The 112,560-nt window shown below is 43.0% G+C and overlaps 10 protein-coding genes and 1 pseudogene across 12 annotated transcripts; 6 read left to right on the forward strand and 5 right to left on the reverse strand.

Moving 5' to 3' along the window:
* Positions 1 to 11,109: 11,109 nt before the first annotated feature.
* Positions 11,110 to 14,776, forward strand: LOC129595753 (uncharacterized; annotated as a pseudogene).
* A 1,872-nt stretch (positions 14,777 to 16,648) lies between these two features.
* On the forward strand, positions 16,649 to 19,405 carry LOC129595783 (uncharacterized). Its single transcript, XM_055492893.1, has 3 exons — positions 16,649 to 17,249; positions 17,531 to 18,279; positions 18,462 to 19,405. The coding sequence occupies exons 1-3, from the start codon at positions 16,854 to 16,856 to the stop codon at positions 19,189 to 19,191; spliced, it is 1,875 nt and encodes a 624-aa protein (XP_055348868.1). The 5' UTR covers positions 16,649 to 16,853; the 3' UTR covers positions 19,192 to 19,405.
* Positions 19,406 to 27,748: 8,343 nt separating this feature from the next.
* On the forward strand, positions 27,749 to 29,103 carry LOC129595798 (uncharacterized). Its single transcript, XM_055492908.1, has 2 exons — positions 27,749 to 28,233; positions 28,424 to 29,103. The coding sequence occupies exons 1-2, from the start codon at positions 27,950 to 27,952 to the stop codon at positions 29,079 to 29,081; spliced, it is 942 nt and encodes a 313-aa protein (XP_055348883.1). The 5' UTR covers positions 27,749 to 27,949; the 3' UTR covers positions 29,082 to 29,103.
* Positions 29,104 to 29,848: 745 nt separating this feature from the next.
* On the reverse strand, positions 29,849 to 30,360 carry LOC129595754 (speckle-type POZ protein B-like). The gene is made up of 2 exons (XM_055492857.1): positions 30,048 to 30,360; positions 29,849 to 29,973 (listed from the first exon to the last, which is right to left on the reverse strand). The coding sequence occupies exons 1-2, from the start codon at positions 30,358 to 30,360 to the stop codon at positions 29,849 to 29,851; spliced, it is 438 nt and encodes a 145-aa protein (XP_055348832.1).
* A 1,679-nt stretch (positions 30,361 to 32,039) lies between these two features.
* LOC129595747 (relaxin receptor 2-like) lies at positions 32,040 to 38,580 on the forward strand. The gene is made up of 19 exons (XM_055492850.1): positions 32,040 to 32,377; positions 33,359 to 33,526; positions 34,105 to 34,216; positions 34,522 to 34,614; positions 34,708 to 34,776; positions 34,845 to 34,913; positions 35,059 to 35,130; positions 35,201 to 35,272; positions 35,350 to 35,421; positions 35,520 to 35,591; positions 35,733 to 35,804; positions 35,914 to 35,985; positions 36,047 to 36,118; positions 36,189 to 36,365; positions 36,439 to 36,527; positions 36,599 to 36,727; positions 37,113 to 37,601; positions 37,683 to 37,847; positions 38,143 to 38,580. The coding sequence occupies exons 1-19, from the start codon at positions 32,167 to 32,169 to the stop codon at positions 38,457 to 38,459; spliced, it is 2,592 nt and encodes an 863-aa protein (XP_055348825.1). The 5' UTR covers positions 32,040 to 32,166; the 3' UTR covers positions 38,460 to 38,580.
* Positions 38,581 to 42,808: 4,228 nt separating this feature from the next.
* On the reverse strand, positions 42,809 to 62,716 carry LOC129595746 (uncharacterized). 2 transcript variants are annotated; one of them, XM_055492848.1, is made up of 6 exons: positions 62,578 to 62,716; positions 61,525 to 62,460; positions 46,873 to 46,990; positions 44,636 to 45,418; positions 44,067 to 44,287; positions 42,809 to 43,921 (listed from the first exon to the last, which is right to left on the reverse strand). In XM_055492848.1, the coding sequence occupies exons 2-4, from the start codon at positions 62,225 to 62,227 to the stop codon at positions 44,728 to 44,730; spliced, it is 1,512 nt and encodes a 503-aa protein (XP_055348823.1). In that variant the 5' UTR covers positions 62,228 to 62,460; positions 62,578 to 62,716; the 3' UTR covers positions 42,809 to 43,921; positions 44,067 to 44,287; positions 44,636 to 44,727. The 2 variants fall into 2 exon arrangements, with proteins under 2 accessions (XP_055348823.1, XP_055348824.1); XM_055492849.1 differs by lacking the exon at positions 44,067 to 44,287 and having other exon boundaries at positions 61,525 to 62,716.
* LOC129595745 (uncharacterized) lies at positions 47,142 to 61,177 on the reverse strand. Of its 2 annotated transcripts, XM_055492847.1 has the most exons (6): positions 60,413 to 61,177; positions 50,265 to 50,641; positions 49,977 to 50,138; positions 49,725 to 49,907; positions 48,273 to 49,521; positions 47,142 to 48,206 (listed from the first exon to the last, which is right to left on the reverse strand). In XM_055492847.1, exons 2-6 carry the CDS (start codon positions 50,634 to 50,636, stop codon positions 47,620 to 47,622), a joined length of 2,553 nt encoding a protein of 850 aa, XP_055348822.1. In that variant the 5' UTR covers positions 50,637 to 50,641; positions 60,413 to 61,177; the 3' UTR covers positions 47,142 to 47,619. The 2 variants fall into 2 exon arrangements, with proteins under 2 accessions (XP_055348822.1, XP_055348821.1); XM_055492846.1 differs by having other exon boundaries at positions 47,142 to 49,521.
* A 165-nt stretch (positions 62,717 to 62,881) lies between the features above and the next one.
* LOC129595734 (mitofusin-2-like) lies at positions 62,882 to 69,530 on the forward strand. Its single transcript, XM_055492822.1, has 14 exons — positions 62,882 to 63,050; positions 63,313 to 63,585; positions 63,753 to 63,882; positions 64,032 to 64,194; positions 64,734 to 65,072; positions 65,789 to 66,132; positions 66,401 to 66,527; positions 66,621 to 66,725; positions 67,172 to 67,274; positions 67,334 to 67,560; positions 67,667 to 67,864; positions 68,279 to 68,475; positions 68,613 to 68,747; positions 69,103 to 69,530. Exons 2-14 carry the CDS (start codon positions 63,327 to 63,329, stop codon positions 69,221 to 69,223), a joined length of 2,448 nt encoding a protein of 815 aa, XP_055348797.1. The 5' UTR covers positions 62,882 to 63,050; positions 63,313 to 63,326; the 3' UTR covers positions 69,224 to 69,530.
* A 568-nt stretch (positions 69,531 to 70,098) lies between these two features.
* Positions 70,099 to 74,553, forward strand: LOC129595735 (ubiquitin-conjugating enzyme E2 Z-like). The gene is made up of 8 exons (XM_055492823.1): positions 70,099 to 70,662; positions 70,898 to 71,181; positions 71,549 to 71,630; positions 71,698 to 71,842; positions 72,145 to 72,219; positions 72,495 to 72,600; positions 72,934 to 73,131; positions 73,948 to 74,553. The coding sequence occupies exons 1-8, from the start codon at positions 70,374 to 70,376 to the stop codon at positions 74,089 to 74,091; spliced, it is 1,323 nt and encodes a 440-aa protein (XP_055348798.1). The 5' UTR covers positions 70,099 to 70,373; the 3' UTR covers positions 74,092 to 74,553.
* A 130-nt stretch (positions 74,554 to 74,683) lies between these two features.
* On the reverse strand, positions 74,684 to 79,809 carry LOC129595755 (EF-hand domain-containing protein 1-like). The gene is given in 11 exon segments (XM_055492858.1): positions 74,684 to 75,021; positions 75,485 to 75,677; positions 75,932 to 75,962; positions 76,061 to 76,373; positions 76,724 to 77,082; positions 77,508 to 77,652; positions 77,717 to 77,971; positions 78,413 to 78,727; positions 78,983 to 79,021; positions 79,023 to 79,292; positions 79,583 to 79,809. Coding segments are annotated over 11 exon segments (2,115 nt in total). The 5' UTR covers positions 79,610 to 79,809; the 3' UTR covers positions 74,684 to 74,853.
* A 15,604-nt stretch (positions 79,810 to 95,413) lies between these two features.
* Positions 95,414 to 98,024, reverse strand: LOC129595749 (uncharacterized). The gene is given in 4 exon segments (XM_055492852.1): positions 95,414 to 95,827; positions 95,893 to 96,335; positions 97,175 to 97,323; positions 97,325 to 98,024. Coding segments are annotated over 4 exon segments (1,134 nt in total). The 5' UTR covers positions 97,801 to 98,024; the 3' UTR covers positions 95,414 to 95,761.
* Between the last annotated feature and the right edge of the window lie 14,536 nt (positions 98,025 to 112,560).

Here is a 112,560-nt window from a genome sequence, read left to right on the forward strand (position 1 = left end):
ACGTTTTCGACAGTCTGCGGTCAATTTTGCATTTTTTTATTTATAAGCGCGCAAGCGGAGAATCATATAGAGACATTATTCATTATTTCACAAAAATTGCAAACAATGATGCAATGGTTTGTCAATGGGTAAACAATCACTTTAACATGAACACAGCAATGTATGCAGAGCTTGAATAAAAATAAAAGCAGCAAATTTTTTGGGTTTTACATTTCACATTTTATGTCCCTGAGGTAGAAGTAAAGCAATCAGCACTTTTTTTAGCGTTTACATTTCACATTTTATGGTAACACAGACATGCTTTACCGTAACACAAAACGCAAACGATTCCGTCGCTTTAGACACCACCGTCTTCACCACACCGTTGCCGCTGTTTCCTTCCTGGGCCTTGTTGATTTCGATAGGCAGTTTCATCTTCCTGTCTCCAATCTCCGTAATCTTCAGCTTCTCCATAGCAATACGCTTGACAGACTCCACAGGGTATCCTTATGCTGGTCCAAAACTGTTTGGCGTTAAAACCCAAAATGTCGTCAAATCCGGTAAGCTGGCCCCAAGGACGCAGTAACAACATCATGCCAATGAGACGTTTGCCATTTCAAGCTCAGTAATGATGTCGTTCATCATTTCATCCGTTAGATTCAGTGTACCCAATCCCCATTCACAGGCATGGCTGGCTTCACGAACAGTTGGTTGTGTAAACAACGACCATTTCCCCGCAACGCACAGTTCTCGTGCAGACGGTCAAGCCACATACCATACATGGTGAACGGTAGGCCAGCCAACAGGCTTGAAAAATCCGCTGCCGTTGGTTCGTTGTGAATCACGAGCCACGTGCTTTCAACAAAGCATTGATGTCCTTGAACATTGACAGGTCTTGGATGGTGGTACGAAGTGATTCAAACGATTTTATCCCAAAAGAAACACCATTCTTGGTGGCCTGCATGTCGCCGTTGCCTCTCTTGCAGAACTGGCGGATATTGGCCAGCGCTACACTGTCATAGCTTGACCACACAAAATAGACGTCGTTTCCGAGGTGAAACAGGGTGGACAGGTTACCGCTGGTTAGCTGTGGATCCCGGATTAAAGTCGTAATGTTGTTGTAGATGAGTCCAACGAGGCGCATGAACTGGTCGTTGGTGAGAAAAATGTGTTTCTCTCCCAGCGTCCATTTCGCATCTGGTCCAGGAGGACTGGCAGTCGTAAAGTCGCCAATTATGAACTCCAAGGCCTGGGTGTTTTCGATGCGGGTGCAGATGAACTTGTCGTACCCGAACTTCATGGTAGGGAATCCTTCATAGTGGAAAGCGATCTTTCCGCTCGCAAACTTGCGCTTTGCTTCCGACAAGATCAGTTTTATCGGGTACGAAACCGCGTTTGGAAGGAGGCACTAGTCATGGTATATCAGAAGAAAAGGTAGACTAACTAAAAGTGTCAGGAAGAATAATGAAAACGAGTTGGAATTAGAAGCCTGTATTTATAATAATCAAATACACTAACACCCTGACCACAAAATCCGGTTCAGCAATTTGTTGCTCAGCATTTTGTTGTTCACACTGGGCTTTATAAACCGTAGAGCAGAGCACACGCACGCACGCACGGCTACACGCTAACAGAACAATGGACGGTTTTGCGAAGTGCTTTTGGCCCTCGTGGGGATCCACGCTATCCAGCCGAAAGTGTTGAGAATCGCATTGAAACATTTCGTGGTTGTGGGGTAAAATTACCGAAGTGTGGCGAAGAGTACGAACTGGGCTGGTACTGCGCACGGGGATCCAGCACCAGATCCGTTGTGTTTACTGCTGTGAGATTGAGGGACATGTCTAACGGGCATCTATCGAACACCGTGCAAGAATCCATGCTTTGGCAAAGCAGTTAAAGATAACTTCCACAGATGTGGGTGGAATGCAACGGGCTGCGGATGGATTACGATCAGGACAACATTGAGTACAACCATTCACCACCAAACAATCCCGACTGCGCAAAGTATAACACCATGTATGCGCGGGCGTTTTCCTTGACGACAGACCGTGGCCCGAAGAAAACACTTGGTGCGTACAAGCTGGCCGAAGCTGGATTCTACAACTGCGGTGAGCTTTGCTACAACAAAACATTCTTTGGCTATCAAGTTGACAAAGAAAAACAACTCACGATTGCTGGTCGAACAGTTAAACCAGGCGAAGGGGGTATAGCATTGCTGCCTGATCCGGGATTATTTGATGATTTACTAGGTCATACACAGCTGGGGAGCGGATTTGTTCGATATCGTGGAAGCTATCAAAACGGTGGAGGTTTTGGTAGTTTTCTGCGTGCAGTATTTTCCAAGGTTGCTCGTTTTGTTGCACCAGTTGTATGGGCGGCAGCGCCGCAGGCAACAACGCTTTAGCAGCTGCTACGCCTCATTTAAAAGAAGCAGCTAGTACAGCGGTACATGAAGCTGCAAAATCTGTGGGCAACAAAATCGCCCAAGTTCTCGCACCAACTCAACAAACATCTAGCGGCGGTAAAAAAAAAGGAAGAAAAGGGTATTAAAGAAGCCAACGAAGCGGAAACGCACTACCAAAATTCGCCGGGTCCCACCATTTGATCTTCCTGACTATATTTAGAAATGGCTTCCATAATCGAAGGGTCAGAACCTGCCATTGCTGCAGAATCGCACATTTTTGCCATACCGCCTTCGTTTGCGGACCGATTCCGGACAGAAGAAGAAAGAATCGGCCCCACAGCCGCCATTCCGGAAAATATTCCGGCGGGTGGTGACATAAATTTTTATATAGCTCCTTCATCAAACGCCATGGTTTCTTTACCGGATTTAAGCATAGAATTAGAAGTGGCACTAAAGAAAAGGAATGCTGATGGTAGTTGGGAGCGAATCAAAGCGACGGATACCTGTGCTCCTGTAAATAATTTGATTCATTCAATGTTTCAATCAGTTCAAGTTTCGGTTGCTAACCGATTGGTAAGCGACTGCGCAATCTATTATCCATACAGAGCAATGTTTGAGTGCTTGCTAAATTACACAAAAGAGGCGATGAATACACAGCTAACATCCTGTGGGTTTTACTTGGATGTCGCCGGAAGCTTTGAAGATCTGGTTAACAACTCAGCCGAACAATCACGACTCAGGCTTTTCGCAAAACATGAATACATCCCTTTAAGCGGAAATTGTTTTCGGATATTTTCATGCAAGACAAGCCTTTGATAACTGGAGTTCCATTACAAATACGCTTTGTTTTGCATAAACCGAATTCTATCTTCGCGATTTTTGCGAATCCGGCGCAGGACGAATTTAAATTATTTATACGCAATCCAAGAATTTTGTTCGCCGTTATGTTGGTAAGCAGCAGGAAAATTTGAAAATATCTGCATAAAAAAATCTAATGCATTACTATTGCAGGGGTTCCAGAATACATGAATGCTATAAGCAAGCGGTTATTGACCACAACAGCAAAATATCCTATAGAACGTGTTCTGATGCGCCCGATCGAATTACCTGCCAACATACAAAGCACTGTTTTAATAACATACACATTGGTCAAGTCCCAAGGTGCTTTTTTTGTGGCTTTTGTCGCAGCGGATGCTTTTAACGGCACAAAAAAGACAAATCCATTCAATTTTCAACACTTTAATTTGTCTCAAATCAGCGTCGAAGTTGATGGACAGTCTTTTCCTAATCGGCCGTACGAGCCGGATTATGCAAACGGTAATTACTTGAGTGCTACGATGGTCTGCTAGACACTTTAGGACGGCGTAACAGTCCTTTGGCGCACTGCCTTTAATCGCGACGAGTATGCAAACGGATTCTGTATTTACGGCTTTGATTTAACGCCAGGGGAACCGGACTCGGCCTCTAAGTTTAATTCGTCAGGTAATTTAGGCATCTGAGTAGTCTTCATCCAACCGCTCAAGGAATACACGATCATGGTCACATTTCTTACGTTTGGCGCGGTGATAGAAATTATTATCTTTCGTCAGCTAATTTGTGACTTTACCAGTTAACTAAAATAGATAATCGAACAATAACAAAGCTACTTTGCCGAAATCCAAAAAACGGAGAGGATATTTCGAGGAGTTTATGCCCGGGATAAACTTCCCGGACGCTCCAATGTTTTACCTGCCGCCTACATCGTCAACACGGACGAATCCAGTGGATCTGGTGAACACTGGTTAGGATTCCATCAAAGCGAGCCGTCATCCATCGAGTTTTTCGACTCATACGGACGATCTGTGGATATTTTGACGAGATTAGAGAATGGCTAACTGATTTACATGTTGTTTATCAAATGGAACGTATACAACAAACGTTTTCGACAGTCTGCGGTCAATTTTGCATTTTTTTTATTTATAAGCGCGCAAGCGGAGAATCATATAGAGACATTATTCATTATTTCACAAAAAATTACGCAAACAATGATGCAATGGTTTGTCAATGGGTAAACAATCACTTTAACATGAACACAGCAATGTATGCAGAGCTTGAATAAAATAAAAAAGCAGCAAATTTTTTTGGTTTTACATTTCACATTTTATGTCCCTGAGGTGAAGTAGAAGCAATCAGCACTTTTTTTAGCGTTTACATTTCACATTTTTATGGTAACACAGACATGCTTTACCGTAACACAAAACGCAAACGATTCCGTCGCTTTAGACACCACCGTCTTCACCACCGTTGCCGCTGTTTCCTTCCTGGGCCTTGTTGATTTCGATAGGCAGTTTCATCTTCCGTCTCCAATCTCCGTAATCTTCAGCTTCTCCATAGCAATACGCTTGACAGACTCCCACAGGTATCCTTATGCTGGTCCAAAACTGTTTGGCGTTAAAACCCAAAATGTCGTCAAATCCGGTAAGCTGGCCCCAAGGACGCAGTAACAACATCATGCCAATGAGACGTTTGCCATTTCCAAGCTCAGTAATGATGTCGTTCATCATTTCATCCGTTAGATTCAGTGTACCCAATCCCCATTCACAGGCATGGCTGGCTTCACGAACAGTTGGTTGTGTAAACAACGTGACCATTCCCCGCAACGTGCACAGTTCTCGTGCAGACGGTCAAGCCACATACCATACATGGTGAACGGTAGGCCAGCCAACAGGCTTGAAAAATCCGCTGCGTTGGTTCGTTGTGAATCACTAGCGAGCCACGTGCTTTCAACAAAGCATTGATGTCCTTGAACATTGACAGGTCTTGGATGGTGGGTACGAAGTGATTCAAACGATTTTATCCCAAAAGAAACACCATTCTTGGTGGCCTGCATGTCGCCGTTGCCTCTCTTGCAGAACTGGCGGATATTGGCCAGCGCTACACTGTCATAGCTTGACCACACAAAATAGACGTCGTTTCCGAGGTGAAACAGGGTGGACAGGTTACCGCTGGTTAGCTGTGGATCCCGGATTAAAGTCGTAATGTTGTTGTAGATGAGTCCAACGAGGCGCATGAACTGGTCGTTGGTGAGAAAATGTGTTTCTCTCCCAGCGTCCATTTCGCATCTGGTCCAGGAGGACTGGCAGTCGTAAAGTCGCCAATTATGAACTCCAAGGCCTGGGTGTCACTGTTGATGCGGGTGCAGATGAACTTGTCGTACCCGAACTTCATGGTAGGGAATCCTTCATAGTGGAAAGCGATCTTTCCGCTCGCAAACTTGCGCTTTGCTTCCCCGACAAGATCAGTTTTATCGGGTACGAAACCGCGTTTGGAAGGAGGCAGACTATCAGAAGAATAAGAAATGAAAACGAGTTGGAATTAGAAGCCTGTATTTATAATAATCAAATACACTAAACACCCTGACCACAAAATCCGGTTCAGCAATTTGTTGCTCAGCATTTTGTTGTTCACACTGGGCTTTATAAACCGTAGAGCAGAGCACACGCACGCACGCACGGCTACACGCTAACAGAACAATGGACGGTTTTGCAAGTGCTTTTGGCCCTCGTGGGGATCCGCGCTATCCAGCCGAAAGTGTTGAGAATCGCATTGAAACATTTCGTGGTTGTGGGGGTAAAATTACCCTCGAAGTGGCGAAAGAGTACGCCGAACTGGGCTGGTACTGCACGGGGATCCAGCACCAGATCCGTTGTGTTTACTGCTGTGAGATTGAGGGGACATGTCTAACGGGCATCTATCGAACACCGTGCAAGAATCCATGCTTTGGCAAAGCAGTTAAAGATAACTTCCCACAGATGTGGGTGGAATGCAACGGGCTGCGGATGGATTACGATCAGGACAACATTGAGTACAACCATTCACCACCAAACAATCCCGACTGCGCAAAGTATAACACCATGTATGCGCGGGCGTTTTCCTTTGACGACAGACCGGCCCGAAGAAAAAAAACACTTGGTGTACAAGCTGGCCGAAGCTGGATTCTACAACTGCGGTGAGCTTTACAACAAAACATTCTTTTGGCTATCAAGTTGACAAGAAAAACAACTCACGATTGCTGGTCGAACAGTTAAACCAGGCGAAGGGTGGGGGGCCCGTTGCTCGCTGCCGACACATTTGGCTAATGTCGGACGCGGTAACAACGTCGACCGGAGCGCCGCGCTTCCGGTCGCCCGTTGTTTACAGGACAATGGTTTTTATTATTACGCAGGTCTTACTGTGCCGGGAGTTTCGGTATGCCCGGATGCTGTACGCTGTTTTACTGCTATGTCTTCATTTCTGGATTGCCGCTGGATCTGGAACCATGGATTGAACATGCCCGCCAATCACCAGCCTGTGCATATCTGATGAATGTAAAGGCAAACGGTTCATCAACGATGTTATACGAGCTTGCAAGTCCCCTGTTACCGACATTGGAATACAAGGTGGGTTTCATCTGTTTGTTACTTTTATTTTTTAATAATAATAATAATATGTAGGTATGACAGTTTTGGAAAACAAAGCACGGCTCGTTGGCTTCAGTCAAGACCAAATTGATGCCGCTAAGGCCAAGAAGAAGGGCCGTTTCTATTTTTGGGAGGAATTGGAAGAAGCGGTGGAGTTCCACAACGCCGATTTTGGAGCAAAAGCATTTTTGCACTATGCCACCGAAGTACCCGTCGGAGACGATGCCCGCACCGTTGAGCAGTTGAAATGTAAAATCTGTCTGTCGCGGTATGCCAACACGCTGATCAGTCCGTGTAAGCATTTGGTCATGTGCGGACAGTGCGCCAAAGCGACCCTAGACCGAGGAAGCCTCTGCCCGTACTGCCGTCAGCCTGTTGAAGCCGTCACGTCACTTTATTTTACTTGATACATTTTGCTGTTCTGGAAAATTGTGTGTGACAAAATGTTGCACTGCAAAATGTAGCAGTTGCATTCTGCTGATACTATATAACTGTAATAGTTTTATTCTGCTTTCCTTTTTTCTCTACTTGCTTTCATTCGTTGTTGATTCTTTAAACGTAATGGATAATGGATGATCTTAATGCGTTTGATGGCGAAGCTCTTGGGATAAAGTTTTAAGTGACCTGGAAATTCAGCTGCAGGACTATAATGTTCTTACGACTCCGACAACAAGTACTTTGGGTATAATTAAACGCAAAAATTTTTGTACAGTTGTTGAAATATAAATTTGTTGTAGTTACGCAACAACAACAACAACAGCAACAACAACAGCCAGAACTACACCTTCAATCAAGTCCGTGGTCTCCACCACCCATTCAGCCGATTTTAAAGGTTAAAAAGTTTTATCATCTCGTTCACTTAATTTATAGCTGAGAAACTCTTTAATTTTATAGATGAAGCAACTGGTGCGGAAATCTGCCACCACGGTATCTACACAATTTTATTTCTGTGCCAGCAGCAGCAGCAACAACATACGCCTCAAGTTTCATTTTCATGTTGCAGTGGGTGACCAGATATTCCGTTTAACACCATTATATGGCCGCCTGGAAGACTTAAAAGCGAGTCTTATGCTTTGTTTGTTATTGCAACTTATTTTCAAGGGGTAATATATGTTGCAGGCATTGATCCAGTGCAAGGATATATTGCCCGCTACGAATATTACAAGCAGCGCCATCTCTACATTATTCTGTCGCCACATAACACTCTGCAGCAACCTACAGCTCTACCTGGTGATCAACAACTTCCTGATCCATTACCCATCACAGATCAGTCGCTGTCGGTTTCAACAGCACCGCTTTCCGTTCCGTTCTCTGTTGTCACTACATCTCCGACTGCTGAAGTTGCTGGACCCAGTACCTCTGCACTTCCATCATCGTCAAAAAAGTAAGTTTTTATCCTGATCCTTAACTCTTTTTGATTATTTACATTATTTATTTTGTAGATACTGTTACTGCAGCGCCAGCGGATTCTGGGGACCAGCATCTCGTGCCACCTGCCAAGCGTATCAGATTAGCAAACGCTGAATCCGTGGACTGGCTCTACCAGACCTTTACTGATAAACGGGACGACCGGACCTTCCGAAGTTATTCACAGTACCGCGATGCGTATAGCATCTTTGTCAGAAAAGGATCCAATAATCCTTTCATGGCTTTTACCGGTTGCATAAAAAATCCAACGTACAGTTCGTTATTGCCCGCCATAAAAATACGCGGTGCAATGAACTGGTTGTCGGAATGGATATTCTGGAAAAGATTGTAGAATGGACCAATACGCCTGCTTTTGCAAAGTACCGCCAGAAAACAGTCTCCGCCTCCACCGCCAATGCGCATCCGGAAACCCTATCTTGGTGCATTATCGACACCACGTCCAATACCCAAGCAGCTTTTGTTCATGAAAACCGTACTACGACTGCCTCTGATGACTCAGCCATGTCTGTACGTATCAGATCTGGCGATACCATAAAAAATTGTGTTGATATAAAGTCAGATGAGTTAGAATTTGTGAAGCAGTGTCAGAACACTTTTCTGTCATTAAGAACCAGTTGCTGTGACCTTTCTGCTTGCAAAAATGCCTCGCATAGCTGCTGACGCTGCTGATTCAGTTGATTCTAATAATAATGATAACGATACTAATGCTGTTGATGATGACGATGTTACCGAAGACCCGCTTCATATAAAGAACTTTTTCGTGTTGAAACCGATAAACGATTTTACAATCGCCGTTATCAGATGACGTAAAAGATTTGCGTGCAAAGTTCATCGCCTCAGTCATATTCCTTTGCTGAGATTCCTGATGTCATAACAGCCATTTTGAACGAAATTTTAAATGAAATCCTTACTGACATCCCAGATCACGAGCGGGTAAGAATCAAGTTGCATAGCCGTCACCTCTCGTACCCTATTCACACACCTTTCATTCGTCGTGATCAGCTAACCGTTGCGCGATTGATGAAAGAAGTTTCCCGCGTACTCAATTCCAATCAGAATTTGTGCTGGATGATTCTTTTGAGCGGAAATCCACCATTCCAACCTTCCCGCTGGATCCTGTCGATACGATGTTCCTTTATTATTGCGCAAAAAGCTGGAGACCATGAGGAGCGTAATACCTGTTCGTAATTCAGATAACCTCTGTTTGGCTCGTGCGCTTGTTATAGCTAAGGCCCTCGCAGATGACAATATACCGCTGTACGAACGCTTGTATCACACTAAAAAACTCTGTACGGCTTCCGACAGAACGCTGCAGACAAAATGGCTAAAGAACTCATTGCTAACGCAGGACTGGATCTTCGACAATATACTTTGGAAGACGTTCAACAGTTTCAACTGGCCTTACCGGACTACCAAATCCTGATAACGAGTGTCGACCACCTCAATACGATCGTCTATGCCGGCGAATATGCCGAAAAAATTCGTTTGCTACATCATAGTAACCATTTTGATGTCTTGAAAAGCCTGCCGGCTTGGTTCAAAACATCGTACTGGTGCGACCGTTGCAATCGCGGATACGATCATAAAAATCGCCATCGATGCCAATACCGTTGCAAACAATGCCTGCGATTTGAATGTAATCCTGGAGAAGAAAGAATATACTGTTCGGACTGCTGCCGAACATTTTACGGTGAGGAGTGTTTCAATCATCATCGCGCTGCTGGCTCGGGAGAAAACGGGATTACGGTATGTCAAACGTTATTTGTCTGTCCATCTTGCCAATCATTTGTCTCCAGAGTTTTTCGTACCACGGACCACGTGTGGTGAGATTTTTTGCACGGTGTGCAAAGAACACGTATCAAATGACCACGTCTGCTACATTGAGCCCGAAGTCCTGACGGACCAGGATCTCGAAAAGCACGAACAGGCCCAGTTCTCTATTTCGATTTTGAGACATACCCTGCTGACTCGTGCGATATTGGCCGGGATATAACAAAGAATTTTGCGAGTTTTATTTTCCGGATTATTTAAAACTTCTACGTCTTGGCCGCAATCTTCGAGCGTTCGACGGTTTTTTGTTCTGAAATGGTTACTAAGAAATGGGATAGTTCCAAAAGCTGATAATGAACGGCTCAAAAATCTAGATGTTCCTGAATTTGGCATAAAATTTCGTGATACTTTGAATTACAATCCCAATCGTTAGACGCTTGGGCTCAAGCGTTCGGAGCGACAGAGCAAAAGGTAAATTCCCTCATCCGTCAATCGCCCAGAAAATTTTGGCAAAATTATCCCTATCCTAAGAGGTAGGAATCAATTACAACTTGATGAATAAAAAAGAAAGAAAAGGCTTTATCAAAGGATTTATCGAAAAGATCGCAGAAAAAAGAAAGTACAATGTCAACGAGGAGCTCGTCAAATACTGCAAGCAAGATGTTAGCACCTTACGCGTTTGCTCTCAAGAATTCGAAAGTTGTTCATGGGTATTTCAGGTGGCTTTGCCCATTTACTTCCAAGCTAACAATTGCGGGTATATGCCATTTTTCTGGCGCGCACGGATACTGGAAAAAAACCTTATTGCAATTGTGAAAAACCCTAGTCAGCGCACGCAATCAGTCAAATGTGGTAAATGGTTGTGCTACATGAAATGACGGAAGGCAAAGCACTTGCAAGAACAGAAGATTGGAAAATATTACGTGGACGGTTATGACGAAGAAGCGGAAATTATTTACGAATTCTATGGCGACTACTGGCACGGCAATCGCAACCACAAGACGCACATTTGTAAATCCTCATCTCAAGCAAACGATGGAGAATTTGCATGCGGCAAACCGTCCAGCGAGAGAAATCGCCCTTGAGCAAATGGGATACTCTGTTATTAAAATTTGGGAAAGCGGGTACGACCAGAAATTGGCAGAGGATGAGGATTTTCGTGAAACACTAAAAGATATTCATGTTCACGCACCTCTTCAACCCCGCGATGCTCTATATGGAGGCCGGACCAACGGGACACGGTTGCATTATAAATGCGAGCCCGGAGAACAAATACGGTACAATTAGTTAAGAAAGGATTATAATCTTGATTTTATTGATAGGTGTTTTAGGTTTGCCGATGTCATTTCGGAATATCCTTTGTAAATTCGCGGAAGAGATATCCAGTTGGCCCACACGTGCGAATTACTGCGGACTTTGATGCAAATTTGGAAAATTACTTGGACTATTTTACCTGACGATTCTACCGCCCAAATGTCTATGGTTACCAGTTCTGCCCTATCGTACTGAAAAATTAACTTTTCCGCTATGCCGGCTATGTGCTGAGACGCAGCAAAATTCTAGCTGTCATCACACAGACGCCGAAAGATCACTTACGGGCGTCTGGTGCTCTGTGGAAATCATTAAGGCACTATCCCTGGGATATACGGTGATAAAGTCTACGAAATTTGGCATTTTCCGAGTTCTCGCGAAGGCTTATTTAAAGAGTACATCCAGCATTTCTTGAAATTAAAACGGAGGCCAGCGGCTGGCCCTCTAATGTTAAAACCGAAGAAGAGAGAAAGCTGTATATGGAAGAATTTTTACTTCGAGAAGGTGTATCTATTGACGCCGAGAAAGTGGAAAAAAACTTGGGGCTTCGCGCCCTTGCAAAGTTATTTTTAAACAAGTAAGTCTTCAATTTCCTTAGGGATACATTAGTTGAAATTGCTTAATGTTTCTATTCTCTTTATAGTTTTTGGGGTCGACTCGGGATGCGCGAGGACAGATTGTCTACACAGTTTATTTCGAGCCCAAAGATTTTTATGAACTTTTTATTAAATGATGCGTTGGAAATTCACAATATCGAATTCTTCAGTGACACCGTAATTCAAGTTGCTTACAAGTCCAAGGAAGACTTTATTCCAGTTAACCCAAAGACTAATGTTATCCTTGCGGCGTAAGTGCAAATTAAATATAATAAATACGTTTTTCTCAAAAATGTTTATTGGTTGGATGAATTAGGTTCACGACTGCCCATGCCCGCCTTCACTTATACAATTATATGGCCCAAGTTGGACGTAACCTGATATATTTTGATACTGATTCCTTAATGTGGATTCATCGGCAAGGAGATCCGAAGTTCCATTGGGAAACTACATGGGGACTTGACAAACGAATTAAATGATGGTGAATTCATCACAGAGGTCACCATCTGTGCTCCTAAATCTTATGCTTATGTGACGAACAAAGGAAAGCATGTCTGCAAAGTTAAAGGTTTTACACTCAATCGAACTATCAAAAAAACACTTAATTTAAATACTTTCACTTCACTCTGGACGACCCTGGACCTCAAGTGTACCCCTTACGGTATTCTTCCGTGATACGGCGTAATAAACGGACCCTTGAAATTGATGCTGTGGACCAGGTAAAGCGCTTTAAGCTTACCTATGATAAACGAAGGATACTGCCAGACTTGACGACGCTCCCATTCGGGTACGTCGACGAAAATAACGTTCCTGATTGATTATTATTAAGCACTTGCTGCTGCTGTTGTTGTTGCTGTATCATCGCTATTGCGATAGGCAGAATAATATCGCCTACAAAAATTATTATTACCAGAATAATTATACAAGCCGCAGCAAGCGCTGTGAGAGCTGGCTTGTGTTTCTCTGCTGCTCCATTTTTGCAAATAACTCTGGCACTACATCACTGGTGATTCGGCTAATTGATGACTTAAATAGTATCGATGTCTTTGAACTATAAAATAATTTTGATTTTACTGTATTTTTATTTTGCTTACACTTCAAATAAAATCAAGGTAAAAAGATACAAGACTTAGTTGATTTGGTTGTACAGCAGATTGAATATTATTCAGTAGCAGCATTATACTTGATAAATTTTGAAAACCGGAATCGATTATCGAGAAAAGTATAAATTATGCTTTAAAAAACCTTTTTTGCTTCACTGAATATTTTACGAAATCAGCTTACTCTGTTGGTTCCATTTTCCGCTTTGACCTTTGCTCCTGCTCAGCCATATGGACTTACGTTGTGATGATGCTAGCACAGTCGTGATGTCAGCCTGCAAATGCTTACACTTATAATTACAGCAGATATAACTGATCAATTGCTATAATACATTAAAATTATATTAAATTATTCAGATATTTTACAAACGATTATTTAAGGTGAAATTTACTTTGGCGCTTGAAATGGTCGTAGTCCGTTGTAATTGTGGTAAATTATCTGCAATTAAGACATTTTAATGATATTAAAAATAAATTGCGGTAAAAATGGTATAGCAATAATTAGGATGTAACAATATTAATATTATGCTAGGAACACAGAATAATTTGGTTCCGAATAGTAAATTGTACCGTCGTAGACGTTCACGCAATACTGTGTGTGTGGTTATATGGTGTTCCTAATAGTATCGCTATCCCGCAGGTAATAACCTGTAAATAATTAATTTCAGTCATTAATTGCATTCGGACTCATAAAGTAGCTATAATATAATATTCAATAATAATTAATAAGTCTTACAGTATGAAACAGAGAGTAAAAGATTAAAAGTTGATTTTTAGGCAGAAAGAAAAATTTCGTCTAGATCAGTGTTGAAAATTTTCCGAAAGAGCCAGGGCAAACTTTTTAAGTCCCGAAACTGTTTACTGGATTACAAAATCCTAATTCTGCTCGAGTACAACAAAACAATTAGTATTCAGTGTAAGCCTTCGGAGTATTAGGTCAGAAAAGTTAATTAGTAAATAGTAATTAGACAAGGAACTTACGGTAGAGTTCGTGCGGAAAAAATGTGCGTAGTGCCGCCAGGAACTTTTCTGGCCACAGATGTACACGCACACACGCTCAACAGACGCGCCAAACAAGGAAATGATATCACAATAGCACGGCCAGCCAAATCACAAACATCACCATTACACTTCATTTACAAATACATACAACTCATATTTATAGGTACCTGCTAAATTTTCTAACGTTTAAGCGTAAAATTAGAGATATTGTATTTTAGGAGAATCGCAATCGAAAACGTATGCATTCCAATGCGATTGTTCAATAGAAAGTGATGGAACATCACGTTCCATCGTGTTGACAGTTAAAGATTTTTCTAGCTCATAAGTCTGTGCTAGTGAGAATGAATTCAGTCAGTCATCTCCAGTCTGCAACTTCAAGATTTCCAACAACATGGCCAGCCAGCAAAGCAACGAGATTTCATCCACCATTCCGGAGGACAGCGACCTTCCAGAAGAAATCCGCAGATTGAATCTGGATGCGGACACCATCGCGTTTTTTGCGTCGCAGCGCTCAGCAGGCAAATTGTAAGTGCTGTTATTAATTTCTATAGCTTTTAGGTAATTTAATCATTTTTTAGTGCCATTGGCATTTTTCTGCCTCTAAAATTACGCCCCAGATGCATGAAGAAATGAAGCAGGCGGCCAAATGGAAGGCCGACTTGGACGACGATCTTTACCATAAAAACAATTTTGACAATATCCAGTGTTTTGCCTAGCCAAATTAAACTAGGTAAATGAAATAGGATGGCAAAGGAATTTCTAGTAATTTGTTACTTGTAAACTGTGTACTTTGTGATTTTGTGGCAATTCCTTTAATACGACGGTAAATAACTAAATAAAATTCTCAGACGATAATCGTACGCAGTGTGGTTTTGCAGCGCATATAGGTAACAGTACAAACAGGGGCGCTATAGCTAGCAGTACACCACACAGGTGCAGCAGCGCGGGGGCGGTGAGGGGGGGGCGGTTGAGTACCAAGAGAATAGCAGAAAAGTGAGCTGCGGAGGACGCGGGGATAGGTAACAGGCCGAGGAGCAGCGCAGCGCTGGGGGGCGGTGAGGGGGGGGGACCGAGAGAATGGCAGGAAGCTGGGCTGCGGAGGGCGCGGGGTTGTGACGGACGCAGAGCTCTAGCTGACGCGGGGCTGTGACAGACGCGGGACTGTAATAGACGCGGGGCTGTGGAATTTATGGGCCACAACAGCGGACGATGGGGAATTACGACAGAAGCAGAGACGACGGGGTACCCGAAGAGGATTTTGGGATAGGCCACGCTGAAAGCGACGGTAGACGGGGAGAAAAACGGGAGACGTTGGACTGGCAGACTCACAGGATGATGAAGAGTACGAGAATATTTCGACGGACCGATTTTGCCCGTTATTATGCAAAAATTTTAGGTAAGACTAATGTGCGCGTCAAAGAAGTCATTTTAGCTTTTATTGGAACTTTATTCAATTTTTCCGTGAATTTTGACATATAATTGTGTCACATATGCTATCAAACGCTAATAAATAGGTAAAACTACATAGTTGTGTAATAAAAATAATTACTACAGTACCACCACTTGTCGTCCAATAATTTTATTCAGTTTTCTCTGCCTGAATGAAGACCGCGATCGACCGTTTCTCACGCGAAGACTAGGACCGCTTCGTCTTCCTCTTGTTAACGCGGGCCGGCGGTCTGGGCATCAATCTAAAGAACGGGTAACACGGCCACCATCTTCGACTCCGACAGGAATCCCAGGACGATCTGCAGGTACACAGCTGTAATCCTTTGGTACTCTTGTCAGTGTATATAATTTGAAATTAATAATATTTTGTATGTATTTTGTATGTAATATTTTGTCTGTGATATTTTGTATGTTAATTTATGATAATCTTTTCATGTTTTTATATTTTTTATTGGAAACGCCTTTTATTTGTTGTTTTACTAATTTTCGTTACGAAATTATCTCTGGTAATGTTGTACATTTCGATTATATGCAATATGTACTATTCTATTCATTTAGCTTTTAACCTGTAAATTCTGATTCGTTGCGTTCGTTGTAGATAATTTTCTGATCCGTTTTGTTATGTGAAGTATTGCTGTAATGTTGACTTCGCTGTTTTATGTGAAGGAATTTCGTGGGATTGGTAGCTGTTAATTTACTGATATTGTGGTGCGGTTTTCCACGTAAATCCTATTTATAAGTGCACTAGGGTTCGCGTTGTTTATGATTTGTTCACGATTTTTTGTTTATTTAGTGCTCTAACTTACCCGGAAACAGATCGCTTGGGAAAGCGATACTGACTCTGACGGGGCTTAGAGCCATATTCCGATGATTCTCAGCAGTCGCTATGTTTCCTATCACGGTCAAATTTTGTGTTGGTATTTTAGCCTTTAAGCCTTACTTTGATCTGGGCACCAATGTTTGATCTCGTTTATACTAATGTTGGACGAAAACACATACAGCTGTTTCCGGTGTTGCGCTTTTGAGAATTCAATGATAGGGATGTCAGTGTGAGTGAATTACTTGGCTTTTTTTATTTTAAATATTTTATTATTAAAAGTTGTGAATAGCAACGGAGAATTTTTGGCACTTTGTGCGATTGAGTAGAACAGAGTTTTAGTATCTGGAGTTTTTTAACCAGGAAAATTTCTGTCCGTTTCATTGACATATACCCTGAATTATTTTAATTTTATTTAATTAAATTAGCTTTTTTTTTGTATTAATTTTATTAATGTTTTTAATATTATTATGATGTCATAAACTGCAGTCCGGAAGTCCAGTAAGGAACTGGAATTCAAAATCCCTTTGCGGGACGCCGTTTACTACTGTCATCGAGATGCAGCAACCGGAGAACGTCCATATGGAAACCCTGATCAAATTGGTGGAGAACCTCAGCAACGGCGACCCTGGATTGTCCATTGAACGGAAAGACGCCGTGAAAGTGTGGATCGCTGCCCGATATCTGCAATTCGACACAGCCGAGAAAATGGCCAACCAGATTTTGGACCGACTGATACAGCGACCGGAGCACGTCTACCGTCTGTGGCGTCTGGCTCGTCGGGATGGACTGTCGGACCTGGAGAAAGTGACCTTTACACAAATTCTGCAGAGAATGCCACGAGGAGTCTGTTTCGCCGATTCGGAGCACTTTCTCCAGTGCAGCGTGGACGAGGTTACGGCCCTGCTCACCCATGATGGATATGTTCCAGATTGTGAGCCTACTGTATATCAGGTATGAGTGTGCTAAAGCAGCTTGTGATGCGCGCCTTCTTCTGTCTGTTTCCCGCACCGCCTGGCCGAACCCTAATACTCGCAAGATATGTGCATGGCTTTTAATGGTTGTAACAGTGTCATCTCAGCATGTGATTGTACGATCTTTTCGTGATAATTATGTAGCGTTATTTTTTACCACAGTTACGAGCAGTTAGTATTAGTAAAAATTATTAAAATTTCGTATTAGTAAAACCACGCATTTGAAATCACATATAGAAAAATCATGTTTGACCTTTGCAGGCGGTACTGCGCTGGTACATGCACGACACCATCGAACGCACACAACATCTGCATCCTCTGCTGGACGCATGTGTCGTGTGGGATCAGATAGACATCGATACGCTGATCATATCCACCACGGGAGAACTGCATGAGGCACTGATGCAGATTCTGTCTGATCGACTTTGCGGTCTGATGGGTGGTGGAGCGTTGCTGAAGCGTGCCGCACCGACAGAGGCCATCTTCTACCATATGCGCGACGGACATTCGCACCAACTCCTCCACTTCGATTTCACCCGCAACGAGCTGACTAAACTGAACACACCAGTCCAGGCGACACTGGTCGAGCATTCGCCGACGATTAAAGCCGATGGGTTCGCGGTGGCCGTGGGCCGGGAGCTTATCGTCGGCACCGAACCGAATCAGGAAATGATGGCCATGGACTGCATCAGCGGCAGCACTCGTACTTTGATGGTGGAATCACTCTTCAACGAGTGCATGTGTGTGGTTGCGGTGGGTAGCGAGATCTACGCTGCGGGTGCCAACTGGAGCCAGCATTCCGAAGATTGGTTCTGTTTCAATGTGGTCACGGGGAAACTGCTTCGAGCATCTCAACTGCCGTTTTACACCTTCGAGAAAGAACCGCCCAATCTCGTTCAGTTAGCCCGCAACAACGGTGCAAACGCAGTTCAGCTGATAGAGATGGAAATGATGCAGAACATGATCTATGCTAAGCGTGGCATTGCCGCACTAATCTACCGCTATTACCGGTCAGTTCGCAATGCTTTCCATGAATTGTAATAAATATGTAAACAGTGCAAAAGTAATCGTATTATAGCGTTCGTTGTTCGGTACACAACACATGCGATTACTGGATATCGCACTTCTTGAGTGTAAATAAGATAATAAAAGTTACTCGGCACTCGTGAAGTGTAGTAGTTTTTCTTCGCAGAGCGTCGATGGAAGCGTACCCTCTTCCTCACGGCAGGATCGTCTTCGTGTCGGTTGGTTCGGTTGACGAGAAGCATGCCACCAATCCGGAAAGTATGGTGGAAACGTACGACATCCGCAGCAACAAATGGACAAAGCACACCGGTTGGAAAGACGAAACCAAGTTTCAACATCGCTGCTCGGCGATAGTCTTCCAGGGGTACCTTTACTTTACGGGCGGTTGCGTGGATGCTGAGGAATCGTTCTATTGGGAGAAGAATGGTAACGCGGTGGCCACCTGCTACCGTGTCTCACTGAGCCACGCCCAGGCTGAACCGGAGCGCATCGCGGACCTGAACGTGGCCCGTTACCAACACTGTGCCTTCATCAAAGACGGCCAGATGTGGGTGTACGGCGGAACGACCCACGTCGACGGCGACAATCAGCGGAAACGGGCACTGATGTCCTTCGAGAGATACGATGCCACAAAGAACCAGTGGACCTTAGTGGATGTGCCGATGACGAAGGAACTGCAAGCGGAAGTAGCTGGTGGAGATTGCGCGCAGAAGACTGTCCATCTGCCACATCTTCAGCACCACATTCCGGCGGCGTGCGTCGGTGATGAGTATGAGGGCAATTATGAGGACGACGACCATGGTTTAAAGTATAAGATGACGGATGAGTTTTGGAGGAACAATAATTGTTCGGATGACGATCAAAGCAACGAGTGGCCGACAGGTCTGGATGACTGATGATCAGGTTTACATGATCGGTTACCGCAATTTTATTATTTTATGGACATTTCTGGTACTGGATTAGTCACAATTATGTAGATACAATCCGATTCGTCAGTTTAATACAAAAAAATCGATTAGTTTGTTTTCTTATCGTAACGTTATTGCGTGTATCGACGCTCCATCACGGGCCCACGGCTGATATGCGTATTGTTTGGTTACCTTGTTTTGTTTTTTCGCGCCGGGTTGTTACGTTGTTTGTCATATCATAGCAACTGGAATTTACGAAAATCTTTTTGTGCAGAATTTTTCTTTCTGGTGCTACACTGAGACACGCTTAATAAAATCGGAAGTCGAAATAAGCAACTTCAAGGATAGAGCTGCAATATGAAAACAGTGCAGTATTTTGTGATAGACTTTCTACTCTCGCCAGCTGTTGCCTGCCGCTAAAGACTAAGTAGGTATCTTATGTGCATCCTAGTGTAAAAGGAAAGTAGTACTGTACAAGAAAGTAACTACGTCTGAAGCGATTTCATTGAAATTCTTTGAATGCACAATTTGTATCTTACTAAATAAGGTACATCTTCAGCGGGACACGAGGTACAGACAGTGTCAAGGGAATACGGTTATCGCTACTCGTACGAATCGGATGGATGCATTTCCAGGTGCTGGAGTTAGCCTGAACATGCTGGTAATCCAGTGTAAGGTTATGCGGTATAACGGTTATTCTCGCATCGATACCCGTCTCATAGCTCTCAAATGTTACCTGGACTCTCTGAGGGACCACGTCGGGCAGGCGAGCACATGTGAGGCAAGCCATGTTCTCATCAGAAATGTGTAAATATTTGATGAAAGCATGGGATCCTGTTCGAATTACAACATTTGTGCCATTGCTAGAATAAAGGTGAAAGCGCTGCCCTTAACTATCGTACAGGACAGTTTTCTGCAATAACTGGCTGCCAAAATGTTGGCGTGGCATGCGGCTGAATATCCGCTGCATATTGATAACTGACAATTCGTTCATTGGAAATTTAGAGAAACCCTGTAGTGGAAGGATTGGAACTTGAAGGAGTTGAATAACATACTCTGTAGGTCATAGGATATTAACGCATAACATCGGTCATGCTTTTTTGGCGCGTAACTTTACTGGCCATATTATCTGTACGCTTGCCGCCACCAGGTAACAAGCGCAATGATTTCTGATGTCGTCCAGCTTCTGTTGGATGCCATCAAAAATTATTGCGCGTGTGACTGGATTTGGAAAGCTTATTCTGGTTCCAGGTTGGTAGTAATAGTATAGTCATGCGACAGCTAAACCCCTGCTGTGATAAGCGAACACAACGGTGCCGGTGGTGTGTCTAATAATAGCTCACAGGCTTAGTTTTCTGTATTTATTTTTTCGAGGTCTGATTTTGGATTTGCCAAATTTTGATAGTCACGCACCTTGTCAAACCAAACTCTTACAGTATCATACTAGATATTCCCAAAACAAACGGCCTCAGTTACTGTCTATTTCGCTATCCGTCTCGTGGTTCTTCTCGTCATCCCTCTTGCCCTCATCGTCCTCTAAATTGTCATCGCTCGGGGATGGCTGATAATTGTCTTTCGCCAGTTCGGCCAGGAAGTGCCACGCAACCAACAAAATTTCTTCAGTTGCACATCCTGTAGGCCGTCAACGCACCACTGTTTGCCGCGATAATGTGAGGACACAGCAAGCAAGTTTTTGCGAGTCACGCATATAATTACTTACTTTTACCGCCTGATTTAAAGTGTGGTGTGCTGTGTACTACTTAACGTGTGTTAAGCCGGTAGGGGGGGATGCAGTGCCTCACCTGATGGTGGTACAAGATCGTCTAGGGGCTGAAGTATACAGGACTTAACTTAGTGAGTAGCATCGCTGCAGCTCCTTGGCAACGGATTAAACCGGGAAACTTCCGGCTGCTCCCAAAATCGACTAACGTACATGATCGGCAGTGTGGCTGATAATATGATTTGCTGCCGACAGAAATGACCAGCACGATCTGTTATACAGTATTATTCACGCAGAACGCTATGACGGCCGTCGGCAGGCATGCCTGGTCGAAGAACGGCGCTGCACGTCGGAGCGAACGCGTCCCGCAGGCTAAAGATTACCAGCGTGAGCTACACCCTTCTCTTGCTAGGAATGTTAGTCAACACTCCGGGATGTGCCGTGAACGGCTGCCCATTCGGCGGCTAGAACTTGGGTATAGCACTGGCACGATCTTTCGCCCGACCAAATGTCCAGTCCAAACGCTTATGTCAGTTTGCACTGCAGTACAGATCATGCGTGCAGCATGGACGGTGCAGCTGGCCAAAGACCGCATGACCAACAACATCATCATCCTGGATCATACGGAGGATGCCGCGGACACCTAGCATGTGGTGCAGCTAGCGCCTGATACAGTCAGCGTCGCGCTGGGAGACAGGCGGCCTTTTTCTGTGAGGTCGCCACGTCGGCATCAGCGCAAACGGATCGTCTGGGGCCACCACAACGCCACCATCCACGACGTTCCGCCCTCCTCCAAAGGTCACCAGACTTACTACTACTGGCAGACCTACGACCTCAACACCAGCTTTCTCCATATCTTCAACGTCAGCCGCGACGCCGTCGGGACAGTGGAGTGTCTTTTGCCCTGCGGCGACGACCTTTGCCATCTGCGCACGCAACACCTGCAGCTGAAACTGCGCGCCGAAGACGTCTTCGTGCCGCCTATGCGCAAGTATCCACGCCGCTGTCCAGCTTTTCCATAACATGCACCGGCCGCGTGGACTGCAGCCAGACACCGCCCGTGTCCCACTTCATCTGGAAGTACGACGGCTACTTCGTGGCAGCGCCCTATCCTTCTCTGCTCGGTTGGGCACGACCCCGGGAGTTTCAACGGCTCCGTCACATTCAACGTGTCAGCACAAGGAACTGCTGAACCTGTTTGCGCCAGCGCCCTGACCATCAGCATGCGCGAGGAAGCCATCCCCCGGTCGGCGCGAGTGGACTGCTGGATGCGCACCGATGTCCGCCGCCGCGCGTGGTTCGCTCAAACAGCATATGTCCATTTCGCACAGCCGCTACAGTAAACGTTAACAGTCGCCGTAAAAGCACCGGAAAAGCGTAGAAATGTAGTTTGTACTGCATTACCATGCTACGCTGGCAGTAAAATTAATGCAGTTCTAAGCTGTTAACTGCAGTCATAATTTTCTTATGTAGCCGCGCTTACGGTTAGAGCCTTCTGATGCTGCAGCAGGGTGGTTTTGGTTTACAGATACCTGGTATATGTACGAGTACGTTGTACAGCAGTGTACTGTACATACCTACTGAGTAGCAAGTTAGCAACTGATGTTATGAAGCCTTTTTTAATAATTGTCTTCTTAATTAATTATTAGTCGTACTATCGAAATTAAAGTATGTAATATAATATATTACCGCTAAATACTCTACGGTGGCCCCAATGCCAAGTTGTATAGAAGTAGTTAAAATGGGCCGAATGCCAGAGACATCGAAAGCATCTCGGATTTCCTACGCTCCTTAGTTTCTAAATTTCTTAGTTTGGTGGTTTTTTAACTTTCTTAGCTTCCCAGATTCTTACTTTTTATTTTTCTTCTAGTGTTCTAGTTCACTAGTTTTCGAATGTCTTATCATGGGAGCACTGCCGGCTTCTCTCAAAGCAGCTACAGCTCTCCAAAGCTGACTTTTTTTGTAGGATGACAGAGGGTTGCCTCAAAATTATTTGTATCTCCAATGGCTAATTAACCAATAGGACGTAGCCGGATAAAATTTTGAAGGAAAGACCACACCGTTGAATGCGTTGTTATAAGATTTACTAGTAATACGAGGCCCCTTTAAGGACGGGCTTCAGACAAGTTCAAGTACTGGTCGACCAAATAATGCACAGTTTAATACTGCAAATTCACATCGCCACAATTACTTGTCCACATCGCCACTGGAAATGCAAAACAGCTCCTGTTTGACTATCGCTTGCGCTCGTGTGCAAAGATGTTGTCAGGCCCACATCATTGTTATTTTGTACAGTATTATCTTGATCTGTGGAAGGCAGTACATCAAGTGCTTGCGTAGTTAATGGAGTGCCCTACACGTCTGATGAAGAGCATCCCCCAGAAGGAAACGAAATAGCAGGCGGTGAACTGCACTGCCCACTGCCCAGTATTTAAAAGCATGCTGCAGCGGCTAAAGCGTTTTGTTAGTGGGAATGCTGCAGGGACAGTATGATTGGACGTGTTGTGCGTCTACCACTACGTAGTAGTAGTACGTACGTATATCCGGAACATAGCACTTTGCAGTTCAGCCGGCAGCTTTGGAGGTAGCAGCAGGCCGAGTCAGTTAATTGAAAGACAAACGCGCGCTGCAGATAAGAAGTTTGTTACGCTGCTTAACCGTCTGCGTCACTCCAGTTAAAGTAGCGGCACTTCTAGTACTATAAGCCCTTAAATTAAAAAATTACAAATACGTACAAATACAGTACGTACAACTTGCAAAGGAATGTACAAGAAAATAATCACCGGTAGGCGGTAGTTCATTTGAATGTTTGATCTGTATCTTATCTCATAAAGCGGTAAAGTACTGAGTACATTTTCAGTGGAAGAAAGGGACAAAGGGTACTCGTACAATTTTAGGGGACTGCCGGTTAGCACAAGATACGAGGCGTTCCCAGATGCTAGAGCAAGCACTGACACGTTTGTAATGAAAAGTTTGTAATACAGGAAATAGTTGGTCTTCTGTCAGTACCTGCAGCTGTAACCTGTTCGCCGTGTTCGGTCTGTCATAACTCGTAAGTGTTATCCAAGCGTTGAAAAAGCCCCATCATACCGGGCAGGTGTATTATATTCCCCTGTTAGACTATCTATGTCCCCATCACAAATGTGTAAATATTTGAGGAAAGTGTGGGATCCTGTTCACTGTTCCAGTTACAACATTTATGTCAACATTTGACTGCTTGAATTGAGTGCACCTTTAACCAACATACCCGACGGTTTTCTGCATTAGCTAGCGCCAGCATCATGTTGACACGGAATTTTGCTCTATGTCGACTGCGCTGATATTGATTACTGACAATTTATTCCTGTGTACTGGGAAGTTAAGTTTGGAAACTTTTAGGAAATAACATGTGCTGGATCTTTTTGTATAACATCGGTGATGATTTTTTAGCGTGTCGTATAGGTTATGTTATGCTGGCCCCAGCGAGGGTAACAAGCGTGTTTATTTTCGTCGGGGTCCAGCTTTGACTGGATGCCGTCGAAAGTTAATACGCGTGTGTTTGAATTTAAAAGGATAATCCGGATTTCCGGTTGGTAGCTAGCCATATGACGGCTAGGCGCCGGTGATTAACGAACACAACGGTGCCGATGAATGATGATGTGTCTAACAACAGCTCACACGCCTATTTTCTTATACCTAATATAAATCACTGACGACTGTGATTAGATGAAACCTAAATCCTATTCCGGCCGAAAGTATTGGCACGAGTAGGATTTCGAGTTCATCTTGACCAGTTTTTCACATATGGCACTGTTAGATTTTTCCGTGCATATGTTTTGACTCCACAGTATCCCGCAGTATCTTCGGAAATATCCTTCATGCACCTTCCAAATTTTGTACTTTTTAAGTCACTGCCGTATCCTAGGGTACCGTATCTCCGCAGTATCTTTTATGTACCCCGAATGTATTTCATTAGGAAATCTATGAAACCTACCCGGATGTACGTGTTACCTTCGATACCTTAGAAAGTGCAGGTTACTGATAATCTCGTCGCTACATTCGGTTGGATACATGAAGCCTGAAGGATACGCAGAGAATACGGTGGATCGACGGGATACTGCGGATACAAGTAAAAGATATGCCCAGAAGAATTTAATTTCCACGAAGTCGTCCACATCTATAGTTTTTCGTACCGTAGCGGCCTGATACTGCAGGAAAGCAACCTCTGATGACGTCATCAAGATGAAAATAGCGGGTGGAGTGGTACAAAACGCTGATGCAATTTACGGTGACGAAAATTTAATACGATACTTTTGTACACGCGTTAAACAACTGTCCTTGAGTGAACAGCGTTCCCAAACTGTTTATACCGTATAACATTCCCCCGTCACACATCGGTTTTCAGTTTACACAAAATGCCATGCAATTCAGTATTTTAAATGAAAAGTCACCAAAATGGCGAAAGTGGCGGACCGAAATCTTCAGGAACGCAATCATATCTTCCTCTATCAATCGCTTTTGCAATTTGTTCCTCACGCTTCCAACAGACCAGACTATCCTAAAAAACGGAACCCACTTCAGTATGCGGGATATCTGATAACCGCATTCTTTTTTACGATCTTTTTTCTGGACTTGTACGACCTGATTGTCTCACAGTCGCAGGGACGTGATCTAGCGTTTAATAAAGTCAACATCCTTATCGTTATGATTGGCTACTCGTCCACTCAGATCGCGTATCTGCGCGCTTGGTTGTGTGGATTGTACGTTGTAATGAACGGCAAACGTATAAAGGCTTGTCTGTCTGTCGCACGCGGTACATTACAACATTAGCCAAACTGGAATTGCATGCACAAAATCATACACAAACGCGACGCATTGTACAGTGTGTTATTGTATTGATTTGCACACTGCCTTCAGTGTGCATGATTTGTGACGTGCACTACAGCTTATTCATGACGGTGTCCTTTGCGTTTTGGAAGATCATACGCTGGAAGCTGATTGTCGTGTTTTTTATTGTCATCCTATCCATCGCCAGGATTGTTGCTGCCTGTATAGCCCTACTGCAGTTTGACCTTTGCTCCGCTGCGTTTCGGTGCAGCGAAGATCTGTTTTCGAATTTGACCGAATTTTCCAAGAAGATGCAAACCGAAATTATTGACTCGGAACAGTTTACACAGTATCTGGTTAAACTGCGGTATAAGCATTACATGGTTATGCAGCTGTTACAAGAAATACAGTCAACCTTTGATGGGAAATACACTATTGATTTAATAACAAGTTTGGTGGAGATCTTGGTGGCCATGGCGTGGTACTGTATGTGGTTGGCCATTCCCAGTGCGGGAAGTGTATATAAGGCCGGTCGAATCGGGGTGACGTTGTGCGCGGGAATTCTGCATATGTGTTTGTTCATGTTGAATCCTTTAAAACTGAGCGAAACGGTATGAGAAGAGAACGTAATCGATACATATGGCTGCACAAAAAATATTACATTTCAATGTTTCTCGTTCAAATGGTAACAGAGTAATAAGAGGAGAAAATCGCGCACGGATCCGTGACCTTTTAATGCTTGTTTGTAGGGCAAACAATTCGAACATCTTCTTCTAGAATTAGGCAACCATCGATGCCAGAAATCTACAAACCAGGTAGGAGAACGCGTATTATCCGTAAATATTTTGCACCTTCGCAAATATCACTTTACTCATTTAAAGCACTCTATCTCGACAACCGAAGCGGACGTGTACGAAGCTTTCACAGAAAGCGTCCATCGACATAAAATGCAATTTGCAGCCGGCTGTTTGATGGATCTGGACCGGCGTTCTGTGTTTTCAGTACGACCTACGAACCGCCGCCGAATGCAGGTTATGTACTAGTAGTACTTTTTCACTACGTTTTCAGTCGATCCCCTTGTGTATAGGTGATACTTTCCATGGCTGGATTCTTCTGCTTTGTCATCGAACGAGTGGATCGCGCGCTGGTCGATTATCGTTAACGGATGAAGCCGGTCAAAATCAAGCTGTATCTTTCAACAATAATTATGCACAAATTTCTACTCTGTACGAGAAGCTAAACATCCGGCCCAAATACCTCTACGTAAACAGCTGGTTTACGATGCTCCCTGTGTGGATACTCTCGCTCCTTCGTATGTGAAAGGATCGGCCATGTAGGCGAGAGCAGCTTCGCTCCAAGCGAAAACCCGGAAGCGGAAAAACTGCCAGGAGTAACTATTCCGTCCGATCGTTATTGAACCACTTGGAGCGGTCGGATAGGCAACAAGCGAAATGACTAAGTTTCGCACCCGCATGACGAAAAAAAATCGAGAAAAAGCAGATTTGCGGCTTTTCTTTAGCAGTGCATCGGTTAACGGTTGTGAAGGGCGGCTTATCCCATCAGAAAATCTATGCACTCCATACTTAACTGATGCTAACAAGTAGCACTTTGTGTCGCTGCGCATTGCCACGATATTGGGTTTCTTTACTTCGCGAACACATCGAAATATACGGGGAATATATTCCTTTTATAATCAGACGATGGCGTACTATCTGTAGGTGTTCAAAAGAAGTACGTGTACAAGTTTCGGGAAGTGTTCGCCATACCCGATCTCTAATATCCTCAGTTGACTACAACGCCTCAGATTTTATGCTTACTCATGAAAAATTAAACGGTGAGCGCTAGGAAGAATTCACTGTAAAGTCCTTCTACTTTAGCCCCGCCTTAATTTCTGATTGGCTATGCGTGTTAAAGCAGAAAATCCGTCGTTTAAATCCACGTACGAAACAAGACTTAGCATGTTTGGCGTGAAATTTCAACGAGTTGCGAATTATTTAAGAAATTGGAGATCACGGTTTTGAGTTTTACGAGGTGGTTTGTAAGTACGGGCCTGTACGACATACAGCTGCTTTTTTGATCAGTGCTCGGATTTTATCTCTACAACGTCAGCTTCAACGCCACCATTTAGTCCATCTTATTAGTACTTATTTCCAGTTGCAATTTGTGGTAGAATTCCTGTAGGACGAAGTACGCTACCGTGGTTGATTGTGCACCTCTACCATGGCCTTCTCGGGTTTTCCCCTGCACACCGGTTCGACATGGAATCCGGGTTACGAAATCCCTACGGACGACTTCGTCTTGGAAGATTCGGATTCGAATCCCCTGAGCTACAGCTGCGATTTTAATGTGGATGCAGGAGCGAATTATCCACAGATCCCGCCGTCAACCTGGACCGTAACCCTCACCGTGGGAGTTACTAACGGCAAAATCGTGGCACAAGTATTTCCGAAACAGCCTGAAGAGACGACATCTTCTGGAACCTTGATTGTGGAATGCCGTGTTCGGTAGGTACTAGGTAGTGGTACAATAAAAATATCGAGTTTCCCAATGTGGAGCAACGCGGGACACCGTGTCTCCGGTGTCCAGTACGCGAATCCATATTATAAAAGTGTTCGAAATGCGAAAAACGATAAAACTTTGTATTCGTACATTTGCGAAAAACACCACCGTCATCGTTGATGTGCGTGTTGATAGGCCGAGTTGGGAAGGTTCTTCCGACAATGTGGTGAAGATTGATCCAACGGGATGTAGTTCTGTTTCCGAGCACCTTGAAGATCTTCGTCAGTTGGTACAAAAGACAACCTTACCCAGCGGAAGCAAACAGTGCTGTCTAAAGCCTGGCGCTATAGTCCACGTTGATCTGGCATTCAATATCGATACCGATTCTCTGGGTGCGGCGGTTAATCGTACCGATATGAAGAATCTCCTGGATTCCCGTATCCTCTCGGACTGTAAGCTGGTGTGTCAGGGCCGGGAGTTCCCGGTCCACCGCGCCATCCTGGCGAACCAGTCGCCTGTCTTCGCCGCCATGTTCCAGAATAACATGGAGGAGAAATCCACGGGAATCTGTCGGATTGACGACATGAGCTCCGAAGTCGTGACAGCCCTGATCCGCTTTGTCTACACGCGAGCGGAACTGGACAGGGACACCAATTTGATGGAACTTTGGATGGCGGCCGATAAGTACGACATGGCGAATCTGCGAGTGGAATGTTTGCGGGGCATGGTGGAGTTCGTCAGTGGGGCGTCAGTGGATGCTGCGCTGTCCTACCTCGAGTTTGCACAGGAACACAATCTGGAGAAGCTGCGCGCCGCAGCGGCGCGCGTCGTCGGTATGCACGCTGACGAATAATGTTATATTTCTGTTTTTGTGTAATCAGAATTCCGGATGTGGGCACTGCGAGTGATCAGAATGCGGTCACCATCGAAATAGTCGTCGGTATGCACGCTGACGAATAATGTTATATTTTCTGTTTTTGTGTAATCAGAATTCCGAATGTGGGTACTGCGAGTGATCAGAATGCGGTCACCATCGAAATAGTCGTGAAAGTGTTTGTTTTTGTCAGTCATTGATTGCTTTGGTAAATTCAAAATAGAGCATGGCTTCCAGTCAGGGCACTGCAATCTGTTTATATGGACTATGTTATTTTTACGGATCTCAAGTTGCAGTTAGAAACGTTCTTGTTTGTTGCGTGGTTGTAACTTGTAGTAACTGATTAAGCAGTGTTACCGACGAAAAAAGGTGTTTTTGTTTCAGTATAGAGGTAGCGCTATACAGGGTATATAATGCTTATTTCCCAATAGATTCCCCTGCGATTTAGATGTTGCTTAAACATATCTGTACTTTTCATGACGCAACGCGTGGATCGTGCTCTGTCCGAGTATCGTTAACTGACGAAGCTGCTCAAAACGGAAACTACGTTTTTCCATTTATTATTAAATTTTTAACCGTGCATTATTCATAAAATCAAATAACATTACAGAATAGTCTCAGTTTCGGCCATGGCGCACCGGCGTGTTTAAAAATAATAACATGCATTTGGCCAATTAAGATGATTTTGAATTGTTCACTAATCAGTCAAGCTCCACGCCTTATTCAGGCATTTTATGAGTTACAAGTCAGCGACATGCCGCTTTCGTCTTGAGAAAGACAAGCTGTCGGTTTTTGGCGAAAACCAACATGTCCAGCGCGTTCTCCACCGTGAGGCTGGCAGCCATGGCCTTTTCACAAAGATCGCGCAGACCTGTAATAACATACTTGTCCGCGGCATCGAAAATCTTTTCTTCAGGTCTTTCTCCTTGGTTAATTCCGTTTTGCATTGATAAACGAAATCCAGCACAATGCCCAGTGTGTCGCTGTTAATGTCTTTAATCTCACAACGGCCGGTTTTCTTTTCCAGCGTATCATGCTGGAACATGGCCGAGAAGACATCCGACTGAGCGGCCAATACTATGCGATACGCCGGGAATTCTTTCCCGTCGTTGGTCAGCAACGTACAGTCGGTCAGTACTTCGGCGGTTCGCATATTGGCAAGATTGCTACAGAAACTGGTGTGCGAGCGAGTGGTCGCCTCGTTAACGGTGGTTGTATGGAACATCAGGTCGATGTTCCAATCGTTTCGTTTTAGCATGTTCGGCAAGGTTGGTTCGAAGAACTCCTCTAAGGCATCGGGAGTCAGCTGAACTAATGGGCAGTCCCATCCCAGTTGACCATAGTGACCTTGCCCATGTAAATCGATGGGCGACCTTTAGAGTCAATCAATACCGTCAATATACAAAACGCCGATAAATTCGTGGAGTAGTACCCGTGTGCTAGGATTTCTTGTGTAACTATCGTATTCCTACATATTCCCTGACAAAGTATTCCACCGTAAAACTTCCCATGTTCTGGGGGTCTTGTGCGCTCACAAGTGGGAAACTGGGAGGTTGGGTAAGAAGAGCTTTAACGATATCAGGTGATCTTGGCTTTTTTACCACCGAGATAGCAAACGCCCATACGCCATAAGGAATTTGCGGATCGTACATTTTCTCTGATGTCTGGACATTGAGATCCACTTTGTACTGCAAACGAAAATACTTTGAAGTGTTTGCTGTTTCTTGGGTCTGCGCACACCGCATTTCGAAATCTTTTGCAAGAAACTGAAAATTAAAGCGGCTTTCAGATGGAATTACTGTGTGACAGTTGATCAGTTCGGTTACAATAAAGGATGCGTCGTCTGCTTGCATGGTACGTGATATCACTGGGATGCCACAGTTAATACTACTGCTGGATTCTACGTTTTTCAGAACACGAAAAATACCACAGAAGGTTGTAAAATGTTACAACCTCTACTCGTAGGAACTTACAAGCCGGTAGTAGTGGCATAGATTACCTCTTGTGCGTACGCTTGAACTGCGATTGCACTTACGTCCAAGATAACGATTTTGTAGATTAAGCGTTCCCTGAATTTCAGTGGTGAGGCAGAAGACATCTACATGCAGTAATATTTGTATGATAAAACGCTACTTATTATCTTTCCTCCTCTGCAGGAGACGTATCTGTAGAGTGCCGTTTAACTAAATTTATTGTCTTCTTAATAAGGTAAATAAACGGTAAATTCTTAATAAGGTAAAATCTGAACCAGTTTCCACAGCATGGCCGCATGAAATATTTCTGCGCCATAATTGCACATTGCAGTCATATTATCGTATGTGTGAAGAAGCCGTTAGGTATCCACATGCCAAAGTAATTCTTTATACTATTACGGTAATTTTCTTTACAAGGAATTGTAATAATCACAACAACTCGTGAAATAATAAACGCTTAAGGTGAACAATACAGCGATTGGGCTTAACTTATATTTCCAGCATCAATCATGCATACTAGTCCAATACTGTACTCGTATAACTGCGAATTCTCAAGTAGAAGTTATCAGTATCGCATTGTAAAGGTCCACTACGAAAATAGCAGCCTACAGGTCACACGCCACTAAACCGCCATTGTCCAGCACGCACCGGCTTATGCAATGTGCAGCAATGGTAGCGTTGCTCCGCTTGACCGGTTTACTGTTTTCTCTCTTTCCCGGCATACATTAAAGGAACCAATTCAGTTTTTTTACTGCGCAGTGCGCACTACACCAAGCAGGCTAAAAATCGACAAAAGCAGCTGAAATCATTTGCATTTTATGAGCGCAGTTCCATACATACATCCAAACAGTGGAGAAAAAAACGTCATTTCACATCGTTGAATATCGGGGCGTTACCTGCATAAACGCAGCGCCGGTGCTCGTCGTACAATCAGCGGAACACACTGACTGGAACGCCTGTCGCGCGAAACCTGCTAGTTTTATGGATGGCAGTTAGCGCCTGGTTTCTTTAATGAAAATTGATCTAACTTTGAGCAGATTTCCAGAACACGTACTCTTTTACACTGTTTAAAATAAATTGCAAAATTAAAAATGGAATTTAGTTCGGTAATAGTGACCTTTCACTTAACACTGATCTTTTCCGGTGCATTATGTTGGGACGATGCAGGATCAACGCGGAATCATGGGCCGTGTTCCAAGTTTGAATTTCCGTGTAATAATTCCGGTGTCTGTGTTACTCAGCAGAAATGGTGCAACCATGAAGCCGATTGCCCGGATGGTGACGATGAAATGCCGCATTGTCGTAAGTCGTTTTTGCCGATAACGTGCGCCATAACAAAAATAACTAGAACAAATTATTACTCTAGGATTGCAAGGTCCTCCTAATTAATTTTACTGCATGGCATATTTACATATTTTTAGTGTTATATATTTCCAAAATCCATCCTTTTATTATAAATATAGATTTATTTGCACAAATTTATACTACAGTTATTTATAATAATCTTAAATTAATTCGAAATTTTACAGAAGTTAATTCTTAATTTTGTTTGTGTCATAAATATTTTTAATCTAATTTTGGCTGAGAAATACTAGTTGAACCAGCACGTGTTTATGCAGCAGCTTTTATTTAGATAACTATTTTACTGTGATAAAAACGCTAGAAATATCTCGTATTGCACATTACTAGTGTGCTGCAAATTTTTTTACTTTCACATGCTTTGTGATTTCTGCATTTTACTATTTAATTGATCGATACATGTACATTAAACTCAAATTGCACAAATTACCGGCTTCTGAAATCTAAAGATTCATAAAAAGTTACGTTATTTTACGTAATGCAAGGCGAATGATCGGTTGATATTTCAAGGTCATTACACACACCATATGCTCTTCTAAAAACTGCCGGCATCACGCAGTCGCTTAACGAGTATTGTTTGTTGTTAGCTGTCAGTTTCGCAGCTGTTCCCTGCCACTTTTCTGACATTTCAAATAATGACACTGTACTATTAAAAAAATTCGGTGAACATTTTAAATCTGGACGTCAGTGTGACTAGCACGTGATATTAATTAGTGTAACATCCTTCTAAGTTTAATAAAATCTTCTCATGTTTTTTGAAAATATAATTCTGCTGTCATTGTTGTTTAATTTGGCTCGTTATGAAGAAAAACGTTAAATGGCTTTTCAAAACGAAAATATTATACGGTGTCCACCCTGATTTCCCACAAAACGAATATTCGGGAATAAAAATTTTATTGATTATTTCCGGTTGCGTTTTATTAGAAGCGAAAGCGCTGACGTGGGATGATTTCCAAAGCGATACGCTGCCCTGCATCAATGAAGTCCGCCGCGCCAAACGAATGCCGCGGATACATTTTGATTTTGATCGGCTACTCACGTCCTCGCCATCAACGGATTACACTGACGATTATGATGACAGTGGCTATTGTAGTACGTTCTTACGCAGTATTATGTAATGGTTTTCACGCTGATGATCGGGCGAAAATAGCGTAAATTCTCCGCTATTTTTTGCATTAGTTGTTAAAAAAAATACTAATAATTATTCACAGTAAACTAAAAAGTTATCCATATTTAAATTTACGAGGTAATATTTGCACAATGGGCAGTGTGACCTTTCTGTACGATCCGGGCATATATATATACCGACAGTATTAAAGTGAAGAGCAAATAGTGCTTATAGTTCTTATGACGCTTTTTTTCGAATTCCGGTATTTTAAAGTGTATTTAATTACTTGTCTGTAAGAAGCACATTTTTTAGTTTAAAGATGTTAAATCCTCGTATATGCAGCAAGTGCAACACAGTACAATAAAACCGCTCTTTAGAAGCTACATCATCATACATTATGTGCATTGTGTAGATTATAGTAAACACACCGTATATTTTAGATTTTATACATACGCCACATCAGACACTATTTTTAACTATACTCGTACATTTTTTAAATTTTATATGCGATATCAGATGGTATTATTTAAATAACCGGCAAATAAAAATGATGTTGTTTAAGGTCTGGTTAACTTCCCGGCCAGCTGCCAGTGCAAGAACGGTCGCTCACTGGAGTGCAAGGTGGACGGGAAGCTGCCCAATTTATCGCAGGTGGAACCCAGTCCCACCCTTATGTAAGTGCGATCGCGCGCGCGCACGGCCACCCGGAAGTACCGGCGTATGCGGAAGTGTGTATTTCCGTCGCCGATTGCAGTAATGTCACAAATCATTTATCCTAAATGACCGTTGAAATGTGTAGAGGAGAATATCTACAATATTGCCGACTTTTATTTTTGGATGGCTGTCATGCTCAATTATAAAAACCGTGCTTTACACACAGCAATATTTACATCAATAACAAAAAAAATTTTTTTAACAAAATGGTCTATATACCGTTAAATTTAATATTACAGTAATATAGTGCAAAAATCTCTTGCAGTGAATTACGCAGTAAGCGAGGTACGATGGGATGCCTGCGCCCCAACCGGCAGCATAACGGTTACTATTCACAACTGGACAATTTGCTGACGCTGTAAGTAAACATTATTGCATTATTTTATTTCCGTCGGAATCCTATTGAAGTGAAATAATTTTTGGTAATTGCCTTTCCGTGTTCCTCTTGTAGAAACTTTTCGAACAGCGGACTGCGTTGTATCCATGCCTTTGCTTTTCGCAACCACAATCTGGCGACCTTGTAAGCCCTATACTTTATACGCTTTGTATACAAACATGCATCAGAAGTGGCACGTATTTATTTTTCAGGGATTTATCTCATAATCTAATTCGACATTTGATGAACGATACCTTTTCCGGCTTAAACGTCTGCTCACTGTAAGGTTCAGTGTCTTTGCGTTTATGGTGACCTTTTGTTTTATATTCACGAGCTGTGATTTATGGTCTGTTGATATTAGTTTCACAGTATATTGTGATATATGTACACAGTACATCCATCAGGATAATTATGATGTTGATGTAGGTTTTTAAACGACAACACCATCACCGACTGGACAGATGATCCATTTAATTCGGCATCGGCTATCAGCTGGCTGTAAGGCTGCATCAACATAATTCCGCAAACCTGGAATAGCTTCTGAATATTTTATTTTGTTTTTCTGTAGAGATTTGCGGAACAATGATTTAACACTGGAGCAGCCGGGCATGCTGCAAAGTCTGCGCAGTACTTGCGTTCTGTAAGTTATCACGGATTAGTCACCGAAGTATGGTACTTAAAGCAATAACAGTACGTGGATTAGTTTTAATTTTGCAGTGAACTAACGGGAAATCTGGTTCGCCGGTTGACCAACAACACTTTTAAAGGCTTAACCCGACTGTGCAATGTGTACGTATTTACGAAATACATTTCGTGCTCCGTGTAGTTTTTGTTTAAAATGAATTTCGCATTTCGGTGTGTTAACGTTCGCATTGTCAATCTTGCAGTGAACTCTCGTACAATGAGATTGAAAGTATCGAATCAGGAGCCTTTGCCGACTTGCATACGACCGGAACCATGTAAGTTATAAAAAAAGTAGTTTAAGAGCACTACAAATGTGAAGCACTACAAGTTTTCCAGAAGAACTTTATACTACAACAAGCCGATATCTCTGCATTCGGATTGCTGATAATAATCACAATGAATTTTTGACTCTTCAGCAACCTGAAGCATAACCGGCTTTCCACACTGGATGAGAACCTTTTCCAGCACAATCACAACTTACGCCAACTGTACGAACAGTTATTTTATTATTACTCGTATTAGTACAATGCGCAGTTTAATTAATTACTGTTGGCGAAAGATGTGAAAATTATATAAACAATTGTGCGTTTGTTGCAGAGAGCTGGCCTATAATAGCAACATAACAACGATTCCTGTTGGATTATTTCGCAACTTCAACTGCACGAAACTGTAATAACTGAAAGACCTCTTATACCAGTATTAGATTTACCGCATTTTGATGCTTTAACAGTGATTTGCGCGGAATATTAATCAGTAACATCGAAGAGGAGATGTTCCACACGTTGCCATCCACATGCAATGTGTATGTAATTCTGTGGTTTATTTACGTAATTCTTTAGTTTATTGACAGTTTTCGTAATTTTTTTATGCAGGTTGTTTGAAAAGTTGTACTACTGCTTCTACGCCCATCATATTCGCAACTGTACGCCAAAAGTTGACGGGATTTCCTCCTTCGAAGAGCTACTGGTCAGCCCAACACTAGTGACATTAGCATGGATCTCAGCGATATTTACGATTATCTGCAACCTGTTGATTTACATAACGCGATGGTACGCTGCACATCGATGCTAAAAATATAACTGGCAAGGTTTTATCACCGCAATGCTTGTTTTGTACCTGTAGGTATCTGGATCGGACGCTAAAGCATGGCGTGCACGATATGGTGGTCCGGGATGCTCGGATAATGTCGCTGTTTATCAAACACCTCAGCTGTACGCGAAATACATCCTGCCACCGACAAAATTCATTCGTGTTTTTGTATCAAACAAGTTTCTTTTTACAGTTTCGGATATGCTGACAGGATTCTACATGCTGTTCATCTGTTATTACAACGATACATTCAAAGGTCAATATCATCGTTATGCGCTGGACTGGATCAACAGCATTAAATGCCAAGTCCTAGGAATAACCGGTAAAATTATCAGATGCCGTTACACATTGCGTACGTTCTTGTACCTTCTGGGTACATTTGATCTAAGTTTTGGTGCTGTGGTTTTGACCTGGATTTTAAACGGTTACAGTGTCGCATATTAAACCCTGTTAAAACATATCCTAACTCACACTATGTCTACACACTGAAAATACAACATTGCACGCATACGTTGATGTTTTAAAACGTGTAAAAATTTCTCTTAAAAAACTGTATAAAAACTTAGAAACAACGATTTTGACTCACAGATTTTGACTAATGCAAACTGTATCGCGAGCAAAATCGAGCTATCAATCGTTTGACTTTGCGGATGATGCTTACAAGCTGTGACGTTATTGCTTAATATATTCTTTTCGTTGTATTTCAGCAATGTCATCAGCAGAAATCAGCATGCTAATTTTGACGTTCATCGCCATCGACCGCGCCCTGACCATCTGCTGTACAAACAAGAAACTCCGTCTCTCCATCTGGTCGGTGCGCGTAATTCTCATCTTTATCTGGTTGCTGGGCATCGCGCTAGCCATCATCCCGGCCATCATCTGGAACGACCGGGTCCACAACTATTACGGCAACAACGGAGTGTGCCTGCCGTTGTACCTACAGGAGCCGCGTCTCAACGGCTGGATCTACTCGTTAGCCGTCGTTTTCGGACTGAACGGCCTACTGATTGTGGTCATCGCCTGTTGTTACGCGGCCATTTTCTGCTCGGTGAAAAAATGGGGGCATGATCTACCGGTGGAGACGGAAGAGAAGGAACTGTTCTGGCGGTTCTTTGTGCTGGTCTGCGTCAACCTCTGCTGCTGGCTGCCGACGTTTGTGTTCAAGTTTATCGCGTTAACCAACCACAAAGTTCCCGGTAAAAACGATGCCGGTTTTCTGTAGAACGGTAGCTGTATTTTTACGCCTTTACTTGAAGGCTAATTCTACCTTTACGCAGATGAGTCATACGCCTGGATCGTGACCTTTGTGTTTCCCCTCAATTCAGCCATGAATCCGATTGTCTATTCCCTCAGCTCACGGGAATTTCGGGCAAGAGTGGGACGGATTACCGGATACAATACCATGAAGCAGTATGTCGTTCATCGGGTTCACTACATTGGCCGTAAGTTATGTTGCTCTGGCAATTATGCCGCATTATGCGTTCGCATAATCAGCGAAATACAACTTAATGCTTTTAGTCACCATAATAACAAAGTATGGGAGCGCGTTGGCACTACTTATAATTACGATAAACTTGATCGTTGAAAAAGTAACCAAAATCTTTATCTTCCAGAGGACTAAAGGTGCTCTACTTACCAAAGCCGAAAATAATTTATTGTATCTTTTTATTGCTGTATAAGTTACCGGCTCATACTGTTCGTATACAGACGGATAAAACTCCTTTTTATCGTCACTAGGCCGGCTAAGTACCTGGAGTACCAACACCTCCAGCGACCTCTGCCACGCCGACAGCCTACCTTTTCCCGACGGCCCGCTCAGGGTCCCGGACGGCCCTCCGCCCCCGTATTCCGCTATGGTGGCCGTGCCGGCTTGTCGGCGGCCACGGGGGCTCCGTCCGAGTTCGGTACATTTTCCCCTGAACTACGATGCCCTGGGGCACAATCAGCAACTGCGCAGCTCCGCGTACCAATTGAGTAATGCCGATTTCACGACGAACCAGCACGAGCTGGAGCCGTTGCGCGAACAGCCAGCCGAGGATAATTTTCCGTTGTAGTGATTACCTCGTTTCATTTGTTAATTATGTCCTTCGTTCATTCCTGCAAATCTGGTTTACTGCTGTAAATGGCATGATTTTTTGTCCCAGTCTTTGTGAATTTTGGCAATATTATTATTATACCTGCGTGTAAATAGCTATTTACTGACGAATAAATTGTAGCGTGAATATTTTAAGTTATGACGGTTATGTCATCGGTTATGTACATAAAATATCTGTAAGCCGAGGAGAATTATCTGGTTTTGGAGAGTTATTTGTCAGATAAACAACACTCATTAATTATAGATCACATCCATATAATACGTACAAAAACTCTGTGGAAATATCCTTGAATGAGGATCAATAATTTACGCCAGTTTATGTGGTTCCACTTCGTTGTATGCGTACGTAAGTCCGCAGCTAGTGTACAACTGTACATCTGCAAAGGTGCGAAAGAACGTTCAGCAAATTTTTATTGTATAACCAAATTTAAAAATGATGTTCTCTTGTGATAATTCGATGAATTTAGGCAGGGAGGTAATTGTACTTAGGTAATTCACCTAAAAGAAACCATTTGTAAGTAAGCAATTTAAACGGCAGAGAATCGACTCCTGGAAGCTTGCGAGATATCCGTATATACTGAGTACTGACCAATAGCGGATTTGAAAACATCATACAGCGCCCAATAGTGAATCATCGGTCCGCCCAAATACATATGAGCTGGCATGGCGGATCCATTATAAATAGTCAAGGTAGCCATCGCAGACGTTGTTAGTTAGTATTCCATTTCACTGGCGTTATGTGTTGATTGCATTTGGATTTTTCGTTACTTTTTCGTTCCCGTTTTACGTAAAAACTGTTACTTTATCCTTTTATTTCTGTTGAACCTTTCTTCCTGTTCTAACATGGATTTCTCTGGCACTATCAACGGCTCTGATGCCACCTGGTTGTACGCATTGAACAGCCGCCATGCACCCTCTTGTTCCCAGGACGCCACAATATCCCGCGATCCTCATGTCACCAGTCCCACCTGTGAAGCGATGGCCATGGCGATGGATTTAGGTTATTATCTGGATGAACAGAAGAATCCGCAGACTGCTGCTGCGACCACCGTGGAGCCAGACGGGAGCACTGACGTTATCGCCTTATCTGAAGCGATGGACACGTCCTCCCCGGAATCCAGTCCCGTTAACAGCGATACCATGGTATTTGACGAAGAAGCCGCAGCCATTTTGAGGGGCGTTGGTCTGAGCTGGAACGAAGCGGATAACGGTCGGGGAGATGCTGCACCAACGGTCGACCTAGTAACAGCACCATCGCCATCGCAAGCGTGTTCTAGTGGAATCCCATTGGCTGAGCGGCAAACGGTTTTTCCATCGGTTGCTGGAAATGGATCGATGACTCGGCCTCCGCAGGTTTGGACCGTTGAGCTGCCAGCTATGAATGGAGCAGCATTGCCAGGCGTTGAGACTGTTCCATCATTACATCATGGAGAAGGCCCAGTGAGCGCGTCAGTCGGTGGTCGAACTGAGAAACAGCAGGGCGTTGGGAAACCGCGATCTCTCAAGCGTAAAGCCTCAGCGTCCCCTGACACCACTGGAACCGCGTTTCGGACAGGTTAGTGTAATAACATTTTTTTGGAGAAAATGTTAATAATGTAACCATTGTAACGTATAATGTTAATAATGAAATAATGTAACGTATGCCTTGCGACGTGTAATAATTAAAGAATTATATATATTTCTACGCTTACTGCGCAGACAAGCGTTTCTCTCTACCAACCCAGCGCTAGCAATTTGTGCGTGTGTTCCTGTGGGCATCTTTATACCGATATTAGCTTTAATATCCGCAAGAAAATTTTGGTTTGCTCGGAGTAAAATACTATGTACAGTAGCAAATTCGTCATACTACGTAGTACATAGGTAATTAAAGCTAAATCAGTCAAGTTTAAACAGTAAATGCGTCACAAGGATTCGGTTTTGTGAACGTTCCACACTATTTGCAGGACAAACTGTGTACCTCAGGGCGCAGTCCGACCGCCCCGGTCTCCCGTACTGGTACATGGGTCGCATTGTCGACATCGGTATGGGCAAACGAAACCCGTTGGACAGCAACACCATCGCCGCCGCGCCTGAATACCGCGTCCAGTACGTGTACCAGCCGGCATCCACGGACGTTAACAGCAAACGGTAAGCAATAAGCATCGTGTGCTCCTAATATTACTCAGTGCATCTGTACAGCGCGTTCAATGCTGCCGTGCATAATGCAGATACCATAAGGCCACGGAGTGGATCACCGGTGATCGTTTAATACCGGATGAACCAGAAACGCGGCAGATGGTGGAAGTGGACAACGCCCAGTACATGGCCGTAGTGCAGCAGCGGGGAAAGGGCAAGGGGCGCGGCTGAATGGTGCGGCAAGACGCTCAAGGACGGTTGATGGTAGAATTCAGTTTTACTTAACATGAACGAGTTGGCTTGTAGTTTTGTCGACTTCTTAATACTGGATAGAAAGTTTCACGCGGTTACCTGACGCCTTATGGTAAATTACAGTGTATCTTGCTATTATTTTGGTAAAATGGTAGTTGCCCCAAAGGCACTGCTTCTGATCGTCTCTTTTATATTGCACACCAGTGTGCTTATTTTGTAGTTCCTAAATCCAGAAAGCTGTACATGGTGGCTAAACCCGACTCTTTGAAGTTTTAACTGTCTTCAGAAGTTATCCTTTGTACAGATTCATACAATGTCATATACTGTATACTGTGCTTGTGTAAAGAAAGAAAAGACGTTTTCGGAAATTTGTCTTGGTTTTATATTATTTATTTACATTGCAGTATGTATAGTAGTAAATTTGTCATATGCACACTGCGATAGACGGAAAATACAGAGGCCGTCGGTGCCCAGGATCCTACTACTAAAGTACGTATTAAAGCTCAAAACTCGCGCGTTTACTGTACTGCCTTTCTACTTTACTCTTCAAATCTGCATCCCGAAAACTCGATGCAACAAGGAAAACGGAGGTGCGCATTAAAAAGTACTACGCAATAACACTGAGAAACTGATGATGTACCACCTGGTAATCGTGGCAATGTCCAGAAAATACCAGGTGTATGAGAAGTATAGCATCATGACAGAAATGTATAAAGCGTAGCATCTCTACAACTGGCTGTTAATATACGGTAGGCAGTGGAAAATACTGTGTTCGATGCGCTGTCAGACATGCTAGGTACGAACTACGTCTGTATGCAGAAGCATTTGACGGGATACCCGATGCAGCGGCCAGACGCTGTTGCACCGTTTCGCCTCTGGCAGTGAGTCGTGCAGACACTCTCATCGTCGTCACCCGGGCAAAGTACGACCGGCTTGCCGTCACTGCCCATCCCGGGGTCAATATTGAGTGCCACACCTTGTCCGGAATTGAGCGTGTTGCCCGCTACCGTGTCCCCGGTGTAGATGGTCTCGCCGGTCTGTGTTTCCTGATCCTCATCCTCATCGGTATAGTCCACACTGGCAATTGCATATCCTACCAGGCACAGGATAAGAACAGGGATAAACAACTTCATGACGGAGCCGAGCAGAATTCTGGTAACACAAAGTGGCAAATAGTACCCCGGTGCGGAGCGGCTCGAAAGAGACTTAGCCTCCTAGAACCCTGTCGGCGGTCGCGGTGATTGAAATGAAATGCAAGGGAATTTATAGTTAGTGCTAGCAAATTGCGTGATAGACGGAGTTCCGTCGCGTGCTCGTTAGCTAATTAATTGATTCTATCGCGATGGACTGTGCCCTGTAGTACTTGTATCGATGCATCATGCCGCTATAAGTATACACCAGCGGCTTAGGAACCAATGGAACTTGTTTGATTGAAATCAACTAGAAAGTATAACTGAGCGCGACTAGGCATGCTGTATATAATAGTGTATATAATATACTATTAATTATTGCTGTACAACAGCTCTCAGTATGTAACACCCAAAGAAAATAAGATGCACACGTCGGCGAAATACGGTCGAACAGCAATTTACAGAAGTGCCCTACCGTACTTAGAAATTCAAAATTTAATTACTGAGCCCGTACGCCCAGCAAGGTTGGGCCTTATCGCCTTCCTGTAACATGAGTTAACTCAGAAAACGCTAGAAAGCTATTGCATGTTAGTCATCCTCCTGAAACCTGCTTATGACGTTATTCGTTAGTCAAAGACCAAAGGTGCAACAACTGCACCTGCTTCATACAAAAATCTCAGGCCGAAACAAAGATTTCGATCATTAACACAGGGCCGCCCATATGGGAAATGCATTTGCTATTCATTGCTCCTGATATTCTATCAATTCAAGCTATATTAAACAGTAAACTGCAATTTACCAGAACGCAGCTATATCATGCAGGTAATAATAGGTGTGTTGGTCGCTTTTTGCTTGGTCGATTTGACTGTCTCGGAGTTGGATTACTCCGCCGAGTCATCCGAAGACCAGGAGACACGGACATTCGAGCCTATACCCACAGGAGATGTCGTGCAGGGTTCGTCACTGAATTCAGCCAACACTCTACCGATCAGCGTGGTCAGCCTCACCAATGCGGACGGCAGCTTCGTGTTGTTGTGTCCACGTGGAGACGACGATGATACAGTCTTCACGGAGCAGTACTGTCGGCGGACATACCAAATCGGCCGATGCATCGGCTCGCCGGCAAAATGTCATTGCTTGCTTTCGTAATTTGTACTGATAGTCCCATAAATAACAGCTTTCCAGTGTCTGGAGACTAAGAAAGTAGATGCCCAGTTTTAACGCATACTGCGCAAACAAACGCTCCTCTCGGATTCCGTGCTGCGATCTGCGGGAATTGGATGCGCTTCTGTTGCATATGAGTAGTTTTTGGTATGAACTGCAGACCGTCGGGTCGATTCGTTGCTTTTGTTCCTGACTTCCCTACTGCTACGTTGTAGTGCTGCGGTGTTTCCTAATTAATAGAACCGGATAAAATAATAAGCGTCGAAGATTATTCTACTTCGACGACAACGCGCGGGAGACTTATAATTAAATTCGCAGGCAGGTTTTCGTTAGCGAATTTATTTTTAAACCTTCATGAACTAATCTGATCGGAGACTGATTAACTCGCAACTAAAAGATCAATCAATGTTTTAGCTACTTTCATCAGTTACAAAATTACGCATACATTTACTTTGCAGCCTGCCGTACAACGAAAAATTGTAACCAAACTACAGGAAAACAGGTAAAAAACCGGAATGTTTTCGCAAAGTCAACACAACACCAACGCCGTAACACGCAATGGCACTATCCGACTGAACCTTCGTCAACGCTGCCCTTTTCGCCATCGTCCTAGCCGTAATAGTCTTGCTCTTCGTCGTCATCCAGGTAGCATCCGTTAAGGGCGGCAAAGGTCAAGTTGTTCAGCGTGGACACATCCAGGTGACGCAGATCCAGCGTCTCCCATCGCCGGGCATCGTCACCGGGTCTCAGACTGTTGAACCTGAGTAAACAACAAACAATTTCCGCTGCACCGTTTTCCCAACAATTGCAGATTATTCTACTTCGACGCTTCCCGCATCCCGGACATTCCCACAATATTGACGCAGTAGGCGTTAGTATGCCTGTACTTTGTACGTACGATTTACCTGTTTTTATCTAAAGCTTCTAACAGCTAATTCCATCAGAAATCTGCTCGTGTTGATTAGCCTCAGTCCTGGTCTTGATTTTTGCAAATCTGTATGCAATGTGTGCAGATCCGATGGTGTTGGCTGGAGAGTCTGTATGCAGTGTGTGTATCTTCAGATTATGATTAAAGGTTATGAGATCTGAGTGTCGACCTTCTTGTGGCGAACGTAGAAGTGTGTACCTGCAGGAAGTCACATAAGAATCTGGATAATAACATCACCAGATATTGGTTGTGAGCGTAGGAGTATATCACCGTTCTGAACAGAGATTCCCACTCTACCGACTGAGTTCGGTTGGTCATCTAGTACGGGAGTCGTAGTGCGACTTCCACATAGCATGTCAGTACGGATTCGCGTAGCGTACACGGTATTCTTCCCGTTGTGCCATATGACCAAAACCTTATGCAATTTTCTAATGTGGAACAACACAGAGAATACCCTGCCTATGGTGTCCGGAACGCGAACTCATACTGTGAAAGTGTTCGGAATGCGGAAAACGATGAACGAGCAAAGGAGCCATGCATCCTTACAGCTGGAGAAACTTGCGAACGCCGGCCCATTCGTCATCGGCCACCGTACCCGCCCATCGCGAAAACAGATCCGTGACCTTCTGGCGGACATCCTAACTAACAGCGGGACAGCTGTCGTTAGCCGCGGCCAGAAAGCATCGGCGCTGTTCAGTGGCGGCGTCCTGGCGGCGGAAGCGCAGGAACGGAATGGTCACGCCCACATCGTTGGCGGTAGCCACCCTCGAGCCGGTGCTCAAGGAGTCCGGTAAGAGATCCTCGTCGGTGCGGGAGGACATCCGCCTCCACGTGGAACAGATGATGGACTGCGACGCCGGATAGTTTATCAGGACCAGCTGGTCGCATACGCCCATCACGGCGGACACCGCGCGCACGGTGTACTGATCGTCGGCGATATTGACGGCCTCATTGTCGTCGCTTTCGGCTTCGATGACCAGAAACTGACCCCCTGCATCTGCAGTCATCACAGCTTTGTACCGCACCACGATCAAGGACAAGCGAATTCGCTTGATATCCAGTACCGTTGTGACTGTCTTCATTTTCTCTTCCAGTCCGATGAACCATCGGGGGTGACGCAGAACTTCGTCGCGGTCATCCATCAGCACCAGCGCTGTCGTTTTCCGGGTGACGGCGCGGTCCAGCATGGTTAGGAGTGTGTAGCGGCGGGAACAGAACTCGATGACGTAATCGTGAGCATAGGGCCGCTGCGGCCACATCTGAACGTTGTCCAGAATGACGATGTGCTCCCCGTATATCCGCACCATCTCTCTCCATAACGTACAAACCCTGGTTACAAACAGAAAAAGTTAGATCGCCGCTACTAAATTACTGCTACTAAATTCTACGTAAATTAATCAATTGACTTATTTATAATTACTTAAATTTAATTAGTTATTATTAATAATTTAGTTATTTTACTTAATCAATATTTTAGTAATTAATAATTTAAATTAAGGCAATGATATCCCTTTAACTGGTACCCATTTCAACCCGTTATCTATAGGCACCCCTTTCGCACCCACTCAAAGATCAGAGGCACCTCTTCTCGATTAATTAATACCTTCACCCCGTCGCGTGCCAAAGCTACAGGCACCCCCTTATTAGCAAGGCTTCTTTAGTTACCCATGCAGACCATGCTTTACGGACGCGAAACGCGTGATGTGAACATACAGTTTCCGGTTGTGCAGCGATAGTTTCCCGGCACGAATCAATGCGGCCAATGGTCTGCACTTGGCAGTGTGAAATTGTGGAACAGCACACGCACAGAGAACGCAATATTCACCAAAGCCACCCACCCAATGTGCACGGCTAGCACTTATCAGAGGTTCATAAACTAAAATCTTGTGGACATGCCCAGAATGCGGGGGACGCATGACGCAGACCAGCGATCAAGCACACCGCCCAGAAGGGCGATATTGTCGTGCGCGTGGAAGATGCCATGCGCAATCGATCAGCCAAACGATCGATCCACTGATGGCCGATCAGCCAAACAGGCTCACTGTCGGATGGAGTGCGGGTAGTACAGTACAAGTCGGATGATGAGCACGTAAAGGTACAGCTAATGCATATCGTATTGAGCTCGATGTTAGCGCTTACTGTTAGCACGATAACCACTGCACCACCTTTACCACAATATGTGGAAATGCACTCCGCAGTTGGATTATCCGTTACTACACCGACCGTTTTCTAGACATCTTCCACCAGGCAATTACGATTATACGAGTACTCATTAAAATTTAAGGCGTCCGCCAAGCTACGGTGCAACCAGCCAGCCAAACGCATGTTAAGGCATTTAACAATGTAGCATGGGCCCATGGCGTAGTTTAAAGTTGTTTGGCGTTACCCATGAATTTACATTTTTCGCTCATTATCCGGACCGGCTTGTACTAGTACACCTTCTTATGCCTGACCAAGTCATGTCAGGAAAACAAATCTAAAAAGAAATCTTTGTGAACCAAAAAACTGTCGAAAAATCTTTGACAGTCCTCTGGGGGAAAAAAACTTAAAACGGGTGCCTATAGACTGCGGAAAAGGGGGGGTGCGAGAATTACCTTATAGAAAAGGAGTGCCTATAGTAAACGGGAACGGAAGGGGTGCCTATAGTCTCACCCTTAAATTAATTCAGATAAATTCACTACTAAAAAATCGTCTCTATACGGAATATCCAACGTCGCACAGGCAGTTCACGAATGCATTCAGACGAGAAGTTAATGCATTTACAACAGTGCTGATGAACTTGCCGGGAAAAACGTCGCTGACTGTCCACATCGACACCGGTTAGGATCAACGCGAGGATCGGAATCCATAAATCCTTAATGGACAATTCTTCCACACCTGGTGAGCATTCACCGGAAGGATCTTAAAACAAGGAGAATTATCATTAGTACAGCAACTACACTACAGTAATACAGAGAATTGTGCGCACATGACAGAATAATAATTGTTACCGTAAAGCAAACATGTGAAAGTGGCCTGCAGCTGCCACACAGAAATGTGCCTCTACGCGGCCACTACCAAAATGATCTTTATTGTGAAATGAAAAGGAACAATAAAGGCACAATGCCCGAACAAATGCACTCTATCCCGGAAGGGAAATACGACGGCAAAAACCACCACAAAGGCGATACTGGAACAAATCTGGAATTTATTCCAGATTTGGAAGCGTGCAAAAAACCAACTGAAAAAGGCAACACGATCGAACACGGCGGAATCGGTGCTGCCCTAAACGCCCCAACGTAACCACACTATCCTGGGCGGTGGCACCGATCGCCTAGCATGCCACGGGGCGGAACGGCCGAGGCCCCCCGAGGCTGCCACAAATCGCAAAACAAAACAGTGAGCAACATATGAGCAAAATGCGACCGAATCGGCGGCATATACTATGGTTAACAATCACAAAAATTCAGAAAAAATAGCGGAAATTATGAGATCCATTCCAACATGATGCGTTCCATTCCGGAGGCTTGCTTTATCCTCCAATGACGACTTTATTCAGCAGCTTCATCCGCACTCGCATCCGGCAGCATGTCAACGTCAGCGTCAGCGCCGGTAGTGTCAGGAGCGGTTTCGGCTGCGGCGACTGCGTTCAAAGCATCGCCAAGTACCTCAGAAAGTGCTGGTCGCACCGGCAACTCTTCCACTGTCTCGTGGAAAACATCGGCTTCATCGCCCTGCGGCGCAATCGGCTTTTCTGGCGATCTACCCGTCCAAGCAGGTAATCGTTCCGGATTTTCATATCGAATATAAAACATATATTCGGGATCGGTCATCTGTCTCAACGTCTTCTTTCTCAACTCAACGAGCATGGTTTCCACATACTCATTGGACGACGGCTCAACATGATCTTGATACGACTGTGTCGTAACATAAAAGTCGCGTTCGGCTTTATTCATACGGGACAACGGCAATTTCGCAAGTTCCTTCTCGTCGAAGGTCTCACGGGTCGGCGGGTACACAAGCACTGTCTCTACTTGTGTCGGCTGCGTAGTAACTGCTGATTGTTGTTCAACATTAGCTGCAACAATCGGTTCGGCTGGCGCGGGAACAGTCGGCAATTGCTGTTTCCGCACATGATCTACAACATTCGGCTCGTCATTAATTTTATTGCCATTATTGGCCGGCAATCGCAAAGTATTTTTACCTTGCTTATCGGTATTCGTACCAGATGATTTCACAGTCGTTGTATTCAACGACGACGGCGCAGACGAAAACTTCGCCATTGGCAAATTCGGCTTTACCACGGGAATAATAATCGGCTGTGTAAGGGGAGGAAGCTTGACAGGCTGTTTCCCGCCCATCACTCCCAACTGCGGCGATGCAGGATCACCTGCCGACTGTTTATTCCGATTATTTCGGAATTTCTGTTCCGGCTGTACAGTTTTGCTTCCTGTAGGAGCATCTGGCGAATCGGGCAAAGGGCGCTTTTTATATAGCTGGCCCTTGTCAAACTGCGTCTTGCGATCGCCGTATCGTTTCATACGGATATTGATATCGTCATAAAAACGATCGACTTGATCAGTATCCATTTCGACGTGACCGGCAGCAGCCAGGGTGTCTTTCAGCACCTGTGCTTCCTGCTGCTCAGTAAGCGGCTTCCCTAGCATTTCGATTAAATCCTTTAACAAGGCGTACTCGGCTCGTTCTTTACTTTGGTAGATCGCCTTGTGGGCGCTATGACTACCAAGTAATGCGGCAGCGATACTCATAGCGGCGAATTTCAATCCCGTATTGTAGGGAATCGGCGTCCAATCGATATTGCGCTCATTTAATTCCTGATTCAGGTAGTGAGCGATTTTACAGAAGAAAAAGAATTTTGCAGGGTCGGCTTGTGGCAGTACATACTGCATAAGGAATTTCTCGGTTACTGAATCTCCGTAAATCTTAAATTGAGAAATGATCTCAATGTCAACGGCGGTAATCGGCGTGTACAAGTGCTTTTTATCGAGCACTGTACGAAGATTATTACGGCGGCTCGACGCGTACGTAGTTATTTCCAACGAACGCGATAAATCGACAGTAGAATAATCGAACTCCATCATTCGATCTCTTAATCCTATCTTCCCCAAAAATGCCGCGGCATTCTGAATCATATTCTTCAGATGCAACATTTCCGGGCCATTCGTCTTCGCGATATCGGCAACAGTAGCCAGCTTATGTAAATAAATACCAAGATCGCTGGTATACTGAGTTACATCGCGCAGAATCCTATTAGGATCGATGGTCGGCTGGCGTGGTCGTCGAACACCACGCTTATCGCGAGAATTACTCTCACGCGGCGACGGTTGCTGAGATTCAGCCGGCTGATCATTCTGTGGTTTACTCGGCTCGTTGCGCTGCTGATAGCCAGCAGAACGGATATTCGACTGGTTTCCACGCTGTCTGCCACGTTTCTGCAAATCAGCGGACTTTTTAGTATCATACATCGACAAGTCTCTCCCGGCAACCACTATATTCTTGCCAGAATGGAGTGATTTTCAGACGGCTCTAACGTATATTCAATACGGTGTCGAGCACCAAACACAGATCGGCTACTGTCCGTAGAAGACGGCTCTTTAATCGACGTATTAGAGTCGTCGATAGACAAACTACCTACTTGTTTCGACAGTCCGACACGCGCGTCTGGTTGTACACGCGACGTGCTGGGTTGCGGTTCGAGTTTACGCTGCTGTGATGCAGCTCGGCTGGGATACTGCTGTTGTGCAGTATTTCCTCGGTACCCACGCTCATGCAGCCATGGATCAGAAGTCCCTGCACTGCTAGCACTACTCGGCGCCTGCTGTAAAAGCAGTGTATTAAACGGCTGTGTTATACATAATCGACGAGCAGGAATTATTAGACTATTTACCTGTTCGTTCTGCTGTCGGTAATACTGATATTGCGGCTGGTTAAAAGCCACATCGGCTTGCTGCTGGTACTGCGCATATTGCGCCGGCTGCTGGTACTGTTGATACTGCATCTGTGGATACTGCAGCATCTGCGACTGGTTGACGGGATTCACGGGATATCCCTGCGGCATATTTTCATTTAAATTTAAAACGTCTATTTCCCATTGACTGGGAATATTACGATTTAATGGGATACATTCCCAATCACTTAAAGAATAAGTATCAGTTTCAGAATCAGAATTATGTACCTGATTCATCGGCATCTGCACTTGTGCAGGATAACTGATCGGCAACTGCATTGGCGCAGCGTAACTAGGCTGCGACGGCAAATCGGCAGGCAGTGGCATATCACACCACTGTGGTTCACGTGCGGCTATTAGCTTCCGGGCTGCATCGTTCATCCTGATACGCAGCCAAGGTTTGGTCTGGAATACCGGCTCAAAATGCGTCTCACCCAATGTGACGTACGCATCCAAGTTGCAGTTGAGGACTTCGTTAACCAGGCGGCTCACGACGGTGTCCTTCTCCTGCTCGCTGTACAGCTTGTCTCCAAAGAGACAATCGGCGCACTTTCGGCGGTTAGTGTTATAACGGCAGCGATAACACTGCGTCGGCTCCATGTTATCTACAATGATTTACACGGTTAATTTACCATTTTTACGGCTACTTATCGCTATTTTAATTCGACTAATCGGCATCATATCAATTAAATAAAGAACGACGAGGTACGGACCACAATTTAGCGGGGGAATAATGAACGGCTATTAAATAACTAACCATCTTAATAGATAATTAATTATCGACTAATTTTACAGAAATAATATCGGTTATTAATCGGCTGTTAATTCTAGTATTAAATTATCGGCGTGACGGTCCGGGCGCATCCGCTGGATTAATTCGCCAAGTGATGCCCCGTTCCGGATCATTAACGGAAATTATACGCGGGTTGAATACCAACTCCGACACGGCTAATTCAACATAGTGATCAACGCGATTTCCCATTTCGGGACGAACCGTGCGAATATATTGCACTATTTCGTCGACAGTTGATCCCAATGGATCATTAATTTCGGCTATGGTACGGATCACCACTTCCTGCCATTGAGTGGCATCAAAAAGCGGGTAGTCTTGCAAAAACGATACATTCGGCGCTATGGTATAATATACCATCATCACCTACAACACAGTAAGCCCGGTGAATTGTACGGCATATTAATTACATGAATAATTCGAAAATTAATTCAGTAATTAATCGACAATTATTCAACGGCAATAATCACTATTAATTCATAAGTCAATAGTGAAAATTCTCCAGATTGGAGCGGCTAGTAAATATTTCGACAAGCGGTATGGACCACACAATTAGTGGGGATTTATTCGGCGAGAGGTATGGACCTCATGATAGTGGGGATATAATCGGCAATTATCGTACATGTACGTATCCGTTTTTATTACGGCGTACATGTAATTTCAATTTAGTCGACTTTTTCTTAATATTTTTACGGCTAATAGTTTCGGCAACCTCGCTTTCGGGTTCCCAGTGATCATCGTCATTGACGACTTCAACATTATCTTCGACGGTATTATTTGTAGCTTCAACGGCTTCTACGGTATCGGCTGGAATGAACGGTTCAGCATTCACATTTAACCCATTTTCGGCAGATTTCGGCAAAGAGATCGTAGTAGTTATTCCTTTACGATCCTCTTCGGTTGTATTAAAACGTTTGAGACGCTCGCAATTGACGATGCGAGTTTCTCCCGGCTTATCTTTATTTTCGATTTCAACGGCATTGGTATACGGGAAGCCAGTAACTTCCCATCTACCTCCGAATTTATCTCGAAAAGATTCGGTTTCACCCTTCTTCTTCTCTCGCTTTAGAAGAACTAGTTCACCGATCTGATAATCGTCTTCTCGACGTTTCTTATTAAAACGTTCGGCCGTTTTAATAAATTCCTCTCTCATGTAGATTTCGGCTAGCTCATGCGCTCGCGCTAAATTATGGCGAAATTCGTCCATGTATTCAGCTATCGACGCATGTTCGGCTGGTATATTGGTCTTAGTGACCGTATCGGCTGGAATAACTTGTTCACGCCCGTACAACATATAGTACGGCGACATATGAATAGTTTTATTCTGAACTCGGTTCTTAGCGGCTATTACGAACGGGAGAATGGTATCCCAATTCTTTTCCCGTCCATCGGCGGCATACATTGCCAACGAATCGGCAATTGTTTGCATTTGGCGTTCGACTAAGCCTCTACCAATTGGATGGTAGGCAGCACCAAAGTGATGCTGAATCTTTAAGCGATGGTTAATCGCCTCAAGAAGCTTATTGTGGAAATGTGTTCCACGATCGGTATTTAGGATATGCGGCGTACCGTACGGTAGAAATACGTCGTGAATCAGGAAACTAGCGACAGTTTCCTTTTTCGCATTAGGAATCGGCTTAGCTATTACGAACTTAGTCAATTCGTCAATAGCGACGGCTATATATGTATTACCTCTTGGGGTAATCGGCAAAGGTCCTTTTAAGTCCACTTGCACTCGGAACCACGGGGCTCCGATAGCTATCTGTTGTAGCTTACCCGGCGGTGCCTTCCGTTCGGTTTTACGGTGTTGGCACAAATAACAATTGCGTACGTACTTATCGATGTCGGCAACCATGCCGTCCCAATAATAACGAAGCGCAATTGCCTGATACGTCTTTAGTGGACCCAAATGTCCACTAGCCGGTGTATCGTGCATAGCATGCATTATATCGACACGCATATGCTTCGGCACGACGAACCGTCGATCAAGGCGGCCGTCCTTTTCGGTTAATCGGTATAAAACGCCGTTCCATAACTCGAAGTATGGATCGCGTTTAATTAAGTGAGTACTTTCGGCTCGGCCCTCTAGGGCATGAATTCGCTTTTCGACTACAGGATCCTTTTCCTGTTCGGCTCGATAATACTTAAAATTATCTTCGTCTTCATCGTGTTCGGCTGGGTCGGTGATAGTGACGACTCGAATGGTCGGAGTACTAAACTTCCGATCTTTCATGTCATCCCAGTCATCATCGTCGGCGGTCTCGACCGGTGGTCCGACTGGATGACGGCTTAAAGCATCAGCATTGTCGCATTGTTTGCCCGGCCGATATTGAATAGTCATCTTGTGACTACTCAACTGAAGTGCCCACCGGGTAAGGCGCCCGTTCAAGCCTTCTTTTCTCGACACAGAGCGTAACAAATTTGTTAACGCCTGATGATCGGTTTGCACATAGAAATGTGAATATTCGATAAAGTGTCGGAACTTACGGCATGCAAATACTACAGCCATACATTCCAATTCGGTGATCGGATATTTACGTTCGGCATCGGTTAAGAGTTTGCTAGCGTAAACGATGGGATGACCATCCTGATGTAGGATAGCTCCTATTCCTATCGTACTAGCATCGCACTCGATAACTGTCGGCTTATTTGGGTCAAATTTGACCAAAACCGGCGCATTAATCAATGCATTTTTCAAATCGACAAATTCGGCATCATGTTCGGCTGTCCATTTATTCTTAACATCGATCTCACCCTTTAGTAAGCCATACATGGCTCGGGTTCGGCTAGCGAAGTCCTTGACGAACTTACGGTAGTAATTACATAAACCGAGGAAAGATCGAAGATCTTTCTCAGTTTGCGGCTTCGGATATTGTTGAATCGCGGAGATTTTCTCCGGATCGGTTTTGATTCCGGCTTTAGACACTATGTGTCCAAGGAAGTGCAACTCGGTTTCACCGACATGGCACTTGCTCGGCTTAAGCGTGAAGCCGACCTTAACAAGGCATTCACACATTAGTCGGATTTTACGAATCAAATCGTCGAAATCCTTGGCGGCTACAATGATATCGTCTAAGTACGCAAAGATGTTCTCATTGCGTACCCCTACAAGAGCCTTATTCATGGTCTCTTGGAATGTTGCCGGCCCATTACACACGCCGAAAGGCATGCGTAAAAATTCGAAAAGACCGTCCTGCGTGATGAACGCAGTCTTTTCAATCGAGTCTTCGGCCATTTGTATCTGCCAGAACCCGGCATTACAATCGACGCCTACATAATATTCATTATCGGCTACGGATTGAAGCAATTCATCCGGTGACGGCAAAGGGTAGTTATTCTTTTTCGTTGCGTCGTTCAACTTTATATAGTTGACGCAGAAACGCGTGCCGATAGTACCGTCTGGATTCTTCTTAGAAGCCAGCACAACTGGGAAACACCAGTTGCTATTTGATCGGCGAATAATACCTTTTTCGAGCATTTCTTTAACATGCTCTTCAATTATCTCCCGACCTCGCCAAGAGGTACGGTGCGGCTTACATTTTATCGGCGGGGAATCACCCGTATCGATATGGTGCTTTACAATTGTAACGTCACCAAAAGGTCGGCGTTTAGTAGCAAATAGATCGGGATACTCAAGGAATACTTCCTTGATCTTCGCTATTTGTTCGGCTGTCAGCTTAGAATTAATCTTAAGCGCATCAACGGCTTCTCGGATTTCTTGTTGTTCTTCCGGCGTTCGTTCGGCTAATTTAACGGAATTAATACAGATCTCATCATCTTCTATCTCTTCGTACGGTTCGAGATACCCGATGAATTGACCTTTCTTGATCGACTTTCGGCTATTATGGAAATTGAACAATCCCAGTTCAAATTTCCCATTAGCGGGTCTTACGACACCTTCGATCGGCTTAATATGCCTCTCCATGTAAACATGTGGGCTCGGCAAGAACATAAACTTATCGGTCGAAAATTCTTCGGTTGGGTCGAATCGTGCTACTACTGCAGCCATATTTATACCAGGATTGATTAGAATTTTATCGGTAGCGAACACCTTAATCGATTGGAGGCGTGGGCTACGAGAAGTAGATTCAATAGTAGGCGACTCAGAAAATTCCCAAGTCTTATCAATAGCTGTGGGGTCAGTTGACTGATCAGGTTCAGCTGACTCCCTATTAATCGGCGTAGATTCAGTATTAACTACCGGCTCTACATTTGCAATGATTAGATTAGACGCGTCAAAGGATTGAATACTGGATAGAGTTTCGTTTAGGTCTGGTACTTTATTAGCTACAGTATCGGCATGATTCGGCTCGTTTGATTCGACATTCGCATTATTACGTGCGACATCGTCGTTCGGTTGCAATCTACATTCTATAGTCGGCTCGTCTTTATTAAACTCCATCACGGACGCCATTGGGTGAAAATGTGCCCGAGGCGCTCGGTTAGCTTTAGTTATGCCTTCCGTTTCGGGAGGCATATTATTCGGCTTATATTTCGGCTTTAATCGGTAGGGCAGCTTGACAGCTGACTCGGGTTTTAGTTGAATCATGCCTTCTAAATCGGCTCGTAAAACATATGGTACATTAAATTTGAAGTACTCAAATGCTTCCTTCAACTTCTCTTGTTTCTCTAACATCAAGAGATACTCGGCTGTGAAGGCAGAATCTAGGTTATTCGCAATTTGTTCGGCTTCCTTAGGACTAATGCCTGAAATCGGCGTACTGTCGTCTCCTAAGACAAGAATATCTTGTCGGGTTTTATGGAACAATTTCGTCAGTTCTTGTACTTCGGATACAAAAACTTGATACTCTTGCCATAACTTAGCAAACGACTTTCTCGGCGGCGGTAGTTTAATTTTCCTTTTGCTCGTGGTTTTTGCCACGGGTATCGGAACAATTTCGGCTTTAGGGGTCGGCTCTTTAGGAATATCAATAGCATTAATAGTTGGTTCCGATGCCACGGGTATCGGAACAATTTGTTCAATAGTATTCGGCTTTATAGATTCAACAACAGTTGGTTCGACTACAATAGTGTGGATCCTACGGATCCATTGTAATTCGTTATTACGGACACCATAGTTGGCACCGGCCAAGAAGTCCTGACCTAATAGCACTTTAGTGTCGTCGACAGTCGGCTTAACATAGAAAGAATGGTTGATTAGTTCACCAAATACTTTTACAGGTACCGTGCAGTAGTGGGTTACTAAAAATCCGCACATACCACCGATTCCTCTAATGTTTAGTGGCTTAACTAACGGTAGTTTCTCTAGTTTTAATTCGTCGACGAACTCATTCGAGATGAGTGACGTCTCGGCTCCAGTATCGATCATAACCATAACGGTTGTGCCTACAATGCGTGCCCACACCATTAACGGTGGCGCCCGCTTCGGCTCTTTAGTTGAATCGACTTTAGAATCATCAATATTGATTTCGTTAATAATCGGCTCGTTTAGTTCGGTCGGTTCGGTGATTCGGATACCACTAATAGTTATTATTTCAGTAGTATCCGGCATTTCACCAGGCAACCGGGGAGTACTGCCGGAAGTTACTCCCCGTTGTCGTTTTCCTGGCTACTTGCTGCTGTCGCATATTCATTTTGGTTCGGCGGCGGTGAACGTGACGTCGGCCTTGGACCGATCGGTCGGCCTTGGCCTTGGACACGCGGCTGTGAATTATTACGGGAACGGCTGCCATTAGGCGTGCTCGTTCCACTACCGGTTTGACTTCGGCTCCGGAAATCCCGGGCGTATCGGCGGCCTCCGGTTACCGGGTCGTGGTACGACAAATAGATTGGGTTTTCGGCTCGGGGCACGTCTTTAAACTGACAAGCCTCAAAGTAGTGCCCGCAGACATCGCACTGCTGGCAGTACTCGACTACTCGGCCATTTCTCATTTCCTTCTCCAACCGTGGAGCCCGGTTAGTATTCTCGGGAATACGTCCGGCATTCTCGGCCCACAGCTGGGAACGGTTCGACTGTTGATTATTGTTGTTATTGCCGGCTGGCCTAACATTACTGTTATTAGCATTACTTGCCGGCCTAATATTACCAGTATCGTTGCCATTATTGGCTGGTCGGTTTGGTCGGCGATTCCCCCCATTAATGGGGCGCGGCGGGCTAGCAGCCGCTGTCGCATAACTCGCCGGCTTCGGCTGGGTCTGTACCGTTCGAACGGTCACAGAGTCGGCATCTTGGTTCTTACGTTTACTGCCGACCGGAATCACATACTTTTCGGGATTACTCGCCGTCAAGTAGCGAATCTTCTCTAAAAATTCTTCCGGCGTACGAGGATCCATGCCCTCGATTTTGTCATGCAAAGTTGCATGCGGCTTAATGCCCTTCATTAGAAAGGTCACGAATTGATCCGGCGTACCGGCATACCCGGCCTTATCTCTCAGCGTCATCATCGCCTGAAAGAAACTCTCAAGCGATTCCTGACCTGGTCGGTACATTCGGTTCGTGAGTTCGGACAACGCATTTACAGAGCGTCTGGTATCTCCGAACCGCGCAACCAATTGGTTACGCCACTCCCGGTACGTAGTCGGCTTATTTGGGGACGTGAGCAGGCCGTTGTACCAGATAACCGCCTCATCCTTCAGGCAGTAGGCCAGTTCGGCTATCTTACGCTCATCGCTTACCCATCGGTTTTCTTTTGCGGCTTGCTCGAACTTGATAAGGAAACTATCAATATCTTCCTTACTGCCATTATACGACGGCCTAGGAACTGGCTGTCGTATGGCATCGGCTAGATCGGCTTTCCTTAATGGACTATTGGTTCGACTTGTTCGTTTACTTAGCTTACGCAGTTCTTCCCGCAGGGCTTCACAAATTGCCTCTGCCTCCTTATGGGAAACCTGCTGTCGGCTGATATGTTCTACTGTCGGGGCCGGCTCCATGCGGGAGTGCATGGTTTCGGGCTGGCCAGCGCGCATTCGCGTAGGCGGCCGTTCTTCATAATCGATCTGGTTTTCGGCGGCAGCTATCATCTGCTGGTGCGTTGCCAACAGGCGGTTGTACTTTTCGGCTAATATATTAAATTCCGACCGGTATCTCTCACTCGACTCTTGCAGCATAGAGATCGAAGCGAGTCGGTCGTTCGACTCTGTACTCAACTTCCCGTTCTCTTGTATAGCTTGGAGATACTGATTACGGAAGTTGGTCGACGAATCTTTTTCGGATTTTAATTCGGCTTTTAGCTGTTTAATTATATTATCTCGTTCGACGACTTTGGCTCCAAGCCCTACAGCGGCCTTATTCGCCTGATTATGGGCGCCTTTAGCAGTCCGTAACTGCTCGTTTAAATTATCTTGATCGGCTGTCATATCGCAAATCGTTTTATTACGCTTTGCGATAAGCTGTTCGGCTTTCTCAAGTCGAACCCTGAGATCCGAAACTTGATTTTGCAGTTCTACTACTGTATCAGTAGCCTGCATTAAAAGGCTCATACGCGGCCCTTTTTCTCCTGTTGGTTGCATCGGCGGAATTTTTAAAACCGGCGTCAGGTCCTTCCCTAAAACCTTATCAATAAGGCTCGGGCTGGAGTGTGCCTTCGGTATCAACGGTACTACCGTTGTCGGCTCATCATCGTCTTCGTCCGAAGAGTCGACCGACTCCTTGGACGCTGGTTCGCTAATATTGATCAGCGATACCGACGATTCGGTCGACGTTGTCGACGCTGTTACGCTGTCGACTCGTTCGACACTCGGTTGTGTCTCTACTTCGATCATAGCCTCGTTTAGGTCTTTAGGGACCATCGGCGAGGCCGGCTGTTCTACCGCTTCAGGTACCGGTAGATCGGCTAATGGTGCTCTTTTCGGCTTTCTTTTATTGGTTTGCAGTACTTGATGTACTACTTCCTCACCACCGGCTACTATTTGTTTTGCTTTCCCGCGGGTAACATTGCGGGCTGCGTTATCATTAATTTCTGTATCTTTCGGCTGATTTCGAATTAATCGATCGGCTGTTCGTAAGAGATTATTAGCGAACTGTTTCGCTTTATTTACTGGTGTTCGCTCCATATCGGCGATATTATTGAAATACAACCGGTAATTATGACGATTATACTCTAATAACTGATACGGCAAATTTAGAGGTAACTCACTTTCAACTTCCCACGAATGGGTCGGCGAAAAATCGACCAAGTCACGAAACGATGTTCGATTTAAATGAAAAGAGTGTAAGCGGTAAATCGCGGCAGTCGTTATTGTAATTAATACTTGATGACACTATTGACACCCTATACTTCCGACTGGTACAACCGGCACTCCATAGATCTCAATATTTCAGTTATTGAAATAATTCAATAAGTGAACGGCGATTAATCAAGTCAATAGTAATTATAGACTAATTACTCGGCAGTTTTCGGCTTTTGCATTCAATCAGTCTCCAGTAGGGAGGCTGATGAACCTTCTACACTATCCGGCTAATCGGGCCTAGATGGCCTTTGAAATTTCGAGATTAAATCTACAATGTAGATTCGGCTAATACAGTGGAAATATGGGTTATTAAATCCCAAAATTTTCACTGGAATTGTTGAAAGTAAGTTTAATGATTCATTTAAATTATCATCACAATTTCAACGGTTAATCAACTAATGTACGACTTACAGCTTTTCTGTAATATCGATTTCAAAACTACACGGTGATCGCTCGGCTTTGATTACAGTAGGTACTGTAATGTCGGTGTGCAGACTACGGAAATTACCGTTCGACACGGGAAGGTGAACTTCCGTGATTCGGTAGTTTTATTGACGATATTTTACGGATAAATTCTTGCGAATTTATCCCGACAATAAGTATATTTCGGCTTTAATTATTGAGGCGAAAATTACAGATAAACTGTAATTCCGGTTGTACAAAACGAATAACATCCGTTGTATAGCATGGGAATACAGTTTCCATGTTTTCGACAAGGAAATACGGCGTAATTCCTTCGATAAATTCTCGCGAATTTATCTCAATAATTATCGAAAACAATTCATAAAAATCGAGGCGATCGGCTACAGCTTTAGCTGAATTTCGACATTAATTTCCTAATGGAAATTGACGGCAATATCGCTTTTTGCGATTAAATTGAATGAAAACGGTAACTCTGTATTTCGGCAAGAATTTTCGGAAATTTACAACCTTCCTTGCGGAAAAATTGTACGGCTAAATAGGTCTGAAGACCTAATCGATTTCTGCAATAAAGCAGAGCGGCCTACTGTGGCAGAGTCCACGAAGAACTCACCACAACACGGTAGAAAACGGCGATTTAAGTACAGTAGCTTTTAGGGCTACGGTACACGGCAATATTTAAATAAATTCTAGAGCATGCGCCTCTAGAATTACACGGTAAAATTCTAGAAAGATTCTAGATTTTCGGTGGTCGAAGACAACGATAAAATATGAAAATAACGTGATTAAATCGGCCGTAAAATGTCGACACATTCACGGCTTACGGCGGCTAAATACAGTAGCTTTCAACAGCTCCCGTTCGACGATAAAATTGTAAAACTCTAGAGGAAACCTCTAGAGTTATCGGCAAAACGTTCTAGAAGAATTCTAGAATTTTTTCGGCAGATAGTTTGCTATTGCAAACACGGCTTACCTGCACTGACACGACGTGACGAGTACGGCGCGGTGCTTTCGGTGCTTGCTTGCTTTCCGACTGTCGTCCGGAACGCAGGATCTCGAATCCGCTTTGCTGCTCCCTCACGGATGAATGCCCACGGTCTGGTCGTTCGTCCGGTGTGCGGGGATGTCAGCTATCGGTTGATGACGTAGGGAAATCAGCTCCGGTCCTCCGCGATGTGTCGGTTGACGTGGCTGATGCTTTCGGGTTTTTGGTACGGCTCAACTCCACACTGCGCTGTAGCGAGAGCGTGGAATCCGTTTGACCGTACAGGAAAATCGGCAAGTGCGCGCAGTTAATGACGCACACACGGTGGCAATTTTAAATTAAATTAAAATTATCGGCTAAATGCGGCGCGCAAGGCAAAATGCCTGCTGACCGTAACGAAAATCAATCAGTCAGTACAGGATTACGGGGATCGAACTTGCATCTCCACCATGAAAGTGGCCTGCAGCTGCCACACAGAAATGTGCCTCTACGCGGCCACTACCAAAATGATCTTTATTGTGAAATGAAAAGGAACAATAAAGGCACAATGCCCGAACAAATGCACTCTATCCCGGAAGGGAAATACGACGGCAAAAACCACCACAAAGGCGATACTGGAACAAATCTGGAATTTATTCCAGATTTGGAAGCGTGCAAAAAACCAACTGAAAAAGGCAACACGATCGAACACGGCGGAATCGGTGCTGCCCTAAACGCCCCAACGTAACCACACTATCCTGGGCGGTGGCACCGATCGCCTAGCACATGGATGCTTAGAACTGAAATACCGCACTCCAAAGCTTTTCTAAAAGAATTATTAAGTCTGGCGGTTGTTAGAGGAATGCTGCTGCTATTTTGAGAGCACTTAATGCGCGCGAGCCAAGATTTTGAAGAACACTAACGATTTTGGTTGTTCTTCAACGTTTAAGTTGTCGATTATTTTACCTAAGTAGCGTTTTTCATCCCCGCCTTTTTGTTTATGAGAACAGGGCCATTGCCAAATAAATCACAGCTGATTATAATAATTACAGTAAAGTAAGTAATTAAACTAAGTACTAATTTGCCATACATCTTTCAAATTAGGCCAATCGTGCACTGACCGTATTCTAGCTGCCTCGGTACGGCGCCGATGCCATCCACTGGAACTGGATGCTGGCGGAGATAACGGTCGCAGGCCTTCTGGAGAGCTTCCTCAGTCCAAGACATCCGGCGCCCGGTTGCCGCATTGTGTAGCTCCAGACAGACGAACGTTATAGTGTCCGCTCCCGCTCGCACAAACACACGTGGAGATACATCGACACCTTGATACTCCAGGTGGTCCTCCCCCGCAACGGGTGCCGGGAACGCGGGAACGGCGTAGAACGGCGTGGCACCACCGTGCACCCGCCTCCAAGGCGAACTACCCATCAGACGCTCAGCACTGCCCAGACGGAACTGGCATGCCCGGCCCACGAAGACCGGTAGATGATCGACATCGCGAATCAGGCCTTCGGCAGGAACGGGGATCACGTGCTTCGTGTATGTCAAACCATCCGTGCGTTCAAAAAAACTCTGTCCATCATCCAGCACGGGCAGGCAGTCAACGAACAGACTCCTTTCCACGAAGAAACAGTCCTCCGGGTTTTTATCATCCAGGCATACAGCCAGGTACACGCCCAAGTGCGCCAAGCCGCTGGCAGGACGGAAGACCAGCGGTCCACCCGGGCGCTCCCGGAGGGCTACCTGCACGACGGTATGGACGTATGGCTCCACAGTATTATAGCGGGGCCGGGAGTGATGCGGCCAGACGCGGCTGGAAGGCATCCATTCGGCCGCCACGGTGCTGGCGTCGAAATCAACGAGGAAATCCGGACCGCGGACGTCCTGCACGTATCGATCCCAGCCACCATTGGCCACCGTCGCGCTGCACCAGCACCGTGTTGCCGTAGTTGATCTCCCGTGCACCCGACCACATCTCGCGGAAGAAGCGTGGTGCTGCGTTCATGGTGCTTACCAACATATACGCGACATCAGGAACGTGCAATGATCTATAGCAGCTGATAGCATGCTGACAGTGAGTAAGTACTGTACGACTTACTCGATGCGATGCAGCTGTGCAAAATCAGCAGAATTTCTAGAAAAAAATAAAAGTTTTACATGCAGCGATCTTACACCGGTACGGTATGGGGATCTACACTATAAGCAAAATGACAGCTTCACTCTTCAGTCTTTACGAAAACAACCAGCTGTCAGACTAAAATTCACAAAGTCTTTGTGACTTTGTGAATTTTAGTCTTTTTTTGGATGACAAAGTTTCCAGTTTCTGATCACCGCCAATCGCGATTAAACAGACTGTGCACCGGCCTATTCGCAGTGCGCACCATTTGCGATTACGGCGACCGCCCCGAGCTGTGTGCTGCTTATGCGTACCCGTATCGTTCCTTTTGCGATTTTGTTCGTTCGGTTACAAATTTTTTTCCAAGTAATTTTCATATCGACTGTCGACTCGTTTATAATTTTTACAGTCGTTTAACTTTTAAGGTTTATAGTTTTGGTTTTAGTCGTAAATATTTTCGTTATGTGAATACTTTCTGATTAGTTTATTATTAACCTGGAAGTGTGGAACTTGGGAACGTGCTCCTTTTCTGTAAGGAGTTTGATGGATGTTGTTAAAATAAATCGCTGATTGTGAAACGGCATAAACGCATTTAGTGGTAGAAATAGTGTGCTTCATTCCCCGTACCCTGTGGTTAGATCTGCATAGCCAAAACAGGGAACTGACTGAGAGCGCACTGTTCCTCTCGGGATTATTTCGACTTCAAGCAGACATATCCCTTGTCCTTGTGTGTCACAGTGTGTGTAATTCCCTTTGCTCTTTGGTGTCTGATGTTGATTTCATCGATTCGCAGAGTATCCCAGCTGTATGAACGGTCAGAAGAAGACCATGTCGGCGTACATCCACCGCTCCCAGTCGCACATGGACTCCCCCACCGCCAAGTACTCCGATACGGCGGACGATGACGAAATGGCCGTGTTTGATGGTGAAGGGCGCATCGGCGACCAGAACGGCTTGGGCAAGGTGTCCAATCCGCTGAAAATCTTCCGTGCGGCGAAGAAGAAGATTGGGGATATTTTTAAAGAGCTGGATGATCATATGAAGCAGAGCAGTGCCTTTTTTAACAGTAAGGTGGAGTTCTAGAAAAGTGTTGCGAAATCGAAAGTACTCCAAATTTAAAAATGGATATAAGGATATTATTTAAATTTATATAATTATATGTTCCGTTTTTTAAATGCTCAGTTGAAACTGGTATTGGCAAACTAAAAAATTCGGATTAAAATTTATTTTAAGGAATTAAAAATGGTGGTGTGATTCCCGATGATGTGGCCGTGACGAATGATGTGGATGAAAATTGTGAGAAAATCAGAGGAATTCTCGATGTGGTTTCCCGTGATCACATGAAAGTCGTCTTTTTCGGCAGGTAATTGAATTCAGATATTTCCTAAGAAGGTGGATTCTGGGTGTGCTATGATTAGAGATATTTTATGTATTTTCTAGATTTTTTTCTTTGCCTGTTACGGTTTCTCGAATTATTTTGTCATTTTTCCAACAGTTTTTCGGTTGATTTAGGACGAGTAATGGAAAGTCTTCGGTGATCAATGCCATGTTACGGGACAGAATTTTACCCACCGGAATCGGCCACACGACGAACTGTTTTATCCAGGTGGAAGGTATTGACGGTGAAGAACCGTACGCTTTAGTGGAAGGATCGAATCAGCGCTATAACGTCACGGTAAGTTGCTTTAAAATAGACAAAACTCAAGAAATATGTAAAAATTTTCTTTTGACTGCGCTAGTCATGATGTTCTTCCGTTGTTATTCATATTGTATACATGATATTTTGTGCAAATAATATTTTAATGTGTAACAAAATAGTTTTATTGTGAACAATTCGTTGATCTTAAATAAAATTATTTTCTTAGCTTAATTTCTTACACACTTTTCTTTTATATATTTTAAGAATTTATTGATAAAAATTGTTATTTCCGTTTACGATGAAGAATCGAACGTTTTTCATGAACCTGGTAATGAAGAAGCATTAAACATTGTGTTGTTGTTTTGGGTTGTACGAAGTTTTGTTTAGTAAGTTTTGTTTCCTGCTTTTGTTGTTTTGATTTTTAATTTCATTTGATTGTTTAGTATTAATGTACTTAACAATGATTTTGTGTTTTGCATGTTATTTTTGCTTGGTTTTGTCAAAGAATTTTGTTGGAGATTGATTAATTTTTTATCGGAATGGTTTGCCTGATTTTTTTTTCTTGATTTTTGCAGTCGATAAAAAGTCTGTCGCATGCCTTGAGCGCCGAGCATCTCAGCGAGCAGACGCTGGTGAAGCTGATGTGGCCGAAGAGCAAGTGCTACCTCCTGCAAGAGGACGTCGTGCTGGTGGACAGTCCGGGCATCGACGTTACCGCCAACACCGACAGCTGGATCGACAAGTACTGCACGGACGCCGACGTCTTCGTGCTCGTCGCCAACGCCGAGTCCACGCTCATGCAGACGGAGAAGAACTTCTTCCACAAAGTCAGCACCAAACTCTCCCAGCCCCACGTCTTTATCCTCAATAATCGCTGGGATGCGTCGGCCAACGAGCCGGAAACGATGGACGATGTAAGTGCTTAGTTTAGTAATTTTCGAGAGGCGAATTTTCCATGTAATGAATTTTTTTAAAATTGACAGTAATAATATTCAGCACCTCATGTCCCCCGCTCTCATTCATCTGATGATTGAGGGACCTTTTACCTGGTGCAAGATTATGTTACTCCGAATTCTGCTCATTGACTTTCTGCGCGAGAATTTCCGTGCAATGAATTCACACAGCTGTGTTAAAATCAACAATTATTTTTGCTTGGAATTATCAGACATCTATACTTATTTATTTGTTATTTATTTATTTATTGGCACAACTGCGTTAACCAGCAAGAAATAAAAGAATTATTACGGTATGGTTTTTGTTTAGTTTCCGCTGTGCAACTCTTCTCATGAATTTTATGAATCATTTGAATTATTGGAAATATTGTTAGTAGTTTTGAAAACTTCTTATGTATTTTGATTGTTTTCGATTGCTCTCCCGTATTCCTAAATTTAATGGAGTAAATTATCGATTTTTTTGCTGTCAAAATTATTTTACATATTTTTGAGTAGCTTTTATGTATCAGACTATCACATTTGCCGTATTGCTTTTCTTTGATCCTTTAGATTTGCATTTTTGTGAAAATAAGTAAAATAGCAAGTTGTTATTGTAAAAGTGAAATAAGCAATTAATGTGATTAAACTAAATTAAATTCAAGTAAATTTAAGTGATTAATTTTTGTTGTTTGTTGTAGGTGCGGAAGCAGCATTTAAGCCGCAATCTAGAGTTCCTAACCGAAGAATTGAAGGGTATCTCCAAACAGCAGGCCATTGAGCGCGTGTATTTCGTCTCCGCCAAAGAAGTCCTGACCACCGCCATGAAGAAGCAGAAGAACGAGGAAGTCAATACGGCGAATTTCGCGGACGGTTATTTAATGCGGATGCATGATTTTGAGACGTTCGAACGAAAATTCCAACAGTGTATTTCGAAATCCGCTGTCCGCACCAAATTCGAACAGCACACGGTGCAGGGCCGGAAGATCGCTCGTGTTATCCGCTCACAACTGGAATTGGTGTATGATCGCGCTAACTCAAGAAGGTACGTCGAATTTGTTGCATATTTGTGTTTTTTGTTGTTTTTTTCAAATTTATTACTACTTGAATATTTAATTTTTAATTATTGGGTTAAAGTTTATGCATTGACGTGTGATCCAGTTAATAATAGGTGTATTTATTGCATTTCCGATGAATTTTATGTTTAACTTTTTTTGACTATGTAAAATAAATAATTTAACAGATCATAAATAAAATAAATCATTACTGCTATTTTATTGTTATTTTTTGATTTATTAATTTATTTACTGTAGAGCGAGTCGTGAAGAAGAGCGTCTGCGGCAGGAAGCAGTCTTCCAGATGAAGACGACGCATTACGAGGCATTAATCGTCGAATTCAAGGAAAAGATCGATTTACTCTCCCGAAAAGCTGGACAGGAGGTGTGTTGCAAACTTGCACCAAATTGTTTTTCGAACAGTGTACCTTTAATCCTTTTGCGGATTTGTGCATAATATTTTGCAAATTGTTATCAGGTTATTGCGGGATTCCGAGAGGAACTGGGCAAACTTCCAACGACCGTGAATTCGTATTCACGAAACTGGCCGTTGACGAACGAACAAATGGAAATCTACAAAGCTGTACGCAGTTTTTATAAGCAATTTTTAATCAGTTATCTGTATCAAAATTTGTTAAATGTTTCTTCCAGAATCACTGAAGCAATTTTTTCGAGTAATTATTTTCATTTAGTTATCGAATGTTTCTTCAGAAAATCAGTGGACCAGTTTTTGAACAATTATTTTTATTATATCTGTTGAACGTTTATTCAGAAAATCATTGTTTTAAAAATTATTCAACAAGTTAGCATTAGAACTATTCAGGAAATCATTCTCGTGTTTTGAAAATGATGAAGAATCATGGTCGTTTGCGTATGTTAAAGTTGCTGTTTACTTTTGCGCAAAAGTTAAACTGCCGTTTATGTAAATTTATGCAGTTTTTCTCTAATTTTGCTGTTGTTTTTTATTATTTATTATTTAGTGTCTAATTATTGTGTATTTTAATTTGCATTTATTTTTCGTTCGTTCAGGGTCTGTACGAGACGTTCGAGCGGAATCTGCTGCGCAACTTCGAAGCGCGCTGCTCCGTCCCGGTGAATAATGCCGTTGATCTCCTGCATCGGGAAATGCTGAGTATGAATCTATTACCAACATGCTGCAGTTATCATTACTTTTACACAGTTTTGTGTTAGACCGTCTCGGCGCCCTCCTCCCCGACCAGTCGCGCGACGTCCTCCTAGCCCCCCTCCACCGGCGCCACCGCTTCAATCTGCGCGTCCACTTCGGCATCCCCGAGATGTGTGTCGGCTTCCACGAAGATCTGACCTTCCGTTTCTCCTTAGGCTGGGACCGGCTAGCGCGCCTGGTACTCAACCGGAATGAAGTTCGTAAACTGACATTTTTCGGCTTCTTACCAGCGGTAAATTTTGAACAGTGTGCTGTGATGGGGTGGTGGTGGGAACTTTTGGGAAGAATTTTTCATTTAAACGGTGCGAGGATTTTGATTATTTTTATTTTTTTTGCAGCGTCAGATCGAGCCGCCGCCCGTCCCGGCGGGCTATCCCAAATCGGCGGAGGTCGGGACGACGGTGCGCGATGTGGTCATGCCCAAGTCGGCGCCGGCCGCGCTGCCCACCCAGCCGACGGAGCGCAATCTGGATTTGGTGGAAATCGCGGCGATTTTATCCAAGTGCGGAGTGGGCACCGGCGCCGTTGTCTTCATGGTAAGCTACGTGGTTGAGTGTTGACGTTTTACGAATACTGGATATGCTGCGATGGGTTTCGATATTTGTAATACTACTACTACTAGTAACTACTACTGGTAACTGTAATACTACTAGTAAATTACTATCAGATTCAATTATTTTTAATACATTTTTAAATTGTGCGAAATGCCGTTAGAGTTGGCGAATTTCGCTTCTGCACAAATGGTGTTGGTAACTGCTTGCTACGCCGGAAGTAAGTTTTTCAGCATAATGATTGTATTACTTTAATAATTTAATATTTATTGGAAACATTCATTGTGGGTAACTGTCTGAATAATGTAATAATAGTACATACTTTGGTCGCAGTTTTGTTATTAAAATAAATCAGTTAATTCGTGATTGCGTTAACTAATTTCGTGCTTGATTTTTAAGGTATGGCGCAGTATTGGTTGGCGTGTCATCGCCGGGGCCGCGGCCACGTACGGTTTGCTTTACGGCGCCGAGCGACTAGCCTGGCATTTCCGCACCCGTCGGCGTGTGTTCAAACAGCAGTTCATCGATTTCGTCAAGCCACAACTGGCCAGTTTAATCCATCCGACGGCCAACAGTACGACGTGCCAAGTTCAGGAGTAAGTTTTGTCGCATAAATAAATTTAATTAAATTAAAACTAATTGATTTAGAAATTACATTTATTTAAAATGAAATTAATCAGTTGGTCTGTTTTTCATCGGAAGTAACGGAGGATTTTTGTGGATAATGTTGCAGGGAATTGACGTATAACTATCAGGAATTATTGCGGATGGTCAACGAATCCACGATGGAGTTGTCGGAGCGCATCGCCGCGCTGCGGAAGGAAGTGCGCTCACTGGATGACGTCACTTCGCAGGCGGATAGTCTCAAGTGCGTTCGTTATCAGCGCCATCTGCATAATAAATTTTTTTCTTGCTAAATTTAGCTGAATTTTTTTACATGTAGACTAAATTTTGCTGAATTTTTTGAAATGTGGATTTAAATTGATGCTTCAGATAGGTTTAAATTTGATTCCATACAAATGTACCCACGCGGATTTAAACTAATTAAAATGATTAAATTTATGAGTTCTGATTTTTATATATCCTAGATTTTCTGATTTGTATGTATTTTTATGGATTATTTAAAAATATTTGCTGTTTGAATTGAAATTGAATTCAACATTTTATTCGTTTCATCGAGTAGGTACCGAACAAAAACATGGTTGCAAATTTTTCTGTTGCAGACGAACATCGGCGGATGTGGAGATGAAGCTGCAGAATTTCCTGGACAGTTTCATCGCGCCGCAGCAGTTACAGTCCGGCGAAGATCTGACCCGTCCCAACGAAGAGTTCTGGGCCACCTAAGACGCTTGTGTGTGTATTGCTCGCGAGCATTGTTTGATTTCTTCGAACACCCGACTGCATGTATTTATTTCCTGCTGCGTTTGTACCTGAGGTGGTTCCTCACTAGTTTGCAAAACGGTTGGGAAGAGTTTGTTGATATAAACGTTCGACTGTAGTTGGGGTGATTTTTAATGTGTTTTTCCTTATACTGTGTTTTTTTTGCCGAATTTTTCTCGGCTGTTTAAAATGTGTGGTTTGGTTAGTTGTGTTAGGAAGTTGCTGTGTTTTTGCCTTTGGAGAATTAAAGGTTATTTATGCAGTTAAGAAATGCTCATTCGGAAAATAAGAAACTTTACAGACGGCTTGAAAAGCGCTCTTGTAGAAAAAGAATTATTTTTGATATCTTTATTGTATTATTTTTGTCATAATTATTTTAAATTTGATTTTTTGTATTTATCGATTATTTCATTTTTTTATGTTTATTATTAATTTGTTATCATTATTTTACGTATTTATTTTTGTTTCCTTTCAATTTTGTACCGCGTTTTAAAATCTAGCGCAAAGCAACTAAAAGTTGAAAGTAAAATTTTCGTTTTCAAATTTTATAAATTCAAAATCCTAATAAGTATTTATTATTAACTCATTATGGTTTATAATTTATACCGTAAAGAGTAATGACAAGAATGCGGTTATGATGTCAGATCAATGGAGAATTTTTAGCCGACACACACATGACTGCAATTTACACCGGAAGCGCGGCATACCAATTCCACTAGGCAGTGTATTTCCGTCACAATTGGAATTTATTATCGTATGCATTTGTGATCGCGCGCAGTTTATGGAAATGGTATTGGTATCGTTTTCTTTTCCTCGCAGTGTCATGTTTTCCAGATTGCTCAGTGCTCACTGCAGAAAATTTGCTTCTCCAGAGGAAAAATTTCGCACAACTGCTTTCCTCTTTACGTTTTTTGTCTGATGCAGCTGGTCTGTGTCTTCCACGTTTTTTAATACGGCAAAACAGCGAACTCTCATGGTGGCCAGTGTGCCCTGCAGAACCGCGTAAAACAACCAGCTGCAATTTAGTTTTCCAGGTTTCAGCTGTTGTGGTTTCTCAGCCTGTTTTCAGTGTCCCATTTTGTCCCATACTTTCCCCCCACATTCTCCACAGATCATGGCCGACGGCAATGAAAATGAAGTGGAGATGCTATCCGATGATTCGGAGGAGTACGACACGGCGCAGGAGTACTCGGATGAATATTTCCCCTTCGACAACGACGACGCAGCAGCCAGTGCAGCTGGTCCGCCAGGCATTCCGTCGTTCATCTCCCCCTACGCCAATCCCGCCCAGGCCCCCGCACCGGCCCCCCAGAACGGCGCCGTCCTGCCGCCGTCCGCCAATATCGTCAACTGGACCGGGTACAGTTATTCGCATCTGCACTCGGGCGGACCTGCGTACCAAGGTAGAAAATAGTGGCTAAAAAAATAAAGTAGTGCCAGTTGTACCACGGCGCATTGGCGTTTCCCCTGTACAGCGATTGGCTGTAGCATGGTGTAGTACCGGTGTGTGACAGTATGCGATGGGTTTACCGTTAAATACGGCGTTACTTGTTATGTTTATGTCTGTCTGTGTACATTTGTGGTAGCCAGTACAGGGATTGAGTACGGGGAAGTTCAGTTTTTTCTGGTTTTTCATAGCAAATCTGGCCAGCCAACTGCAGCAATCCGCCGCCGCGTTGCAAGCGTCTGCCGCCGCCATGGGCATGCAGGTAGGAGCGGGGGCGCAGCATCTGCCGCCGCCGCCCGCTGTCGGCGCCCCTCCGGGGCCCGGCTCCCCGGCCAACCCCTTCATGAGCGAGATGCGCATGCACAACTCGTGGGATCCGCTGCATTCCGCGGAATGGGACCGCAATGCGCCGAGCGATCTCTGTCTGGGCCGTATCGCGCGCGATCTGCACAGTTTATTCACCGATCCGATTCCGGTAAGGTTTTTCTGCATTTTATTCCTTATTTTTTGTAATAAAGCTTCCAGCCCCTTTTTTTATAAAATAATGCGCACACTGCAAGAATGATTTGATTCTATCGATTTATAATGATTTTTGACAGAATATACTGATTTTATTCTGTTTATTTTATTGAACAAATTTGATTTTCCAAATTTGGACCGACACATAATAGTACGTCATCAATAATGGGCTGTACTACACGTGTGGATTTTTCAAAAATCGTTCATAGTTTAAATTTTTATTGACAGTGTCTGTTTAACATCGGGAACATTTTTTATGATTTTTGAGGGAATTTTTGCTGATTTTTTCACGAGTTTTTCTGCATTTCTTCATGTTGTTGTAGGGCGTCGTTGTGCATGCCTTTGAAAGCAATGTGACGAAGATGTTGGCCTTGATTACGGGACCAGTGGGAACTCCGTACGAAGGCGAGGAAATTGCGCACGGGATACCGAAATATCGGAAAATTTAAAACGGAGTTTTCGGTGTTTTTAGGTGGGTTTTTCGAGTTCTTCCTGCGCTGTCCGCCGGATTATCCCATCACTCATCCACGGGTGCGTTTGCTCACAACCGGCGGCGATACGGTGCGCTTCAATCCGAATCTCTATGCGAACGGCAAGGTCTGCTTGAGTCTCTTGGGGTACGTACGAAAAAATTAAAATCAAATTTATTACAATAAAATACTGTAATATTTGGACAATAATGTGTTGAAATACGGCATTAATTAATGATTAAAGGAAATGTTATTAAATAGAATCATTGCGGAATAATATTGATAAGTAAAACGTTAGTTTATTTTCAGCGACTTTCATTACGGGAATGGATGTTATTTAGTTAAGAAAAGCCACAAAAATTACAAATAATTGTGGACGAAGTGAAGAAATTAATATACATGTAATTTTGGCTAATGTTGTGAAAAATGTATCGGTTTTTTTTCTGCAGAACTTGGAGCGGACCAGCGTGGAGTCCCGCATTGAATATCTCCAGTTTGCTTCTCTCAATCCAGAGTCTCATGGGGTAAATTGAAAATACTGATACTTATTTTCCACACCACCATATTCACTGCGATGCAAAATATCCAGAAGCGAATTTTCTCGTCAAAATATATTCGAATAAAGATCGCTTGTGGATATTTTGAATATCCAGAAGCGGTCTTTATTCGATTATATTTATGACGTGAAAATTTATTGCTCTAGCTGATTACTGATAGGTTGTCTATGATTGTGCTTCCATCGATGATTTTCCTCTGGTAGTTTTTTGTTCTCCCGACTAAAGTGCTGCTTGTTCTTTAGGGAATTTCCCTATCGTAATGAACCGGGATTCGAAAAGTCTCCGGAGAACAGCCCGGAAGTGGTGCGCTACAATATCGCCATCAAACATGAGACGATCCGCGTGGCGGTAAGATTTACGCATTTTTCTTCCGTTTCCATAATTTTATTAAGTTTTTTTTGTACGTTATTTGAAACTGTTCGTCTACGAATTAAAATTGATATTTGGAACGTAAATAATATTTTACTAATTCATGTTGATGATTTTTTAAAAGAAAATGTTAAAAAAATGTTTGACAGAAGAGAAACATCTGCAAAATATTTTTGCCTGTGGCTATGATTCGTATGCATATGAAGCGTTAAAATCAGTTGGATATAGTCGACGCTAAGTCGTGTCAAGTGTAAACTCAGAAATAAATAAGTTAGACTGATTAATGTTATTTTTTTCCTTCATTTAATACAGGTAATCGAGATGGTTGAGCTGGCGCTGAAGTCGGTGCAGCCGATGGCGGTGGGAGCCGGCGATGAGTTCAGCAAGATGCCGGAGATGTTCCGCAAGCGCATTCTCACGGAATTCCTCCGGATCTATCCCAATTATCTGCGTATTATCGACGAACAGATGAAGAACACGTCGGCGGCACGCCACGGCGGCGGTATCGCGGTAAGGATTAACAGAATGCACTTAGGCGATCGCTTTATGTTATATGGTGTTTCCTACTTATTTTGTCATTCGCTGATAAATTGGTCTGGATTAATCATTTTAATGTTGTTGTCGAAAATATGTTGCAGTGCTGACAATTATTTCTTCCTAATTATTTCTTCGTTTTTAATCCCTAATCCTTAGCACTGTTTTAATTACTTACTTAATATTATTCGGTATCTTCTTTTTTATTAAAAAGCATTCAGTATCTTTTGTTTATATTGTTGGTAGCTGGGTTCAATATTAGATTATTTCGGTAAAATTTGCTGAAATGTGTTTTGTAAATATATAGTTTGTAATTGACTTTTTTTCGAGCAAAATAAAGTTCAAGAAATCCTGAATAATTTTTATTAAAAAATTCAAAATTCACTTGGGATTATAAGGGAAAGTAAGATTTAATTAGGCACAAATAATTTAATATAATAAATGGAATATTAAATGGACAAGCCAATAGTTATACTTTCCAACAAGTAAATGTGTACGCGTACTTGTACTGAATTTTCGATACTGAACAGTCGATTAAATCGCACTAAATTAGGATCGTTTCAAAAAAAGTTAGTTTCAGTTAAAATTGTATCAGAAATTAAATTAAACCTTAATTGAAATCGTTTTAAAAAATCGATGAAGCGCATTTAAATTGCATATTTAAATCAAAATCGTAAGAAATATAAATTAAATCTTTATTAAAATCGTTTGAAAAAATCGATAAATCGCATTTAATTAAAATCGTATTAGAAAATCGATTTAACCGTAAATAAATTTTTTTTTCGTTGACAGGCGCATTTCATGGAAGGCCGCATAAAGTACAACTGGAAGCAGCTGGCGGAGAAACTGCCGCCCCTGCAGGAGCGCGTGCAGGCAGAGGTCAGCAAGTGGAACGAGAAGGCCGACAGCGGCATGGACGATATGGGTGATTCGTGAAAATTTGAGCGACGGTTTTCTGGCTCAACGCTGTCAAGTGTCCAGTTGGAACGGCGAGGTTGTCCTTCAAATTAATTCGTTTAATCAACAATTCTTTCCGCGTTTTTGGGGTGTTGCGTCGGCGGGATATTCGGGAAAGGGAAAACAAGGGGATGTTTATATTTTTGTGATGGGAACTGGGAATGCGGTATGAAATTGCGCACTGTGTATAAAAATGTTTTTTTCTGTTTGATGACAATTGGCGGTAACGGCGAGTTGATGTTTTTTCCTTAACCTCGGAGATTTTGGATGTTGCGGTTGTTTTTCGGGAGGGGATGTTTTCAATGAGGAGTGGATGATTGAGGTTACTGCTGTTTTTCGGTTTATTATTGCTTATGCCGATTCAGTTGAAATGGAATGGGATTTCAAATGTTTGCGAATGCATTGTGTAGAAAAGTGTTCAATAAAATTTTTTAAACGGGAAAATAATTTTTTTAAATTCTGCCGGTCTTGGTTGAACGCACTCATCATAAAAATCACAAGGACGGATTACGTTGGCAGTTCTAGCGACAGACACTAGATTAAAACTGATATTTTCACCGTGTTACTTTTTATGCGGCGCCAGATACAAGTAGATGATTTTATTTTTTTTTAAAAAAATATTAGTTTTCAAAATTTCCATGGTTTACGAAGTAAATTTTGTGAACTATCAGTGCATGATCATGCTAGGTTTTTGCAAGTTGCCACAACTCTACGACAGTTCCATGCAAAACCTTTATGGAATTAATGAGAATCTAAACGAAATTTCAGTGTCTCCTTCCGCGGCGGCTTCATCTCCGTCTGCAGCTCCGCGATACTTCCGGCATGCTCGAAAACATATTTAATAAATTCCTCCACATAGAGGTGGTCGGTGGCCATTTTCTTGCAATGTTCTCGCGCCTGATTTACCATCTACAATACACCAACATCATGCAGACGTCTGCGGCAAATTGTTGGCTTTTTCTGTTTCGCATAAAATTAGAATAAACTACATAGTGTATAATAGACCAAAAAGTGTATAAAACAGAAAAATATATTAAAATAAAACGGTAAAAACTGCATATGCTATACTAAACGAGTACTTCATGTACATTATTACGTTTTGGCCGGAAGGGCAGAAAACTGGCGAAGTGCAATTCATTAAACACATTAAAATATAATTATACGAGTACATATTGACCGGAAGTGTCAAAAACCAGAAAAATACAATAAAAAAACGTTAAAAGCTACATTTTCCATATTTAACGAGTACTTTATGTACTGTTTACTGGTCGGAAGTGTATGAAAAAGACGAAGTAAAATAAAATAAAACGCTAGAAAATAATTACACGAGTACTTATTGACCGGAAGTGTATGTATTACTAGAAATACAGACCTGTTCGGCACAATACCGATCCACATCTAAGCCACCGGATGTGCACACTTTCTCTACTAAATCGCGGGTCACGATGCAGTCACTGCCGACGTCGCCCTCCGACAACAGCAGAAGGAGGTATTTGGGATTATGTAGGATCCAGTATTTGATTTTCTGCATGCATTTCAGAGCTCTGGGTACAGCCTGGGCTTTTCTGTAGAAAATAAAGGAAAATTCAATAAATTAAAATAGAATCAATCTAAAATAATTAAGGCTGCTGAACACACTGTTGCTCCTCTGTTAACGGTTCCCCGGGGCGTGTCCAGTTCTATGGGCTTCTTGGATTCGTCGATAGCTTGTCGTATCTGTGCTCCTTTCTTCCTCTGCAAATAATTGGTCAAACTTTACGCAGTGAAGTGAATAAAATGATACAATATTAATCAACGTAAATAAAAATTTTATTCTAACGGTTTGCAGTAATTATATATTAAATCTTTTCCTGTAAAGATTTTATCAAGATGCAGCCGTTATTTTAATGAGTTGACAATTTAAGAATTAGTTTAAATTTAATTTTATGAATTATTTCTGTATTTTTACCAGTGAAAAGATTATGTTTCTCCAAGATCCGCAGTATTCCCGGATCCGGTGTGGTCAAGCGAAACCTGGTACCCCATAAATTCAGCACGTTGCCCGGCAGAAAATGCCGCCAGTCGTAAATCGGTGCCGGCATTGGTGTGCGTTGGAACGGACCCGGCTGGTAATCGGGAATGGGGCACTGCTGCCGCCGCAGGAATTTCCGGCCGTACGTCGCATCTCCCGGCACAGTATGTTCGTACACGGCGATGGTGTTGTCAGCCATATAATAAATTATCGAGTAATCCGGGAGATGAGCATCGGGATGGTGCGATAACTAAAAGCGAACAAACGGTTATGGGCATTAAACTACATGAAAGCAATTGTAATTCCTGTAACTGTTCATGATTTTTAAGTAACTAAATATTTTAGACTTTAATCTACAATATTAAATAGGGAAAATAAATAAAGGTCTAGTCTGAAATTAATTTAATTAGTTAAATATCTTAAATACATATTTAACTATTTACCCACTAACTACCGGGTAGATATTTAATTATACGTCCCTTTCGACCCCTTGTGTCATGCATTATGGGTTTAATTATTTTTGATTTTTCGCATTTTAAAAGCTATATCCAAAAGCTTTAATTATTATCGGAATTGTTTTAATTTTTTTTAATAGTATACCTGCTTAGCCGAGTATTTGAACGTGTCGTCGGAGAAGCACAACTGCGGCAGCTCATTAACCGGTCGCGCTTGCGGCTGGATTTCCATGACACTCTTCATGGAATCGTCATGCGTGCCCAGACCGTTGTGCTCCGGTACGACCAAATCCCGTGGCGCTTTATGCGGGCGGCGCTGATAGCGGCTGCGCCAGTCGGCATTAGCTGGCATGGCTGGTTGGCAATTCTCATCCCACCAGCGCCGCGTCCATTCCGTACACTCCACCAACAAGATGTGCCGACCGTGCAGACGCAGCGTATTCCCAATACAGAAATCTTTCGGCTCATAGTAGGTGAATTCCGGGGTCGGCTTTTCGATCGGACCTGAAAAAAAAACACAGTTGTGAAGAAAATCGTCATCTTTTCCGATGTGTTGAAGCTCACTATAACGTCTCAATTAAAGTGGTTTAATACTGCAAGATATATCCAGTTAAACGGCGGTGCATAAACGCTGTTAGCTAAAGGTCATCTCGAGACTGTTAAAAAATCTTTAGCTTTATGTTTTCTGAGCCCGTTTGAAGGTCACGTTAGAGCAGCTGTAAACGTAGCTTGATTTTGGAAGATAGGAATTAGACAGCAGCATATAACCGGGTTCTCTAAAGGTCATCTCGAAGAAATTTCAAAAAACTCGTATCTGTACTTCTTTAGACCGTCTAAGGTCACGAATAGACTATGTTTTAACAGCTTTCAGAGTTTCCGCAAAAAAACTATAGATCATGGTGAAAAATATAATGGCAATTAAAGGTCACCTAAAGCGGATGGGACTTGCTGCTCGACGGGATTCTTCGGTATGCGACTGCGCCGAATGACCGTGTTGAGTGTGCTGCCAAATGGATGCGCGTCGTTATCTATACGGAATTCCATTACCCGGATTGTTTCATCGCAGAAGTAATACTACCCAAACGAAGCATTTTATAAAATAAGTGCTTAGACACTGAATAACGAAGGTATGGCGTACTTCGACAACAACGGGTCGGCAGCGCGCCAGCGGGAAATTGGTATCGTCCAGTATGCCGACAAACTGGAGTTTTTTGTCGTCGGGTACTTCCAGATGATAGGGATTCGGTGGATACAGCGGTTTCCGGTTGCGCTTGTATTCCGCCAAACGGTGCGAAAGGTCACGCTTAGCGGTGGATTTTTCCCAGACTGGGTCTTGTTTGGGCGCTTCCGGTGTGCCGATGCTGTCCATCGGGAAATGGGTAACCCAGAATTTCTGCAAATAATAGGAGATAGGTTCTGTAGCAAAAATGCTTATTCACTTCTGATGGATAGGCTAAGAGATTAATGCAAGATCTGGTTTCTGAATTAGGATAAAAAACAAGTTTTTGTTAACCAATCAGTTTGCAAACTTAATCTGTTTACTTAGACGAGAACTGCAGTTTTTCTTTCTTTCGTAAGTCTCCTGTTTTCTTGAGATTACAAATACATTACTTATTCCAAAAACACCTTCGTTTCTCCGCGCGTTTAAAATTTTTCAGTTTTTATAAATTTTCGTTGAAAATTTTCAGTTCTCTTATATTTTGGAGAATCATTGGTCTGGTAAACGTTCATTTGGGGTAGCCAGAAAGAGCTACGAAAAACCACAAAAATAAAAGAACCTGCACCCATGTGACTCTTATTCTCATATTTCTGTAGAAAGTATGCAAGAACTGACCTTCGTGAATGCATCCGCTTCATACAGACGAATCTTGTACGGTCCAATGATGTAATCGTTTCCAAGTTTAAAATCATTGGACTGATAGGGTTCACGGTCCACAAGTAAACCGTTACGGGGCCGATAATACACTCCGCGAGGGCACAGGACACCCTGTTCCACACCGAAATTCTCTAGTGGCGGCTCGAACACGTGGATGGTATCGTCCTCCAGATGGTAGTATACCACCACCTGCCGGACACGGTACCCGTACTCCGGATAATGAGGATCGCAGTCCTTCAAGTCCTCCAAGAAATATCCGTAATAACGGAGAACCTGCAAAGGTCACATTTTTTAACAAATTGGTTGTACTTGGATTGGTTCTTAAAATACTCTGTAAGGGTGCAACCTGCAAAAGTCACTTGCAACTTGCAAGTATGCTTTGAAAAGTAAAACATTCAAAGCAATGTTGGGTGCTTCAGTTTCGGGATTTTTGAAAAAAAACTGGATAAGAAAATAAAGAAAATGCACAACTTTTTAAAACAAGGCGCTGTGGGTTATTATGACCTTTTGGTTGTTTTTTTAACAAACCATATTCGCATACAGTGCAGACTGTGGCAGAATGCGCATGTTTGGGCGTGGCTTTATCGAGGGTTTTGGAGGGAATCACGTACTCTTCGCCGCTCTTGCGACGGTACACCAGATGCGAAGGGTACAGGTTGCCGTGGATGGCGGGATCCTGGAAAACGGCGTCTGGGTGGGCAAAATGCTGGGTGTTGTGGTCTTTCTCATAGCGACCCGTCGTGTCATAACCCCGCGGACCGCGATCTTCACTGGCGGATACAGGCACTACCGGGTATCCGTTAATCAACTGAAAATGACGCCGTGTGCGTACTGGTTCCTAAAGGTCAAGGCGCGGTGTATTAGCAAGGATCGATTCATACAGTCCTAACGTTTTTAATCTGAATTTTGGGTAATCTGGATGCAATAAATCGCTGGCAGAGCAGCGCTACTGCCTGCTGCGATCAGGTTCAGTTTTGCGCTACAACGCAGCCCTACGTCATCTGCTGAAAGTTTTTGAAGTAATAATTTGGGATTCTTTGCTTCCAATCTTATTCAAAAATAAATATTTAAACATAGATAATAATATTAATCAAAAGTCAAAACAGAGGAAGAAACTGCGACAAGTACCGGTCGTATCCAACTGAACGGATCCATTTTCCTGTCCGGATAAAAATCCGAAAATGGTTTGTCATATATTTTAGGGGTAGCTTAATTCGCCCAAAAGCAACTTAGCATGTAGGTGCAATAGAATGCCTAATCATTTTAGATCTCTTTGGCTACTGAGACGGATTATGAATTATCAAATGTATTTATGGCAAAAACCTGTTAAACATAAAATTAAGTACACGATTAATTCAGATACTTCTATCAATACTTCTATCGATGCTTGTAGTTCTACTCGATCGAAGGGCTTGAATCCTGTTCTGTACGTACTTAAATCATAAATGCTTTGTAATGGCAGTACAGCGCGCGTACAAATACAGTACAACCACGTTGTCCACCAACAAAATAATTATAAGTAATACTGTGCTGTAATTTTGACAGTACTTACTTATTAATTTTAGCGTTAAGCGATGATTTTGTTAAGTACAGTATCATTCATTCAATGCAATCATGCAATCCATGTTCGAATACAACTTTCGGCCCACGTCGGTATCGTAAGTTTTCGGTACTGTTGCTGCACATTACTAGAAAGTACGTAAAGCATGAGGTATACTCCATCTGGAGCGCCTCCAGTTTGCTAACTGGCCCCAGTTAGCTGAAGGTTGTTTATACTTTCGACCTCCAGTTCCCTCCCAGCTTCGGTTGTAGTATAAACGACCCTCAGCTTGTCTGTAACCGAGAGCTACTGGACTAGCTCCGGTTCGAAACTGTCGTCAAAACTGAGGAATTGAACGAGTTCAATTTTTACTGTGGACTGGAGCCTGCGCTGAATTTCTTTTTGTTGCACTTCATTTATTTTGATCGTGTTCGCGTGGTTCTACTCCAAGTTTCTCTTGTAAGCTTCTATTGTGACGTTATTTCTGGACTCGAATCTCCTAAAATTTTATTTATTGGTTTTGTGTTTTTGACTTTTCTCAACGATATCGGAGTCCTTTTTTTATTAATACGTCTTCAAAATGCCTCGAGCGCCCACCCAACCAAACTTTTCCTCGGGCATCCGAAGATGCTGTAAATGTAGTTCCACGTCCAACTCGCGCATCTATTTTACAGCGTTCGAAAATTCCCCATGATCACGCTTATGTGCATGAACATACCAGCGACGTTGACGGAATAATTTGATCGTAATAAATCGTAATTAGCAAACGAACTGTTTGACGCAGTTATGAAGTACGAAGAAGACTCTAGCGCAGGCGATCCAGATGTACTAACAACGCAAGTTTTAAGCAAGCAAGCTCGCTGCAGATTGAAAAACTGTCTCAAAGGAGAAAATGCAAATCAAAAGATCTATCTGAAGTGATCGCACAGAACAATCAATGAAATTATAAATGTTTAAAACAACTATAAGAAGAGTATAAAGCTAAAGTTACTAAAGTATGTTCTTTAAAAGTGCCATTTATTGTGCCAGTAATAATTCGTAAAATTAACGCGTACCGATATTTGTGTTTATACTGCATTGGCAGTTTGCGCTTCGGGCAATCTGCTTAAATTTCTGAATCTGCCATACACTGTTGGATGCCGCCAACTGTGCTGGCCAGTCTCTGTATCGGTTTCGATTTTATCTGGATCTGGAGCCGTCTCCCGACGGAGTATACCCCATGCTTAACATATCTACAACTAAATAAACATACAGTACCTATAGCGTAGTGAAAATTAACATACATACAGCGTAGTGCTTGCATGTTCGTATTGACAAGAACGTTCGTAGTTCCTACTAATGTATGCTCCTACTGTACGAGTATGCCTAGCAACAGCAGACGCGCTAGCTGTGGTACCAGGCCTACAGCCATAATGGGCGTACTGTGCAATCATGTATCTCCGATATTTATGTTAGTACTTGATCAAAGTCGATCATTTCGATCGAAGCTGCTTAATAATTTTTTTCAGAACGATGTGCACAAGCAAATTTTCTGATGCAACATAAAACATTAATACTTACCAGAACCCAAGACTTTTACAAAATGCTAATCTGCTCGTAATATTCCTGTAGATATTATTTGGACCTATTAAATTAATCTACGGTTAAATCGCCAGAACCGAATCATGGCGTGTCTGCATTACCTGCTGAATGCCATGATGCCGCAATTGCCCACCCAGCTAGCTTTAATGCGACACTCAGATTTCTGGAGACGCAGGTGGGAATATTAACTGAGGATATGTTTATCTACCAAACAGCTTTTACCGAACAGTATTAAGTTCACAGCACTCCCACTGGTCAGCCGGTAAGTAAAAGAAATTAGCATCGTTCTGCTAGTTACTTACTCATGCGCCAAGAAAGTTTCTGCCAGCAAATCCTTTTAATTATACGTAGCGCTTGACTGAGTTTTACAAATACCAAGGCTAATCGTCCGCAAAAGATTTTGCTTTGAGCCCCGGAGGTGCTTATGCACACGTATCGACCTTTTTATGCTTCCCCGACGAAATTTTTAACACGCGTTTAACCATGTAAATTTAGCAGAATTACGTAGTCCCGGAATAACGGACAGTAATCAGTTGGCCAGAAGGAACGGCAGTCAAATACTCGTCCAGCACCGTTTGCCGTCTAACACTGCCAGATATTCTTGAAGCGAATCAGGATCATTATTTTGCAGAATAATATGAATCAAGAGCGTAAAAAAATCGCAATTGACACAGGGCATTGTCTCACTGAACCACCCCCAAAATTAAACTTTTGTCGGTATAATTCGCATTTCGCAGTTTCAGTAGCGGCGCCTTCAAGCAGACCCTGCGTGCACGCCGCAGTTACAGAGTCACTACCAAGATTGTTATGCGTCAGAGATTTTATAAGGCACACTTTAATGTGACCGTAATTAACTTTTCGCGGTGCATAAGCTACAAGTATTGGTCACGCTAGCGCGTGACCAGTTGTGTTTCAGGTATGGAATATTGAAGATGAACAGTTTTATAAGGGTTTCAGGCGGCTATTATTTTAATATATCTTTTATTTTAATTTGCATGGTTAACTGAATTAGGCTGATTTACACAGGATTGGTTGCGTAACTTGAGTTGACAAATTTGAACACGCGAATCTTGGTAATAAGCAAATGAAATTAACTGGGTAACAAGCAAATCAAATTAACTGGGTAGGACTTTAACGAAGTGGTTATAAATGAATATGACAATTAATAAGTGTCACGTCTTGGCACAGGTGCTACAATACAACTTGCGTACGACCTTAACATCACTGCAACATTTATATTCACTTAGTAACGAGAACACCTTACCACTTTTAGCAACGAAAACACATTACGGCGACCTTCACTTCGCTGTGTTCGCCACCATACACTGCATTCCATACAGGAAACGCGTGGCTCCTTCCGCCACTTTCTCACTAGATCCTTGACTGATCTGCCCTGAGATGGAAACGTCTGTCGCGCCAATTACGGACTGGCCTCCTATCAGGCTCGCTTCTGGCTTCACTAGACGGAGCTTTCTGGGACGTAACTCCACTTCTCTCACGTTCACGCCCTTCAGTGTCTTTAATATCCGCTGGTCCGGATGGGGCGGTTTGCTGGCTTACGTTAACTCAACTTCCCGCCACTGTCACGTCTTGGCTCAGGTATTTATTGTGCCACTTTAGCCGGGTAGATACTAATATAATAATGGGAAGAATACCCTAGAATATCCCGTTCTCTGTAGGTCACAAAATATACAAATGTTGCTACGCGCTAAAGCGTGTAGCCACTGTACTACAATATAATAATGTTCTGAAGAAGATAATGATAATAAGAGGCATGGCAGTATTATCTATACATTCATACAATCTTACCGTCAAAAGGCGTAATTTCGTGGGTTATTATGGATAAATCAACGCGTGGTCGGTTTAAGTCAAGCTTAGTCTTGAAATGATTCTTATTTTCCATAGGTATTTACGTAGAATTTTGATTGAACCTAGACCCTTCCAGTTCCATAATCTCTCTTAGTCGTCTTAAGTACTGGAGAACATACGAAATCCATGTTTGTGTACCTAACATAACGGGATCATCGAGAAATTACGTATGAAAAGTAAGGACGAGGGCAGGGTGACGCATTTTGCAGAACCATACAGTTAACAATACTCAGGAACTCAACCACCACGAGGGGCGGGTGGGATTTTTGTGGTCTTTTGCCTTCCTGAAATTTGTGGATGATCCTGACAAAGCACACTCTTACTTTTTATTTGAGATACCTGACATCTGTACAGTACGTTTATTTTAACGATAAGTACTTACAGATATAGGTGAAGTAAAGTACAGATACAGAAAACCGTAACTATGAATCTGAGAATATACTGTACTAAATTATTATTTACTGTTACGTATAGTACAAAATTAAAGTACTTAACGTTAAAAAAGGTTTATAGGAGGACCTAACCTAGTCAGCGCAGATGCGAAAGGCTTTTGTACCCTTGCAGCATCATTCACACAGTCTTACCGTCCATTAGGCGTCCAAACGAAATCTGTAGATGAGTGACCGACCGATCTACCACGACTCATGAGCAAAATCTCCATATGAGCGAGTAAACGAGCTACCACCACTGTCCCTTGGGCAAATTCTGTAGATGAGTAAGGGGACCGATCTACCACAACTGTTCCTTGAGCAAAATCTGTTACGCGAGTGAGTGACCGAGTGGTCTGAGATAATCCATAAATTCAAGCCTGACCTTTCCAATACACACTTGCCGAGCGCGGAGCGCGAGGCTTACCTTGTACAATTAATTATTAAAGGTAATCGCAAAGTGCGGCTGTGATACACGGAGAAGGCCGAAATGCCAAGTTGCCGAAAAAAGCGGTGGTCGAAACGAGCTGCTACCAATCACTTTGACGGTTTGACCGTTTACCAGGAGATGTCAGTTATTAAATTTTGTTTTCAGTTTTTAATGTTCTTGATTTCTTAAAATTTCAGAGTGCGTCCAGATATCATACTTATAGTCTATCCGCGATGTCTGTTATGGCCTCTAACTTACCCTTCCTTACGGCAAACCTGATCTCGTATGTGCCTTCTTAGATTAGCTCTATGATCGAATCTTTGTCCACAGATCGGATTCGGACACGTGCCTAATAAATGGAAAGCCTGATAGCTAGGGTACTCGTAGCCGATGAATAATTCAAATGAACGAGAACTTAGATTTACTTCCAGGTGGATACACTGGCTTGCATCCCCTTTTTTTCTTATTTCTCAAATTTTTGTGCATGTCATCGTCTTCGTGCGAGTTTGCAGCATCACGATGCTCATCTTCCTGCATCTCCTCATCAGGGCAATACGCGCCATCCTCATTATTCCTCCTCTTTTTCTGGCAACATATTGAGTTGCCTTTTTTCTTCTCGCCATATAATTTCTTTTCCACACCCTTGCGAGCGGAGCGCAAATTTTTGGGCCTGATTACTGAGCGACAGGATTTCCGCCCTACCACCACTGTCCCGTGAGCAAATTCTGTAGATCAGTAAGCGACCGATCTACCACAACTTTTCCTTGAGCAGGATCTGTACGCGAGTGAGTGACCGAGTGGTCTGAGCTAATCCATAAATTCAAGCCTGACCTTTCCAGTACACACTTGCCGAGCGCGGAGCGCGAGGCTTACCTTGCACTATTTACTATTAGTATACTAATAGTATAGTACTGCCATGTAAGAGGTTATATTTATTGAAAGAATGATACTATTCGTTGTTCATCCAGCATTGCTGCATGTATTTTGACTACTGCATCTTGCTTGGCTTTTTTTAAAGCGATACGTGTTGTCCTGTTTTTTTCATCATTATATTTTCTTTTTTGGGGGTGATGCAGGTTACGTTTGGCTTCGTAGCTCTTCTGAGAATTTTAGTGTGTATGGCGTAATGCGGATTATATCCATAATTCTATAAATAAAAATTGTTCACAAAATGTAATACTTTTATTAATAGTCAGCTATGGTGTATTAGCTTAAGTTTGAATTGGATTGTTGATATCTAAGTTGTGGCAAAGAAAACTGACGATCTTTCCGGGATGTTTGATTAATGTGATGTGGGAGGTTATGGCTACTTTAAAACTAAATGTTAGAGTTACTGTCGTGCGTAGTAACACGGTTTATACCTAATATTTTTGACGTCGTCTAAAAAGCACCAGAGAGTGGTGTTGGGAGTGTGGGTATCGATCAAGAAGTCCCGAGCTGCAGCTTGCTCCGCCTGATGAATGGAATGGCTCATACCGACTCCGATTATACCGTTCAGGGATGTATATTTTTTTGCGATGATCAACTACGCATCAAATTACAGCAAGAGACTGTTGTGCTGCCATTTATGTTGCACCATATAGCGGCAAACATATTGTCAGTATGGTTGGCACTTGGCAGGATAGTCCAGCATGCATTCAGGCCACAAAGAACGGGGGAAGTGTTACGCCAAAACCGTTGTTGCAGATTTCGCGCCATTTCTGGCTTCACCCTGATTGCAAGAAAATGTTGCAGATCGGCTTATCCTGGGTTCATTTCTTTGCTGCTTCTTCTTATTCATAAAATTGTTTGAGTTTGGGCAGTTCAAAATATGTCAATACCAGTGTATCACCAAGGTGTGTAATACCTCTTATAATAAGATATATTTGGCTTCCTTGTTGAGGTCATAATATTATGTTTTTCTTTTATTTATTCAAACGTCATAACGCCAACAACAGTTACAAATAAGCTATAGTTTACAGGGAATTTAAAGAAGCAGGCAAGTCGTGCTAAGCATACGCACTGAGAGCGGATGGCGACAGTGTTTTCGCCGCCTGGAATAATGTGGCTTTTTACCTGCAGTTCATAATGTGTAGATGTTCAGCACAGTTATACAATTATAAGAGTCGGCTCCCAGCGCAACCGCTGTGCATAGCTCTGGATTCTCTTCTTTAAACCGGACATGTTAGTGATCTGGTCGGGGCTGGCCCGCCTGGCACACAGATCGCTGTCGCTTTTCCAGGCCACTAAGGTGTTCCAGTCGCCAACAGACGGCACAAAGTGCATCCAAATTTGGCGCCACTCATTGCGTCTGACGGCATTTTCAAGCAGACAGCGCGGTAAAAAGACTTTTGCCATTACAAATATATACAAATATAACTGATTGTACTTTACGGTAGGCGGGTCCAAAAGATTATAAAATGATATGGAAAGTTCCGTCTTTTCCGGTTTTGAATAGTTTTTCCCTTTGTGGTGTTCGTTTTTTAATAGAGGGTGCCGCAATCTCGGATTCAGATGATTCTGAATTATGATTTGGTCCTGGTTCTTGTTACTCATTCCTGAACTGCATGGACCGGAAGAAATTCATTGTACTGGTCAGCGATAACGTGCTCGCAATCCTTGACGAATAATCTATGTCGTTGTGCTTCAGTGATATTTTTGTGCTTCGTTTTACGGCGAAACGTATCTGAAGTAAATAATTTTTTTCTTTTCGGCATTATGCCGGTAACATAATGACACTAATAGTATTTCTTTTCGGCATTATGCCGGTAACATAATAACAATAATAACAGTTTTTACCCATCTGGGACTAGTGCTTTACAGACGAAAAACATTCGGACTACTAAAATTCTATATGCCTGATTATGTTACACAAGAAACGCTTCCGGCTTCGGTCTCCGGGGTTTCTTGGCTCATTACGTGGAATTATGATATATTGTATTTTAAATAATCAATTCAAAATTGGTAATAGCAACCAAATGTTTCGCTACAGTGGCAGAAGAAGCGGATGGTCTTATGAACTGACTGAACAAAATTGGCGAGCTTTGTAAGATTACAGAAAAAGGAGATGCTGGTTTGTGACGTATGGTGCGAAGGTACTGTATGTTGATACTAGAGATATTTTTAATTAATAATATTATTACTTTCGCTTCGGTTTTTGGTTGTTTTTTGGGCGTTGATATGATCGGTCGTATAGTATTTCGCTTGGTTTGATTTAATTTTAAGCTTTGGTTGCTGTCGATTGATCCTGAAGGTAAAAGACTGCGTGATATTGCGCAAGAAGTGGACGGTGTGTGTCTAACTGAAAGGGCATCTTGTCGATGTACTGCTTCTTCCTAAGTTCATCCGCAAGTTAGATCGACGATTTGAAGCCTGAAAAGTTGACGTATGTAGGCCTTAAAATAATTAATTTTGTAATGGCATAATACGCTTTGCTTTTGCATATTAATGGCGGAAGTGTTGTAAGTAATGGACGTAATAACGATAAGAATGCTACCATACAGATAATACGATAAGTACGATGTGAAGCGGATCATCGCCCTCCTCGCAAGAACTTTCACCGTGCTTTGATCGACTGGACGGTGTTGTAGTTTTGGTTAAAATAATTATAGGATGTTTCATGTTTGCTTAGAACTTCTCATCAGAATTTATCATATTATCATTACTTCTCATACTTATCCTGGCTCGGAAGGTGCTGAATTTCTCTTGACCGGTTATCGCGCTGAGATCCAAACAACGCATTCGCATCGGCTTGATTACAATTCTGTCGCCGTCCCACTGCACTGCAACACGCCCGGATTTAAGCTCGTCCAGCAGGTCCATCACATCACCATTCGCGAATGCCCTTTCGTATTCGCATTCGCGTATGACAAAGTTTGGCCGAAATGAGCAAGCCGAAGAAAACGGTTTAAAGTGATGAAGCATATGTACATAGACTATACGAAATAAACATTTACTGTACCCGAAAAAACCAGCATAGAAGAGACAAGGTGCAGAGTGGGTGCTAAGCTTCAAAACTAGGGAAAGGGAGGCAAAATTATGACTTTGATACTCCAGTCAGCTGCGTTTTCGGCTTTCGCTTGTCATTTGTTATTGCCGGTTGTAATTGGGAGTAAGTTTGCAGCGAAAAATATTACTTACTAAGAAGTGTTTCTGGTTGTCGGTTGTTGGAGAATGGTGCACGTTGGGATCGATGCAATTATAATAAGCGTCGTAATACTGCACTAAACGTTTGACCTTTTATAACAAATCAATCTGTATTTGAGCAATTCCAGAAAGGCCAGCATTTCTTTTTTCTAGGTATGGCAGCAGTAAGTGTACGTTCGCGGTCAACGGCAAGGAACGACGGGTATAGTCGTGCATTCAGTCGTTTGTGCGATTTTTCTTTCAGATAGAATATGTGAGTTTTTATAGAGAAACACAGGAAATAACTGAGAAGCCCTCGTGCTGAAAAAATAGGTTCGGTCGTAAAAAATTCGTAACTCATTTGGCTGTACATTCACCAAGAAGCCAATAATCTCACTGATGTCTGTTTTGTCAAACGGGTATCCTACAATTATTTTCCCCGGCCTCTGCAGCAGTACTCCCCTTGTTCAATCCAGGGTATGGTTTGGAAATATCGGTAATTTTTCTGGGGATTATTTCTTTCATATAAATGATATAATACCGAACTGTCGCACGAATTCGGTACCATCTGCATCCAGGGCGTTTTGTTCTTTATTTGCATGGGCAATCAGTATGCTTTCTTCATCAACAGAAACGTTAGCATAGGCTTCTACAAAAAGCCGTATGAATAAGGAACTTGAGTGTAAACTGTCGAATAGCATTCAAGCGCTGGCACCCGATGAATAACGTTACATCTGTACGCTTCACCGGACCTCTTAAACTCTTGATCTGAGGTCCGCACTCCGCAGTCGTTTGCAGTCGCGTACCACTCCTTTGAACATCCTTTCAATAGGTATTGTTTTACTGAACGGGTTTTGGTAGCTGTGTTAAAATGTCGTTACAACATGTATTATGTACGCCTTCGAATTAATGGAGACTCACAGTGCAGCCTTGTCAAATGGGAGACGAACCACACCACCAACTGCTTTTCCCGGATGCTACTCTGTATTTTTGGGTATACTGAGGTAACTATGAACGGATATTCGTCGTCGACCTGCTTTTAAGAATGCAGTGTTTCTTCGGAGAGCGTGTATCTGTATATTAATTCCGTAATTGAACCCGTAGTGTTATGCTTTTATAATGCCGTCCAGATGAGTTTTCTTCAAGCTGTTTGGTCATGTTATACGTAAACCTCGTATGCCCACAGTTTGGCTACTCTATAATTTCTACGTTTTACACGAGTACTAGCATAACTGCGGAACATTAGGTCACTATTATTTTGTTGACTTCATTACTGCACATGTGTTGAATTTTTAATCCCGTCGGGAACGCCTCCGTTTTGTGTAGCTTGTGAGCGTTTGCTAATGCAGCGCTCCTAGCGTACACGGAACGGAGTGATTCGCCTTCTCATTTCCTGCAGATTTATGTTGTTTGTACGCAAAATACAAATATGGTTTTTCACGAAGATAGTTTTAACAGTTTAATGGTGCTCCGGATGGAGAGAAAATCGCGGGTGCTTATCGGGTGGTCACATTAAGTCAAAAGGTCAACAATTCCAGCTCCCGGCATCGGTATTATACCACACATTGCAGCTTTGCTAGCTATAAAAATAAAATAATTCTGTGAACTGTTAATACTATTGGGTCAAAATTTAATGACGACGTAAATAAAATAAAGCATTACGATACAGCTCACCGACTACGAAAAATATAAAATCAATGAGAATAACGTTACAAACGTGCAGTGTATCTGTATGTGTTAAGTATATTTGTCACTCCGATGTTTCTGACTTTCAAGTAGCTAGTAGTAACGTTTTCCCATTTAAATAAAGGGGACATGTTAAGACGCAGAATGTTATGAAATTCAACTAGCGCGATAACAAGAATTGCAGTATAGTACTGACTGAGTAGTATCGGTACTGGCAATATTCGCATACTTGTTTGGTCGCGTAAATCTGTACTGCTTAAAAAAATAGAGTTTATGTAAGTAACTGGCTAATAACGAGGCAACGATATGGTATTCCGCTGCGGCTCGGTGGAGGGTGTGGTTTCCAGAAATCCCTTAAACAGGCAACGACCCAATATAAGTACATAAGAAAAATTTTAGGTATCCCGACGTCTTTATGTTACTGGTAACATAAGTACGTGCAGCGTAGTCCTTGTATCGCATCGAACGCTTTCGTTTGTACAAGAAAGTTTCTATGCTCTTGCTAACCTAGCAACAGCAGACGCGCTAGATGAATAGTACAGTTTAAGCACAGTAGCTCTCCATGCTACGGCCACAATCGGCGTACATCGTGCGTCAAGTTCCGATATTACGAGCGAATAGCGAAACTCGTACAGTAATAGCGAGCTCGTAATAGCGAAACAGTACTTACTTGATCAGTTCGATAGAAGCGCCTTCGTAATTTTATGTGTACGGTACTCATAAGTACTTCATCTTTTTATGCACATAAAACGTTAACTCTTACCAAAACCCAAAACGTCTGCAAAATACTAATCTGCTCGCTGTATTCCTGTAAATATTTGGAATGGGACATTATTTATCTACATTTAAATCGCCAGAATCGATTCATGGTGCGCCTTCGAATTTCGATACCCACTGAACGCCATTATTGCCGATTAGATGGCTCTGTTCTAGGTCTGTTGCTACAATCACATTTCTGGAGGCGCAGGTCGGAATATTGTGGATACGTTGACCTCTGCATTTTACAGCGTACATAATTCCCGCCCGGTAGGCTGTAAGCAGCAAAAATTTGCATTGTTTTGCTAGTCGCTTATGCGCCAAAGGAACTTTCCGCCAGTAAATTTGTTCCATTGAACGTAGGGCTTGATTGAGTTTCCAAATACCGACCAACGTATCGCATAGAATTTGGCTTTGGGTCCCGGAGATGCTTATGCACAAGTGTCGACCTTTATGTTTCTCGACGAAATTTTTGACTAGTTTGACCATGGAAATTTGAGCAGTCTTACAAAACGCCAGAATAACAGACAGGAATGAGTTGGCCTGAATGAAACGGCAGTCAATTACTCGTCCAGCAGGGCTTTTCGTTTAACACTGCCCATCTTTGTAGCGAATCGCGATCATTACTTTGCAGACTAATATGAATATCAGGAGTGTAAACTTGACACAGGGCATTGCATTTCCATTGAAACTTGCATTTTCGAAAGAAACTCACCTGATCATGTCTTTATGGTGTTACTTGTTTGCTTTAAATTTAAGAAACAAAATTTAAACGGAAGTGCTACGCACCTTCGATCCTCGCAAATTTTCACTTAAATACCTCCTATATCTTTTTTCTTTATATTTTCACTTTAAAAACAGTTTTAAATATTAAGATTTTTTAGAGGTGCATTATTAGAATTAGAAAAATGAGTGAAAAAGCGCAAAGTTCCAGAAAGGTTGCAAATGAATTTTGCAGTTTATTCATAGTTGAAATTTCCGAAGCAAACCTGACAACTAGGGTAGTCATATTAAAACTTGACTGGTTTCGGTCTAGGGCATTTAATAGATCAATAATAGCGGAAAACCAAATAAGGCATTAAGGCTTTCCCCGGTATCTCAAAACATCAAGCCCGACACGCCGGACAGCTAGGTCATCGCCGCTGGTATGTACAGTAGTTCACATACTTTACTAAGTCTTGTTTTCACACAATCTTACCGACCAAAACGTGTTTATGCGGCGTTTTAATGGATTCAAAAACGCGTGGTCAGTTTTAGCCATGCTTGGTCTTGAAAAATTTTATATTTTCCATAGATTTGCCTCCTTATTTTAGATTTTTCTTAATGACCCCTGGTCAGAAAATAACTTCACTGGGCCTTAAGTATAGAAAATGTATGGAGCACGAAAACTAAGTACTGAGTCAAATTAAAACTAAGTACTAAGTACTAAGTCAAATTTCGATAAGAGTAGTCACATCTGTAAACTTCAAGGAAAAACCTAAAAAACTGACCTAATCCTCCTGGCTCGGGTGGGGTACGGTGCTCCGTTTTCAGACGATTTCTTGAAACTCATATACCTGTAGAGTTGTAGCTCTCCGCATGCCAATTTTCCGAGCGATTTTTTCCACAAGTGGGAATGGGGTCGGAGTATGTATAATCGTATGGGTCAAACCCAAGAACGACGGATGGGAAACTGAAAAGTGATATTACCTGAAGGCTTTAACATTATTACAACCTTAGTCCCTTAAAACTTGGCCTCTGCAGTACACAGCGAGAATACGTCAGGGTTGCCTTGTACTCTACTCTGTATCTATATACCGTATATATATAAAACTTATAAAATTGTTTTGACAGCAGCTTGTCGTTGTCGTCCTTGAATTTTTATTTCATGTGAAAACAACCTTTTAGTAAAAGGCTTTCTTCACTTTCTAAAATTGATATCTTTTTAAATTGGTTGTGGTTTTGAGCAACAAGATGCTTTTAAGATGGCTACAAGGTCGACGATTTTTGCGTAGTGTCACGTTTTACAAGCCGGGTTGGCAAGAAGGCGTTCTTCGGTTTCCTGGGTGCAGAGCATAGTCTCGTTAAGCATGATACACGGTGGCTCACTACAACCAGCATCATTAATTTTGTTAAAGGCCATCGAATGCAAACGTGCAATGCCACAGGTAAAACTTACGATCGGTCGAACGCATTATTTGATTACCGAAGTACGCTCACCGGCTTTTGCCGCTTCCGGTCCGCGTTTTCTTCCGCAAGCTGTTGAAGATCGTACAGAATCTGCCTTTTGTAATTCATCCGTTGCCATGCTTCATATAAATCGTTCAGATGGACCTAGATCTCCGGATCGCAGGGTTCACTCAGCAAATCCTCCAGATTTCGAATTTTAAGAACAGTCTCATTAGAATTTCCTCTACGAGGTCCTGGGGAACAACTCTTATCCATGCCAGTAAGGAGTGTGACGTGAACGATCATTGCGAAACAAAAACCGAGTTCGACTTTATAGTTTTACTGTTTTACTGATTTTTCTATTCAAAGAATTAAAATGACGGATTCAAGCTGATATTCTTGTACTTTAATATTAATATTCCGTTCGCAACTTGAGCAGACAAGCAACTGAAGGTATTTTTATTTTCAAGTACAAGAATCGTGAATCGTCGTAACCCTTTTTAGGATGTCCATTTGCATGGCGCTTAAAGCGGAATGCACGGCATCAGTATGATTCGCATTGATTGACAGTAGTGCGTGAAAGTCTTACTGCACAGTTGTCCGTGATTATCTGTACTGGACGTTACTGCGGCGCTGTCCACAATGACCAATCCCGTAGTGTAGTCCGCGCGGTTGCTGCTAATGCTGACTCGCAAGGTGCAGGTTCGCAATTTCTCTTGACCGGTTATCGCGTTAAGGGCCACCTTACATTCGCATCGGCTTGATTACAATTCTGTCACCGTCCCATTGCACTGCTCCACGCCCTGATATTTAACTCATCCAGCAGGTCTATCACCACTCGCGAATGCACGTCACCACCGGCATCCGTGAAGTTCATGTGGTTTTTCTTATAGTGATCTACCATTTCGTTTTGGCTGGGATTTCGTATTATGTTGTTTTCCGTTTTTGGGAAGCATTAATTTTAGTGTAGAGTCTACACTCTACAGATATACAGCTAGATGCAGCATACAGTAGTTACATACAACTGGCCGAACGCGTAATGCTTTTTTGTAAACGTTCGTGAACCAGGGCATGAATTACATATTACAAAATTATTATTATTTTTGCCATTGTTATATGGTTTCTAAGGTTTATTTGTATGTTGAGCCTGATGGAGCGGCTTTACAATTAGGATCCGGAGGACCGGTTGTGTGTGGACTGCAGTTTTATTTATACCCTTGCTCTCTGCAATCTGGCGACAGACATTTTATTGTTTTTATAATGACGAGGACAAGTTAACTATCTAATATCTGATAGAGAAACTCGCTGATATTTTCAGTACGAAAATTTAATGTTATGTTTCGGTCCGCTTTCATTAAATGTACAGAGTAATGTACAGAGTAGTACAGTGAACTACTTTCTGCCGCAAATAACCGTATATTACAACTATAATTGCCCGTTGCTGCCGCATTAACGCTATAATTGCTGAAATAAAAACTGAGGAGGTTAGCTGAAGCTAGTGTACGTTTTGGGTGTCGTAAATTGCGTACGCTACAACAGTTGTTCGATCCTGTCCCATCAGTCTGCGCCAGTCGTTACGCGTCGGACAGAACGGGGTGCAGATTGTAATTGGCACGCACCCATCGCCCCATGATTGATGAATCTGGCAAAAAGGGTTACTGACTGCCGGGTTAAGGGGGGCAGAAAGGGTTACCGATCTCATTCTTTACTCACTGCATGTCCGTAATAATATGTCCTTCGAATTAATGGAGAGTCACAATGCAGCCTGTCGAATGGGATAAGATACATACCCAGCCGCTTTTTTCCGGATGGTATTTCCGGGTTTGCTGCAATCAATTACTATGATTGGATATTCGTTATCGTCCTGTTTTTGATCCGGTAGTGTGTATTTGGAGAGCGTGTACCTATCTGAATATTCGCGACATGGTCAAACTCGCACACGGTAGCAGTTTGACTGTAAGTTCCATGTTTTACAAGAATAGAACAGCAGTTTCGCTATAAGGTCACGACTTGTCACACTATTTGTCAATTTCATTACTGTGCTGAATTTTTCAAGCCATCGGAACGCCTCCGTATTTGTGTAGCTTGTGAGCGTTTGCTAATGCAACGCTTCTAGCGTACACGGTACGGAGTGGTTTCGCTTTATTGGATGCTGCAAATTTGTCTTGTTTAGGCAGAAGGTCAGCTCTTCGAGATTCCGATATCGGTATTGCACAATGCACACACATTAATGTTCTTGCTTGTTAGAAAATAATCCTTATTCTTTCAAGGTCTTCGAGTTATTTACGAAGGAATTTTTGTGCAAAATGGCGTTCGCTCACAATAATAACAAGTATGTGGTACTGTGGGGCTGGTGAAAGCATCTGCATAATTATCAGAAAGCTATTATCCGCCTTTTTAGGTAGCTACTTTAAAACGATGGCCAGCCTTTCGCGCAACATAAGAGTACTGAGTAAGGTATAACAATATGTAGCGAATCTTCTACAAAGAACAAAATTAGGATAACGTTCGTACGGGCTAATAATGTATGCAATGCAAATGATGTAAATATATCTGTACACTCCCCTTGTTCTGGCTCAGTTAAAGTATCGTTATTGCCTTCTTAAATAAAGGAGGCAACATCATTTTGCAAGCAAACCTATCGCGACTACAAAATTGTAACACTTGGATGTACGTACTGTCAGTATTCACGTACTCCCTTACTTGTAAATTACAGACATACAGAATAATCATGAATTTCGTAAAATTGATGTTTGTGTAACTGGCTAATAATGATGCAACGATATTGTATTCCGCTGCGGCTCTGTGGTGGGTGTGGTTTCCAGAAATCCCTGCAACACGGTAATGCTCTGAACAAAAACAATCTCCCTTATCACAACATTTTTGGTTTACGCACCTTCATGGCCGCACCCACACCGAATTTATCAAACAGCGACGTGTCATGCCCGTACAGGGACGGCAGTTCAAAGTACGTGGTCGGCGTCCCGTTCTCCAGGAGCTCATGCGCCACTTCCCGTTGCTGCCAGACGGGAAACAGTGCATCACTAGTTATCCCGACGATCAGGACAGGTACCGTAATGCGTGCCATCTCGTCCTTAGTCAACCCGAACAAATCCATAGCTTTTGACAGGTATAACAGCGTATTTGGATCTAAGATTCCGGCGCTCTTGCGACCCTGGTGCTCCAGGTATTGTTCCACCATGAAGGTTGGGTGCAGACCGATGGTGACGTCTTCGATGGTCTTGCGGCCGAAACGCTGCCGCCATTCTGGTCCGCTGCGATAGCTAATGGTGGCGATCTCGCGGGCTAATTGCATGCCGCTGACAGGAAGCGGTCCCCCTAAAATAAAGCGCCGGTTTTGCTGTGTCGGTTCATGCGCAATGTAGCGTACAATGTGGACAAAAAGGTGAAAAGCGGCCAGTCGCTGCTCGGTTCGAAAATTGGATGGTAGAGTACACAAATTGTGAACAGGAACGCATCGAATGTGCCTTAATCGCCGATACTGGGTTCGAAAGGAGCACTTGTTTGCGCTATTTGCGCGTTAAAACGTAGCGTCAACTTTTGTTAGACCTGCATTGTACTCGTAGTTCACTTCGGAAAAACGCAGCAGTGAAAATGGTAAAAACGTAAATTCGCTACATATCTTCAACGGTAAAATTTCTTAGAATTTACTCTTTGCAGGGCATATACTCACCAGGAGCCTCCACTAGTGTGTGCCAGTGCACTACGATTCTGACTTGGGTGAACAATCCCTGCAGCTGCTGCGTACTGAAAGGGCCTATCTTGCTTTCGCATTTCTTGGATCGGTTTTTATCACGGAGTGTAAAGTTCAGGAAAATATTTCGTTTTCTTCACGTGATTATTAGCGCGTAACGTGCTACAAAGTACCTACTGAATCAACTGATTTTGTGCTGATTCAAAGCGTACGTAATACTACGTATGCTGTAAACGTGCAGTTTCGTCAGTGCAATACAACGATGCGAACGCAGGTTTCGGAGTATGAGTAAAAAATGACAAAATCGGCATTATTGTGTGACTGAAATGGGTGTGGTCTTTGCGATTAAAATTCTGGCACTCCATGTATGCGGAATAATGCTGAATTGTACGGTACATTTAACCAAAGGTCACTTTTCAGTTAAATCTGTTTTTGTGTGCTACCAGTTGCAACTAAGCCATACCATAATAACATCCATCCTTCCAGTTCGGATCCAGCATCACCGCCTTCCGCTGTGTATGATTACAAGCGATACTCGTGGGCGATGATTCCCGGCACGCAGATATACTAATCAGCCGGTCCATGCGGTCAGCAAACAGCGCACCCGCCTGCAGCGCACATTCCCCCCAACGACGCCCCCACAAACGCATACAGTTTCTTGATCCCCAGATGATCCAGCAGATGGAACTGGATGCGCACCAGATCGCTGATACTCAACACCGGGAAGCTCGTCGCATACGGTTGCCCGGAGGCTGGGTCGACGCTAGACGGACCGGTGGAGCCGAAGCAGCTGCCGAGATGGTTAGCACACACCACAAAGTACTTGTTGGTGTCGATGATACTGTCTGGTCCGACAAATTCCTGCCACCATCCCGGTGCCGGGTTCGTGGGGTTACTGCGGGCGTGGGAACTAAGCGAGACACCGCTGAAGAGCAGTAAAGCGTTGAAGCGGTTGGGATTGAGTTCGCCCCAGGTTTCGTACGCGACTTGCAGATGGGGTAAGACGGCGTTGTTGTGGAAGAAGTGGAATGGTTCGGTATGCTGGTAGATCTGACATTTCACTGATGCAGGCTCGCTGATTAGTGCCATTCTGTTCTTCTCGTATATGACGTGTATGTAACACAAATGATAACGATTTATGTACGAGCCAGTAGGTCTATCGGTGCAGGTGTACTGGTTGCAAGATGCACGGAGGAATTAAAATTTAAACCGGTGATAATATGTTTAATATCAGCACTATTTTTTAAAATATAACAGAATAAAAAGATCTAGAGATTCCAGTAGAAAATTGCACCGACGTGTGAGCGCGCAGTTGCGCTTGTCGTTGGACTTAACTACAAATATGTACAGACAGTTTGATTTTGAAGACTGGAAGCACTGATAAGCTGATTGGTGTTATCTGACTGTAAAGCGGCCGGATAAAGACAATCGATTACATTCTTTTGACAGTATGCGATAATTTACTCGGGTTGATTATGTATGCCGTTTTTAAAGATTTATTCGAGAAACGCCGACATGGTTTTGGGACACATGGCCAGGCTCGGCCGCGGAGTCTTGTGGAAAACGTCAGAACATGCTTGGCCATCGGAAGGAGCGTATAATTATGTGTTATCCGAGCAGTGCCACCTGGTGCGGGCCAGGTGACCTCCGCATTCGTGGTCAGGGAGTTGGAGACACCTGATTCGTGGCCAGAATGTTGGCCATCAGTTTTCTCATACCGGCGGCTAGTTATTGATGTCCCGTGTCAAAAAGAAAGCAGCTCTTTCCGGCGTTTCTCTCGTATTGTTAAAACAAGTTAGCAAGCAAACGCTAACTTCAATATTTCACCTGGAAGTTGGGCTTCCCTTTTAGAACGATTACTGAAGTTACAGCAAGTTCAGAAAATTACGCAGTTTTTTTGACTAGAAGAGCATTATACGAGGTTTTTTTATTAAATGCCAGATTTTCTGTTTCATTAAAAATAAACATGAGTAAATTTGCACTGAAACAAAATGCCAGCGCAAAACCGGGTGCAACGGCTAGTCGGCAACGCAAAAGTACGAGTAAACGTCAGGTACAAATCAAGCTTGATGGCCGCTGTCAGCGTTTGCACAGCGAAAGCAAGATGTAGATGTTGTAGAAAGTGGATTAATGATCAGGCACAGCATAACATAAAGCAATAAAAGTAGCGAGCATGAACAATCGTGAATGTTTATAAGTTTGTAGGAGGAACGTTTTGATCATAGGACGTGGTAGTAGAAAGGGAAACATCACAGTGACAAATTGTTGTTAAACTGTTTATGTTATCTATTAAACTGCTTTTGTTCTTCGCTGCATACAATTACAAGGTAGCCTCGCGCATCCGCGCTCGGCACTTAAGTACTGGATAGCATTGGCTTTGTTTTGGAAAGGTCATTACGTATAAATAGAAGTACTATATAAAGGAAATAGACTAAGATTGAAATCGGATCTACGCTTTCGAAATAGTGTTTTATAAGGCGTATTAACGTCCTAAAGTTTTAATTTTTTACGCTCCGATGTTCTGACGTTCTGATGTTTCACGTTCGGATTTTCTAACATTCTGACCTTCTGACGTTCTTAAGTTCTGACGTTCTTACTTTCTGACGTTTTTTCACTTTTCACAATCTGACACCCTGATGTTCTGACGTTCTAACGTTCTGACGTTCTGATATTCTGGCGTTCTGAACTTCCGACGTTCTGACGTTTTTAGTTTTTTACGTTCTGACCTTCTGGCGTTCTAATGTTCTGACGTTCTAACGTTCTGATATTCTGACATTCTGATATTCAGACGTTCTGAATTTCTGACTTTTTTGATTTTTCACGTTCAGACGTTATTAATTTTTCACGTTCGGATTACCTGACGTTCTGTCTTTTGGCGTCCTGACTTCTGATGTTTTTACGTTCTGACGTATAGATATTGTGTAGGCGGCATACTGGGCAATGTACTTTACCTTTTATGGAAGTTTACGTAATTTGCTGCTCACATAACAATTTTTCATCTACAATCTACATTAAAAAAGAAGTATTTATGTATCCGTTATAGTCTCCGTGGTTACAGTCATTGTGTTATGGGCTTTTTATAACTGTGCAGTGAATACAGTACTTACTTTTCCGAGTGCTCTTTACGTTTCCTATACTTAAGACCTGGTGAAACCATCTTCTAACCACTGGGTAATAAAAACAAACAAAAATCTATTGGCACACCTATGGAAAATACGGAATTTTTTAAGACCAAGCTGGACTTAAACTGACCACGCGTTGACGAGCCTATTAAAACGGCGCATAAATACGCTTTGGTCGGTAAGCTTGTATGAATAAATAAATATATATAAAGATAAACTATTTTGCTGTGCGTATTCAGGAGTAAATTGTGTATTGCATTCAGTAATTGATTGTTGCGCGCAGTTTGCGCGGAATCTATTAGAAAGTTTCGTAGTGATTACATGAAATACACTGATTTGTTGCTGAAGGAAACCACTTTCTCCCAGTATCCTGCAGCGGCTTCCTATATGTTTCAATATTTATTGGAACGCCCGCGGCAAAAATATTATTCATGTGACTATATTCGGGCTTTTCTGCTGCTGCTAGAAACCATGCAATAATTTTATTACGCTGCGCAATATGTATGGCGACCGCAGTTCAATAAATGCAGTACAGTCCAACGAAACATCATTCTATCATTGTTCTTAACAAAATGCAAGGAGCCAATAGTGTGTACAGTATTTATTATTTAATCCTCTTTTTAAAATTCCCCAGGCAAACAAACAGATCTGAAAAAATCTGCAAAGCATTCAGAATGAGTTTCGGACGTCAAAATTATTACGGAGCACTACTGCATATCGGTAATTACAGCATCCGTAGTCGTATGGGTGTGTCTGGGACCGGCGCGAAGATTGTAGCGAATAAGAAATCTATAACCTTTTGGGCGATCCCAGAAGAAGAGCGTTAGACGCGATAAACCGGGATTAACCGGACGGCGACGTAATCATACGCACGTCAGCCATGTGCTCTGTCTCGCTTCGATAATACTGTATGTACTGTATTTTGCCACTTAACGGGGGTGGGCTAAAATGGTACTTCTATGCTTGGAAAGAATACTTTTGCCATTGTCCTATGTGGTATCTCATGTGTAAGCTGCCGTAAGATGCACCTACGTTTTTTTGTTTTTCTTGCCATTTAACATTTTAACTAAGGAAACTAGAATATTTGCGGGTCTGCCTAGTACTCCTTACAATTTTAGTTTTTATTGAAAGATGGTACTGTACGATGTAAGGTTAAAGTATTAGAAATTGTACTTATGTACTGTATTACTAGCCTGTCACTAAATGAGCGGTATCGGTGAATTAGCAACCAAAACAAGCGCACATCACCTTATTTTTTCAGCTGCAAAATAACATAATTTCCTGTATAACTTCCTGTATTGTCTTGGGAATTGTTTTATCAGTTCATCATACATTAATTTTCATCACCGAAAGTAATAAGAACCTAACGTATTGCACGAAATGAATAACGAGCGGCTTATTGATATCAGAGGACAGGGAACCAGTTCACAGGTTTGCACTCTGACAATCCCAATAAGGTAGCGATACAAAGTAGAAGTACTTATTGTAGCCATTTTTTGCTTCGATAAATGCTAAATGTAGATAAATGCGATTGCCCAAAATGCTTCGATAACACGAGTAAGTATTGTGTCACAGGGTAATCGTATTTACAGTTACATTAAGTATTGTGTTTCAGGCTAGCAGGTTTTTCTGGATAGCCGGCATCATTGCGGTGATTGCAGCATGTATTGTGTTTGTGCGCTGGATATGGCGGTAGCTCAGCTAAGGAAGTGGCGTGCACCTACTCGCTTGTGTCACGCTTGTGCGCAAAGGTGAAAAGGAACCGATCATTGTAGTGCTTACTCGGAAACGTCATGGTGATCTCTGCCTTCAGCCATGCAACGGCACCGCCCAGACTTTTGCTTTTTTGTGTCCTCGTGGCAAACATGTGAATTATAACATGGATTATGGCACAGCACACAACGAGTAAATTGTAATGGCGAGGCCCGTCTAGGGTGCTCTACCATTTCGGTACACGGTCATTTCGGCGTAAAATCTAAATTAAAATATGTAAGAAATTTATAGAAATAAGTAGTCTAAGAAATTCAATAAACCTAAGGAAGCCCAGAACGCCAGGAACAGCATAAGAAAAAAAAGGAATAAAAAACCGAAAAGCAAAAAATAAGAAACCGAAAAACCCTAAAGAATCCAAGAAACGTAAATGGCAATAACATTAGGGATAAAGTATTTTTTAAAAATATTTCAATGAAATAATTTTGATAAAATGCAAACAAAATTAGCTTTTTGAGAAACAAAAGCATGCCGAAATTTCCGATGCGAAATTGGTCCAACACGATTGTGAAAAGAATAAAATTAATAAGAAGGCGCACAAAATTCGTGTCTGTCGAACAGATTACGGCTGCGACGGGGCGTAGCTTAGCAACGTAAAAAATTCACGCTCTAACTGTGCAGTGCTGCTGATGAGTGATGACAATAATTTTACGACTCTTCTCCGAAAAATTTTACTATCTAAGTTACGCGACTCGACAGAACCGTCAATTTTACGCCGACTTTTTGTAAAACAAAAGAACTACGTACCGGTACGAGTGCACCTAGCTGCCCGTGATAGCGCTATGAGCTGGAGCTGATATTACATTTTAGCTACAGACACAGACTCACTCAGTGGTCACAGTTTTCACAATGATTTGTTCGCAGAGCGTTTCCTACCTAATCAGCACAATGAGTCATTAAAAAATAATAATTAATTGGCATCAATCTGGATCCACCGCTCTTGGGAATCTGTCTCCAACTGGTTCGCACCTGTCATAATTGGACGCAGCCTGACTGTCACACTGCGCCCGGTACGTCGCGATTTGTTATGCGAAACGGTTTATTTCTTGGTCGATGCTGTGTGCACGGGAAAACACGGGTGTTGGCTGCGTGCACGGCATTTTAAATGTGAGTTTATTTTACGTTTACGTATTGGCTGTTTGTTGTGTTTCAAAGTGTTTTTGCTGTTCTCGTTTTCACTGCTTTTAAAACATGGTAAATGCAAAGTTGCGTTTCGGCATTCTCAAACTCCTCCTCACAGATCTTTATTTCTACAAAATCCTTATCCAGCATGATGACTTCCGTCGTAAATGTTGCTGCCCATAAGCGATTTTAAACTGCCGATTACATGGTTTCCTAGGTTTGCGAAATAAATGCACATAAAAAAGTTTAAATAGTAATAAATAAAAATTTAAATACATGTAAATAAAAAAAATTTCCAGTGCACGGAGCCAACAAGGTTTCTAAACTCCGTGCGCACAGCCAACACCCGTGCGGACCCAAAATGCTTACCCGTGCACGCAGCCATAATGCTATATCTTACTTTATCAGTTATGTCGTGTGTCCCGTGGATGTGGCACTTGTAAAATGCAACTTTTGGTGGCGCTAGCCGGCTAACACGTGGCCAGTTATGTTTAATGAGCATCGTTAGTTTAATATGTGACAAGTCATGTGGCTGTTGCATTTATATTCGTTTTTATTTATTTCGCTTAATTAACTAGATTTGCACGCACGCCCGTATTCAGAAATAGCTGCAGATATTTTGTTTCGCGGCTCAGCGTTTTTTCAACGCGGCTTCCTGCGCTGCTTGCTTAGGCGCGGTTTTAATAACAAGGGTACTGGCTCGTTGCTACCCGTGACCTTTAGCCCAACAGGAAGGTCTAGCTTTCGAGTGTGTTACACTGGTTTTATCCCCGAGCCGCGTCGCTCTCGTTCTTCTCTGTGGATCTCCGAGAATACAAGTACGAGTACAATGGATCTCAGAGAATACAAGTAGTGCAGAGCTGTATCCTCTTTTAGAAACCTCTTGCTCCGCCTGACAAAAAATCTTGATGTGTGAAGCGCTCATACTCGTCTTGAAATGGCACATATTTCTTGAAAGAACTAAACTGTTTTCTTTCTTCCATTGCAAAAATATTACAGAAATTTCCGTCTTCAAACCTCTTAGTACTGCACTGACAAGCATTAGCAATTTACATAGTGCGTACTAATAAACTATGTACAAGCTGAGCTCGGATGAATATTGGCTTACGACTGGGTAAATAAATTAGTTTAACATTCATAAGTTGCAGTGTATGTATTCGAGGAAACAGTAGCAGTTATGATTTTGTTTGAAAACAACTGGATTTTGTATAAGACAGAAACCCGCGTTCAGTTTATCAACAGGAAATGTTCTGCGGGAAAACAGTTTCTTATTGTTGGCAGGAATGTTTTGCGGTCAGTTTCCGGTTGGATCAGCTGAAGTTTTCCTTTTTTGTTGTTGTTTGGCTTGGTGACTCGCCAGCCTACGTTTACTAATATTGCCGGTTACGTTAGCATTTTGCACTTCTTCTGAGTCTATAAGGCCAGTTTCTAATGCCCCGTTCTTTCTAATACGTCCTACTACAGCCGGATAGAGTCCACCATTGTTGTAACTGGTGTGGATAAGCTTGTGAAAGAAAACAATCTTTTTCTCATAGAGGGTTGAGATGAAGATGGTAGCCTTTAAAGATAATTAATTTAGTTTATGTAATTTTCACGTTTTGCTGTTTAAGAAAATGCAATTTACGGCTTACAAGGTGCCCCATAAAATCAATTCGATTGGGTACGGCCTGCGAGCAGTCCCACACTTTTAGCGTGCGAAAAGCTCGCTCCCCGTTCTTTTGTTTTCTTCTGCTCGTCTAATTATCCGACACTCTCAAGCAAGGTCGTGTAATCTGAGTAAATAGTAGTGTTCAGTAAAACATTGTACCGTTAGCTAATACTGTTAGATTGTAAATTTTGCGGCCGCAAAATATTATTCCTGACATCAGCCTTGCTAACACTTGTCCTATTTTCCTTAAAATAACTGGCTTTCATAATAAATTTGCAACGGATTTGGTTGTTTACGCTTCAGATCGGAATGCTCATGAGCTTGTGATAGAGGCGTGATCGTTTCGACATCAACTTGATTTTCAATTGCCGACTCAATAAGTGTCTTTGTTTTTGCATAAAACTGCACACGTACTGATGCTGCTTTCGGAAGTTAGGCTTCAGTTCACTGGCGTCATAGAATTTCATTCGATAAGTCTACAGAAGCAAAATGACTGTTAATAATAAAATTTTTTAAATACATAAATTTAAAATTGAATAAGTTTCCCGTGCACGCAGCCGTAATAACAAATTATTTTCATGTGCCATAGCCGATGGGCGTGGCCAAAATAAAACTTAGAAGTAGTAAGGTCCTTCACTGCGCTGTAGCCTATGGACAGGGCACTTCATTATATGTACAGTATATTTTAACTGAACAACATGTACGGGGCAGTTTACTAATTCAGAATTTTATCTGCGATGCAGCACTAATGCTCGCTTATTGTAATGATTATTGTGTGTTCACCGGAGATGGTACAGTTTACCCAGCAGACTAAGGTTGTGGATATCCAACACTAAGGCCATGGATATAAGATATATCCATGGATATATCCTCATTTTTGTATCCAATATCCATATCCTCAAATATCCGCAGACCGCAAAATATTAGGGCGAAGGGCTTGGATATGGATATATCAGGATAGGATATTGGATATGGATACAGTTTGGATATTGAATATGCAACATCCTTACAGCAGACGCTTCAACTTGTTTCTGCGGAGTTAGACCGGTATGCGCATATTACTGCGATCTTGTAATAGTTGAAAAACTGCTAACAAAAAGTCAAAATCCGAACCATGGAGCAGGTAAGGATCCATTTCTACTTAAAAAAGCAAGTGTAAACTGTACCATCTCCGAAATGGTGAGTAATGACTAACTAGACTAAAACAGCACAGATAAAAAGTTTGAACGAGCCAAGTTAAATTGGCCTCGTGCTGTCGTAAAGATTGTTCGAAGGCGGTACAACGTATCATGCGGCGCATTGCCCAAAGGCTAAGGAACAGTGTAGAATTTACTTTTAATTTCAAATTTTGTTCCGGTTGCACTCTTTTGGCCATGCTAGATGAAAACGGCTTTTTATGCTTATTCCCGTGTTCATTTATCCCCCTGTAAAATATGAGTTTTCTAAATTTACAGCCGGTGACATACATATGTATGTCACATACATATGTATGTGACATACATATGTAGTTAAGCACATGCTTAACTATTGTGCTATGTGTATTTGCGGTTTCTTGACTTAACCACAGTTATTCGGTTATTTGAATACTCCTTCTGGAAATCCTTGCAGGAACATTTTATTTAAGCTTTTCTGGAAATGCTTATTGAGCAATTTTATGACCGAACTCGATGCAAAGCGCTTTGCGGCACATTCTGGTCCACAGGAAGCTGGATGTATTGCACTGGCAATGGGGTATGCAGATGTCGCCCAGTCAGAAGTCGACAGTTTTAGTACAACATCATCCGATATTTCGGTATCAAATTTAACTTCTTCGTGCTATTAGTTTTTTTCGACGCAGTCAGTGCAAAAATTTGATACATATCGAAGCAGCCTACGTAATGGTCAATGGTCATGACTTTTTCGGGTTACGGAAAACTCTTTTGGCTTACGGAAAACTTTAAGGCTCCAGATGAGTTCAGTCTGCTTTCTTCAGAGCAGCAGCAAATTTGTGTATGTGTCTTGAAGTACAAAAAAATTCTGTAACCGGCAAAACCATCAAGACGGACAAACTTTCCGCTGTTCTTGGATCACGAAAATTTGAATCCATAGTTATAATTCTTGCCGATCTATCTGTATCTGCCGGCATCCACTTCTACGAATGTTTGCCAGACCGTGTCCTGTTCACGCACTTTAGCGATGTCGGAGTACTCGAAAAATCCGACGGGGTGTGGACGTACAGTAGTTCCACTTGCGCACCAGCCAACCATTATCCAGATAGTACGGAATCCATAAAGGTTGCAGCGGTCGCTCTGCAAGAGCCCGCAAATACAACGCCGGTTTTACTCCCGCGTCTGGGACATCCTTAAACCGCAGATATCGTGTGACTACTGGTGGACCGGACACAAAGTTCTCCATCATGTAAAACCCGGCTTGGAATGCATCCAGTGGACCGCCACGGTGTTGGCATCAGAATTCACAAGGAAATCTTAACCGCGTATGTCCTGTAGGTATCCTAGGCACCATTGGCCACCTCGCGCTGCACCAGCACCGTATTGCCGTAGTTGGTTTCCCTTGCACTCGACCACATCTCGCGAAAGAAGCGTAATGTTGCGCTCATGGTACTGAGAAGACAGCGGAGTTGGTTGAAGGTAAATCGTACCAACACATACGCGACAGCAGAAGTGAGCACTCACGATAGATGATACTTGATAGCACACTGAGTACGACTCACTCGATGCAATGCAGCTGTGCAAATTGCTAACACAGCAGACTCACCAGGAAAATGCGGCCCTGCCCCTGAAGTCAAATGCGTGTTGCCATGGACCGGAAGGACGAAGTTGACGGTGGCGCAAATTGTGAATGCGTTCTAGCGTCAGTACTTCGCGGTCGGGATTAAACGTGCCGGATACGACAGATGCGATATCATCTTCGGATTCCATGCCGCCGCAAACTGGTGAGTTTTAATTAAACGCACCAGTTCTGTTAGGAATAACGTTGTTCTAAGCAGAAGGATAAGTAGGTCGTTACTACCATGATACCATCGGTCGGTCGGCTACCGTATGTTACAAATAAAATAGAAAATAGCTATTCTCACCACCTTTCACCACCTTCGGGCTCTTCCCACTTCCTTTTGGAAATTCCCTGACAATACGCGACACTTCCTTGACAACGCTCTGACAACTTAGGGAAAGCCGGCGTTTTTCAGCTTTTGCACGCGTTGTCCAATTACTACTACGGTTGTAAATGCGCGCCGTAGTGGGAGACAAGCGCCATTTGCGCGGCTCGGTTACGAGCTGCCTACAGGGTTTGCAGTTCGATTAGCAAGACAGCTGATAACAAGCCTAATTGTGACTGTGATTGTGCCAGTGAGACCGCGATAACTGGCACTAGACAGTGGACGAAAAGTAGCGGAAATCGTCAGGACAGTAATACGTAATCGTCTTTCCTTTCGTATCGATTGGTCGGTAAAATGTGGCCGTACGTCACCACGTTGGAGTAGGACAGGCGGGGATACTCTTGTGTTCAAGTGGCACGAGGTCCAGGAGATACTGCAGTAGCAGATTTCTTTTCTGTTGTCATTGTACTGGATTTCTCCATTGCTGGAAATGGTTGTCAGAGGAATGTAGTCCCAGTATACGATATAATGTACTTCGGATTCCATCTGTTGCTTTCTCTTAGCCAGTTGATGTTTTTAACCATCAGTTTGTCCGATTCGGCCAATAGCGAAAAATATGTTTGACTAATTGAAGGTTCACTTACTGGCAGTTTATTGCGGCAAATACAGTAGTTCGTTACTGAGCTGCGGTGATCTGAACATTTTAAAGTATGATGTAACGTCGATGCGCCGGAAGAGCCATGACAATTGTTTCAGTGCAGCAGAAAGCTTGAAAGAGCGTTTTTGATTTATTACGGTCAGTGCTGTTTCAACCAGTTTCTCTTTGTGGACATCACTGGCTCCGGTGGCGTCCTTCCATGGCGTTCTCCAGTTTTTCTCAAAGGTAGCCTTTTTTGGCATGAAATGGTTTCAAGCACTTACATTTCCGTGATATCTAAAGCGTCGAATGGTAGCTTCTCTACTGCGATATTATACATTTTTTGGCCTTGATGGAAATGTTGCTCATGCGCATTTTCGCTGATGGTTTGCATTTGGCACGTGCGGTCGACCAGATTGTTGCGAGCTAGCCCCTAGCGAAACAAGGCATTTGTGTAAAATACGCTTTCCACTCGGAAGAAAAAATCTGTATAAAACAGTTGGGATTGCTCCATAATCTTTATTCGCACAAAGGTCGCAATTTAGTTGGGAGTGCACGCCGGTAGGCGTTTATATAATGCGATATTACGAAAGATGTTACTGTACATGTACGTTGCATGTTTTTCTTTAAATGAAATCGTATGCCTCTAGGCTCGTTGCTGCTTATTGTTTGGCTGCTTTTCGGTATTTGTTTCCGCCTCTCTGGTTAAAACCTTCGCTGTGCCGTATCAGTAAATATGCGGACATAGTACAGGTGGCGCAGACGTTTCACTAATCTTGCTCATTTTTTCTGATTGAAGGACTTTAGTATGTTTGATCATACCACATAAATTAACGGGATATGATTGTAACAGTAACAGAATGACGCGTCTTTTACAATTTACAATTTAAGAAATACACAGTGGAAGAAAGCGCATTTGACAAATCCAGACATATATCCTGCGGCGCCCGTGAATGGCCGCTATGTTAATATCTTCAAACAGTGAGACTCTTATGTATCTTAATCGTCCAGGCTAATCTTAATTGAAACTGGGTTCTGTGGCAGTTTGACGACTTGTTCAGAAAGTACGAATTCTAAGTAATTCAGGCACAATTTTTCGCGAATGAAACGGGAGAACGGCAACCGAGACAATCGCTCTGGATCCAACGGTTCCAGCAACTGCGGCCAGAAGTACGGAAATCACCAGCTCTGATGCTGTTCCAAAAAACTCAGAAATTCGTGCAAATTTCTGCTCAGCTCTCCATACCGTGTAATTAGGGTAATGGAAACGCAGTTATTCGAAGCATCAGCCCCTGGATTCTATCAGTATTATATAAAATAAAATGGCTGACGGAAAAATCATCGGTTCATGAAATAAATCCCGTACATAAACCAGTGCGGAACCGGCGTATAACTCCCTAGATGTACCGTTAAAGTTAACGCTAGTACCATAATTATATTTCACAAGTTTAAGGGACATGATGGGGGCGTGGCCAACGCATACGGACCGGCGGTTACTTTGCTCTTCGGCTATTTTACCCGATAACCCGTGTGTGCGGTCCGGCCACTGGAGCGTTCCTTAAATCTGTGAGAATACGGTACCGGTAGGTGAATGCTACACGCTTGATCAATATTTTCATAACAACTTCAAACATTTCTAAGTCTGAGCGTTATCGAGCAAAGGGTAAGCAGAGATCTTCTTCTCGTCGGGCAGTCATCCCTTTGTCTATACGAACTGTCATATCCTTCACACTTCTGTAATTCCACGGATTTAGAATCCACCAAATGCCTTAATGCGCGCATAATCCCTGACGGAAACTTTGAGCTTGAAAACAACCGTCGCATTTTTTTCTCGTACCTCCGCCAATTTCTTCTCCAATCGGATGCAGTTTCCCATCGTGTGATGGCGTTTCAGGTAACCAGTTCCCGGCAATGGTTTTGCCGCAGGTGCTACACACAAAGTGCTCTTTCGCGAAAAGGGAATTTTTCTCCGCGACTACAGTTGTGGTTTTAAGTACTATCGTAGCCGCCCTTTCAGCGCTTTGCTTCAGGTACACGGGCTTTGCGCTTTACGCTACATTTCAATGCGGATAAAAATTGCCGATGTCGGGATTGTAATAATTATTGGGAAGCCAGAATACTACACGTCTCTTTTTGAGTGTACAAACTGACCTTTTGTCAACAGTTTTGTTTAATAGCCTGGTTTCCCCCTGAAGGGCCCTAATTAGATGGAAACGTGAGAAATTTCTCGTCGTGCAAAAACTGCATAAAGGACAGACTACAGAAAAAATAATTACTGCCTACTTCGGCAAGTAGCAATTTAGGGGGCTCTCCTTGATTTCCCGCAGATACATCTCCGGTTGGACGCCTATGTTGGGCAGATCCTTTAGTCGTAGACAACGGGTTACCACCGGCAAGCCGGGCGCGAAATCATCGAGCTGGTAGAAGACGGCCTCATTGCGCTGGAAGTTGAAAGCACGCCGCCACGGACCGGAGGGATATATGGGCGGGAAGTGCAGTTTGTGCAGACGCTCTACCGTCATTACTTCCCGGTCGGGACTGGGCGTGCCAGACACAATGGATTCAATGTCGTCTTCGGAGTCCTCGGCGCCATTCACCACGGGCTGCTCGTGATGGTGCGAGTGAGGAGCCATTGACAGTGCTTGCATCCCCTATGGATCCCGTATTTCCTGGATGAAGGCTGGTTCGTGCGCGGCTGGAAGGATATAAACACGCTGGCGGATTTTCTCGAGTATGGCGATATGCCCAAGGTGCGGGAACAGGAGGAGCCCTGGGAGTCGCTCATGGAAGCGGAGGACGCGAGCTGGAGCAGTAGTCAGTACTACCGTGGAAAAGAATTATGCAAGGCAACTGGATTAAAAAATAATGGCGGTTAAATGATTGAAAAATAGCTGAATCAAAGCTAATACGAGTAACCGTATGACGATTTAGCTAGCGTAAACTTTATATGGAATCATGAAACCTTTGCCGGAAAAGAAAAAGCATGCTGGTGAATCCCTATATAAATTTAAAGTACTAAGGCCCCATCTCATTATGTACTAAACTACATCATTATGTACTTATTATGTACTCATTATGTACTAGTACATCTCATTATGTACTAAACATTGCAACCAGCATTAGGATTTGTACGTTAATCAGAGTAAACTTTATTGTAACACTAAAATGATAATATTGTGGCTTGCTGCTAAAATAACAAAGTAATTACCATTTCTGCATTTCTGTACCGTCCATTTCCAAGTTATATCAGTACCGGCAAACGATTTACGAACGGACTAGTCAGAGAATTTTTTATACAGCGTTTGCGGTACCTTCTAAAGATACGTTTTACACTGCTCGACGCCAAGAGCAGAAAAGCCATCGGTCCGTCCGGCAGTAACAGATAACCAATTAACATGTTTCAGTTTTCTGCCGTAAAACAACTGCGCTACGAGCTTCAGTATTGCTGTTTAAGGCGTAACAATAATAATAATTATTAGTGTTAGTGCGTATACAGTATGCACATAATTTAACAGTCTGGTTGTCGATGCTCGTAACTGACTCCGTGTTGCGTAAGCATTGAATACCGCTAATGCAATGCTCTTTGCTGTACGTGATTCGGAGAGGTTACCGATTTTGTGCTGATACCATTCTACTGCGATAGTGCGATGCTGCCATCCTGATTTTGACGGTTCCAGCCTGACGAATGATTTTGACGGTTCCAATAATGTGCAGTATCGAATGGCTAGCGCAATAGAACTGCATACTTACGCTACAGTAAAGGAGAAGCGATTTGGTAATGTTAAAACAACATTAAAAATTAACGAGTGTACCGTGGTAGTCAGAAGCACCATTTAATTGTACAAGAACTGGCTACTGTGCTTCATATTGGCTGTTATTAACTTTGTGAGCCCAAAACATCAGTTATAATACTTACTTGAGCGACGGGTAAGTACGAGTAAAAAAATGATGGCGTGTAAAAGTGCCGCTTGCTAACCGCGTACATACATAGCTACGCCGATTTTCACAGATCGGGATTACACATCGCACTATTTGTAAGTAGACAGCCTTTCGGTATTAAATTCGTTTTGCTAACTGATGGGATATAGCCTTTGTTACATTATTATGCAAAAATGCTTTTATGGGAATTACTCCTGTTGATCAGATTCTGGAAAAAGTGTGGTGCATTTCACAAGAAAGTGTTTGCATTTTTGTTTGAAAGCAGCACTGTAGTCTGCAAATTACGGTTATTGATGTTACTCAAGCTGTAACTTGCAAGAGTGGAGTTGAGTTGTATGTAATGGTTAGGAACATCAACAAATAACAATAATTCCGGCTACGGCTCAAGTATGTCTGCATTATCAATTTCGGAATTCAGCTGTTCTGTAAGCTCATGCGCTTCATATCTGAAACTGCAAAACCCATACGACTTACCAGAAAATTCCGATTAAATTCTTAATTACACTGCCTGCCGGTT

This window comes from Paramacrobiotus metropolitanus, unplaced genomic scaffold (genome assembly GCF_019649055.1).
Source record: "Paramacrobiotus metropolitanus isolate TYO unplaced genomic scaffold, Prichtersi_v1.0 Parri_scaffold0000082, whole genome shotgun sequence".
Taxonomy (NCBI): domain Eukaryota; kingdom Metazoa; phylum Tardigrada; class Eutardigrada; order Parachela; family Macrobiotidae; genus Paramacrobiotus; species Paramacrobiotus metropolitanus.

Coding starts and splice junctions, on each gene's coding strand:
- LOC129595783 (XM_055492893.1), top strand. CDS start 16,854: ATGCAGCAACCGGAGAACGTCCATATGGAAACCCTGATCAAATTGGTG. Junction 17,250..17,530: donor GTGAGCCTACTGTATATCAG/GTATGAGTGTGC, acceptor TGACCTTTGCAG/GCGGTACTGCGCTGGTACAT. Junction 18,280..18,461: donor CTAATCTACCGCTATTACCG/GTCAGTTCGCAA, acceptor TTTTCTTCGCAG/AGCGTCGATGGAAGCGTACC.
- LOC129595798 (XM_055492908.1), top strand. CDS start 27,950: ATGGCCTTCTCGGGTTTTCCCCTGCACACCGGTTCGACATGGAATCCG. Junction 28,234..28,423: donor ATTGTGGAATGCCGTGTTCG/GTAGGTACTAGG, acceptor GCGTGTTGATAG/GCCGAGTTGGGAAGGTTCTT.
- LOC129595754 (XM_055492857.1), bottom strand. CDS start 30,360: ATGCTAAAACGAAACGATTGGAACATCGACCTGATGTTCCATACAACC. Junction 29,974..30,047: donor GCTGGATTTCGTTTATCAAT/GCAAAACGGAAT, acceptor ATGTTATTACAG/GTCTGCGCGATCTTTGTGAA.
- LOC129595747 (XM_055492850.1), top strand. CDS start 32,167: ATGGAATTTAGTTCGGTAATAGTGACCTTTCACTTAACACTGATCTTT. Junction 32,378..33,358: donor CGATGAAATGCCGCATTGTC/GTAAGTCGTTTT, acceptor GCGTTTTATTAG/AAGCGAAAGCGCTGACGTGG. Junction 34,914..35,058: donor GGCTTAAACGTCTGCTCACT/GTAAGGTTCAGT, acceptor ATGTTGATGTAG/GTTTTTAAACGACAACACCA.
- LOC129595745 (XM_055492846.1), bottom strand. CDS start 50,636: ATGGAGCCGACGCAGTGTTATCGCTGCCGTTATAACACTAACCGCCGA. Junction 50,139..50,264: donor TGCAGATGCCGATGAATCAG/GTACATAATTCT, acceptor AATATGCCGCAG/GGATATCCCGTGAATCCCGT. Junction 49,522..49,724: donor GTGTCGGACTGTCGAAACAA/GTAGGTAGTTTG, acceptor GCTGATTTGCAG/AAACGTGGCAGACAGCGTGG.
- LOC129595746 (XM_055492848.1), bottom strand. CDS start 62,227: ATGCCTTCCAGCCGCGTCTGGCCGCATCACTCCCGGCCCCGCTATAAT. Junction 46,991..61,524: donor ACCGAGGCAGCTAGAATACG/GTCAGTGCACGA, acceptor CCTTGTTTTAAG/ATCCTTCCGGTGAATGCTCA. Junction 45,419..46,872: donor AGTCAGCGACGTTTTTCCCG/GCAAGTTCATCA, acceptor GTTTGTAACCAG/GGTTTGTACGTTATGGAGAG.
- LOC129595734 (XM_055492822.1), top strand. CDS start 63,327: ATGAACGGTCAGAAGAAGACCATGTCGGCGTACATCCACCGCTCCCAG. Junction 65,073..65,788: donor AGCCGGAAACGATGGACGAT/GTAAGTGCTTAG, acceptor TGTTTGTTGTAG/GTGCGGAAGCAGCATTTAAG. Junction 67,561..67,666: donor TTTTCGGCTTCTTACCAGCG/GTAAATTTTGAA, acceptor TTTTTTTTGCAG/CGTCAGATCGAGCCGCCGCC.
- LOC129595735 (XM_055492823.1), top strand. CDS start 70,374: ATGGCCGACGGCAATGAAAATGAAGTGGAGATGCTATCCGATGATTCG. Junction 72,220..72,494: donor TCAATCCAGAGTCTCATGGG/GTAAATTGAAAA, acceptor CTTGTTCTTTAG/GGAATTTCCCTATCGTAATG. Junction 72,601..72,933: donor ATGAGACGATCCGCGTGGCG/GTAAGATTTACG, acceptor CATTTAATACAG/GTAATCGAGATGGTTGAGCT.